Source organism: Daphnia pulicaria, chromosome 3 (assembly GCF_021234035.1).
Source record: "Daphnia pulicaria isolate SC F1-1A chromosome 3, SC_F0-13Bv2, whole genome shotgun sequence".
NCBI classification, from domain to species: Eukaryota; Metazoa; Arthropoda; class Branchiopoda; order Diplostraca; family Daphniidae; genus Daphnia; species Daphnia pulicaria.
This window is the reverse complement of record NC_060915.1, coordinates 7,643,853-7,757,820: the sequence shown is the minus strand read 5'-3', so window position 1 is coordinate 7,757,820 and position 113,968 is coordinate 7,643,853. Positions and strand designations below refer to the sequence as shown.

Here is a 113,968-nt window from a genome sequence, read left to right as displayed (position 1 = left end):
AAAAAGGAATGACTCCGACAACTTGTTAAGAATCTTTTTTTTTTCTTGAAAGGAGGGAGAAAAAAGGGCTCGTTTAGTTTGTACTGCCGTTACCAAACACTTCCCCCATACATATTTCGGTTTTGTTTGTTTTCTATTTCATTTTTTTTTCTCTCTCTCTCTCTCTCTAAGAGGAGGGTATAGGCCTATGTATTTTAATTCTTGTATTTATTTTTATTTTTTCAACAATTTGATTTTTTTTTTCGGTTCCAAGAACCTGCCAAGGCGAGGCCCGTTTCAGGTTGTTGAAGAGGGCTTCAAGTTTACAGTCACTTTTCTCCGGTTTCCTAAGAGCGTAGTACAGTCAAATGTACCATGGACTCTTAGGCCTCTCTCTCTCTTATTTCGTCTATCTTTTTACGCTTTTCCGTTTCATGTCTGCTGTTGTGGGTGTGTGTATCCCCCCTCGACGATGGGTCGCTCAGGTAACTCTGTTCACGGTCTTCTGATCACACATCACGATGCCGGCTGACGAGACCTGACAAACACAAAAAAGATGACACGCTGATCTTCCAAGTTTACCCCACAGTCCATCAGTGCGCTGTCTATACGGATATACAATCTTATAGGCCCACGTTGAAGAGGGGAAAAAGAGGCCTACAAAGGAAAAAGAAAACGGAACACAGCAGTCGGTGCGCATTCCTGGCGTCCATATATTCCTCCCCCATCATCTTATGGACAAACCAAACTGCTCGTACGCGTCCCTCATCGTCGCCCCGAACTCTCGGCGTACCTCGCGTCATCATCTTCTCTCTTGGGGAAATTCTATGCGCGTTATACTTTACTTTCTCTTCAACAGCTGCGCTGCTATGGCTGTTGTGTCTGTCTCGTCAAATACCTGACGGATGCCAACCAACGTCTCGTCTCGCAGCAAACAAGGCGAAAAATGGTTAGGCGTATACGTGTACGTATGAGTGTGCTGCTGCTTGCTACCCTGGTTAAGAAGAAAAAAGGTGAATAATAAAGGAAAAACCTTTTTTTCGAAATTGAAATACCAATTTTACCGTCATCATATTTAATATCGAGCTCGTTCCGTCCGATTGGATGCAGACCGTGTCGGTTGAATGAAGTTGTGGTATACGCAGACGGGCATCAGAGTCTCGACGAGCGAAGAATGCCCCAGCAACAACAACAACAACAACAACAACTACAACAAAAGTGGATAGTACTGCCATGGGAAAATGTGAGTCAAAGGGGGCAAAAGAATAAAAGATAATGAACCCCCTCCAAAATAAAAAAAAAAGGAACTATACGGTATATCTAACATCTACAATATTTTCGATAAAACATGTTATAGGCCCAATTTTCTTTGGAAAAAACCCCTGGCGGAATGTGAGAGACTAATGAAGCGGTAATAATGATGAGATTTCATCAAACGGTCGACCCCCAAACGTATTCATTTGGCCGTTGTGTTTTCATCACACATGTGCGTTCATTGTGCACATGATTATCCATATAGAGGCAGGCCTATATGACGACCTACCCGGGTAGCTTGAAAATTATTCGGAATTATTTGTCTGCTTGAATTTCCTTTTCTTCCCAATATTTCTATTATGCTCGGCATAATTTACTGCGCACATCCATGTCTACACACACGGTACCTGACAGATTGGCATGTCATAATAAGGTCTTCTCTCTCTCTTTTTCTCTTCCTTTTGGCTGCTTGTGATTTATGTACCAGACGCCATGAATAATGGATGAACAAACGGACATAAATAGTCCGTAATGAAGGATCCGGCCGAAAAAAAAGAAAACCGAATAACGAACCTTCTTTTGGGAAATGTGCACACGCGATGGCGGCCCGAGCGAAATGAAGACCATCACAAAAGGATGGCGAACAAATCATGACACATGTTACATCCAGCACAACCTGCCTACATGATAAACATCAAATGTATTTATATATTCGCTGATGAATTAATGATGGGTAAACACGGAGCACCTGTTTTTGTTGTAACTGTAACGCCCCGGAGAATATAAGCGGAGGACGCAAGGATACATATTCTCTCAATCTATAAATAAACAACGTGAATCAAATCGAGAAGAGTTTAGTGGCTGAGGAAAAATAAGCCAATCACGATTGGAATTATTCATTACGCAACGTGATGGATTGTTGTGAGAGATGATGGCCCTCTCATCTATAAGAGTTCCTCCCGAAAAATCGAAATAACAAATCAGGGGGGAGAGACCGAGAGAGCAGCAGACATAAGGTCAAATGAATGCGAGAAATTATCGGGAAAAAAATGTTTAAAAAAAAACGAATGGGAAAGAAAAGGAAAAAAATTATAGATTCAGAGACGATTGCTTTTATATTGGCCCCCTAAAGGAGGAGGAGGAGGAGGGGGTCTGTCTAATATTCGGTTCTTTTGTTGTTACCCATCACACCAGTCTCTATCGCATTCAAATGTCTAAACCTCACAGAAGAAGAAGAAGAAAAAAAATACTAAAAGAGGCGTGTCATTTCGATCCTATGCATTTTACCCTGCGGATAAAATTTGATTTTTTCCTTTTATCCATTTCTTTTATTTCTATGTGAGACTTTCCCTTCGCAACGGTTTGCCCCGGCGTTTGTAATCATAGTCTACATTTCCCGCCGTCAGTGGTTCAACGGTTTCTCGTTCGCTTTGACCGTGAGCCCCCCGAGACCGTGACTCGCCGTCCTCCTCCTTCCTCCCACCCTCTCTATGTTTACGCAAGACCCCCGCGGTCCCGATTTATATTTAATCATCACGAAGAAAGTGACACACCCCTTGGATTTCCTTCCATATAGACTTATAGAGCCGACACGGTGCACACGGTGGTCATTTTCGACCTCGTGAAATTCGAAAACAAAAAAAGTTCCCGTCGTTCAATATAATTCGATTTCCCGTACGCCTGACTATACCCTGCTATAAGAAGCGATAAAAGAAAACTCTTCTTCTTCTTCAACGGTCATCATTAGCTCATTGTGTGCTAGTCCTGATGCGAGCGGTGGTTGTTGTTGCTTGTTGTTGTTGTTGCAACATCAACAAGAAGAAGAAGAAAAAAGAAGAGGCGCCCGGCGCGCATCTCGTTGCGGCGGCCACACGAGAGGGTAATTATAAGCGCGTTCGTTCGCTATTATCCACACAACGAATCGTCTTCTTGCGGTGTAGAGACTAGACTCTCCTTTTCTCTATTCACAACTTTGGCCTTCACTCTGCCAACCGAGTGATCAAGTCCCAAGAAGAAAAAGAAAAAAGGAAAAAGAAAAAGTTTCGGTTCAACAATAAGAGACGAAGGTTCAGCGAGAAAAAAAAAAAAAAAAGTCCGCCCAGTTTCTTATTCTTGTGTGTGTTGCGCGGTCTAGTACAAGGAGTAGAAGAGATATAACAATAGCGGCCAACCGGCCCCGGTTGGCAGCTAATATGATGGCGTTGCACACACCAAACAAGCAATCATATAAAGGTAGATATTTCTACGTTACACGTACAGCAGCCAAGAAGAATAGAGGGGAGATGGTGCAAATATTATAAAGGAGAGAGAAAACGAGTCTCTCGTTGCTGATGGCCCCGCTATTATATGCCTTACAGCAGCGCACAGTTGTTTAGAATTCATGTCCAGCCTCTTTCTTCTTAGCTTCTTTTTCCGCCATTGACTATACAGTCACTTGGCGCACGGAGTATGAGACTGTGCCGATGCGGTTTGTCGACGAGAGAATGGAGAAGAAAACGACCGTTACCGGATAGAATCTCTCAAGGGAGAGTGGGCGGTGCGCATTCACCATTTCATAATTGCCGCCAAGGATTTGAAGAAAAAAGTGCCATGCCAAAGAGACCCGAGTGGCGGCCGCGGGTCGCACGGAAAACCCATCGGATATGTGAAATTGCATTGGACATTTACGTGGCGGGCGGCGATGGAGATTGAAAGAAAACGGAGACCCAATGAGAGATGAGGGGATATATCTTACACATTTTCCATACGGTGCTGTCCTTCTCCGACTCTATTGTTAACGGATGAAAAGGGCCATTCAGATCGGTTACACTCGTCTTATAGTTCGCTTTCTCTGAACTACGTCGGGATCCTCTACTACAGCATTTTGCTTTTATACCATTACATATGACGGAACCTCAGAGATTGGTCATCATTTTTAATGACTACCAATAAAATAAAAGGCGCTTTTCGATTGTGCCGTGGTCATTGAATTGAAACAAGGGTGCAGACAATGGCGCAACAGCCCATACACGACGACTATCCTGTAGGTAGAAGCAATGATAATAAAATACCTTAATTAAGACATTTAGTCCCCTCCGCTTATTTGCCTATCTCTTTTGATATAAGAGGCAGGCTACTACCATATACGGGGTCGATCCGCTTTGTTGTTTTCTTATCACTAAAGGGTTTCCGGGCTGTGTTATCGTTGTTCGTTGTTTTCCTTGTTGTTGTTGTTGTTGTTTCTATCGTCCCCCCCCCCTCTTATTCGGAGTTGCGGTGAAAACGACAAGTTCTCCGGTTTCATTTTCCGAACTGAAATGTCATCTAAAACGACGTAAATGGACGTCAATTATGAAACAGGCGACGTGTGGTGGTCCTTTATTTTTAATATATAGACGGCTCTCGAATAAAATACAACACGAAAGCAAAAATAAGATTCAGATGTTTTTTTGGGTACACTTGAAACCTTTTCGACTAAAACAGATCGGATTTCTCGCTCAATTTTTCTTTCTTTCTTTTATTTTTTTAATTCGAATCACTCCCCGAGTCTTTTCAAATTTCAATTTTCATATTTAGTTTTTTTTTGTGTGTGTTTCGTTGCGTGTTTATTTAATGTAACCCGAACTTTCTCAGCTGCACAACTCAAAATTGTTGGGTTGGTTGTTATATTTGAATGAGAAAAGGAAAAAGAAAAAAAAAGAAAAAAAATATATTTATTAATTTGATGATGTGGCCTAGCTGCTCCGGCCCCGACACATAAATTATGTATTCGAATAAATACGACGTCGTGCGTGAAGACGGAAAGATCCACGCCGGCCGGCCAGAATATTATTAAGGACCAATGCTGCACTATATGAAAGAAGAAGAAGAAGAAGAAGATGGACTCCCCTTGTCGATGTAATATCTCAGCCATCAGTTATGTTACCCCCGAGACTTTTGACGTTGTTTTTCTTCTTCTTTTTCCTTGGCACTTTCCATCACATATGTACATACAAATAAAAAGCTATAGGCCTCCTCGGCCATCGGGGCCCCGAATCGAATTTGCATTTCACCTTTCACCCCCGAGGGTTTACACTCGACACATATTTATATGCATTTTTTTTCCATTTTCTCCCTTATATTTTTCCACCCTCTGGAAATGGGTTTTTCTATCGACGAAATAACCGATGGGGGGTGGGGAGGGGGTGGAAGGGGTTGTTTTTCTAGAAGAGGAGAGAAGCTGTGTACCTACCTCCGGAGGAATCTCGACACTGGATGGACGGAGGATACCCACCCAACACAAAAAAAAAAGATGATGAGATACACACAGGCGAGTCAAGAAGAAGAAGAAGGATGGGAATGGTACCCACCACCACCGCAAGAGCCAAAAGGCAAAGAGGTGAGAGGGTATCCAGTATATGCATGGCCGTGTATGTTTTTCCTTTTTTTCTTCTTCTTTCTTTTTAACTTCTCCTCCTCCCCAAAAGGTGCCCACAAGTCGAATAACTCGTGTCGAGAGAGTCAGACACAACACAAAGTTGCTGCCGAAGAGATTCTCTTATAGAACTGTGTTCTATTCTGTTCACGTTTCTCACAAAATCGCCTTAGATTTCTTGAGTTTTTCTGTTTTGTTTTTCCGCACGCAGCCCAAACCGGGAATCTCTCGCATCGTGGGGCAGTTCGATTGTTAGTCGCTTCCCGGTCAACAAGTTAAACAGCCGCAAGCTCCCGCTGTCCTCCTCTCCCGTGTTGTGTCCTCCATTTCGCCGTTCATCGCCCAAAAGAAGATTAAAAGGACAGCCAGAAAAAAATAAATCAGCGTCGATTAGTGCTGGACTCGACTGTGAACGATCAAATTCGGACAATTCACGCCACTAAAAACTCACGCAGGGCCTTGAATTTCTGAATTTAAGAAGAAATTTCGTGGCGAAATCGTGGTGTCGTCCTTCGTTGGTTCGTGCAGCACTCCCGCTTTCTGTCGTCTTCTTTCGTGTTGATCTCGGCGTGTCTGCCATATTTGCCTGCGAGGCTCGAACATCAGCCCGAGCGAAAAGAAGAAGAAAATAAGAGAAAAGGCCATGACGCGGAAGAAGTTGTGAGTGCAAAAAAAAAACCAGAGAAGGTCCTCAACATCACGCAGCACAGCTTCCCCTATTTCACCTTATTCGTCCGCTCCTTCCTTCCTCGGCAGACACCGGCACGTGTGGCTCTTAGCGCGTGAGTGGTTTTTCATTGCGCATTTTCATATTGGACAATCTCACCCGGCCATCGGTCGCCGTCGACACCAATAACAAAAAAAAGTGAAAAAATAAAATAAAAAACAAACAAACAGGATGGACCATGAAGAGAATAATAAGGACGGCAGCACTGGTGCCGTTGTGCCCTTGCTGGGACAATTCGGTCGCAGCTTATCGAACTTGTTCACCCGTTGCGCCACTCCCGGTCAGGTGATTGTTCTCTCCATCGACGACATCACCAACGGACTAGGCGACGAAGTCGAATACCTTCTCGATGGCAACAAAAGAGGTAAGCCAATAATAACGGACCTCAATTCTCCCTTCTCGCGCATCATCTCCGTCCCGCACATCAGCCAAAAACCAGTTTACAGATAAATCCGAAATAGAACTGACAAAAATTACAAAAAAAAAACGAAAAAAACTACGCAACAAATTTCCATATCAAAATTTAGTGTTCCGTGAGTTGATTTTTAGGTCACCGGGTGACTGGTGTCCTCCTCCCCACCCCACAAGCTCCACCTGTCTCAAAAACTTGTCTTTATTTTTCTTTTTCCCCCCAACTCGCATTACCGCACTTATTTACGGGAATACTAGATGAACATGTTACATTATCCAATGACCACCACGTAGCTAGACGTGGTGCTACAGGTGACTCGTTTGAGGTTAACCGCAAACATGAGGCACATTGCCCCAGAGGAATGAAGTAAAAGATAAAATAAAATGAAAACAAAATTCCAAACGGTCAGAGAAATAACAGAAGAGAGGGGAGAAAGAAATATCCTCTCTGAACGTTAATAATCACCACATCAGCCTTTTTTTTTATTTTTTTTTACTTTTTACCTTACACTCACCTTCATCTCGTGTCTACGCGGACGAGAGGAAAGAGTAGTGCTGAGATGCTATACGGAGGAGGAGGATGTCTAAGTAGAAGAAGACAACAAAAGCTGGCTAATGGCTTATTCGTTTCGTAACGTTCTGGGAGGTCGCCGGTGTCTATAGCTAAGAAGAAGAAGAAGAAGAAGAAGAAGAAAGGTTTTTTCGGCTAACTAACAACCTTTCGGACTATACGAGAGAGAGCGGGCGGCGCGGACCTCTGATGGGCTCTTCTTTTTAGTCTATTTCTCTATTTTTCTTGTGTGTGTGTGTGTGTGTGTATGGGCGCTCGTTAAACGAAGTTCAGAAAGACGGAAGATGGAGAATAAGAGTCGGCCTTACATAATACACAGAGCCAAGCAAACTACCTATTAACGAGAGTGAAAAATTACCATCCCCACTTCTTTTTTTTTCTTCTCATATTATCTCAAACGTTTTTGAGGTTTTTTCCTTTTTAAATAAACCGCCGGATGAAGATGAAGACTCTCTTCATTTTACTTTTTAATTGGATAAAAGGGCCCGAAATTCTTTTGGGTGGAAATATTTTTGGGGTAGAAAATAAAGAAAGAGTAAATATTAATTCATCTTTATACATGTCCAGGGAGGATACATATGTATAAGTGCATCCTCGGTGGTTGTTGATAATATTGCAGATATTTCTCCGGTGCAGCCGGTCTGGAGTTGTTGTTGTTGTTCTTCTTTTCAATCGAGATAAATCGAACCGGAGTAGATAACCGAAAAAGAAAAAAAAAAATAGTCCTGGACTCCTGGGAATATTTGAAAAATGCGGACGTCGCTATATCCAGAGTTATATACGACGATGGTTACAACAAACCAGCCAGCCGTATAGCTAGATAATATACCGTCCCCACGTCGTCTTATAGAACAGTCTATGAAAAAAGATATTTTGATCTTTCTTCCTGATCTTTTCTTTATTTCATTCTCTTCTCTCCCTACATACTTCGTCATGTTAGACGCGGGCTGTACACATCGTCTACACGCATGGAAAGCCGAGACTACGTACGGTTATAGGAGGAGGCTGATGTGAACACAGCACAGGGTTAAAGAAGAAACCAAAAGGGGGAAAAAAAGGGGTGATGAATAGAAGGGGTTGCGGTCTATCTGTTAAGCAGTCGTCAAGTCTCCTTTTCGGACCGCCCATAACTATAAGTTGGGAACTGGAAGACTCCATCCGCGCATATAGTCAACGGGAGGTTGAATAAAAGGACAAGAATATAAGAGAACTTCTTAGAAAAAGAGAAAAGTATAAAAGAAATAAGAGACACAAGGCCCTCTGTGTGTGCAAAGGTAAAGAAAGATATGGTGAGCTGCAAGCGCTTGATGGACATTCGTGCTGTTGTGTCTCTCCTCTCCATTTCGCTGGACATTTCTTTATGGGCCGCGATCATTTCCGATGGGTTTCCAACTCGGCTGGAGATCAGTCAGAAGGCATTTGCTCTTTTTCCTGTTACTATCTCTCTCCTTATGGCCTATAGCTGAGAGCCCCCGACGTCAACAGCAGCCAACATACGGCGAGGTGGGACTCTATTTTCCACCCACCAAGGTGAAAGGTGGAAAATGGCCATTCATCTTATTTCCCACGAGTGAAAGCCAAAAATAAAAACGTCTTTTGGCATCTATTCTTTAACTTTTTTGGGTTTTTTTTTCGCTATAGCTACAGCACAGTAGTGGAAACTTGTGCCGTTAGTTGGAGTTGATCCTTGTAGACATCAGGGTGCGCATCTCGATGGATTTTACCTGCGCATACCTTCAAAGTCGCAGGGGAAAGATGGCCCGATATTGTTGGTGAATGTATCGACAAAAAACGTGCGCAAGGTGGACACGATAACTTATGGGACGCTGAAAGGAAGAGGCTTTTCTTCGAATTTGTTTTCCGTGTTTTGGCAGAAGGCAAAGAAGAAAAAAAAGAGCAAACGGTTGGCCCATTCAGATGCAATCACGGTCGCAATGGCTGGTCTCGCAACCCTCCAACTCAACGGTTTTTCATTTCGAAATAATACTTTTTCATCCTCTCATTTGGACACCACTCGAGCGATAAGGCAAAGAGCCGAGGATTCAGCACGTCGAATCCCCCCCCCAAAAAAAAAAAATAATAATAAATAAAAGCAATACCTGTAGAATAGAACTTTCGTTCTTTTTTCAGCCAGACGTTCCCTTATTTTATTCTTCCGAGTTTCCAGTTTAGTTTTTTAGTTTTCCAGAACCCCCGAAACTAAAGCGCATTAGAGGGCATAAAGGTCTAGATAGCCCTGCACACGCTCCATGCAGCTTTAACAACATTCCAGCGTATACACCTGAAAGAGCCCTAGACCGCCATCATCACTCTTGGCCTACACCGGCTCGATGATTATAATAACCGGCACAATTGAAGAGGCCGGCAGACTGGGGAGTTAAATGCCTTTAATGCCCCCATCATTTCATCATCCGCAGTTGCTTCGCTTTTGATAACACGAAAAAATAAATAAAATGTGTCGCTGGCCGTGTATGTATGCTGGCGGTGGTGCTGGTGAAGCTACTGAAGAGTGAACAAGAAAATGGGCCATCCAGCGGTGTGAGTTGTTAAATAGGGTATAGACGTGTGGCGGCGGCAGCAGCCGGGCCGATATATTTTGAAGTATAGAAGCCGTCAATAATTCATCATCAATTTGAAAGTATTCAGGCAGAGAGAGCCCCTCTCATTCTCCAGTTGATAAAAGAGAACATCAATTTTTCGGGGACAACTTTTTAGAAACTCCAATTGCTCCGACTTCTTCTTTACGAGATTTTTTCCCCCAGATGTTTTTGCTTCTGTTGGCTCCTGTTCATGACATTCAAAGAAATAGGAAATAAAAAAAACGAAACTTTTTATTCCAAGGGCGAAATATATACTGCAGACTCCAAAAAGTCATAATTTTGAGTGAAATATCTCTTAGCGTCCGTCGGATAGAATGAAGTCGTGCGTGGATATCAAAAGCCATTTGCCTCAAACTTCTTCCTACTGTCGGACACCGTGTGACTCGTTGACATTGACCCGAGAGTGTGCGCACCACCAAGTGGCAGCTTATCAACAATTTTTCAATACAAAAAAAAAAGTATTTAGTCTTTTTATTCTTTTTAAAAAATACTTTGCCATTGAAGGTGCGGATGAGGGGGGAATGATCTCCAATTTCAACGGACACTCGAAAGAGAGAGAGAGAGAGATCCTTATTATTTTTTTGTATAGCTGGTCACACAGTCACACGAGATAAAAGACGGGATAATATTTTCATTTTGTTTCTTTTGAAATTTATTTTCTTTCTCATCTCATCTCAAAACTGTTTCTTTTTTGTGTGTGCTGTATACAACTTGTGTCCTCTCATCGCAGTTTCCCAATGTATCGAGCGTCTCTTTTCTCTCTTCATCGGTCTCCTTATTCTTCCGATGACCAGAAGAAGCCGATGAAGAAGAAGAAAATAAAAAATCTTCCGAAATAGAAGGGCGGCTTTTCTCTCTTCTTCTTTTGATTTCACCCCCCCCCTCTTTTCAAACTGAAAAAAAGAAAAAAACTGTGATGGACCCAGTCTCCGGATGGCCTCTCTTCTTCTCCGGATCCTCTACCAAAAAAAAAAAATGTTTAGCCCTTGGGCCATCCGCCACACCATCTTCCCCCGACCACCACTAGCACCATTTCTTTTTCTATATTTCTACGAAGCTTATATAGGATAGTAGATATATATAGGTATGGAAGACACACCTAACCCATAAGGGTGGGGAAGAGAGAAGTGGGAGGGACCTGCGAGCGCGACTTCTCTTCTCTTTTCCACCAGAAGAAGAAGAAGCAGAGGACATACACAATAAGAAGAATGGAAATGGGAGAGAGTTGGTAGGGGAAAAGGTACCACCACCAGCGCCTATCAGACCCAGCAACCAGTGGGGGGGTTTCTAACTCTTGTCTATGAGGAAAACGTCAGTCTTCTCAAACGCGGAGAACAGGGTGGACACAAACTCGACGACACGAGTGCGAGTTTTCTTCCAGGTTTTAAAAACTATAATACCAACAAAGTGGCTGGCCGGTGCTGTCAAAAAGTGAACATCTCTTGTGTAAATATTACACGCACCTGTTGTGACTGTTGAACGTGTGGCCGCGTGATAATTCGTCAACGACCCGTGTCCATATCCGTCGACTTTGTGTGACCAATCAAATTGAATCGAAAAAAACATTTTATTGATTGATCGGGCCAATAAGGGATCGGCCCTTGGAATTTGAATTTCCATTTTTTGGTGAGGGGCATCGCTGATTGCGGTTTGTTTCACGGACAGTTGAGTTTTTTTCATGGGATTGGACATCGTAAAAATATTATAGCAACTACATAGACAAGAAGAAGAAGAAGAAAAGAGGCGTGCCAACTGCTGCCCAGTTTTGTTGTTCCACTCACCTGTTGTGTGCGAAATCTTTTCTCCCTAACGCGAACTGATATAGCGCGCGCCGAATAAGTGTTGTTGTTTTTACGAGAAGCCATCAAACAAGCCAAAAGCCATCGACCACTTGGGCTCTTTTTGCCCATCGACTCGATCGCAGGAAGCCCCTCAAGTCATCAACGGTTTTCTCAAAAAGTTATTATTTTTTTTTTCCCTTTCGGTCGCTGCTGCTGCTGGGGCTGATGCTTTGATTGCTCGTCTTGCGGTGGTGTCTATCGGACAACCGAGTGTTTTTTTCTCTCTCTCTCTCCAACAAGCCAAATTGTTGTGGAAGGTCTCTCTGTCTATCCCTTGGGTTGGCAGCAGCGCCGAAGAGTTGAAAAGGAAACACAAAAAAGCCCCCGGAGCCGTTCTCTCTCTCTCTCGCTCGGCTCTGTTTCTATCCATCGTTGCAGCAGACGATTTTGAAACACGCGCGGGTACGGTCCGACGAGTTTGGTGGTCGCCACCGTGTCACGTCACGACTCTGTGCGCTTCTCTCTATTCCCTTATTCGTTCGTGATAGTGCATCATCAACAACCATCGCCTCCCCAATTGTCTGGCTGGCGCAACCCCTTCGTCGACCTATCGTCAACTGTAATCATCTCGAAGAAAAATAACTTTGATTTTGGTTGTTTCATTTAACGGTGAGCTTTTGACTGGGTCCCACCGGACGATCGAGATTTGGATGAAGAAAGAAAGAAACAAAAGACTCTTGCTGCTGCTGCTACTACTCCTATAAAGATTTGAGAGAGTTAACCGGTCCCTCTCCGGAGAAATCTCTTTCTCTCTCTCTCTGTCCACCTTATCTTCATTGTGGAGGGGCGGTGGTGGTGCGGGGGGGATTTTATATACATCGAATCGGAATTCCACTCGACCCGTGTGTGTGTCTGTGTGTATCGGAACTCTTATATACGAAAAAAAAACAAGATACATATAGCCCTTAGAGCACTGTACCTTTTGTTACCTACAGCGAGGCCGTATGCTAATGCTCTCGGCTCCTTCATCCGTTGCTCATCCACCGCGCTCAACTACTAGCAGCTCCTGCCCGTTTTGAATAATAACACGCGCTCCAACCCTCTCTCCCGGTATACCCGGAGTGGAAGAAGTCATAAACAGGAAAGAAGAAGAAGAAGAAGAAGAAGGGGGAAAAAAGAAGAAGATTTACACCCAAAAAATAAGCAGGCGCTCCGCTACTACCAAGAAAGAAGAAGAAGAAGATCGTCTGGAATTCCATTCTGGAAGCTTTGGATTGCCCTACACGAGCATGTGTATTGTAAGTTAAAAGTCGAGCGATGAAAATAACATTCCATTCTTTTTCTATACCGTTCTCCCCCACCCTCCTTCTTTGATTATAGAGTAAAAAAGAGGAACATTTTTCTTCCGAAAAAAAATTTTCCCGAGCTATTCAACTTATGATTTAGATCCCCTACAATTTCCATTTTTTAAAAAAACCTTTTGTGGCGGATGTTGTTGTTGTTGCTGTGGATTTCCTCACACACAAAACATTCCCTTTTGCTAGAATGTGTATGTTTACTTGATTAATGAATCCGTGCGCCGATGAACTATTGTGCCCGGCGCAATATGTAGTCTACCGATCGATTCGTTATATTACCAGAAGCTACAAATCGACAAATTTCTCCTAGCTCCTCTATCATCTTCCATTTTTCTAGAAGAAGAAAAAAAAAAATTCCCTTTTGTGTGCCCGGTACCGTCTCTGTGATGTACATGTAATCTCGTCGGCCATCAGAGTGGTGCGCGGTCAAAAGAGGGTAACACAAGGAGAAAAAAGGAAAAACGGTATTACAGCAACAAAGTGGTGCGGTGTATAATCCATTAACGAAATCACGTGAAGATGATCTAGCAGAAAAAAATATCTATATAGGAAAAAGAAAAAAATTCCCAGATGAAAAGAACGTTCCTCTTTCTTTATATAAAAATTTTCGTTTTTGATCTATGACGTTTTGTGGGGGCAGAGAAAATATTTTTTTTTTTTTTCGAATTCTCTCCCCTCATTTTTATTTTCTTTCCCTTTTGAATCCGGCCGATGCCGCGCTCTTTTCCTTCAAACGAGAGAGAGAGAACACAGTCATCTAATAAGTGGTCCGGTTTTATGAGCACCGCGACTTGTGTGTCTATAAATATTCTTCTCCGCTGGTGTATTATATACCAAGCTTATATCTCTCACAGTCTTTTTTGATTATTTTTAATTCAATTGAAACTTTTTTTTTCCTTTTCTCGAGGGTTTATTATCGTCGAATAGAAAAGAAAAAAAAATTGTCTGGCACTAAATTTTGACAATGAGGATCGAGAAGTGGTGGGGATAGATAGATAGATAGACGTAGCGCTTTGGTGGTTGCTGGCTTTCCGATTCGACATGCACAATAATAATCTTTTTATAACTTGTTGTCTTTAATTGAAAGAAGGGCCTCTTGTGGCTGTTGAAAAGCAACGCCAGGCAACTACCGTCCGCGTTTTGTTTGCTGATCAACTCAGTTACGCTATTTATTATATCCAAGAAGAGACTTGACGAGATCGAAGGCTGCGGTCGTGACAATGCGTTCAACATTGGCTCTATTCTCATTTGTTGCCCGTTTTTTTCCCATACCAAGGGGGGGGGGGGTGGGAGTCAGACACTCGAATAAAAAAAAAAAAAAAAAACAAAAACTTTGTCAGCAGCGCTGATTTCGGCTCATTGTCGCCGTCTATTCTATATTTTCTCATTTTATTATATAGAAGAAAAATATTTTTTCTTTCAGTCCCCCTCCTGGGTGTGTACAAACACCGACCGCGTCGCTTATATACAAGAGAGTCGTCGGGTATTATTCAATTGTTGACGCAGTCTTCTCCCCCCACCAATTCGGGTTTTTTTTTTACCTGGACTCTGCCCGTTGTAAAATAACAACGTTCGTGTAGTATATAGTATACCTAGTCGATAGATAGTGGATAGTGGAAGGAGGCCGTGTTTGTACAGGTAGAAGCGGTGAGAGCCCGTCACAGGTGAGAGGGCGCGTCTCTTTTGAACAATAATAAGGACTCAACGGCTACTACCTTAGACACAACTCCTGTTTTGTTAGTTGCAATGCCAATCTTTCACGCTCGGCAGAGCAAAAAGAAAAACGGAAAAAATCTCGTCTCTCTCTCTCTCTCTTTATTCTCTCCCCAATTTTCGTTTGTCGAGTTGACAGTGAAGAACTCAAAATCTGGTCGGTTCGAGAGCTGTTACACCGGTGGCATTGATGAATTTGGTTGTACAGGGGGGGGGGGGGAATAAAAAATAAAAACCGGTACTAAACAGTCGAACGACACAACAACTTGACACAAAGATGGAAGTTTTGTTGCTTGTATTGTGCCGGGTGACAGCCACTTTTTTTTTCAGGTCACGGTAATATAACCAGCAGCGCGCATCTTGTGGGAATCTTCTCTTTTTGCACGTCTCTCACGGTGATCCGTCTCCTCCCTTTTTCGATACATTCGGTGGCCCTTTTTTCTTTCTTCTTTTTGTTCCCAGCCAGAAAACACGCCAATAAAAACACGGGAGCTTTCTCTCTTAGACTATCAACTTTCCTCCTCCCAATTTCCCATTGAAATATCCGCGCCATTTGCACTCGGCCCGATTGATGTATGCCCATGTTTCTATCGAAATTGGAAAACTTTCAACCCCCTTATTTGGCAGGGGGGGTCCTGCTGAAGTGAAAGGCGAAGTCAAGGAACAAAAAAAAAAAGAAAAAAAAAGTCAAACAAACAAGAGAAAATGTTGTTTGCCGCAGTAGTTTTATATAGGCAACTGGTGGAATCAAAAGACGAGACGACGACCGTTGGGAGACGGAATAGAAATCCATTGGTGAATACGATTTTCAAGGTCTATCGTTTGATTGGCGAAGGTCGCCCGCGTTGCCTAGCTAGCTGCTGCTGCTCTTATGTCTCTATACCATCACAAGCGAAAATGCAGGTACAATAGGGAGACGTGATCAGATTCAACGGAGCGAGAACATTCCAATTGATGGGCCGGGCTATAGGTGCCCGTCCCCTCTGGGCACTGCTAGTCTTTTCCGTCCATCACTTTGATGCCGGGGGAAAACAAAAAAGCGGATCACAAGGGTCACAAAACACACAATCAAAACACATAAAAACAAACTCAAACGGCTGTTGATGAAGATCCTCCGCTGAGATATATCAGCAGCACGATAATCTATCTAATAATAACAATAACGCCTACTGCTGTGTTTGTTTGCTTTAAGACTTTGACCTATAGTAATCTGAGAAAAACGGAAATGGTTTGAATAGTAGCAATCGCTTCCGTTATCGCCGGAATTTGTATTCTTCTTCCGCTGTGCTCCGGTGCGGATTTTTCTTCCCCCTACCCCTGATCAGCGGTATGTCGGGTCTGCCCACTTTTTGCGCAGCAAATCGTTGATCGACATTGGAGAATCGAAAGAATCTTTTGAGATATGCAGCGCGTCATTTTGTGTACGGTGGGTCCGTGTGTGTCAGTCGACTAGAGATGTTAAACTGCATTCCAGCGAAAGAGATTAAGAGCTAGAGGTGCACAGGGATCGGATATCTGATCCGGTTTTCTTCTTCTAGAAGGACCTTAATATTTCTTGGGTGATGGACGATGACATCCATTTTTATTCCGAGATCTTTTTCGACGAGTTTCAAAAAGGAGAAAATAAGAACCGAAGGAGGAGGTGTGTTTGGTCGCGTGTCTTGTTGGCTTTTTTTATTTTTTCTTCCACCATCAACAATTCCGGTCGGAATGTTTCTTGTTGCTCATTTTCTCCCTTCGTTGTTTGTTGTTTACCAATACGTGTCGGAGTGGGAGGAACGGGAGAACGGGGCAAAAATGTGGAAAACCAGCTGGTATATACTTGTAATGCCTTGTAGACAACCACACGGCGTCATCGAGTTACCGCCCAATTCCTCCGCAAGATCTTATTACCCACCCAGTAAGATGGAAATCGAGTCCATCCGAGTCCATCAGATCGGCTCGGCTCTGTTGCTGCTGATGCCCAGTCGTCATCGTATCATTCCACAGAGGATTGCTGGATAGATGAAAGAAAAGCTTTCTTTTCTTCATCTTTCAATCCTCTGCACATTTCTTTCGACAGTCGTCTGATTTCATGGAGGGCGACCAGCTGCTCCTCCTGTGGGGCTCCTGACGGCGCAGTGTCGTTTTTATTCAACGGAATTTCTTGATTCCTTCGAGTGTTTAGAGTTTTCGTTAGGTAACACATTCCAACAAGACGTTTGTACCACAACAACATGCTGTGAACCTGTTTTTTTTCCCTATCCCGCGACTCTATACTTTGTGTGATTTTTTGTTTGTTGCGCATTTTCTTGTTTGGTGTTCCACGAAATCAACGTCTCCGAATATTTTTTTGGTTGGTTACCACCGGAGAACTGCTGCTGCTGCTCGCGTCTACTTTAATCTGGCGGCTATGACGTTGATGCAAGGCCACCGGGATCAATGTAACGTAACACTCGAGGAAGAAAAAATTGTGTATAAGGAATGGGAATCTCTATGGGGAAGAAAAAAAAAAGGTTTAGAGGAGTAGCGCTTTAGAGCGATCAATCACGGACTCGAACTTGGCCCGTCATCCGCACAACTCTCTTCGCAGAGTTGTTTCGTTCCGCCTTATTACAGTTGGCGTTCGTTTTTGGAGGCACTGTTGGCACCACACGGTTGTTTGCGTGTTGAATGGCGGCCGGGCCAATAGAATTACGCTGCAGAGACAGAGTCTCACTCGGCAACGAAACAACTACTAAAAAAACGATTCGTTTTTCTGGTTTTTATTTGATTTTATATTTTTAGATGTATATACATAGTATTTGTTGTTTGTCGAGTTCACGCGATCATCACGCACGAGCGTTTGATATTATTTATTCATTTCCTTATTTTATTTGCGTCTTGGTTGTGGCACTGCGAATATGGGCGTCGACCGGGTCGACCGGGTTTATTTTGGTGCTGCGGTTTGCGTGTCAGAAGAAATCTCTTTTTGGATTCCATCCCACCTTAACCGAGCGCCGAATGAATTCACACATTTTGAATCAAAAGAGAGCGTGCGGTTTAGTAGACATCTCTCGTTCGTCTTTTGTTTTGAAAAGCTAAAAAAAAAAACGACTAGAAATTTGAATCGAAAACAATGGCCGTTGCTGAACTGCGTCTATAGCGGTGCGCCTCGGGTTCTTCCTACAGGTGTTGTAGGTCGGCTCTCCTGTCGGGAGGCCACCAGAGGTGCCTTGCACTTTGATTACATCCGATTGTTCCCAAACACACATACACAACAGACGCAACAACACCCATTTGGGAAGAAGAAATAATGAAATAATAAAATAAAAAAAAAAAAAAAAACCTTTTCGTGCATTTGCCTCTGATTTCTTTCGGGCTCTGTTATTGAGACTTCCATTTGCGGTTGTCGGTGCTGACGCCGCGATTTCGTGACTTTTTCATGACTGCTGCCGCAAGAGCGAGTAAGACATAGCCGAAGCACGAGACGCGCCGGCCCCGTTCAAAGGACGCGCCATCTCTTCTACTGGCTATATAGAATAAGGAGAGAGAAAGCTCAAGATGTCAACTGTGAATGTTAGACACGGGACGACGGCGGGCGGATCGCTTCTTCCTTTTCATCCGCTTTACTCTTTTTCTCCCGTTTTCGGTGTTTGTCGGTGGAAGGGAGGGATTTTCGTGACATTTCGACACGATTAGCCGCAAGAAGAGGACGCGGTTCGTCGTCACTCGTGACTTGTGTGATATCCGTTGAAATTAACTTTGATTTCTGTTTTTGTATTTTTTTCTCGATTTGACAGGAGGCCCCGTCGCCATGCTGAAATGGGCAAAGGGCTCGAAAAACGGCGGCCACAACAGTTCAACAGGCCATCACTCGGGTTCGTCGGCGGCTCGTGTTAGCCTGGCCGACCTGCGACGCGCCTCCGCCAAATTGCTGAGGAGGAAAGACTCGAGTTCCACCACCAAATCCAAAAACAGTCCGGGGACGACGTCCAGCGCCGCAACGACTATTAGCGGATCACCTCCGCACGACATCAAAACGGGAGCGACGACGTCATCAGATGGGGGTGGCTCGCCGCCACCTCCTTTGGTGCCTCCGCGCGGATCCAGCGCCGCTTCCTGTCACGGCATCCCCTCCTACGGCCATTCCGGCGGATCTGTGATCAGTGCGGCCACGACTCCTTGTTCCGTCAGGTCTGCCAGTCACAAGGCCGGCGTCATCAAACAGGCGACCGTCAGGAGAATGTCCACCTTGCGGCAAGCCCGGTCCGTCTCGCCCGTCAAAGACAGGGGCCAGCAAAAGCGGCCGGATTCGTCGTCGTCAACCAACTCGTCGTGTTCTTCATCGATAACCAGTCGACGAACGAGACGGAAACCGGCGGCCGTCGTCGACGACAACGGCAGCAGCCTCTACATGCAGCTGGACAAGATCCCCGTTGCTGTCCAACAGACGGCCGGTTCGTCCAGCTCCGCCTACATGTCGGCCGCAGCGGCCAATCTCAAGAGGAAAGCCCTGGAGGACATTAGTAACCAGGCGTATCGAAACATCATCCACAGTCTACAGAACGAATTGGCCCAAATGTCGGACGCTGAAGCCGAGGCCGAAGCGGCCCGGTCCGCATCCGCCGATGAAACTCGGACATTGGCTGAAGCCACTCTCCTTCCCATGAACCGTAAATTTTAGAAATTTTTCTTAAACTATTAAATATGAAATATCTAATGGGTCTTTAATGTTTCAGGAATGGAAATCACTCGGAGTTCCACCGTCCGTGCGCCCAAGGAATGTGACAACGCCGATCCGGTCCTGAAGCTACAAGTGTCTCCTTGTCCATCCATCAAGTACCAACATCAGCGAAGCACGTCACAGCCGATGCCGTTGAAGAAGCTGGATGGAGTGGTGGCCTCTTTTACCAATCAGCCGCCGGCGTCGAGTGACTTGCACCGCCCGCGACCCGTCCGTCACCCGCCGTCACCAACAACAGCCAACGAGTCGGGCGACAATTTGATGGATCTATCGAGCTTAGCTCTGGCGTGTAGCCGGAACGGCCTTCCATCAACTCCGACGCCGTCCTCGGCTTGTCATCCGTTCAATGGGACGTCGTCGCCACTCAAGAAATCAGCGCCCTGCGGCCCCCACAGCTCTACCGGTCAACACCTGCATCAATACGGGCCGGCCCGTTCGCTCGTCAGTCACGGGCTGTCCATTGGGACGAGTAGCGCGGCGGATTCGTCCAGATGCCAAGACTCGTCCAGCCAGAACCACAAGAAGAGCCGGCCAAATAAGCAAGTAACATTCCAAACGGAAGCGAGACTCATTGGCAACGAATCCGTCACTCTGCCGGTCGTCTTTGAATCGGACCGGGAAGACGGAGGTCAAACGGACGGGATCAAAGAGCCGCAACCGTTGGAGATGCCCGGCTTTGTCAACATCCCCTGCAGTCGCAGAGGATTCTGCCTGGAATTGGATTCGGCCAACGATCTGCCGGAGGTGGGCAAACTCAACGAATCCTGCGGCTCCAGCAGCGAGCAGACGACGACGGACGAGGTGGATCATCATCACGTGGTGAAACGCGTCATGTCGCCGGACGGCGGCTACGATTGGCAGCCGTCCTACGTCAATTTGGAGGACACGGAAATCGCTCCCGTCCTGTTGGCGTCGTCACGACCGGCCGATGATTCCAGTGATTTCTGGAAGCCCAGATCCGTGGCTTCCGGTGGCCGACAGCAACAACAACTGGGCGAGCCACTGCAGCCCGTCTACGACGCGCCAAACAACAACAACAACAAAACCATCGACGTGGATAATCCACTGCTGTTGGAATTCCCTGGCTTCCGTTACGCCATGATGCAGCTACCTGGCAATAACGCACTGATGGAACGTCGCTCCATTTCCAACGGCAGTTCCGGCAGCGACACGCAGGTAAATTACACTTCAAGATATTTCATCCATAAAAATAGGGAAACGGACAATAGCCAAGATAATAAAAGAGGGGGGCCGGCCACCGTCTCTTACATCTATTATTCACCTGTGTGTACTTATGATATCAAAGCCAATAAGATCCGCCCCTCAGACCTATCCGAAGATTGTGTGTTATTATGTAGTAGACCCTCCATAACTAATACGCACAAGGGAGGGTGGGGAGGCCGACTCCGACCGTTATCTACACATCTATTTGCCATCCGGATCGTGGCTTTTTTTCTTTTTTTTTCGGAAATCTTTGGGCTCCATTCGGCAGTTTCTTTTGATCGGCCTGTTATTATCCAGCCAACTTCTTACAAGAAGTTGTGTGCGAGCTCGGCGCGGATAACAATAGACGCGTTATGCACTCGTCGTTGAACTGTGACATAATTGGGACGGGTAAAAGCCGACCGGGGGGAGGGAAACTGGAAGCGTTCACAATGGAAAAAAAAAACCGGCAGAGAGTTTGTGTAATTCCACATTCCCACCGAAAAAACCATTTTTTGGCCTTTTTGGCTAACATTCCGTGTACTCCTCGTTCAGTTCAAATGACATGGAAACTATAAAATGAAATGTTTAAATCTTTTTGACAGGATTCCGGTGTGGCGGAAATGGCTCAAGCGCTTTCCCTGAGCCGGGCGGCCAGTGCTAGTCCGCAATTGGCGGCCAGTAGGCAAAGCTTGGCCGAAGATATGTTGTTGCCCGTCCAACCTTTTGTGTACAACACGCTACCGCGGACGGATAACAAGCGGAGCCTCTACTACAATTGCTGGTCGAATCAGTCACAGCAACAACAACAACAACAACAGCAGCAGCAACAACAACAACAGTCGATGCCACTGCCCTCTGGGCCTTCCAGCGTGTACTCGACGACGGATCCGCACTTTCTCTCGGCTCTGGCCTCGCCTTTCTTCAGTAGGCGAATGCCGGAAGAGAAAACTCCGGCCTCTTCCTCTTCGTCGTCCACTTTGATGGCCAATGTGGATCAGCAGGACTCGTCCTGGTCGTCCGATCACTTGTACTGCAACATGGCGTCGGTGGATCCATTGCCGAGTCTTCCGCCAAGAATCTCCCGACGTTGCCATTCGCTGCTGGCCCTGGCGTCGACCAAAACTGCGGCGACAACCGCGACGGGTGAGGCGGAGGACGCCGACTACGAGAACCTCAACATGCCGTCGCAACCGGGCCAGCCGGTCATGGCGTTCAAAGCCAGGCTCAACGTATCGCACAGCCGGAGTCGCAGTCTACGGCATTCCGGCGATTTTACCAGCCCGTTCGGCTGGATGATCCCGCCGTTCCAGCAGTCTAAAACCAAAGAGCAGGAAAGGCGAAACGAATTGATTGAAGAAATGGAAACCAAAGTCATTGACGAGAAAGAAGAAATTTACAAACGAGCCTCTTCTCGTCCAGTCTCGTCCAGGAGGCAACAACTGTTGCACGAAAGAGCTCACCGGTTGGAGCTGATGCTCAACGACGCCTCGGTCAACGATTGCTCGGAGCTGTACGAGCCGTCCGACTGGTCAATGGAGGCCATGCTGTCCGACACCGTCCGCGACATGGACAACCTCTCTTTCATGGACGGGCCGCAACAACCAAACAGCCGCAATCACTGCCAGCATTGCTGTTGCACATCTGTCCGCCGCCCGCTTCCGCCACCAATGACCCAGTGTCGATGTCAAACGGCCTATTCCAACCCTTCGCCTTCTTCAACATCTTCGAGCGGATCTTCCGGCGGATCGTGCCAGTGCAGCCGCAAGAAGAAATCGGGCGGAGCTAGTACGTACAAACGGGAGTCGATTATTCCGGTTCGGGAAAACGCTGCCACTCAGACGGATTTGCAGAACGCCTCGGCGGCTTCGTTGAGATTAGCCAGCCGGGCGACGGCCGCCGAGAATCCGCTCTACATGGCCTACAGCGATTTGACTAAAATCAACTGCGACGACTTGGATCGTTCGGCTAAAAACGCGGCGACGAATAATGCCACGACTGGCACCCAAATCGGCGACGATTACGCGTCCGACAGTTGCGAAACTTGGAATTCGCACAAGGCCCTTTACGCCCGCTTGCAGGCGGCCAAACAGAGTCGCGAAGTGACGACCCTGATGGAGACGACACCGGTGAAAAAACGCAATAACAACAATAGGGGCCGTCACCACCACCACCAGCACAATAGCAAGCCGCTTTCGACGCCCTCCGGTAGCCGGATTTGGCGTCACGATGGGCAGAGCGTCTCGACGCCTCAGAAGAATCGACGGGACGGCGGCAGAAGGCGCCATCATCGCCGAAGAGGCTACTCCACCGTCAACACGACGGCCAATTCCAGCAGCAAAATGGACCAGACGGCCCTGAGTACCCGCAGCACATACAGCACCAAGAGCTCAAACACCGTAAGGCGTCGCAAGAGCTCACGAAGACCTAAAGCTGCCGACGTTTTGCACGGAAAAGGTCTCCATACATGTTTCCCCCCTTTTTTTCCCTAAATGATCAAATTACCTCAATGCCAGAAACGTATTGAACGACGTTAATCGAATCAAAATGCTTACATCGATCGATATTTTTTTTTTATTCCAACCAACAGGACAGCTGCAATTGGCGATTTACCTCAATTCCGGTCTACTGACCATTCACGGTAATATTGAGATCAATAATTCGGCCCCCTTGATGTGCGTCTGAAATGTTTTGTTTGTCGATTTTAAAACAGTTCAATCGGCTCGCTACCTGAAATCCAACAGCGGTAGACCTTGCAATTCGTACGTCAAAGTGTCGCTGATTCCGGATAGTCCCGAGCAAACATTTTGTCGGACCACGCTAGTCAAGAATGACAACAATCCTTGGTACGACCAGAAGTTCTCGTTCGAATTCCTCTCGGCTGACCTTTACAAGCGACTCTTCATCTCCGTTTGGGATCGCGATGCAAAAAAGAAGTAAGTAGTTGTCACTCGGCGAAAAAATTTCAGTGGAAAAGAGGCCAGGCATTTCAAGACAAATGCTGGCGATGCATAAACGAATTCCTCACATCTCCCGGGCTCATTTGTTATAATAAATAAGAATAACCTTTCAGCTTTCCAAGAAGCGTATCCAAGTTATTTTCTGCTTGACAATTCCGCTCTCGTTCTCTGCCCAGCAGAGTCGATATTATAGATGCGAGAGGAGCTGATTCAATCAAGCCCCTAGCTCCACTGACTAATTTCATCATCATATGTTAATCTGTCAATTTCTAATTCTCTCCTCTTTTTTTGTTCGATTCTATTTGCTGTGCGCAGTCGGAGCGATTTCAGGGGCTGCATGTCTTTCAGCGTCAGTCACGTCATACGTAAAGTGAGTATATATACTGATTCATTCTTGCTTATATATACCCACACTTTCGACTAGATCCCTTTTTCTCTGGTGTTAGTCTTTTCTCATTTGCATGAAGCTCTTCTCTCTCTCTCTCTCTCTCTGTCTTTCTCTCTCACACATTCCCTTTCGCTTCGAAAATCCAATGGATGAAATTGGAAGAGAAAAGAAGAAGAAGAAGCCCTTGACGTGAATTAGAGAATTCGACGTTCATGAGAACGGACTGAGAAACGGGCGAAACCGGAGCCAGGAAGCGACAGCACAGTGTACAGTCTACAGTCGGGAGAGCTGATGTGCCGCGCTGTCTTTATTCATTTCTAAACCTATTAGTCTGTCGCGCAAACTCGCCCTCTTTTCTACAGGATTAAAAATGACAGCACGCGATTCGACCCCCCCACACAGACACAATGCTATATTCACTCTTATAGCATTTCTTCCCCCTCCCCATCTATGCATTCTTTACTTTTTCCCGTCGTTGACCATTTTTACGATCCCGTGACTCAAATGTCATTTTCATTCCTTTTTTGCTAAAGGACGCGAGCGGGTGGTACAGACTGTTGAACGGGAACGTTGGGCGCCAGCGTCACTTTGCCGTGAAAAAGCAAATTGATTTGAACAATTCGACCATCGGTAAGTCACTCATTCAATTGTTTCGTCGATTTTCTATTTAAAATTGGCATTCTTTTATTTAAAAAAAAAAAAACTTATTTCATATTGATCTTATTTGAACTTGCAGTACCGACCGATCCCGACATGGAGGAGGATCTGGTCGTCGTGGACGACAGTGATTTGGACAGTAGAGTCGTAGAGGAACAGGATCGGATAAGACGAGGACCTAGTCCGTCGCCGTCTTCGATCGGGTCGAAGATGACAGGATCGGACACCCGTCACACTCCCCCACGCTGTCCGACTTTGGAGATGGAACCGAAAGGCAAAACGCCGTATACGACCACCGTTAACCTCAAACGAGGTCCTAAAGGATACGGTTTCTCCGTCACGTGGACACATCCGCCGAGGTAAGATACATTCAACAACAATAATAGGCCGTAATAGGCCTAATATCATGTCGTAGTCTAATTAGATGGCTAATAATGCAAATCAATAAGTCGAGGACACGGAAATCAATGAAGTAAAATCAAATAAAATATCATTAAGTTTAGACTTATTGGGCTTATAATGTCAATGTATTTAGTAACGTCGCTCGAGAATAAATGCCGAATTAATGAAGTCGCGTGCGCTCTTCCGTCCAAGGGGGCGCAGCTTAAACAAGTTAGAGATTCTAAGAGGCTTGAAAATTACATTCCCCCCTCCTCGTAGTATATTGATGCTGTAACGTCCTAGAAATATTGCATAAGAGTTCTAAAGGGAGTCTAGTTTTTTTTAATCAATTTATTGCTGTTTCTTTCGACAGGATCGAGCGAGTTGAGCCTGGATTAGCCGCCGACTTGGCTGGCATGCGCGTCGCCGACTACATCGTCTTCGTCGGCAGCCACAACGTTGTTAAAATGGATGAAGAGCAAGTCCTTCAATTAATTCAGTAAGTCCATTGCCCGCGCCCATACTTTTAATCCGATTCGTCCCTCCACATCCCGGCTATGAGCCGCCGCTCCCTCCTGCTTGGCTCATGTTATACGGGTCGATATATACTTTGGGGAGCGTCTGCTGTGTGTGCCCTTCGCTCGACCACTTCTTGTGTTTCTTTGTCCTCGTCACTTCCATATACTTGGCGGTTGTTTCCGTTTTGGATTGTCCTCCTCCGATAGTTTTGATTGTTGTTGTGTGGATTTTGCATGACGCTACATCCACCGTTTACGTCGTTAAAGGTTCCCGTTGTAAATACCGACGCAGTTTGCGTGCTGCAGACTGGACCGCCTTCTTGCTGACCACTAGTTGGGAGGAGTAGGTGCAGTTATTTTGGTCACACTTTTAAATTTCACGGATGTTTTTACAAGGGTATCGGGACAGCAGTGCTTATATTCTGCGCTTCCCTATAGGGAAAGAAAAAGACATTGGGGCTGGGCCTCTGTAATGCCCTCCTTTGGAGGGTATAGCGCCTTTGTTTAGAAAAGACACGAAAATAGACGCGGTGATGTAAAGTCAAAGTTACCGCAAGAGTTATGTATAGGCTTTGTAGTTTGTAGTCTCGCGCCCCAAGAAATAAATAACGGCAACATGCCATCTAGTGAAATTCGCTTACGTAATTGGACGCGCAGGATAACGATCGGCCGAAAGTTGCCCAGCAGAGAGCCATCCTGTCTAAATAGAGTCCTCCGCTATTATTTCTGCGATGCTTTCAGCAAACAAGTAAAAAGAGTCTAAAAGACGAATTTTTTTGTCTGTGCATTATTTCTCCTTGTGATGGTGTTGCCCTGTAAGTTTTCCTATTGTTGAAGTTAAAGGATCCTTTCTCTTCCAATATATATATAAGTGTCCGAGCGCGTGCTGCCATGTCCCTCTGACATTTCGACTTTTTTTTTCCTTTTTCTTTTTCTTTTTCGTCTCCATCACACTACGTGAGACTCGTGGAACAACAAGAGTGTATTCTTTTGCGTCAGACAAAAAAGGGCTTGGCACACATCATCGCTGCCATATATACGCACCCATTATCTCTTTTGCTTCATAGGAAGAGGCCGGGGGGAAATATTTTTCTATTGGAAGATATAGTGGCTAGCCTGTATATCGTTGAAGCCCAGCTCTCTCTCTCTCTCTATACATAGAGGGGCTTTCGTTATTTCTCGTTTCCGCCTTTCCGTGAAGCCGAGGAAGAAATCGATTCGCCTGGATTCGTTATACTTGTGTAAGAACGATGGAGATGCGAGAGAGAGCTTATACATATACTAGACTGTGATGGAGAAGTGAACAGCGCGTCGTCTCCCCTTCGACAACGCGGAACAGTATAGGCCGATGTCAGTGTAATGCAGAGGAAATGTTCTGATGGGAAAGTATTCCAAGCGTCAACAAACAAAGTTGAGAGACCCTCATCTATTCTACATAGCGGAGATCCCGTCGCCTATCTTGGGAGGATATTAATGGCGCGCGATACAATCTGTATATTCAAATGTCGGATTAGAATGTCCCCTGAAATGACGTGTCGCTTTATTTTACGTGCCACATCTAAATTTGTGTGCTTTCCTTCCAACAGATCGGCCGGCGACACGCTGACATTGGAGATTTATCGGAAGAGCGGCCAGAAACCGTCAGGAGGCGGAAGCGTCACTTCCGACCAGCTGACCGCTGCAGAGCTGCATTCAGGCAGCATCCAGCAGAGACAACTCAAAAGCCCGGTAAATCAATCGCATATTAGTGGCAGTGTATCGATGGCCGCTACGGGCCGAATGCCAATGCTGGCATCCCACCATCAGCAACCATCGACTGTTGCTGCTGCAACGTCGGTCGGTATCGGAGCTAGTGGCCGTCGCGTAGTAGTAGAAAACGCCGGCCAAGTGTCCTGGTATCCGAGTATGAACAGTGCCAGTAATACTACGGCCCAACTGGGAATTAACATTTCCAATGCTGCACCGCCACCGCTCAAAGTGGCATTCAATAAATCAATTGGCGGAGGTGTGCTCGTCTGAAAATAATGATTGTCCTTAAATCGTATATAAGATTCCCCCCTGTATCTTACCGTACTTTCCTTTTATTTGACATTTCCTTGTGTTCTCTATTTTTTTACCTTCGTCTAAAAATGTACCGTATTACCTTTGTAAAAAAAAAAAATAGAATGGTAGACCACCATATTTTTTGTTTCCCAGCATATCCGTTCCCCATGCACATCTTGTAACGACATTCGGCTGTACATGTCTTTTGTATTCAGTCTTTGGTATTTCCCTGTGTGTCACGTTTTTTGGTGATGCAAAACCTCTGTATAATAGAAGTCGCGCTCTTATGTATACTGCTATTCCATGTAAATAAAAATACTTCCCACATTTATCCCGAGAATTTCTCTGCAATTTTTACCATTGAAGCTTTTTTGTTCAGTATATTACTCCGCTTTTTTTTATGTTTTCGTTTTGTCACGTGAACATTTTGGTTACAAGTATAGTTGAAAGTTTACACAGTGCATTGAAGAGAACCAACCGAGTTATTGGGAATTTTTTCGGAAGAAGACAAACGCAGACAAACGACTACACGTGTTTGACATTTAGCATCATACAAAAGACTTTATCCAAGAATCGAAACATGAGAAACCCTCCTCAATAATACACAGGACTCGCAGTGCGTCAATGATCGATCGTCCACATAACTCGTCAAGGAAAAAGCAGGCCTTGGCGAATTTGTCGTAATTTCATTCTGATATTTGGATTTGGTTTCATCCGTCTCTTAATGATTCTTTAGTTAATTTTTTTTTTTTTTTTGCTATTCATCACCACACAAACATCAACAAGGGAGGTCATACACGTATCGTACAAAAAGCTGCCTCTTTGATATCCTCTTTTCTGATTTCCCCTTCATCTTTCGTCCCCTTTCATATTTTCTCTTTATTTCTCCGTAATTTATTTTCACATCCTTTCTGTGATTGTACGCCTTCGATCCCGTGAGTTGCCTTCTATTATAGTATAGCAGCTGGGCTGTAGAGTTGGACAATACCCGTTAGAATTTAGATTCCTTTTTGCGCTTCTTCAGAGTGCGGAATGTGCATGAAAAGAAAAGTTGTCATGACAACCGCGTCCTTTTTTTCGCTTTTCCCGTTATTAGCTCCTTATTCTGTCACGTTCCTTTGAAAAAGCCACATGAGAAAATGGAGCCCAAAAAAATAAAATAAATAATAACAAAAAATAGCCATGCCGATGGGAATAAGATCAGACGTTCGATTTCCGCTAATTGTTATTTATTGCGTCGTTACATGCGCGCTCTTCGACTTTTGACCGTCAGCTGCGCGAGTCCCCACGCGAAGAAATGGCGGCCTCGTCTTCGGACCTTCAGGAGATTCACCGCGTCAAGCACGGACTGGTCAATGCCGAGACAGCCATGACCCTAGCAGTGCATCGGCTCTTGAATTCGATTCATCGTATGACTTCGTCTAGCCAATCAACCGACAAAGCCGCCAAGGCTGTATTCTATCTATCCATGGCGAGTATATATACTACACAACAACTTGTCGATATTATTACTATTGCCTCCTCCTTTCTTCCCCTCGTTCATTTCTTTGCCCCGCTTCATCATCTCCGCCTTGACCCTCGGTTCATCGCGTTGTCATTTATGACTTCCCGGAAAGTCAAGGATATACTCACATCACTCTCTAGGTACATTTGTAATTGTGTATATGTACGCGTCGACCTTGTCTGATCACGTTCAGAAATGGACGGACTATGAAAACGAATCGGTCATACCGTTACCTCTGGCCCGGTGGATCCCAAACTAAACTTTGAATTATTAATTGAAAAGTGCCCATATAGAGTATCCACATTTGGATCGCTTTTAGCTTATATTTATGAGGACGGACTCGGTGAACGCTGCTGCGAGAATACTTGAAGAAAGAGAGAACTTGGTATGCCGAATGATGACTATTTGATGTGAGATAAAAAATGTAGATATGCGAAACAGATTTTTTATCTAACGTTGCTTTCTAGAATATATCGATCGACGGATCGAGGGGCAGCCAATGCCCCGGCAACGAGTGCAGCGCGCATCGTCCTGTATATCCTTAACAATTGACCATATTTAGGATGAGCACATGACAAAGTTCACGAGACTGAGAACTAAATAATAATCAGTCCTCCGCATTCACTTTCACCATATTAAAAGAGACATTCCGAATGGCGCAGAGCAGCATGAAATGCTTCCATGTTTTATTGCAGAATCTGAGAGCCATTCTGTATATATGTGATACCAATCCCTCGACTTATTGTTAGCAATTTTGTTCCGTTTCTTCCAAGTGCCTCAGCTATACAACCAGCACCTACTCGGCGATTCTGCACTTAACTACGTAATCACTATTTGATATTTTTACTCGCAGACACACAATATCCCAAGAATTCCCAGCTGGGGATGAGACACTCAAATGTCTACCCGTGCACGCTTGAGATCGGTGACGCCATATAGAGCCATTGGCATGGCTCTTGCGCGAGCTATCGGAGAACGCGAGATGGGTTAGAATGCTTCTGCGTACTACTATATATGAGGACGTCTACCGGATATTTTATTGTTATCCTTACATTACGAAAAGAAGTTTCCTCATGCCTCAATAATAATAAACCGAGGCTTCAGCGTACATTTTGTAAGCCTACTATGCTTGTTAATACCACAGCGTAGGCCAGAGCATGCTATGCTACTTGACTTGGGAGAAAAACTGCGACAGGATATACTGATTATTAGTTATTCATGTGTTCGTAAGGGCTTTAGAACTCCCGTCATCTTTGTTCACTTCTCCCCTCCCTCCTATTTTCCGTTCGCATGTTCGCATCGAACATATTTTAAATCACTTTTTTACATTCGATAAGACTTCACTTCACGCCATAGCAGTTCATGGCTTTGTACTTTTTTTTTTTAATCTCAAGTAAATATGAGGTCGTAGTACGGATTCCGCACTACCAGAAGAAAGGCAACGAAAAGTTTGATATTAAAAATCTAAAATAAAGCTGGTGACGTCTTTAAGAAGAACGCTGCCCGCCCCATTGTTGTGCAACGACACAGCTAATAGACCCATTTTCTTTTATTCCCGAATCTCTTATTCCGAATCATCTGATTTTTTAAAAAAGTAGACGTAAGACATACGTTGGAGCGTACAACCTCTGTTACGTAATGCGCTTGCTGGCATCGCAGTGGATGGACTTAATCTACCGGAGCGTGGATATGCTGTCCGCCGCATTACACCCGCGTCGGCGAGAATTACAGCAGAAACAAAAGAATATTCTTTGACGTACGTGCGTCTTTTTTCTTGTTCTCGTATTGCAGTTGGAGAAAACGGGAGAGGAGCACATCGACTATATGATCATGGCCAACCAGCTGCGCTCATTCAACATCCATACCACGCCTTTGATGATTGCCTCCGAGGTGAGTGAGAAGCCGAGCAGCAGCACAACATGTCTCCCGCCCGACAACATCATCTTCCGAGCCGTTTTCTCCTTTAGACATTTTCTGTTCCTCCCATCTATACCACGATACACATATCTTCCTTTCCCTGAATGCTGCTGCCACTACTGCGCCGTATAGTATACCCCAGCAGCAGGATCGATCGTAGAAGAGAGCTGTCGCCCTTGTGTGTCTACCAAACATTTTCTTTTTACGGATCGTTGCCCTCTTCATCTTCAGCAACCTCATTCTATTTCTATTAGATTCCTCCTTATTACACCGCTCGTTCTTTTGCTTTTTTCTTTCTGGGCCGATTGACCATAGCACTGGCCACTGGCACTAGCCATGACGACTCTTGCCAATAGAAAACGCTTGATCCTTTTCAAAGGTTGCGTGAGTTGAATTCCTTAACGGTAACATCAGCTGTACAAATGGGAATTGTTTCAGCGGGAAAGGAAAGGCTTCGATTCACTTTTCCGTGTTCTTTTTGCCGTCGGATTTTGTAGTCGAATTTCCCTATAGGATTATTTCAGCGCTGCAAGATCTTGTTTGACTTAGTAGGATCGTAGAAATAACTCGCAATAATTCCGTTGGCTGTTTTTCATATTAATTATTTTTCACAACGCCGGTATCATGTCCGTGCAGCTGCACAAGTTGAAGAAGCTCCTAGATCGCGTCATTGAACATTTGCCTTCAGTCGTCACTCTCTCGCAGAAGGGATCGTCCGATCATGATGTTCTCAGTGACCAATACCACGCCATTTTCACGGTACGCACTAACCCCTCCCTCCCCTAAAAAAAAACGAATAAATATATGTACACCATCATCCCGTCCCTGGTCGCCGATATAGTATTATATTGCACGACTTGATCGACGATGTATTCAAGATGGATGGATATGACGCCGTTATCGGTTTTTCTTACTGAGCCCCAACTTTTTTTGGGTTATTTTCTTTTTTTTTTATGGTTGTCGCTTCACTTTTTTATTATTGCGTGGTGTTCATCTTTCGTGTGACGTCATAGACTTTGAAAGAGATGTTCGTCTTTCTGAGAACGTTGAATCAACTGATGAAGACCGAGGATCGGGTCGACTATTTCTTGGATGCCTTCCAGGTATTAAGCGCGCCAGCACAGAGACCAGTTGAATGGTTTTGAAACGCGCTCTGTAACATTGATGATCAATTTCAGGTTTCACTCGACAAATTTCACACGAAAGCTCAAGAAGTTTTCTGGCCGATCGAATCCACCAAACAGGATCCGCCAACGATCGTGAAGCAGCAGCAAGAACAGACCATTGTCTATGCTGCTAGTATCCGCCAGGTAATATTGCGCCATTATTAGTCTTCCTCTGAGATGATTACGCAAAGTGTCTCATCCATATACATAGACCTATATGGGCATTATGGGCTAATACGAAGTACTAAGAGCGTAATAGTATGGTACGCATTCGGGTGGACATAACAGACGTTTTGTTTTTGTTGCACAGCCCAAACTCCATTCAAATGTCAATGACGGCTGTCTGCTGCACCAGGGCTTCCTTTGGAAACGGAATGGCTCTTCAGAGACCCGCTTTTGGGCTCTTCTATTCACCGATTCCCTGCTGTTCACTCACGTAAAAAGCAAATATTTCTTTTCTTTTATTTTCAGAGTTATTAGATCCAAAGTCCCTAGCGTACTTTGTTTAGTTTCGGCTTTTTTCTATTTCTTTGTGACATTCGCATCGTCATTGTCCTATATAGTCGGTCCCAGCATTTCTTTCATCTTCTTCTGGTTTGTTGCCTCCATCAGGTGAACAATGGCGTTCATTTCGTCGAAGAAGAGCCGATCCTGCTGTGCAACATGGTCCGATTACTCGCCGCCGAGAACCAGTTGAGTGAGTTCTCTCTTTTTGTTTCGTCATATACTTTCGTGCTGCGTAATAAAGTTGCCCAGAATTGGTATATTTGTCCTTCCGCCCTATTATCTAAGACCCTATATCTGTCCTCTCCTGTCTCTTTTGTCATCGCCAGCGTTATGTTCACTTTATATGTACTAGCCAGCAGCAAGCGTCATTTAATCATTATCGATTATTTACGACCACCACTGCTGCATCAGGATCATTTCTTATTTTTTATTCGTGTATAATAATGACGAACATATTGCAAAGGAATTTTTAATTCGGTTGAAGATGTACGGTATTTATAGATAAAAGAAAGAGGAAGATCAAGGAGGAAAAAGATCGAAAGAGCGTCATTATCAACAGATGCGGCGTGATCCTACTGATCCCCCCTCTTTCGAAGAGCTTTCCTTTTATTCAAACAATATGCATAATAAGCTTTTACTAGGCTAGTTCGTTGGCCTTTATTTGCGTTCCATATAGGACGCACCGACGGTTTTTGAGCCCGTCTTTATGTATTCTCTTTCCCAAGTGTTTGTCTAAAGTTGGAATCCTTTCTAAAAGTGGTGTCTCATCGCATACGGGAGTGATCCCCATTGCACGCGCACCTCACTAAGGTGCGACACCTTAGTGCCTGTTTCACCCTGGAGGCCATTATAGTTTTCTGTTGATACAAGACAAGTGTACCAGCGGTTGAAGACTGATCTCGAATTGAAATAGAGTGCTGCTGTTCTTACGTTTCAATAAAAGCCTCCTCCCCCTGTGATGTGTAATGTTTCCTTGTTTCCTGGCAGATCCGGTTTTCCGCTTGGTCTACCGAGCAAGCGACAAGGCCCGCATCGGAAAAGTGTCTATCCATCTCGGCTGCTCTGTCGTCACGATGCGAGCTAAAGATCGGACGCAAAAGCTCACCTGGGTCGACCTTATCCGCCGTCAAATGTAAGTTCTCAATTTGTATCGATATTTATTTGTAATTTATTTTCGGTTGTTACTGTGATTAAGTGATTAAGTTGCACATCAGGGAATAGAATAGAAATGACAAATATTTGGACACCCAGCGAGACCATATTGTCTTGCAGTAATCAATTAACTGTTGGCTCTCAGCATTAGTCACGCGGACGTGCGGCGTGATTGATGGAGCGATGCATAGACGCACTCACTGATTTCAATAACAATGCAGGGATGAATTGCAAAATCGGGAGCACTGCTGGAACACGGCCAGCTTGTGCGATAAGGGCGAAGCGGAAGGACAACAGCAGCTGAGGCGAGGCAGCAACAACAATAGCAGCGGCCGTAGCCTACGAGGGAGTGGCATCGCTATTTTACGTCGAGTTCGTCGCTGTCTGTCGTCGGGCGCCATCCCCATCGCGGCGTCGATGCCAATTGCCACGCCGACGTCACTCTCCTTATTGCAACCCACCACCGCCGCCGGACCGGCCTTCTACCAGAGCTATTCTTGCGATGATCTCTACTTAGCGTCCGACATGACACCTGGCAGGAATTTCTCCAGCTCGAGTGAACCCATAGCCGAGCAACAGTGCGAAACTCCTACCCCATCAGCCGAAGAAGACGGACGGGAACAACAGCCGGATCAGGAAGCTGCTGCTGATGCTGATGAGGTTGTCTTCGAGGGGATTAACCTCGACAATCCAGCAGCCAGCACAGAGACGGTATGTGTACAATGATAGTCAATCCGCTGGATGTGTTATAGACTCACATCAGCATGTGCAATGAAGTGCGCATCTACACAGAGATGTTGCCCTTAAGCTTTATTCACGAGCCCGGAGTGTTACACACATCCGAGCGAGCGGATTTTGAACATTCCTTTTCCTCGCATTTTCTATACTGCTGCTGCTGCTGTTGTTGCGGTAGTGGATTTATTTTGGAAGGAAAAACAACAACAAAAAAAAAACGGCGGAACGTTTGCGCTTATATACGTCTATAGCGTGGAGAGGACTTCTGGCGCGATAGATTTTGTTTGTGGCCGATGCTCAAAGCCATCCGGTACATCGGGAACGCGCCACGGGTTTTTATGAAGCGAAGCGCGTCAATTCGAGCTGCTGAGCGCCGGGCTGGCTGCTGGCATGTGAACCAAAGCCAAAGTCATTGGCATTTTCCCGTTCGGCATCACCAGCAGGATGGGTAGGTAGTATCAGCACGTGTGTGGCCTTGTTGTGATTTTGCCTTCCCTTTTTTTGTGTGGTGGGGTTTCTCCGCGGAATAATATTGTTCACACTTCTCCCTTTTTTTTTTATAACGCCGATGGCTTTCTAGACTGTAAGAGTTTTGCCTCGGCATCAGCAATATCGTAACATCGACTAATTGAAGAAAGTTAGGCCAAGGACTCGATGACAGCGTCGAGTAACTTATCGCCTTTCATAAAGAACCAACGCCCAAACTTATATTGATGAAAAGGCTAGACGAAATCGCCTTTATGGCACGTCAAGTCTGGCCGGTCACAACATGTTCGCCTTAGATTTAGATTTTTGGATTTTTGCGTTTAAGCCGTTTGATTATTGATCAAAGATTTGATAGCGCGTGTCGTCGTCGCGGGTATTATATTGGGGCGAAAGGACGAAAGGCACGAAAACAAACTTGTTCCCTAGCGAAATGAATTGCGTCACAGTGCGGGGAATTAATGGAAGGCGAGGTCCGGCTAGATCTGTGCGCAACGGCATAGCAGAAAAGTTGACAGGACATACAGAGAATGAAGAGGGAAGAAGTAGACGGACTACGTTGCGTTGTGTTGTACTGATGTCCGCTGAAGAATGGAGTCTACGAGGGTTGTGCACGTGCGTGACGTTTATAATCAATGCGTAGGAGAGGGACAGTACAATATATATAGATGGTGTACGGGCGATCGATGATATTACACTGTCTGTTGTTTTCGATTTATTGATTCATCATCCCCCGCCGTTGAGAAAATTGGCATGGCGCCCTTGAAAAAGAAACAGCAGCACAGGAACTATTCGTCCATCAAGAAGAGGCCTTCAGTTTCTTTTTATGTATACGCTTTGGATGGAGTATAGCACTGATCTATATGGGAGAGGAGAAATAATAAAACAGAATCCCTGGGCAGCATGTACACACTGCAATCTCATCTTCTCCTCGTTTATTGATTTGTTTGTATGGATCTCTCTTGTTTGATGTAGTACATAAGCACGGCTTTGATAGAAATGTATGTATTGCCAATTGATGCGGTGATGCTCCTACAAGGTCTAACTATATATACGGATGAAGACGTAAAAACAACAGCGAAATGCGGAGTTATACTCGGAACTGGATCGGTTTCAATATTCCAACTGCGGCAGCAGCAACGAGAAAATTAGACGATTATTGAAGCGCCAATTTCTCCCACGAGGCATTTCGCTAGAAAAACGTATTGAAACTGTACGAACTGTACAGCGGGAGTGTCAATACCATTATAGAGCCGCGTCTGTCTCGACAGCAGCACTGCCGATTTGTTTCAAGGCTATCCTTCGACATGGTCCATAATTTATCTGCTCTTTTCTATCCCTCTCCGGTGATGCCGCGGCTTTGATTCCGAGGCTTCTGCGTCTTTTTGTTTAAACAATAACTCGAGATTTGTCGGACACGATCTGATGGCATTAATAAATCGACGGAATCAACGAACCGAGCATCAAAGTACACAAATAAATCAATCGAATGGCCATGTCGGATAGGGCGGTGTATTTTTTGTCCGCGTTGTACAACCAGCAGCAGCACAACATTGATTGATTGCTTTCAGTTGATATAGTCGTGATTGCCGCGTGATGTTGTCCGCGGTGTGCAGGTCAAGTGTCGGTTTCCGCGTCCAAGTGCTGTACAGTTCGGTTTCCTTTCGAGGAATCAAATGCGCTTCTTGTCTCACCAAGATTTCGTCTGCTGCTTATTTATTCATTATTCAATTTTTCCCGTCTACTTTTAATTATTTTAACTTTTTTTTTTTTCAAATGCTGCTGACATTTATTTTTTACAATTCTTCAACTCATTAATATCTCCCATCAGCAATCTATTTCTTCTCAGCTTCACGACTGAAATATATATTCTCCGTTTGACAGAAAGATAATCAGGCGGGATCGGGTACATCAACAGATCGTTGCTAAGCGCGCAGATTACTTCAATAACGTAATGCATAAAATTATTCTCGTTCGCACAGTTTCGATTTCATTTTGAAAATAGAAAGACAATTTGCAGGTTTCAGCGGATATTTGCGGAGCTAATCATGGGCCAATAGATCAAATAGAGTCCTGATTGGATCCACTTTTTCCTGCTCTTATGGAAGAAAAACTCAATTATAATAATTGCGCAATCAAAAATAATCGGCTGTGCAGCCCTTTTCTGCTCCAACCAATTGCACAGAAAATTGAAATCTTGAAAAGAGTTGGCTATCATTTATATTGACAGTGAATCGAATCGTATGTAGGTTAAAGCGAACGACAAACATAATCCTGTTTTGCTGACACATGCTCCTGAAATATAGCCTAGATTAAAAAGCCAGCGGGGGTCGCAATAATGTATAGTGAATGTGATGGTATTATGTAGCAAACGATGCTGTATAGTATATATAGAATGTGGGGTAGAAAAAAGGCGATCCCTTGATTCCTTGATTTTTCGATCCCCTCTCTCTTGGACGACTGATTTATAGTAACCTGGGCGGGCCGGCAAGCGGAACTAACCCACCCTTTTCAACCTGTCTAGCTCCCTCTCACTGACACAGTGAATTCGTATATAGCTCGTAGGGCTCTATTGTCATTTCCGTTCGCTTTGTATAGGGTGGGTCAGCAGATTGTACGTTGATGACGAGCTAGGCAGCAGCAGCAAGCGGCGAATCAAAAAGCAATCTCGGAATGGTAGAGGTAGCAACGACCGGGTAGAGGGCGTCTGACTGCGCCGCAACTCGTTGTCGTTTGTATTACGCGCGACAGGAAGTGCGCTGACATTTCCCGTCGGAGCTCTCAATGTGCTGCTGTGTGTTGTATGCACAGTGCGTGTGCTGCGCGAGAGCGGGACCAGACAAGCTAGACTAGCCTACTAGACGTGTAGTAGAAAGAGATATACTCCCATTTCCCTGAATCCCCCAGGTTCCATCCGGATTCCCTGGTTGCAATGAAAGCGACAAAAACTAATGCAGCAACAATCGCTTTGACGTCACGAACTCACCCTTTTCGTCTCTTGGACCGGTAAAGGCCGAGGCCGACGCACACATAGACCCGCTGTCGGCCTGTCACTATATGGATACGATATAGAAACACGTCTAGCTACTGGCGAGGTTTAACTCTAGGCGACCTGCGTTAGGCTATTAATCTCACAAGTCACAAGCTACAGTAGATTGACCACGACTGCCATGTCGTTGCCGGGCTAGCTGCTGCTTGCTGCCCCACATAGAAAGGTATTATTACAATCATACCGTATAAACCGAATCCCCTAGCCTCGTATATTAGTACCGGCGGCGTGCCGTTCGACAGGGATATGTCATTAATTACAGCCGTATCGAGATTAGCTATATAAGGCTTGTCTCACTCTCTGCATATCTTACACGTACGAGTTGACATCATGCCGCGCTCTAATCTAATACTCAGTGTAATCTTATACGCAAGAGCAGCTGACAGATCCCTCCGTGTGACGTTCCTTTAAAGTCAATAAAAATGAGTGGATTGACGTAGGCACAGCAGTGTGATGATAGTTTCAATTTTCTCGTGTTTGTCCGCATTTTTATGACCTTGTTTTTTTATTTTATTTTTTTTACATCAATTATTACACTTGGTTAATAGTTTGTTGACTCTGGGCGATGACGTCAGAGATTGGCGCTAATGCGTTATGTATGCTGGCCTGTGTTGTATCTTTGTGTACACACACACAGACGACGGACAGTTCAGTATGAATTCTGGGTTTCCTTCGTCCATCCGATACTGAAAGTGAAAGGTTATCCCGCGTGAAAAAATGCACGCTTGTCATGTACGCAAGTGGACTTTGTTTGATCGATAAACTTCGCTCGTCACTTTCTTTTTTTGTTTTCTTTTTTTTTTTCTTCTTCCACTCTGTCAATCAAAAATTTCCATTAAACTTATTTGTCCGCTTTTGGGTTTCGAAACAGGACTGGGATAGTGACGTGAGTATCGAATCAATTAACTTGAATGTGGAGCCGGTCAAGGAGCAAGAGGAGCCACAAAGTTGTGCCGATCGTTTACAACAACGGCTGTTTCGATGCGTCAATCTCAACGGACCAAAGGACAAAATCGACCGGTAAATTTGAATTTTGGAATAATGTAACATTGTTGGAATATTTTTATTATCTTTTTTTTTCGCCCTCGTCTATTTTTATATTAAGCAAATATATTGATATGCTGTCGTGTCATCGGAAATCCAGCGAAGGCAAAAACCTGCTGACGTTCCGTCTGGCAATACCAGCAGTATGGCCCGTATAAATACATCTAAGAGAGGCCAATTCAAGCGAGAAAAAGATGACATGCTGAATAAAATTGATAACTGATTTTTCATTTCTCGGATCGTTCCCCGTGTCCTCTGTGGGTCTTGTTGGCTGGTGGTGTGGGAGCGCAGTGCTGCCGTCAAGAAAAATAGCAGCGGCGGTGGCGTCGGCGTCGATCCGTGCTCGGCGGGAGGGGGACACGATCCAGGTCGACCGGGTGCCGTTACCCAACCGAGTTCAGTTCCTCGTGTGCCGCAAAGCGCTACAGACCACATTCAAATCAGCTGGACTGCCCGTCTCTGTTGCACATTTTTCGATTTCAAACCGACCCAAACATCAGAGGTGAGTTTTGCTGATTTGGCGTTTTTTGTTTTGTTTTTGTTTTTAAGTTTAATTCACTCTATCTCGTAATAATTGCCAAACGAAAAGGAAACTTTGAAACTCGGTCATATTTAACGAACGACATCGTCCATCATTCCGGTTGTGATTAGACTCGGTGGGCACTTGTTTATCTTCTTTCGTCACCAGCAGAGCCCAGAAAACTGACATAATCTGCGGTTGTGGTTTATTGTGGGTTTACCATCATCCTGTCTCATTTCGAAAAAAAAAAAAAATTCCCTACAGACATTTGCTGTTCATTAATAATCTTTCGGTCCAAGTGAAATTACCACATCGGTGGTTTAGGAGGGGGAAAAAAGGAAAGAGCGCACCACGAAATGCCGTGAGATCCGAGCCCCCTGTCGTCGAACTAAATTTAGAGATCTTTCCTCGATTGTTTATCGAACGCTTGGGGTCTACGATATCGTCAACACAACGAGTCTGCGTCCTGTTTGTCTGCATCAGACAAGTGAAATAAATCTCAATATCAAGTCAAATGCATTCCTCTTTTGTGTGCTGCCTTGGAGGGCGTCGGCCGGAAGAAGAAGCGGAAGTGTATATATGGCAATGCATAGTCAATGGCTTTGAATGTGTTATTGATTGGAACGGCGTTTGCATTCGACAGCATCGTGCTGTGTCGAAGAATAAGAAAGGGGTTTTCAAGAGCCGGTAATGCTCGGTGAGACACAGTACAGCACATATACCGTCGAAACAGAATCAAAGAGAAAGGGAAAGAGGGGGGAAAAAGTACTGACGTCACTCGGATTTTTCAAAAGACATGAGAAAGCTTTCGAAAACGAAGAAAGCTCCTTTTTTTTTGTTTTGTTTTTTCTTCTTCGTTTTGTTTTTTCATAGAGTCAATGAAATAATAATAACCCGTGTGTATAACGCGACGCAGGAGATAAAAGTAAATAAAAGATTTCGTGCCCTGGTGATTCAGATGGTATTGAAAACGGAGAGAAAATGAGATGGAACTCGATGGATAAGGATATATCTTTTGTTTTCTCATAACGATTATTGGCTGCACTTTTCTGGTCTTTTCATTACATTTCCTCGACTCCCAATGGGGGGAAAGGCGGGGGTCTTGCAGTGTGCCTGGCCATCGATTTCCATTCCGTAAATGGTTGAAAAGGGCCTCTATATAAGTTCGCAAGGAGTTTCAATCGCCTTTGCCGCGGCCGCGAAGAGTTGGATAACGCACCGCGCTCGCATTTTCGTATATTATAGAAGTCGAACAGGAAAAGTCAGGCAGACTTGTATATTCTCTTGGATTTTCTTCTTCCCCTTATTCTTTTCTTTTTGAAAGTTACTTCATATCTGGGGGTTGAAAAAAAACAAAAAACTTCGGGATAGAGCCGTCGCCCGTGATCCATAGAGTTTATAACCGTCAAATATAAAGGCGCGGGTGTATAGGGAAAAAAAGAAAAGGGTTGACGTTGAAGGCGCATACAATTAAGAGACTTTTCCTTCCAAACTTTCTTTGATATTTCTCTTTCTGTATACTTTTGACTCGAAAGCTATGTACGGGGAATCGAAGAGTTCTACCAACTTGTGTTGTGAAATCACACGGACGGGTTGTTCTGCAGTCGGACTGAAGTTGAAGGATCGACTTCTTCTTCTCCCCAGTCCACATTTTTTTTTTCAAATCAAAGGCGAAATTGCATAAGGTTTGATGGAGCCGGTTATTTATTACCGCCCTGTCATCACCTAGGCCGCACCCCCCCCCCCCCCTACCATATAATCTTGTAACTTTTATTTCTCATCTATTCCGGGAGGTATTTTAGTCTTTATAGCGTCCATAAGTCTTGGTAATGGCCACACTTTTTATTGAAATGTTCTATATCCACTCGGCCACAACCGCCTTTGTCAACCCGATACACACGAACCGTTGACCTCTGCTCAGCGCAGCCAAATTGGGAAATCCAATAAACGGGAAGGAGGAAAAAAAAACAAAGCAAACGAAATCAAGGTCGTCAGTTGATTGCTTCCGTCTACCCATCTTAATCCCGAGACGTTACTTGTCTTATTTTTTCTTCCCTCCCTCTCCGCCATTCTATATACGCTTCTTTACCCTATTAGAACTCGTGTTGTTTACGCCCACATTTAACCGAGCGAAACCAACGTCACTGCCTTTCCTTAAATAGATGGATCCCGGACCGCACGTGTACTATAATAAAGATCGATGTGAAACCGAATTACAAAAGACAAAGATCTACACAGCAGCAGCGACGATCTATATCGTCCCCGTATTATTATCTCCGACATAACGAGTTTTTCCCCAGCTAAATCCGGCGGCAAGAAAGAGCAACTCATTGAATAAATAAACGAGAGCGAGCATCGAGTACAAATTAAAGTGGGGGAGAAAAAATAAACACGAAATGTCCATAAGAGTGTTATTTTTGGTACTTCCTTATATACAGTACGAATTCGAGGTGTGGGACTCTTTGATCCCCGTTTGTGTTTCTGTTTCATCAATTGTTTTAAAGTTGAAGTTCTCTTCACGACCATTCGACCGTCAACTGCTACCGCCAAGGAGTTGTTCTTTTGAAATAATGTCCAGAAAATAAAGTGGCTGTCTATACGGGGCTTTTCCTTTAACACTCAGCGTTGCACTTTTGCGGTCGAGTACGCGTCAGTAGTGTTGTTGATGCTGTTTAGAAGTCGGATATCGGCGGCCAAGATGGCCCGCTTCAGCAGCCGTTAGATTGGGCACAGACACCGGCAGGTCGGGACAGCACCGCTATCATCAGGCACGGAATCGCCGTCAGCGACTATCGATCCGTTTAGTCTCGGTGGACGAGCTGCAGCCTGGCGGCGCGCGGTATAGTTGCAACGAGCCCCGACATTGTGGAACGAACGCTAGCCAGATACGTAGCTGCTGGAGAATTTTCAGTCTTCTTTCTCTTCAGAGAAGAGAATTCCCTGCTCATTTGTTTAGATCTTCTCGGCAGCATATTTGCTTTCTTTCCGTCTCCCTGACATTTCCCTTTGCTCGTTGGTCTTCCAGATCTTCTAGTGACGTCAGTCGGGAGCGAGCTATATAGCGGAACAGGGCTGACTGCGTTAGTCACATTGTGTTTTGTTTTCAATCCACTTTTCCCTTGCCCGAGAGAGTACGTATATCCGATACACACCGAGAGAGCTCTCACTCCATTCCTAAATACGATGACTTGCCAAGCTATTTTTAGTCAGACATTGCTACCGTTCGATCACACACTCTCTCTTTCTCTCACGGTCTTTTTTTGTTTTGTTTTGTTTTTTTGTTTCTATCTTTCGCTCTCTTCACGGCCGTGTATACTGTTTACATCGAGGTTCTTTTTGTCTGGAAGCCACAGCGAAGTGGCCAAGTGCTTGCAACAACGAACGTCGAGAGAAAAAAAAAAACAAAAGAAAAACGTGAAATGTGGTCTACCGACTTGAACGTCCCAATGGATTTTGTGTGGCGCGTTTAATAACTTAGAGAGCGGGCCGGAGCATACGTGGTGGTAGCTATATAAGACTGGCGGATGGCACATGTTGGCAGAGCGACAAGACAATATTTCAAACAATTCCATTTTTTGAAAACCGCCTCCTAAATATATATTGGGCCAGTCTTCCGCAACGTTGGAGATTAGGAATGAAATGCTTAGTCGGCACCCGGCAAGCAACCCCCTTGAAAACGTTGGCTCGTCCTGCGAGCGCTGCAATCATTTTCTATTACCCAACCGACCAAATAACCAGAGATATTTACACACGTTAAACGCCGGGAATGCGCGCTATGGACGACTAAGAATGCGGAGACCTGGCTATAAATGACTTCTTGGGCTAATCCGGCCGGAGCGGAAGGAGCTAAATTTCCTGGGCCGCCGCCCTTCCCCCATCAGGATCGAATTGCTCATCAAAAATCCCCTGGCTGATAAAAATTGCGCCGCTGGCGGACCGCTGGCTCCATCTCTCCGATTTGTCGGTAGCTCTTGATGCCACATGATCTCCCGAAAAATACTCTATACTACGTCGACTACCGTACTACTCCTATACTATCTACTATAGGATATACACTATAATAGATTCTGCCGTCTCTATACGTAATTGTTTGTGCAGCTTCTTTGTGTTTACACACGGAGAGTCAAAGATCGTGTGTCGTTAGTCAGGTCTGATGGCAGCAACAATATTGCGTTTGAATAGGAGCCAAGAGAGAGACAGGGACGATCAGATGACATCCGGTTGCCGTTACCGTCATTCATTTGGCTACTTTGAAAGCAGCAGGCGCAGTTTTGGACATCGACTGTTGCAGAATAATTCATCGGATTACCGAAGGACCCGACACACAGCAGCTAGCAGTTGGCCTTTATTGGCGAATCCGCTCACCATCGAGAGAGGAATGCTTTGCTGTAATAATCGTGAGTGAAGTGATGCCGAGTATTGCGCTGCCACTGGAGGTTACACGCCATGCAGTGTGTGGTGGTATAGGACGTCTACGTTCAGCAGACGCGTCGCGTTGGATCAATAAGAGGCAGCGTTGCGAGCGCATCACGTCGCTCCAAGCATTATACGGGCTTTTACGTAATAGGAAAGGAACACAGGGCTGTGTGTCTCGCCGGCGGGCCAATACTTATGTCGTCCTCTGCTGCTCTTATTATTATCTTCCTCCTCCTATCTGCATGACATTCCCTATCTCTCTCTCTTTTGTACTATGTAATATAACAACATCAGCAGTTATTTTTTGGAGGGAATATCTTAACTGTGACACAACCGATTTCTCATCTGGTCGTTCAACTGATGGCACATCATTTGTTTTCACGACATTTTTCCACTTGAAAAAGAAAGAAGAAGAAGAAAAAATATCGATGGAATAGCCAATGACGCAAACTGGCGAGCAACACAAAAAGCGCATTTTCGCACCGTTCCTCCGCTAGACACTTAGGAGGGCGAAACAAGGTCCAACATCTGTTATTGATTATATCAATGGGAGTTGGAAAGTGTGTATGTGTGTGTGTGAGAGAGAGAAAGAGAGAGCTAACAATAGCTATTTTCCGGTCCGTATTATTATTATTGTACTAGTAACGACACACTTAACGGAGAGTGCTGGACAAAAGTTTTGAGAACGAATTCTTCACTGTGCTGGGCTTTGGCAGGTTTTGAACTGCTTGTTCTTCTCCGTTTGCAGCCCGCAATCGTCCCCAATTCACGGCGGAAATAAGCTGCATTTTGCAAGAAGTGAACGCGCTGCTTCTCAATAAGAAATATGACGCCAACTGAGTGCTGCTGTGAATCTATACAAGACACATACAGCCGGAGCTATATATGCTTCTATTATATAGGTTGCTTGTGGCTTATTTGCTTTCCAAACGCGTATGCGACAGTTTCCGGCGGGGGGGGGACTTCGTTGGTGATTCAGTAGCGTGTTTCTGTATGTACGCCGCTGTTGCTGTTATTTCCCTCGACTCTTTGGGCTAAAGTTTCCTTTTTGCCTCTCTCTCTCGTGTTTGTTTCTCTCTGCGCCGTAGCTTTTAATTCCGTGACAATTCTGCGTGTCAGCTGCGCGGCTCCAACTGGTGAATTTGCCGGGGTATATATATATTGGCAAACGGGGGCAGTCACGCAAATAGACTCATTATTATATTCGGAGAAAATTTAATAGTCAGCGATTCGTGAGCAGCCCGGGTGGGAAATAAAATACATGCTGAGGAGGAGGAGGAGGAGGACGCGGGCGGCCGTTGCGTGTTTTTCCTATTCGCCTGCTGATAATAATACCATGTTTTGACGTCATCAAAGACGAGAGCGGCGCCACTCTTCTCCAAACCATCTTTGAAAGGGAAACAAACTTAGAGGAATAACTAGAAGAAAGGAAACACTTGACGGTGCGGTGCTCCGAAAAAAGGAGACCGGTGGGTTTGCAAGATTGCTTCGAGCCTTTGTGTGACAAGGTTTATAGCAGTACGGCGTATACAGCGCACAGTGTCATTCAAATTGAAAAGTGTTAAAGTGGGACAGAAATATCAGCCCGAGCCATTCTGGATCAGACAGTTTTATGTGTGCAGCTGAAATCTAGAATTGAAATTGATATTCAATGAAACAGGCGACAATGCGCAGAATGAAAAAAATAAAAAAAAAGGTCATCGCCGTCGCTTCTGGCTGCCTCCCCTTGATTATAAGCGTCGTGTCTCCAACAGACATATTCTTCCTGCAGACATCTGACGTATCAACTTGACATTATTAAATGGAGTATGTGCCATCTTCAGCGGTTTTTAGGGCTACATCCCACGATAATCACGGCAGTTGCCAAATGGGCCACGATTGTGGCAAGGGTTTGAGTCAATAAATGAAAGCGAAAGAGACACAAGGATATTTTTTTGTTGGACTCGAGTCCTGTATAATGTTGGTCATCTGTATTACATTAAATGATTTCTTGAACGGAACGACGAGACAACTTTGTTGTGTTAACATAATTCTCTCCGTCAAGGTTACATCGATCTCGTTTGTAAGACGCAAGGGCAAGACCATTAAGAGTCGCATTAGCTGTACACTTTACATGATTGCACTTGCGCAATCTAATAAGACTTCTTGATGAACAATAATTTGTTGCTTGTCCAGCCTGTCCATTTTGTAGCTCGCCAGAGCCTTTAGGGTAATTGAGAAATGATGAGGAGAGATGGTCGGTGCAGACGATGACAGAGCGTAACCCATTTCAAATAGATGACATTATAGTTGCAAGGACGACGAAACGAAATATATCCGACAATGATAGGCACATTACAATATACCCTGCTGGGTGTTCTCCGTTGGAAAGAGAGCAAGATGAAAGAAAGAAAGATACACGCTAGAAAATAGAACGTGAACGAGCCATATGGCTCAATTACACCTGGGCGACGAGGAGCTTGTTGCCAAATGTGCATCGTACACATGAACCGATAGTTAACGTTCGCTAGCTGCTGAGCACCTGAGCGTTTCATCTGTCACGATAATGATGCCAAGGACTGAGAAGCGTATATATACCTCCTCGGTCTAGATATCACTAACGATATACTATGGCTGACACTATGTATAAACGATTCTAAATAAATTTGCTTTCTTAGATTGCATCTGCCACCATCTGTTTGGAGGCAACTGAAGGAAAAAGCCAACCGGATAGGGATCGCGTTCGTTCTCCAAAAGTCAACACATTCCAATCAGTACTGGGTACCATATCAGGTATAATAGAAATTAATTTCTTAACTTGCGCATCCCTAAAACTTTTCAATTTACCCGGAATAAACTGTAAAGACGTTGGATGAGAAGTTTGCCGGTACAGCGCCCGGTAGCGCCCCCTTGGGGAGACTATTTATAAACTATACCTTTTCTTTTTTCACGCCGGAACGCTACAACAGAAGACGACGCTGGCGTTGAGAGTTGCAGAATGCGACAGTTTCAGTCTTCCATGAACACGGATGAGCGGCATGCTCTACACAGCACAGGTGATTGAAAGAAAATTCTTACCTTTTTTGTTTTCTTTCCAGCTAACTTTTTGTTTCAGCTCACGTGAAATGAATTTTAGACTTTTTTGAAGCCAAGTGAGAGACGGATATAACATTGATCGAGTTATAGTCCGCTGCAGCAAACGACTAACGAGTCTTGACTCGCGCAACTGTAGCTATATTTCTTTTGGGAATATATAACCGTTTAGGATACCGAGAAATGCCTTTCCACGTCGGACTGTCAAGACCGTTTGACTACTATTAGATGACACGAGCGAGAGCGTATAGGAAGTCGATGTGGCGACCATAAAAGAGAGTCGTTGGTGCATGAGCTGTTACCAAGCCAGAGTTAGTACTCGCTTGTGTGTGACTGATTTACATCACAATCTATCAACTTTAGATGCCAGCACGCTTGGCCTGCGCTGCCGTTATCTCATTGGCAAAAGTATGCAAACGCTTAAAAGCGAAAATCCAACAGTCAGCACACACTCAAGCGCCACCGAATTTATGACTCGTAAATTGTTGTAGGTTTGCCCAAAAGTTTCCCTTTTCAACACAATCGACGATAATTGGAATTCCTCGAATAGAACGAAACAGCTTGCAGAAGAATTTGATACTTACGTCATGCGTACCCATCGTAACCCTAACAATTTATTGAGTTGATTTTCCGCTATGTTGGTGTAATGGTCTTGAATTAAATGGCGTGTTTCTCAATTACATTTCTGAATAGGTGACAGCACGGAAACGAGTCCAAGTTGGGCGTCAGCGACGTCCAGCGCCATGGAAACTCCCAACGGAGTCGACCAACCGCTCGCCTTTGATTTCAGCCGAAAATGTGAATTGAATCCTGACGGGCGCCAGCAACTCGTTCTGCCGAAATGCAGGGTATGATAAAGCAAAGAGACAACATTCCAATATGATCATCCTTTCTCCTAGTTAATGTATTTTATTTCCCATCAAATTAGACAAAAAAAAAAAAAAAAAAAGAATAGAATTATAAGTAAAATATGGGGGGAAAGACATCTTTAAAACTGTCATCCACATTGGACTTGAAAATGTCTATATTATGTATCCTTGAAGACCAAATCATGTTGTATGAATACCTAGCTATTATAAACAGCTGTGCTCGGCTGTGCTTGTTTGTAGTTGGTCGAGATGAGAAGAACGTGAACCGTGAAGAGAGATGCTTATTAGTCTGTTTCTTACAATCTCGTTCAAACTGAGCAGGTTGCCGCATCCAGTCGATCCAACTCCGCTACAAGAGCCCACGGTGGCTCCACGCCGGTAATATGAATATGAATAGAATCTCATCTTCTTTCTTTTTATCTTGTTGGCATGCACCAAATTATGTCAGTCTATTGAGGGAAAAAGGCTCTTTTATAATATTTAAAATGTCAAAATGATGTAATAGTGGCCAGCATAGTCACATCAGTCTCCTTTTGTATTTTGTCCTTGCAATCCTTGCCTTCCCAGAATAATCTGATTTATTTTTTCTTTTTCTCATTATTTTTTTAAAAACTAATAATCTGCTGGGGGTTTTGTCACTTTAGGTATCATATAGCATGCCGACAACTCCGGAAATGTCTGAAACGTCGCCTTCACCTCGCCAAGTTTCGGCCGGATTCTTTCGCTTCCCGTTCGTTGGCAATAATGCCAGTCCGCGCCGATTCAGAAGTCGAGCAATGTCTGGTATGTTCTACTCTGCACTACTGTCTGTCAATTACAAATTTTCCATTCACATATTCTAATTTTTGTTTTCTTTTGCAAAATAATAATAAAATCAAAACAGCTGAAAGTAATTCGGAAGATATCGGTCCGTCGGTTGTAGTGGTCGGAGGGTCATCTTCACCTCCATCTGACGGCTTCGCGCATCACCACCACCAATCTGCTCACGAACATCCCGATCCGTCGCTACCGGTGCAGGCGATCCAGCAGACGGACAAGAGGCTCCGTTTCCCTCGTTTCCTTCGCCGCACGCACAGCGCCTCGGCCAGCACGGAAGCTCCGCCCTACGCCCTTTTCCTGCGCACCAAACGGGTAAGTTTTGCGTTGTCGTGAGAACTTTCGTGTCGGGAGTTAGATTCACGATCGCTAGATGTCTCGGGCGTTCTCCTTCTAACCACCAATCGCCGGAATAGGAAGAATAACACACTTTCCCTTTTGTTTTGTTTTCATCCCGATTTGAGCTCGGTGCTCGGTGTTGCATACGGATGAGTGGAGGGCCTTCGATTATCCAAACAAATTGATTGCCAAATATCCATTCGTTGCGCAAGTGACTGTGTTCCGCTGTACAGCGAATCGGCAAAGCTCTATGAGAAACCTTGTTTTGTCGACGTCAACGGGGGCACACAAACACGGCGGTTGTACCTTGACTGCCGGATGCAGTCGAGTGCTGAGTTTATGCCGGACGTTCTCTTCAACGCCATCATTCCTCCTCGCGCGTATATACTGACGCAGTAGCTTAGCCAATGTTTGTTTACTTAATCAACTGTTTCGAGTCTCAATGTTAACTATGACGTCGCACGCCTCACGAACTGAAAAAGCTGGTGTTGGTTGGCCGTGCGTGAGTGCGTCGGACGACGATTAACGCTGGCAAACGAAACCCCATCTACCGTTTTCTGGGGATCTCTCTCCCAGGCGAAAAAAGTCCTTTTCCCTGCATTTCGGCTTTACATATCGTGACGTCAATGAGAATCTTCATTGTATTAAACGTATAGAATCTAAACCAATTAAGGATAAAAGGCCTTTCCTTTTCATAAACAGATCGGCATAAACAGATCCGCTTTGCGGTCTGCTTTATATTAGTATTACAAGGCCTCGCCCGGTGAAAACCCGAAACACAGCTGTCTGTGACTCTCCTGGCTGTGCGTTTTGACAAGCTGCTGGGCAGATTGCCCGTGACTATTCCGTTTTCCCCCAGTCATTCGTTTGCGCAACTATCACCCCCTATTGCGTGGGAGAACGAAGGCAAAGAGACTCATCGGCCCGTCACTGTTCCACCACACTTTTTCAAAGGCGCTCAACGCGGCGACGATATATTTCAGCGGTACGGTGTGCTGACGTCAAACGTAGTCACCAGAACAGTGTGTTTGAACAGTAGTTTATAATATGAATAATACCCAACAGTTAAGTGTATATATACTGTATATGTACTTTTCCAAGTAATTCCCCTTTTGGGGAATGACGACGAGAGGCGCGGTTTGGTGGGCAAATGATAGCGAATGACTATTTGCCATCTGCTCGATTCGTCACTATAGTTTAGAAACACGGGCCCTGTTAAATAAGCATTTCAGGCTCAGGATATGTGTAGGATATTGGCGTTATACTAGTCGGCTATATTCCATTTTTATGGATCGCTTAAAATGCGATGTTATTTCATGACCAAAACCGAATGCTGCGCTGGGCTCGTCCTGTTGCACATCAAACGGGCCTTTTAAAATATCCCACCTTTTGTCCGCACAAGTATTTATAGAAAGCGAATAGCAGACGTGAATTTTTTTATATGCCTTTGTGTCAGGGAGTGCCGACTCAAGTAGTACCGAACGTTCCTCATTACACGTGGAAGCGATAAAACGAAGTTACAAAGAGATGACTGGGTAGAAATTCATGAACTTGGTGCTGGTGTTGCTGTTTTTGCAGTTTTAATCAATTCCGAACAGAGAGAGAGAGCTAGAGAGAGAGAAAAAGGAAGTCGGTTTGGCGTACTCGGAAAACGCTCCTAGCAGCTACAAGCGACCGGACTCCCCGGGTGGTTGTTGCGCAAAGAGAGCCAAAAAGAGCATTGGCTTCGCTTCGTCGGTGTGATACGTATTTTTAGATCTTATATTTCACGGGCTTCGTGTACAATTCAACACGTTTTCCATGACCGCCGTATGCCATATGAATATGATGGCCTTAGTATTTCTTAATGGCCATCTGCTCTCATTTTGTAAAGTTACATTTTTAAAATAGTACATTATACAGCAACAATTATTTTTATTTTTTTTTAATTCTAAGAAGTAAAATAAACATTTCCTATACGGCCAACCGTCAATCCCTCGACCTTTATTCCGGCCATATATTACGTAGCCGACGTATAGGTATAAATACATAAATATGCTAAGCAAGTAGCCGGAAGGGCGGAACGGAACCTTTCATACTTACCGCCACTCGGAACTAGTCCACACATTTGCGGGAAATCATAATATCGAAGAAATGGGTAAAAGGTCAAATTTTAACATTTTTGCCCTTTTGGTAACAGCGGTTGTTACTCCCCATATATTAACATTTAAAATAGCCCAACGAAGAAAAGAAGGATAAAGGCCAAAGGTTTGCATCCTCCCCCCCCCCCCCCTGCAGTTATAACAAGAGTCCGTACAGCTATAGAGAGAGGGTTGAGAGGCATTTGAGAACGATGAAAAGCGTCGCTACGAAAAATTATACCCAAGGGAAAATAATTGTCGTGACGCAACACTTATTCAGCGGGTTCGCCTGCGTTTGACGTCATCCATAGCAGACGGCAAACTGTGAGCTATGACACTCGCCATTTTCCCACGTATAGGGCGGGTATGGATTTTGATTTGATTGGACGTTATGGTTTACCATAAAGCCAATAATCGGTCACTGCTTTGGTCGTAGCTCATAAAACGCTGCCAGACAAGAGGGAAAATAATGTTCTGTATAAATACAAGTGACCTCATTTCCCCCTATTTTTAAGCGACGCACTTATCGTATAATCCAGCATCACCCGGCATCACCCTAACAAGAGGGAGTCCATGAAGGTTGATTTATTATTTATGCTGCCATTCGTAGAGAACGATTCATTTTCGGGAAGTTCAGACAGGACGCTCAGCGCGCTCTGCAACTGTTTCGTCTGCCACACGGCAGCTTTCGTGAAATCTAGGTCCAATCTAAGCCCTTTAGCGAATAGAAAGTCCTCAAAGGCACCTTAAAACCGTGGTGGCATTATTCGATATTCGACGGTCAAATTCTTCATCCGGTTCACACACGCACAAAAAGAAAACAGTTAAAAAGAACCAAAATAGCTCAAGAAAAGAGAGATCATGGGGTAAATGTCGTCAATTCCGTTCAATTTGAGGTTGGTCGGATTTGAGGTCGGCTACATTTCTTTTTGTGATTCAAGATCTCGAACATTCTCAATGAATTGAAAAATATACCACTACCCCTCCCTCCCTCCCCCCGACCTATCCGGTTGCGTAGAAGTCATTGATTCGATTAGTCTGCTGCTCGTGAGTTGCGGTTCATCGTCTATGCGCATTTCGTCTACCAATTTCGTTCGATTTCGTTCTATTTTTTTCATTGCCATTTGCGTCACAGTTTCCCGTCACGAGATATGAGAACGGAAGGTTATACAATCTCATGTCCTTCTCAATTGATTCTTATGCATAAAATATCATGCGCTCTTCTGAGAATCGGATAAATTTCCATGGCATAATTATACGAGTTTGTTGTATTATTAATGTTAGTATTAGGTAATGCGTGATATATATGCATGCCTGTTCCCTTTCAATGTCGAAAAAAATGTGGTCAATTATCTTGTTATTTCAATTACAAAAACGATGTCGCAATACTTTCGTGCTAGTAATTACCGTTATTTAACTGTTATTCTCTATTTTTTCTTTCAGTCGGTGAGCAAAACCCGTTCGGCTGACTTAACTGTTTCTGCCGGTCCTAACGAAGTTTTCAGCAGTAGCGTCGACGATGCGTCGTCTGGGGCCATAGCCAGCAGGAGAACTCGACTGTAAGTTTATCAAATTACTCATAATTATTCTTATATAACTAGTTATCTATTCTACGTCTCAAAGAAGTCATACAGAGAAAAGTTTTATGTGACCCTTAACAAAATTGCGCATCAACTTTTTAAAAGTTACCACCAGTCAAACCGCTAAGTCCTAAACCAGTTCCAAACAGCAGGATTCAAGGAAAAAATTAAAACTAAAGCTTTAAATTACGTCAAGAAATTTGCGGGAATTTACGGCTGGTGAAGAGCGTGTGGTCTCCTATTAGTGACAAGTAGTCCTCCTAAAAAAATGTATTACTCCCATCTACTACTCGATATTTATAGTCGAAGTTTGTCGTGTAGGTACGGAAGCCAATATCTTCGCCTCATGTTGCCAGGATGTCGGAGATTTCTAAAAGCCATGGCACGTGCAGTCGATAAAAGTTACAAATATAATTTGTTCACGGAACACTATGGAATGATCGTCGAAAGGTGGCAAGGGCCGAGGAGTCATTGACATGCGACCAGAGGCTCACGTTTTCGGTGTAGTTACCACGACAACGAATGTGGCACGGCAGGCCATTTTTCGGTTATTCACACTCTTCTGTTTGATTAGGAATGGACGATTCCATTATTATTATTTCCAAACTCGCGTTGCTAACGGGAAATCGTTCATTGTTTTATATTGGATTTTAGGGTACAATAGATTCGATGGGGACTATATAGCTTTTAATTAAAAGTTGAATTCTGTGAAGAAGCAAGCCGCGGGTGAAAAAGAAAAAGTGACAGCTATAGCTCGGATGACGAGAATCACTTAAATACAACTTGACATTTGACAGATTATCATTAGAATGAATTAATGAAAAACTAATGATAACAAGGAAGTTTTGTTCAGTTGTTTGTATAGAAGACGCCAACAACATAAACAACATTATCGCCAATCCATTTTTGAATTATTCAAACGCCTACATTCCTGTTCTAAAAAAAATCAATTTCAATAATTCGTGCGGAAACTGCTGAAGGGAAAAGTGTAAAGAAAAAATGAATTAACGAGCTTCGACTTCCTTCTTATATGGTGTATCCGGGTGACGTGATGGCGACTACTACCTTGCGCGAGTTTTTCTGTAGCAATAGCAGGCAGTCACAGATACACGCATAGAACAAATGTGCTTAGCCTGCACAATTCTATTCCAATTCGTCAGGAAGCTATTGAAAATCAAACGTGACAAAAATTAATGAATCATCTACATCCGCTTTAACGGCACATCCTGTTTGCAAGTACCAAACAAGCCGTTGTCAGTATACTTTCCAACGAATCCTGGAGACAAGACTATTCCGGTAGCTAGAACTTCGCATGTCCAAACAAACGTGGGACTTGCTGATAATGACAACTGTTTGCGCATAATCCTATTGCGCAAAAACGATCCACGTCGTTTATAGTAGCACCTTTGGAAAAACTGCGGTGTGTCGAAAAAAATATTGAACAAATTAGACGAGTCATTGTCTCTTCGAACGCATAGTTTGTCTTTTGAAAAGGTAATTGACGTCATCTTTGTATGAGAAAGAAACGTTTTCTATTTTCGAATGATTATGGGAACAATTCGTGAAAGTGCAATGAACGGCCAGTGTGGAAAATTTACAGAAGAACGATGTTTCCGCATGTCAGCCAAGTGAATCGAACAGCCGATTTTTTCCTCTCAGTTGACGAGCTCAAAAGACCCTATTTTTGGACACTAACGCATTTTTCAACGAAACGAAACACTCGTTCATCCGAAATGTTGTCGGGATACAATTGCCCAAGTGCAATAAGTTTTGGAAAGTACGTGTGTACCTCTTGCGTCGTGAATTGTGTCTTATTTATAGCCAAGACTATAAAGAAATCGGATTATCTAAACATTATATAGGCAGCAATCACGCGTTGGCGAAAGAGAAACGTGGGAATCATCACTTGACGCTGTTGTTTCGAGCATATTAGAAATTGCGGGAAACAGGTGTTCCATATGAATTCCACAATAACTATCAGATGAAATAGCTCAGGCTGCTCAGCTCATTGCGCAATAAAATTGAAAAAATTTCACCACGGGCCTATAGCTGTTCCACCGTTAACACAAATTTAAAGAAACTTACCTTTGCTTAATTTTCCGTAAATAGTACAACCGAAAGCGTGCATGGTGCGATTGTGCGGATCCGGACATAATAGCTGAACCAGAAACTTACGTGCGTGGGCCTTCATCTTTGTGTTATTGCATCCTCAACGGCTGCCGCTTCCACGGATGCAGCGGACGACGGTTGGTGAGGCAAAACAATTCACGCACGTAGTGCCGTGGCCCGTGGTGCAGCACACAGTGTTTTCTATGATAGAAAAATTTTTTTCAAATTTATTCCCCGTACGGAAATAAGAAGTTTTTGACTACATTGATTTGGTTTCTTGTTGTTCAAACCGTCCAGCAACCGAGGAACAACTGCCGCAAGACACATTATTTCTGGCCCACTTATTGCGGCTTTCGGTTGTCCTCAAGACACGAATTTCGCATCATCCGCCATGACCAAATTATCAGTGCATGTAAGGTAATGAAGCGCGTAGTGCATCAGCATTGATTTCTATTGCTTGTCTCGACTCTCTCCAGTCTCTTGAGATATTCAAGTTCATGGTATAACCTTGCGTGTTATGTGGAAACTTTTACCATGTAATAAGATAGGATCGATCCGTTTACTCTTAGATAAAAGAACACGTACCGATATTGTGTTTACCGCCAAGATGTGACACGAGATGTTGTGATGTTTACTTGGGAGAGCTCGTGTTAGCCGACCACCTACTCAACTTTCGGACGGATTACGAAGGTGTTTAATGCACTGAACGCTCTACGACGGCAACTATTGACTTTTCGGCTGATGGTGTATAATGTACCTCTAGGGAGATGATTGTCAACGACAAGAACCTTGAAAACTGTTGGCCCACGTGCTCACTAGACGTTATGAAAACGCAATCAAAATTACTTCCTTCAAAACTTACCGCATCGTCTTCCTTTGCAAAATTTCAATATCCGGAGCAGTGTTTCAAAGTCAAAATGCTAATAATAATAACCTACACCCGTGGTCAACGGTTGCGCATCAAAGCGAGGAAATGACATTGAAATCAACTGAAAAGAAGATGAAAGAGCAAAACGTAAAAACATCATCAGCCGAGGATCTGGGCTGGGCGGGGCTGGGGCATGTTGCGTGATTAATTTACTTTCCAATCGCACATATTATGTCATGCCATATAAGTTTCTGAATGAACTATAATTTATTTGTGGATATTAAAGGCCACCCACCAGTTCAAAAAGATATGGGCGGAATTGATCGATTCCAAAGTCGCGTCTTGGATGTGAGTGCTGAATGTCACGAAAACTGGGCATTCGACGTCGTACACGAGCGACGGACTCACGTGCCGGTTGCTGGCCAGTTGGTTTGATTCGTACGGAGGTATTGAACGACGTCGGCTCGTGCATTTCCTAGGAGCAACAGCACACCTACACCGCGAGCCGTCTTTTTTTATCAAGGGTTTCCGTTTTGAATGAGGACGGATGTGGAGTTGCCTAGTGACTTGTTCCCCGGATTCACGCGCGATGTTGACTCGATCAGTTAACGAATCCAACGGAACCAAAAACTTTGCGCGCTCGCACATAGCGCGCGATGTGTCTTGATTATTGACCAAGTATTTCTGTTTGATCCCTTATTTTCTAAGCGCGTCCAATGACATTTATTACTAAGACAAATCAAACCAGCAAACTCTATTTCAAAAAGACCGAGTCGAGATTGGCTGGCGGTTAAACAGGAAAATTCACTCACGCCTAGACTCGAAACAGGATCGAAATAAAACAAACGTTGATGCTGCGCACGCAACTCGGCGGTCGAAAAAATATATTGCCAGGTCTGACCAGATGGCGTTACGGTATTCCCCCTGGCTTTCCTTCGCACTCCTACTCTGCACGCTGAGATATAAACTGAGCGGGACTGCCTTAGAGCCTCCAGACTTTCTTCTACCTGTGTCAGGTGCACTAGTGAACTCGTTCGTCCCTCTCTCTCTCTCTCTCTCGTCGTTTCTAGTTGTTTTTCAAATAGCCAAAAGTGAATTCGATTCATTTCGGGGCCCAAATTTTTATCTTTGAAACCATTTCACTTATTTTGCGTCTTTGCCGGAAGATGATCCACACCGTCCGAGACATTCACCATCGCGGCGAATCTTTGCGCAACACTAAAAACGTTTTGGAATCGTTGAACTTGACGTTGGCTGGTGCCACTAAAAAGCCAACTCTCAGCATCAACGAAAACAATCAGCAAAACAACAAATTCTTTTTCCAGTATTTCAAGCGGTCAGTTCCATTATCCCCCCCCCTCTCTCTCTCTATAAGTGAAAAGACTATTGTGATTGGCTCAAGTTTCAAAGATTTAAATTTGACTAGCAATTTATAATTAATCATATTTTATTTTTGAATTGATTGTTGACAGATCTGAAATGCGACTTCGCCTAGGATTTCTACGCCGGAGGAGTACGGAATCCTCGTTATCGGCTCGACCGCCGCCGGAAGAGGCTCAAAAATGGGCGGAATCATTCTCGGCCCTAATGGCATCAAAATGTAAGTCATTCATCCCCATCGTATCCGTTGTATAACTAGTTGCGTTGCATAGTTATTATTGCGCGCTACAACCGAATCGATACTTTTCCCTTGCGCTTATTTATTATGATTGACAAGTAGCGCCCACGTATTTACAACGTTGCCACTCGTGATATTTTCAGAGTAGTTGGAACAACAACAACAGCTACCTTGGCTAGCTTCCTTCTCTTTTGTTTTTTCTCTCCCGCCTTGTCTTTTCCGGTGTTTTTTTTCTATGAAGAAGGAAACTTGTAATATGAGGAAGCAAAAGGACGGCCAGAGATAGGGATGGGTCCAGGTGTGCGCGGACGGGAGTGGCCGCCGTTCACACAAGCCCGCCCGCTCCAAGGCCGCTAGGGAAAAAAAAAAACTGCTTTTGGTGAATGAGAGAGAGATGCCGAGGGCCTTGAGAGCCAAAGTCTGTGGCATTCAATCATGTCAAAGACGAAAAGGAAGGAAATAAACGAAAAAAACACTACCAAGGGACAGACGGCCAAAAACAAGCGAGGCGCATTCATCCATTTCGATTGCAGCCGCGGCCATTTGTTACTCGTTTTTTTTATATACGCTTGACCATATTCGTTTTTATTATCTTTCGGGTTTGCGAGGAGGATTTTTTTTTTATTAGACTTTCATTATTTTGACATATACGATGATATAATAGCTCCCGCTGATTCTTCATTGGCTTTTCTACTTCCCGTTTTTAGTTTTTTTTTTTACTTTCATGATTTGCTGACCATTCATCATCTTCTTTTCTCCTCGCATTATTTTCCTTCTTTTGACATCACGTAATTTAGTCTCCGCTGGATCTGACCTTCCAGCGACCGGCTAGGGAAATGCTGAGGCCAATCATTTGCATCGATTTTAGATTCATTCAAGAGTTTCCCAAAATAAACCAGCAAGATGTTTTCGCTTCCTTTGTAAACTTGCGACTACGGCTCCTTTTTTTATTCTTTCTACATGGAAGCGATCAATTGAATCGCCTTATTTAGGGTCGTCTTACTTCCCTCACTACATCATAATCGACTTGGCGCTGAAATGGAGAGCGGCAGTGGCTAAATTTAGAAACCCGGGACACAAGTTTGGAGAGTCTATACCCATTGGTTGACTTTATTTTCAAAAAATAGTGGTCGTTCCCCGCGTGAAATGAGCACCTGCGTAAATCCTATGACGTCAACTCCCTGTTGTCCTGGTCACCCCTTTCTCCCTGTCGCTCGCATGAATAGGTAACCTTTCCATCGCCCATTTATTTCGGGGCATCAAGTAAACTCGATGTTACCTGTACCCATTCATCCCACGCTTGTTGAATGATAGATGAGCGCATCACTTCATTGACTGCAATTGAATTCGCCTCGATATCGATCGATAATTCCCATCGCTTTGACCATCAGACGGCTGATGGCGTCCAATTTCATGTACAATTAACTCCGGTGGCGTCACTGGAAATCGAATCAATTTCTATATAGAAGCTGTGCTGAATGCGCTTGACATTTTCTGAAGAGTGCTGTGTTTTTTTTTTTTTTTGTTTCAGCAGTCCGACGTCGTTTTTGATCGAATTTAGCGCACCGTGAAATGTAACGAACGTGACGAGAGTGGCGCGGTTGTTTCGAGACAATGATGAGAAACCTGGTTTCTTCGGAAAGGGCAGTAGAGCACATCGGCAATGTTGTTATCCAAACTGGTGAGCGCTCCGCTGTTGTTGAGAAGTGACGATGAAAGAGACGCTCGGAAACAAAAGGTGAAGATGTGCAAGTCATAATAGCTCTCTACGGTCGTGGACATGTGGAGCTCAAACGACGTCAGAGCCCGGTTTCTCTAGAACTGGCTTTCTATGCAACACCTGGACAGATCCGGATACGACCTCATTTTCTGTCCCTGCGCAGCAGATAGGGCTATATATATATGACTATCGCAGGGAAGACTTGCTGTGCAGCTGTGTGTTTAGCGAGTGGCTGCATTTTTGACGTGTACCGCTTTCTCTTTTTTTTTCAGAATGTTATTTTTCTCATCCGGGTAACTCGGCAGGGTTCTTGAACCCGCCAATCTCTCGATTTATTAATGGCAGAGCTAGCTAACCGATTGCATCTTTTTTTCCAGTATATTCAGCGTCATAGGATGTTTGACTTATTCCTTTGTTGCTGTTCTTCCCACTTTTTTTTTTTTGCTTCTGAAGAAAAACTTTTTTGACATTTGTCAGCTTTTAGATAATGCAGAGTTCTTGGTAAATTGAGCAGATGTTTCTCGTCGGGAGTCCCTGACTCCCTGTAATCATGCGTAAAAATACGCACGCACGTTTCAGAGAGTGTGAATACTGAATGGTCTACGCCCCTAGTTTAAATATTCATGCGTCCTTCTTTCGCCTTTCCCAACGGAAACCAGACAGGTGAATAACAAGTGGACAACTTTATGTTAAACAAAAAACAAAAACAAAAAACTTTTAACGAAACAAAGTCCTTCTAGTGGCATTGTCAACTGCCAAGCGCAAAGAAAGGAAATAACCGTATGATGACGGCTCTATTCAGTTGGATATTATATCATTCGCCAGGCTGTCTCACTTATTTAACTATGCACAGGCGTTTGCCTTCTTTTTTCACGTCAATGAAAATGTTGACGGCCAAAGTCCACCCGACAGATTTCCGAGTATTTTCTTTATTCTATAACCACGGCGAGGCCCTTTTTTTTCGAAAATCTTAGAACCCAAAAGTATATCCGCAATTTCGCATGACAGAATAACGCATATTATTGATGGAGGCCATCGTTATTAATCAGCAAATTTGATTGCGTGTCTGTGCAGATGGAGCCGCCCTTTACCGCGCCTTTTTACTCCGTGAATTCAGCAACGAGAACCTGGAATTCTGGCTGGCCTGCGAAGAGTACAAAAACTCCAAACCGCAGAAGCTTTCCGCCAGAGCCCAGAAGATCTACAATGACTTCGTGGCCGTCCAAGCAACCAAAGAAGTACGTTTCTCTCAAATCTTGGCCTACTACTCCACTTTTCCTTGTGCGTTTCCTTCATTCCCTGATGAAATAGACAATTTCCCAGTCGTTCTTAATTGGTTCAAGGATAAATGATGACCGCAGCGACTAACCCACTCTCCTCCTATCTGTTTTGTTGCCGTTCCATAGGTCAATTTGGATGCTGAGACGAGACTCATCACCCTGACCAATGTCCAGTCAAATAATCCAGACTTGCACGCGTTCGACCGCGCCCAGCGACGGATCCAGCACATGATGGAGCGCGATTCTTATTTGCGTTTCCTCCAGTCGGAACTTTATCTTGAACTCGTCCACCCGGAACGCTATCCAGCGTCGGCATCTTCCGTCGACGTTTCCGACAAGTCATCGTCAGCTCCGTGAAAAAAAACCAAAAAACCAAAAAACCAAAAAAAAAAAAAAAAAACGGGAACCAACCAACCAAAACAAACATACGGAACGCTTTAGAGGCTATACGATGGAAACTTTCCGAGCCGATGCAAGAAAGAAAAAAAGGAAATTAGATTTTTTTTTCTGTCTTTCGGGTTTCGCCACTTTGACGTCGTCGTCCGTCACGTTCTATTTTGGAATCGTATCTTCTCACGACAGAGCTGTACTGTGATATTACTGCTCCCCCGCCCTCACCCAACCCGATTTTGTTGTTGTTGTTGTTGTTTATCCTTTTTTTTTCTTTTTGTGTATTTCATGGTTCTCTCTTATTTTCATTTCTCCCCTCTCACACATATTTATTTACTGGAAAGGAAAACACAGCGCGGTGTCCGGTAATGTACATATAAAAGACAGACATATTATGGCAGTTTTCCTCTTTGACCGCCGCTGCCGTGACCCTAAAAGAAAATTCCCCTTTGACCAAGGGGGGAAAAAACCAAAAACCTTCGGCCAACAAAGTTTTCTTTTTTTTAATTTTAATTATTAATTTTTCTTAAAATTTTTGGTCTTCTCAAAAACACCACTTGCGAAAGATTTCTCTTTCCAAAAAAAAGAAAAATCTATGTTACATCCGCAAGTGAAAAAAGACACACGGAGAAAGTGTGGGGGGAAAAAAAGGGAAAAGAAAAAATCGATTGAAAAAGAAAAAGAAAAAGAGTCCGGATTTCCGGATAGATCTCCTGTTTTCGTCACTTGAACGCCGACTCTATCTCTCGCTCCCGATTTTTGTTTTCTAAAAACCGATTGAGCTCTCTCCCCCCACCTCCCTCTCTCTCTCTCTCCTATTGTGCTGCAGCTCCTAGAGTGGGAACGTAGCGTCCGGTGACGTCACTTGAGCGCCATACGCAGTGCTGCCGTGTCGCGTGTGCTGTTATACTGCATCCGTATTTTTACCATATGACATAATATCAAATGCTTTTGCTTTTGTATTATAACCATATAATTTGTGTCCGGTCGTCGAATGAATTTTTATAGGGCACCATTCCGCGATGTCGTTATAACTAGTCGTCTCTCTCTCTCTCACTACCAGCCAACCAAAACATCATTTTCTCGCCAATATCTCTCTCTCTCTTTTGTCTTTATTTATTCATTGAAGATACAAAAGAGAAGTGGATATAATTTCATGTTAATTAATTATCACCTCCCCCCAGTTCTAAACTATGTTAGCATATAACTATATATAACTCTGATGTGTCTTCTTTTTTGGCTCTCTTTTTTCGTTTTTTCTAGTCTGATGAAATGTGTTTTGTTTTTCTACCACAATTTGATACGGAAAACGATACACTGGATCCCCTTGATCGGTTTATTCGTGGCATTTGATACATGATTCGAAAAAACAAAACAAATGAATAAATATATCTATTATAAATGCATCCACTGTTCTACCGAGTCGGTTCTCTCTCTATATACATTACATACATACATACATACAAATAACATCCGCCGCCCACTACAAGGCGTTGTTGCGGAATGAATGGTCCTGCTATTACTCCCATGGCGCTATTGTGCCGAGATAATAAGAGACGGGCCATCATCAGTGCTGAAACAGTTGGAGAGTCGTTGTCCTTGGATGCTGGCAGTCTCCCACGGGCACGGTCTGCTGCTGTTGCTGGCGAATATCGATCATCTTGCAGTAATTCGTGAGCGACGCCTTGGTTTTTCTGCTCAGTTGATTACAACGACGTCGAGCATCACAGCCTGCTGCGTGCTGCTCCCGCAGCGATCCTTGAATCATTTTGGCTAATAACCAAAGCGCAAACAACATTCGAAATGTGGGTCGAGGTTGTATTCCTTGTAATAATGCGATCGAATTACACTGTTCGTTTAGAGCGCCATTCTTTCAAATCCATGGCGAACTGCTTGCGGTAGTTATGCTATAGTCTCTCCCGGACATCCGACACATATATCTACCTATCTACTTTGGAAACGTGAGCAGTAAATTCACGAGTGGAAGTGACGTCACGCTGTTTGGAACGACGCCAGACCGACGCCGAGTTGTTTTCTGTATTATACACACACAATGATGATGATCGGGTCATCCGGTGCAGCAGTCGGAGAGTCGGAGGAATAATAATAAGAAGATATTTCTACTTTTTATAACGAAGTCTAAGTCGTACAGTGCTTGGAGTACAAGCCACACGATGACCGGGGGCCCGTCAAGGAAAGCAGCGGCCGTGAATCACAGGGCGCGCATACTGCGCGGATTTGATGTGATGGAAAATCTCCTCCGCCCCTCTTGTCATTTGTTTTATTTCGCGTTTTGGTTGCCCCGTTTCGCGCATGCTGGGGGGAAAAAAGAAGCGACAGATATGGAAGACTAGCAAATAAATGCGGCGGAATTGACTGTGATGAACGTAGTGATAAGCGGATTATATGGCGCGTGCGGTGTGTGTGTGTGTGTGTGTAGCTGAAGGCCATCGAGGCCGTTTGCGGAGAGATGCCGCTTACACGTGTGCTTTCTCCTAAAGTAACAAATTGGAAGTCTACTACATGGAAGCAATTTCAGCAGGAGAAAATGGAGGACAGAGATATGCACCGAGACGGCGGGTAGAAAATAAGACCAAAACAACATCATCTCACCCAATCGCAGGATAGTCTTTAAACATTTCGAGTAAATCGCATCCGCTTCCACCGCGGTTATCCACTTCCGGAATTGGTTTCTCATACCCCAAAGTGTTACGACCTTTTCTTCGCGTGGTATCTTTTAGATTTTGCACGGCATCGCATCAGTTCCCTCATCTTTCTTTACGGATGCAGCTGTTGGTAGTCAAACGTCTCATCTCTGCTGCTGCAGAGCGCGAGTAATATAGTCGATTCGTCTAAAGCACACCTATAACCTTCAAACTTCACGACATATAGCGAGACTGCTGGCTCCTTCTTCACACGAGCATTTGACGTCGCGCGGGATGGATAAAAGCGCGTCCTTCTTCCAAACTTCTGCGAATTGAATTGACAGGCAATTAGACCTGATGTTTACGACGTTGAGGCGCATTTAGTTCCCATCTTTCTCGCTTTCTGTTATTGTTTTCTAAAATTTATACGATCGAAATGAGTCGGCTTCCACCGCCGTTTGGGGACCAGCCAATGAGCCTAATCGCAATCGCCCCAACATCGAACATGGAAACAGACAGATTTATTGCCAGAAGACGCCTGGTAAAAGTGGAAGTACTTGCATGCCGGCACACAGGTATACATACAGCAGAGTCCGTCCGCGCTTGGTGATAATAAGTGAAGGTCAAAATCGTACCTCTACACACAAGTTCGAGGAAATGAGGTAAGTGAACTCGTGATATCCTTGTTTATCATTTGATCCTTTTCTTCTTCTCAGATGTCGAATGATATACGATGGATCGTGAATCGCCATGACGATGACAAGCCGATAGTTGCGAATGACCGAGAACAAAGTTTAAAACTGAAGGTTCCCCACTCCCCCCCGCGGTGGTATCACTCGGTATCACTAGGCAGCGCCCAATACCATTTGAAGATTTAAAAAAAAAAGTTTCTTCTCTTCTGACAATATCGAATCAACGCGCTCATCCCAACATCCGGGAAAGAAGCGATAAGAACCGAAAATATAAAACATGCCACTTGATTGCCTCAAAGGTGTCAAAAGTCATCTTTGCCCATCGTAGAAGCTACATTAAGCTAACGGCATTACAACTTCCGCTTTCCCGTTTATCGTCTTTGACATTGGCATGAATTTGCTTTAAAAAAAAAATTGAAGAAAATTGGTTGCTGATCACGTTTCCTTTTTCTTTCATCCGGGAGGGATGTTGAAAGGACTAATTTAGGTACGTCGACAGAACACGCCCACACTCGATTTCTCCGACAAAAGGAGAATTCCAATTTCCAAGCCAATATTCAATTTCCAGCAGGGGAAAAAAAGGCCTAACTGAATCATAGTGTGCCACGTGAGAGTTCGGTCACGGTCAGGCGTGCAGGCATATTCCGTACTAGCCCTACTTCTAGCTAAAGTTCTAAATATATATTTTTTGAAACCTGCAAAAATGTTTTATTTTTTTGATCCGTCGAGCCGTTCATCATCGATTTAAGTGCGATTCTTAAGTGGAGGTCGTGCGGTGTCAGTCGAGCGGACGCTGATCGTCCCACTGCTCCCATCACAAAGTGCCAATAAATTGAAAAGCGATCAGACCTTTGGCGTTCACGTTTACTGGAATCACGTGAACGTTTCCCAGAATCAAGAAATTTAACAGGGCAAGGAATATTTCAAAATAATAGATCGGTTGTTCAATGGCCTAAAGGGGAATTCTATATTTACGTGTTGGCCTTCGCGTCGGGCATCTACGCCGCAACGAATTTGACTAAGCTACAGTAGTTTAAAAAAAGACACTTCTTTTATTTAAAAAAAAAATAAAAAAAAATAAAAAATTCGTTGGATTTTCTTTATTTTGATCATTATTTCTCGTGTCATCATCATTAGTCCGGATAATAATTTAAAAAAAAAATTACCTTTGAAGGGCATTGCAATTTATTACATACGAAGAACAATCGACGAGAATGTTTTGCACGAGTTTGATAATAACACGAAAAAGTGATCCATCCAGCAATTAAAGGAAACGAACAAGTTTCTTTAATATAGAAAACCCCAGCGTGATTGCAGTTTGGTCTTGTTTCGCGTCTGCAACGCGACACAATTTATGGCTTCTTCAAAGTCACATGCAACCGACTCGTGAACAATTGCTGACGCGGGTCTGCTCCAATAACTAACCCGTTTTTAATGGACGCAAACATTTAGACTGCTCCCGCTCATGGAATAATAAATAAACAGCCTTTTAGGAAATACAACTTATAAACTAGAATTTAAATCAAAAGAAAAGAATTCCATATTTCTTTACTTGACAGGTTGGAAGGTCGTCTACGAAGAATAGGTCTTAATTCGTCTGAAAAATAATTGGAATGATAGCCAGAATTCGGCTTTGAAGCTATATTACCCATTTAATGCTGGGAGCTGTATAGCGGCGTTTTCCGCAAACATATCTTGTTGAATTCCAATCCAAATTTGGCTCAACCAAATAACCTCGCAAATAACAACTTAACACTAACATGATAAACATAAATGTTAACTGCTTGTGAATTGCGTGTTGTAAAACGCTATAAAATTGGAATAGAGCCAAAGTGAAGAAAAAGCTTCTCTTTAAAGTGCAGAGAAAGAGAACATGAAATGAACTTCAAAACGGAATCTTCACTTCAATTACTTAGCCACCCCTTATTTTCGCAAAGTTATTGTTGCTTCATTTATTGATGTTGAAGGACTACCACATCGGATAAAAGCGAAACTCGGCGCGAATTTCAAATGGAAACCTTGACCTGTCGTGAGTGGCATCAGGAGGCACGCAATAAGACTTTGGTATGTAGTGGATTCAAATTGTCTCGAATGTGAACATTTACAGAATTTAACGGTTCAGTTACTTTGCAGAGCTGACGCCCTATTGTAACAAATGTTGAGGACGCAAATCAGGCGTTAACAGTGCTGTGTGTGTGCAAGGACACCTTCTTCCGGTCCCAATCTGGTACGAAATGACACGCTACTTTTTTCATAGCCAGCACACAACAAGACGATAAAATCGGCTAGACATGCAGCTAGACAACGTTTTATTTCTGATGTTTCTCCCTTTTTTCTGTCTTCCATCACGCGCTGCCATCAAAGCAGAAATAATAATAGTGAATACATTTTCTTTTCAAGGTTGATTCGGGAGTACAATTTGGATCAGCGTAATTGAGTACTCTTATGCGTGTGTTTGGGCAGTGCTATAAAACTGGGCGTTTTTGGTGCGGGAGAATGTTGTGGAATATTTAGCGAATATATCTCAGAAAATTTTTAAGGGATCTTGAAGTTGTTTCTGAGTAAAAACAAAGAAATCTACTAAGACTTGTGACGTATCTTTTTCATTTTTAATAACAAACCAGCATTTTGGTTCACACTGCGTACTGAATAATTGAATATTTATTAGCTTGACTGTCCGAGAGCGCAATTCAGTCTACATCTACATTTGAGAACATGTATGCATAGTTGACATTGAATACATATCTTCCCCTGGGGATAGCGAGACGGAATCTGCCTTGTATTTTTTGCACATTTTTGACCTTGCTAGAAAATAGTTTGCTGGAATTTTTTGAGGTTGACGCCCAAAACGTCAGTAATTTTTTTCATTCCGTTTGCAGTGTTTACGTGTACTAGATGCTGTTTAGCCTCACCCGCCTTATCAGAGTTTTGACACATTTTCGGATTATTGAATCATTTGACGGCACTTGTTATCGAAATGGTCGTTAGATAACGCAGTGCTATCAAGATGAAATTGCCTTGAATTGCTGTGCTAGCTAATCCTAGTTATTTCTGCTGATGTTTTCAAATGCAATTTTCACCCTAGATTTGTTAGTAGTTTTGTCGTCTTGTGAACCCAATTTTTCTGTGTCAACAACAACAACATGCCTGTCTTACTACTTGAGAGGTTACCCCTCCCGAGTTTGGAAGCTTACGCGGTAGTCAGTGTTTCTCTTTTGGGTTTGTCTCTTCACTACGCTGCAGAAAAAACACAGAACCCTGAATGGAGGATGCAATTTGTTAAAACGAATAGCAGCCAAGAGATTCCCAACTCCTTGCAAGCATTTATTTCAAATATCCTGTCACGTTACTGGCTCAGCTCCAGAGCTCAAGATATTGTGTCATTTTCTATCCATGACAGTCTCTGCATTTGGGTTAGAACATGGCCATCCTATATTATTAGTCAATATCCAACACTTTAAACTTGTTTTAATCTTCTACCCTTTACAGATTGTTGTGAACATGGCTTACTGCCTCCTTGTATTATTTGGAAATTGGCTGCAGAAGCAGGTGTTTGGGGAACTAAGAGTTTCTGAACTGCAGCACATCAAAGACAAGTTTTGGAATTTTGTGTTTTACAAATTTATTTTTATATTTGGCATTAAAAATGTTCAAAGTATGGAAGGTGTTATATTATGGGGGTCCTGGTTTTCTGTTATTGGCTTTCTACACATTCATGCTCAACTTTGCCAAGACAGATTTGAATATGTAATTGGATTTTATCTTTCTTTTTAAAAAATTTCAAACAGGTATTGTAATTTATCTTATGTTTGGCGAAATTATAGTTATCTATGACTCCATGTACCCCTCGAAATCGACACATCCGCTTGCTTACCCTGCTGGGATCGATTCTGGTGGCATCGGGATTATTATTTTTGATTTGCCTCGGCGTTGGACAACGCGCTGGATGGATTACATTTGCCTTGGTCGCCCCGGAATGTCTTCTCTTGGCTTTACGTACCACCCACGTTATCTTTAGATACATCCTCTACCTGCAGTCTTGTCATCCGCCCATTCATCAGATCTCTCAAGGTTACTTGAGTTGCGCATTCGCAACAGAGACTCTCGATGTGCTCAAACATCTGACGATTGTTGGATCATAGGGTGGAGTCCTTCGTCGTACTACGTGGAATTGGCGGTGGAGATTTCATGCCTCGTTGTGGATTTGGCACATCATGTGAGACGAAATTGCTTTCTGCAATGCGACTGAATTTCGGTAACCCCTTTTTTGTCTCTTTTCGTTTAGATTCACATGCTTCTGCGAGCGAATATGCTGCTCTCTATGGCATCTTTGGTCATTTTCATGCAACTGCGAGTGCTCTACGAACAGCTGTGTGGACGTCTCCGGCGACACGGGAACTACAAACGGTTGCTGAAATTGGTTGAATTGGTTTGTACTCGAGTCGATCTAAAATATCTTATTCTCCCCTTCTTCTGCAAAGTCTCTAGTTTTAATCATTTAGTAATTTATTCTGTTATAATAGTGCTGTCCCTTGGAAACACTCCATTTCGAACTCGAATCTGAATGGGAGGATAACAAATGTGCCATTTGCTGGGAAGCAGCAGCTGTAGCCAGACGGTTGCCGTGTGGTCATCATTTTCATCATGGTATTGACTCATAACAATTACTGAGGCAATCCTTCATCTATCTATACTTGTATGTAATAGGTTGCCTGTTGCACTGGTTGGAACAGGATCCTACGTGCCCTACGTGTCGACGCCAACTTTTAGAAGATGGATCGAAAGAAACTACTTCGTCTTCACGTCCCCGGGAAACTGCAAGTTTTATATCGTGGACGGGCTGGAATCGACTGTTTCAACAAAACACTGATACTCCGGTAGTAGCAGCTGCAGAAAACTCTCAATTGGAAGCTTTAGCTGATCAGGTGTGACGAAATCTATCATAAAATTCTACTAATTCTTGTTCAACAATTTAAATGTTTATTCTGTGCGTTCTAGGTACTTCAATTGTTTCCCGATTATTCGTTTTCTGTTATCGTTGAGGATCTACGGCAAACTCGCTCAGTAGACTTAACAGTTGAGAATATATTAGAGGGTCGTCTTCTGCCCACACTTCCCAGCTTTCAACAAGAGCCTAGTCTTTCTACGTTGCCAACATTCGTCAGGCAAGAAAACCAATTTGATGTTTCCCAGGAACCAGAGAAGCTCTTTGTTGATGATCCGCAAGAAAGACAACACATTCTTCAATGTCGTAAGCATGAATTAATCGCGGAAGCTCGAAATCGCTTTCTTCAGAGACAAGCACTCGAAAACAATTCCACTATCATTGAAAGTTGATTTTCTTGCTATACACGTATGATTCTAATTCGTTATTGATTCTAAAGTGCGCAAATTATGCATTAGTGCATCTCATAATTCAAAAAACCTGTTTGTATGTTGGCAAGGTAAATTATGAGTAGAAAGATAGTGCCTTTTTTTAATAATTACGAAATACCGCTTCGCTCGACTGGGCGTGGAAGAAAACCCTCTCTATGCCGCAAGCTAGTCCCATCACACAGACGTTCACTGTCAAACAGGGCCTACAAATGTGATTTTACTGATTCACTACCGACGAAGTGAATGCGCAAGCATTTGATTATCAAGCATGTAGAGGACGAAATCGGAAATGTTTTTTTTTTTTTTTTTTTTTTTACATTTTTTTCTGAGATTAATAAATCTTTCCCTTAATATCTTGAACAAGAATAGTGGTGATTTTCTTTCAAAAGTAGCGTTTTATGCGAGTATAAAGTGGCTATGGCAACAATTTAAACCCCTAAAAATTCAAATACAATCAAGCATGATCCTTGTTACAATTTGTGTGGAAGTTTTATTCACAATTGCAGTTTTAACACGTGATCAGGCATCAAGGGCAATTGGCGTCAGTTTCAATTACTTCTATTCGTTGGCGCTTGGCGTACACGTGGATACGCTCTTCCAAACTTTCTGCAATATATATATATTTAAAATAGAAGTGATAAGTTAAGTCATTTTCATACCACGTTAAGTGAATTCATTACCGCATTTTTGCCTTTCCATTAACGGCAGATACGTTTTCGGTTCAACTCCATATACCAGACCTTTTAACTGACTTTCAATTTTGTCATCAACCAAACCCTCTAGGCTGTTCAACATTTCTTTAATCATCGTCGCCCTACAATAATAAACATTAATAAGATTTCGCAAAAAAAAATGCGTTTCTTTTATTGCTTACTTAATGCTATTTTCGGCCCAAAGCGTCTGATAACCACTTATCACATATCGAAGAGATTCCGCATCGTAAATCCATTGACAGTCATCATCGGAATAAGTACAAGTGAACAAATTAAGTGGAATTTCAGACGCCATCCCATACTGAGGTTTCCTATGATTGGATAAAAGAATATTTTAAAAAGTATTAAAAAACAAAACAAATTGAGCCGAGTTACTGTTACCGAGGATTGCGCTCAACGTCAAGTAATTCTTGGATAATTGTCGTTTCTTCTTTACCTTGTCCAATAAGAAAAAGTATGGCAACAATACACCTGACTTGATGCCAGAGAAATGCTTGTCCTATTAATTTCAATCGTATCATTGAATAGCTGTTCGTCTTATCATCATCGATGGCTTCAATTTGAATGTCTATTATTCGCCGATCAAATTTAATGACACCATTGCCCACATCCATTTTACACAAGTTGCGAAAGTCGTGTTCCCCAATCAACGATTGTGAGGCGACTCTCATTCTCTGCATGGATGACGATTTAGAGAAAGGTATATTACCGATTAGTAAATACAGTAAGTTTGTTTAATATTTACCTCTATATTTAGATTGGCCTTTGGAAAGTAATAGTGGTACGTTCTTTGCCGACAGTCGAAACGGGCACTCAGAGATTGATTTATCGGCGCCCAAGCTATCATTCTGATTTCAGGAGGAAGAACTTTATTAAGTATACCAACATAGTCGATTTCGACGGTGTTTCCAACTTTTGCTTGATGACCATCTGGAATAAAAACACCTTTGCCTTCTGATAAATTCGAGCGCAAATCAATAGAGATAGCCTGTAAATTGAAATAAAATTAAAGCTAAAAACACCAAAGACACAATATAGAGCAAATACCTGTCCAAAAGAACTAACACCTAAGCAGCAAAAAAAAAATGCCAAATTAAAACCAAATATAAGTGTAATTAAAGACAAACTAAATAACTAACCTTTGTCAGTTCTACCACATCTAGCAAGCAAAAAATTTTGATAAATAAATAAAGTGATTGCAAATAAAACTAAATATATCAAAGTACCTATGGTAGTTACTTGTTTCACGACTCTCTAATAATCGAGTTTTTTCCAAAGCTTTAAACACTTCAGCCTCAATAGTTTTCTCAGTATGTTCTTGGACAACAAAACCAGCATAGTCCCAACCAACATAAGCCTGAAAGGGAATGTGAATACATTTGCAATTAGAAATTCCAACTTGATGTTTAGACTTAAATAATTGCTCACCACTTGTAGCAACACATGTCTCTTGGCATATCTGAAAATAAACAAAAGAATTTGATAAAAATTCAAAATAACATGTTCAAATATGTTAATATAACTTACGTACTTTTTGTGATCAAAAGCCTTCTGTTTCATTTCATGCTTATCAGGTACACTTTTTGGTTTTAGCAAATTTCTTAGTTGAATCACATGTGACTCCAACTGTTGAACACGATCAATCAGCTCCTAACGGAAAAACCTTTTATTTTGAAATATTTAATCTTACTAATATAATTTGACAATAATACTTCTTTAGAAAGTGACTGAAGGTCTAGGTTTTGCTTCGCCTTGCGAGGATTCACCTTTATATTGAACATTTTAAGGTTTGTAACTTTGTAGATTGTATGAGATTTATGTCATTAAATGGGTGACAGCTAGCTTCCTAAACTAGAAATCCCTCTGGCATTAAGAAAAAAGTTTCTTCCTATTTAGACTTTAACAAATAATGAAATAAACCTATGCGACCTGCGATGTGTTATTAAACAAGTTTAGTTAGTTAGACAAAATTTCAAGCAACTTCGAAAACGAGCAGACGGATTGACGAAACTTATTTGTACACAGGGTTGCCACTTGCCACCTTTAAAAAATATTTCCTATTTGCCTCAAACTCAAAATAACAACAAACAAGGCAAAATACCTCATCCTCAATTCCTCATGCATCGTGCAGATTAAGAATACTGCTGTATACCTAAAAAAGTTATTTACCATATCCAGTAATTTAACCTCATGAAAATATCTTCATATTGTTATTCTATATATAGTTCTGTGGTGTACAGATAATGAAATATTGACATCAGCTGACAGCTTGTAAGCCTTATACATCAGCCAACGGAACGGACCCATAAGATATTCGAGGAATTTATCTACTGCGTTTCTCAAATCTACTTGTGAACCGAAGTGATAGACCATTTGGCACCGGAGCTCATTCCAGTTGAATTGAAACCTTGACTGCGAAAGAAGCGCGCACGCAAATTTATGACATCGTTCGACGGATAGGTTTCCCTGCCAAAATGATCAGCAACAGCAAACATTACTGCGCTTGCGTTCGCTCTTGGCCAACCTCCAGGGAAATGATGGCATTGTGTAAAATTCGGTATTTGTTCTCATCGAGTCTAGGTGGACGACCTAGACGAGACGGTCCACATTCATTGCCTCGACTACACGACGCGTGCACAGGCTACTTACCATTTTATCCGTCGCCAAGCTTTTCAGTCTAGCAAATTGGGGTCCCTACTGCAGGCCGAAATGTTCAGAACGCTCCATCCCGAGAAGTCGTGAAAACCGAATTAATGTGGCACCTGGCCTAATCTTTCAGAAGTGCTCGACGCCGTGCGCTATAAAGGTCTCCCCTCATTCCTAACTGGAACCGCAACTGTTTATTTGTTGGTGTGCAGTTGTGCTGCAGTAGTAATCCAGTAATCCATGATGGCTTGTGTCAATATTTCTGGGCGCCTCTACCCTGTCGAATTGTGGAATATAACTGAGCCGGCGGATGACTCGGCCGAATGGGTGCCCGTGTTGGATGTCTTCAATGTTGTCGGCGCTGGCTCCAGTGGAATGGGCAGCGTCTGGAACAACATGGGAATTGGTTTCAATCTTTCGTCGTCAGCGCGCCCCGGATTCAAAACTGAAATATTCCGAGATATTGTTTGCATGCCCAATCCCAAAAAGATACTGGAGCAGTGGGAAATCGACAAGAATTTAGCGATGCTCATCAGCTATTCAGTTATCTTCGTCATTGGCGTGCTTGGAAACGTCACTGCCATGATGGTATGCAAGAGTAATACGATAATGCATGGAACTATATACTACTTGATCCGGGTTGCACATTTCGTAGTATACCGTCATTAATTTGTTATTCTTGTCCAAACTCAATCCTATCGCTAATGACTTTGTACTGTAGAAATCAATAATCAAATGTTACGCTGCATAACTAATATTATATGATGAATGATTAATGTCTAAGGGAATGATCGGTGATCGTAAATCGCGAAACGGAACAACTCTTTTCCTGGTGTCTCTCTCAGCTGCCGACCTCCTTCTGCTGCTAGTCTGCGCTCCGGTAAGCCAACGTTTCGCAATTGTGTCCAAACGCATAATAATACATAATCTATGCCTTTGCCATCATTTCCTCTCCATTTGTTGTTTTATTTTCGGGCTGGTGTTGGCTATTTCCGTCGAAATATCGATACATCTTTTTCGGGGCTGTGACGATGTAGCTGGAAGTATTACAGTACTTTGTCATCCAATGGGACGAAGCGGGAACCATCTGCAAGACTGCCAAATATGCCGAAGTTCTTTCAGCGGTCGCCTCTGTTCTCAATCTTACGGCCGTATCTCTAGAAAGGTAAATCTTTTTACAATATTTTAAGTCCCGTATGTACAGTATGTTCTGCGTATACTGCATAAGCCGACTTCTATAGTATCCTGATTCAGATGCACGGCACGACAGGCTAAGCCAACAAAGCTGCCTGTTTGGGAAAAAAAAAGGCAGATATGAAATTGGCCAATCACACGGCATTCATGAAGGATATCGCATCTTTTTTTTTTCACCCACACGAAAAGGATAGAAAACTTCAACTTCGCAGAGATCCTAAATGAATCTCTTTGTCTGTAGGATATTATCGCGCATTAGGATTCCCGTTTCCACACTTATCTACTGTCAAAAAGAGTTACTATACTGCGGTTAGAAGACAAATTTCGTTAAACTGATAAGAAGCATATTCGGACATCTTCAAAGCCATGGTCGTCCTTTTTTTTTTTTAACGTTTACTTATTGTTAACCGCCTAAATCGCAATTGAGTTTTCCTTCGTATTGACATGTGTTTTGTTTTGTCCCTATGACGTGGGTTTGCATTGTGTGACGAAAAGAATAACCTTAACCGGGTCGTGGTCTCTTTGTGGTTGCCTATAGCAACGTGAGTATATAAGACATTAGAACATTTTGACCCAGCCGACCATACACGAGAAAGAGTTTGCAAAGATTTGATAGGAATTAAGACAATGTCGACTGGATAGTTGCACGTTTTAGCTTGCATCATTATATCCGAAATATTGCAGCCCCTGGCCAAAAAAATAAACCCCCAAATAAAGGTTGAAAATTGCAAGCAACATGTCACGTCCCGCCAATATAGATATAGCGCAATACTTGCCCACGGCCACTCACCATCTTGTAGGCTACATTGTAATAAAGATAATAACAAAACAGAATCACTGGATCGTGAGGGCATGCACACATGCATAATAATAACATATATATTTACGAAGTCCCCCGGGAGGAGCTAGCGAAAGGGATATGGGCAGTGATGGAGCCTCGAGATATGTACACGACAAGTAGAGGCTGATGGGGAAAAAGGAGATCGTCAAGAAGAGAAATGAATCTTGCGTGATCGACGCGCTGGCCACCACAGCGCAGCAGCGCATAATACGGTCGTCATTAGTCGACTTTTTTGCGCCTGCATCTCTTTTGAGACTATGTGCTCATATATCGTTAAAAAAAAAAGATATCGTATATAGGCTCCGCTCCTCGCGTGTATACCGTGGAGAAAATAAGAGCGATGGCGATGTCATACATCGACCGAACGCACCACGGCGCTTGTACACAAGATCTGGTGCTAGCCGGATGGTTCTATTTAGTCTAGACTGATCGGGTCGCAGAAACCTCACAGGGCCAGCAGCACCGCATGAATAAAACAAGGACACACAAAACAGGGACACACCACACGCTGTATGTACTAACTGCGTGCGCTTGCTAGCTTTTTACTTGAGTGGAAATTACGCGTTGGAATTTCATTAGTGCAAATGAGTCCCTGTACATAATGGCTAGGAAGGCACTATTTAATCGGGCCTACGGAGGCGGAGCAACGGAAGTCGGAAAATGAGAAAATGTGAGAAATTCAATAACAACACGGACTGATCTTCCCATTCCGTCTCGTTTTTTTTTTTTTTTCATGTTGATTTGATTGGATATATTCTACAGCCATCGTCTATTTTTTTAATCCGTTTGCCAATTTTTGTACGTGACGGAATATTGATTAAGACTCGGTTCTACCGGGATTTTACACGAGGAGCGACACGGGATTTAGATTGAGCGCTCCCCTGTAAAAAACCATTACAGAAATAGGAAAAAAATAATAAAATTGAATTAGACAAGCAGTCGAATCCTGTCCTTTGCTGCGGCGATGCTTTCACACAAGACGCCAGTTGCGTTAATTCGTTCACTGCATCGAAACGTCACGTCCGCGATGGATTATTGGATTCATCCACGTATATACAGTCGTACTATAGCGCTAGTCTTAGAATAATAAAGGCGTCTAATGCAATACAATAAGTTATGTCGAATAACGCAAATAATCTGTGAGCACGGACGTGCATTTTTTCTTCCCCCTCCGCCGTCTTGACTCAAGTTATCTATACGTTCGCCGCCATGAAAATAAAGCGAAAACGAATGGCGAAGCGAGATCAAGACGAATGGCAATCTGGGTGTGGTATATACGCGATATGTAACCGACGGTGATTAACGATGGGTCAACCGTCAACTCTAGGCTTCGAGATACGAGCGCACTACGGGTGAAACTCTTTCTATTGTCATCCTAATGTATTTCTGGTCTGATGATCTTTCTCCTTTGCCGAGCCAACAGCAGAATGTTGAAGGCCTCCAACACTGACAGGCGTCGCCGTCATTATCACCATCATTCGAGGGGGGGTCTCAACTGCTCAAAACTCAACAACATCGTCCTCAACTATAAGCCAAAACAGACCGATCTCAAATCGAAAAAAGTGAGAAGAGAAGAATTTTTTGGGAGAAGCGGAGGACCGTGCTGCCGACTTCCATCCCAACGACTTGATGTGTAGAAAGATAAAAGAAGAACAATTCGTTTAGAAGAGGATCGAGCGACATGGAGCCGAAACTCTTATAAATGAATAAGGAAAACCCATTTCGCTTGAGTGGGGCAAAGTTGTCTGAGATCCGACGTTTAATTCCTTTCTTATATTCCGGTAATAAACCAAAGAAATCGTATAGCTATATCCTGTTTGGCCGCAATGGAAACCGCATTCAGTTATAACACGCGGTGAATGGCCCTTATGGCTGACACAGCATCGAAAAACAATCGACATTTTATTATTATCGTTGTGGACTTCTTCCGCCGGAACAGCAAGCTCCTATAAGCACAAGTAGATAATAGATAATGCAGTTCACGTATAAAGGCTAGATATAAGAGTCGTGGTAACGATGCAAGCCGTAAAAATCAGACTGGCCAAGTATGAGAATTGTTCCATCGGCATCACGATTGGCGGGTTGAGGGGGAGGGGGGGGGGTCTTTCATCTCTTCTTCGGATTCATTTTGATTTCCTTTATCTTCTCGCTTCTTTGGTTGCGTCGAATAGATGCGCCAGGTTCCTTGCCAAAGTCAATGATCTGATGGGTTGTATCACGTATCGGCAATTTCTTTAATTCTTTGTTCCTTTTCTCGTTGTCAAGAGATGCCGTGTCTAGTTTTCTTTGATTCAAGGAAAAGCAAAGAATCGGAGAAGGGAAAGTACCGAAGCGTTAAACTTTCCCCCTTTTTTTCCTTTATTTTTGGGGTTCTCGGCAATTTTCTTCCGGTTATTTCCGGTCAAGCGATGGCTTCATTCCGCATGACGTATACCGGAAACTATACGTTACCGAATCAAAACTTATCTTTTTATATAGTATATCGTTCCTGACTTGTATTTACAGTAAATAATAATAAAAAAATCATCATCCAGCTATTCCATTCCAGTAAGAATTCCCCTTTGGCCTTCTATCCTGGAGCCATGTTAGACAACATAAAAAAAAATATTAAAAAAACACACAGGCGAATGTGACATTGTCTTGAAAGGAAAATAGTGAAAGAAGTGGCTCTCTTCCGATGTTATCTTCTATATACGTCTATCGATCTTGCCGATTGACTTTGATGGTCGCTAATAACGGTGAATAGGTGATGTTCAATGTAAGCTCGACAGTTCGCGTAGCTACAAGTTATTGAAATGCGCCATGTGAGATATGCATAATAGGCCATCCAGCAGGGGCTTACACGGCATGCTTTTGAATTGCACATTACAGCGGGCGCCATAAGACGATGTGAAATGCCGAGAGTACCTGCATGTGCAGCTCCAAACTCAAACTGTACAAGAGCTTACATTTTCGGATATGCAATGCAACTTCCATTTCGGTTAGTCCATTTTAAGTCTGATTGCGTTGATCCACTCTGACAGCGTCCTTTATCATTTTAGATTTATTTCCCCTGGGTCGGTATACCGTACACATAAGAGACAGTTAGAAGTTAAAAGAAATATATATCTTTATAGTGTACAGACCGGCTTTTTAAACAATCATGATCATCCAATCCCACATATTCAGCTACATGCCTACATAGTACCATAAGCGATAGGAAAAGAGAGCGGGAATATCTATGCTGGGAAACCTGTGACTTGTGTCAGCACTTTATCACGCGATCGGCATATCGGCCAAGTCGCATCTATCACTTTTCTACGTGGAACCAAAGTTTCTGATTGGCGTCAAACTGTGCGCGTATACGTACGCAACTCTCGCATCTGGATATATACCGAGAAAAAACAAACAACGCAAGTCTAAGAAGATCAAAGTTGATGTATATAACTCGCTGATAAAGTTGGACGTGATGAAAGGTTACCCGTCCGGTGTTAGTCCCCGAAGACAAGCGCGTGTCGCCTACGCAGTCTTCTTGATTATATTTCCTTCTTCGACCTTTTTTCCGGCCGGCCGTGTCGAGATAACTTCCCATTAAACAGCAACCAGCTATTAGGCATTTCTGACCAGCATGCAAGATTAAGGTAAGAGAGGTAACAGAGAACGAAGAAAAATGGGTTTTCGGAACGGACAACAAACGAAAATAATTAAGTAACTCTCGCTCGGCCCCCGCGATGGTTTAAACGAATTTAAACGAAGATTTGTTTGCAACATCTTTTTGTTGCCGCCCGCGCGCGTCGCTTGTTATTTTGTTTGGGCTTCCACTTAATCGGTTGACATATCCTTCCCCGGGCTGGTGGTGTATGTATACAGACTGCGTCCTCGCGATGTCTACAATAAATTCACTATTTTTGTTTGGGCTAACCGTAATTTTGTTTGGAGCAGGTTTATAGTGATTGTGTTTCCAATTCGCTCGCGATCCGTGTGCACCATGAGCAATTGCCGCAGAGCCGTTCTAGTCGTTTGGATCGTTTCACTCTTGTTGACCGCGCCTGTTCTCTTCACCAAGGTACGTAAACTGCAGTTACGATGGTCGGGTCTCCAAGTAACAGTCTCATCTGTCTAGTCTACTGCCACCCCCCCCCCCTACCCTCTTGCACGTAAATAAATGACTAGACTGGCCACTGATGAGTGACGTATTGATTACGCCAAGCATCTGACAAATAAACAGCACTTAAATATTATGATCATCCGGGCGGATATATCGTCGTTTCGTCTTTATATGTTACCCTTTTCAATTGAAGGCAATTTCGGAGGCTGCTGAATAAGCTCAGACTATAAACACCGAACCGCTCGGAGCTCGTTAAATTAAACGAATATTTTTGCAGAGAAGGACATGTTGATAATGTTGATTCTAACGTTACACTCTTATATATACGTATAAAGCCGCCATCGTAAAATCAATTACGATAATGAACTGTTGACACCGTTTCTATGGCAATTATATGTATATGATGCTGACGCATTTGTTTTTTGTTTGTTTTTTTTCGTATTTGTTTTCTTTTTTCTTTTAGGGGACGAATCCGTTGACGTTCACCGACGGCGAAGAGTCTGTAACGGTTAATTACTGCGTCGAAACGGACGGAGGAGTCGGTCTTATCTTCGCCATTTACCAGGCCGTTATTCTGCTGCTAGCGCCGGGACTGGTCATGATCATCTGCTACACTTATGTCATCCGGGAATTGTGGCTCTCCACCCGAAATATGAGAGTACTTACCAACACCAACACCAAGTAGGCTGGCATACATAATCCTTCGTCTATAATATACATTCGCCGGTCTCTCCGTATAGCCGGTATGTTGCACATAAATCCCAAGACCATATCGTCTGCCGGTCTGTTAATAATTCGCTATACTGGCGCGCTATATTCTACAAGTATAGGAGCTTATCGAACAATGGCAAGATCTGACCAGGTTTCAGCAGGTAGTATACAGCAAATATTGTTATATTACAGGAGAGAGCGACAACGATCAAGTTACAATCATAATAATCAACAATGCGTGTTTCGATTAAACGAGTTTGGGGACCAGCAATATAATAAGCAGGACAGAGTTGATTACTTCCCAGAACAATTTGCTGCCTGCTGGCAATCGAGCACCATCAAGCGGAAAACCTCCGCCTGCGTCCCCCCCCCCCCGTGCGTCTTCTTAAATCCACTCAACAAATAGACTAAATGCAACATTAACCATCTGATTAAAGAGCTAGATACTCTTGCTCTCTCTCTCTCTCTCTCTCTTCGGAATCGCCCGCGACATTTGTAGCGCGCATACGGAATATGTTTTTAATGATAGTTCCCTGGCGAACGGAAGTGTAGCATTTAAATAAATCAATGGAAACAGAACACGAACGACTTTGATTTCCATGCTGCTGCTCCGCCATTGAAATTCACTGGCAGCATCAACAGCATCAGGTTTTTTGAGTGGGTGGGAAGAGAGTTTTTAAATTTCGCAGATTTCTTGGCGCAGGGCGTGGTATAAGCATTTGAGGCTTCTACACACAGCACAACAGCGTCGACGTAATAATAACCGAGGCGGCGGCCATTAAAAGGGGGCCTGCAATTCTTGGATCGGATTCGTGTTGAAGCGAAATGCCGCGTAAGACACCTCGTTGTTGACACGATTGCGTACTGACGATCGATACGATCCAATCAAAGAAATACCTTTTTTTAAGCCCCAGCGAGCGTGTGAAAACGGCAGTGGAGGTAATAGATGACGATTGACGAAGGATTGTCGCCCATATCTGGCACGCAGCTTATTGTAGAAAGCCGAGTGGGAACCCAGGCACGTGTGTCGCTTGTGTGTGAAACTGCCTGGGAAGCGGGTGACAATTGACAAGCGTAGGCTATGTACATACAAACATAAATACATACATACATGTAGATATACTTTACAATGTACACGCACTCGGCGACGCCCACCTTCAATGTTCTCTTAAAGGGGAAATGTAGTGGGACTCGGAGAACGCGGTGCTTGTTTGTTACATAAGCATCCATTTGAAATTCGATCAGATACCAGCAGTTTATAGTAGACTCCAGTCGTATAGAGTTAAGTGTGACGCTTATACTTGTAGTTCAAACCATCCCTTGTTATTCCAAGTGCCTGCTGGCTTTGTCAACTCGGTCGTTACCATATGTATGTCTGGTTTTTAATTGTCCGTTTCCGCCAACGCAGCACGATGAAAAAGACTTGACTTTTGTTATTCAAGCCATTCAGCATATCCAATCAAAGATAAGCGAGCGTCTTGGAGCTCTTTGGTTGTGTCATGTAGAATTTCCAGCGCGTATACCTCTTGCTCCGTCTATTGAAATAACTTTCGATCCTTGCGCGTCCGGCCCGGCCGTTTATTCGATAAGGCTACCGTAATAGTTGGAGTTGGCTTGATTCTATATCGATCGATTCCGCGTTCTCTAAGGCGCTGGACTTACGACTCTAGAGGAATGCTGTATTGATATGAGGCAAGTGTGCATTGCCCCATTTTCATAATGCCGAATAGCTATTCACTCAGCCGAAAATTGTGTAAATCACGGAATAATCGGTAATATTAACTCGCAACTTTCGGTTGAATGCTGTACAAAGCCCAGCATATACAGTATGCGCGAGCATTTGAAATTTCCAAACGACTTGTGCAGCAGTTAGTGCAGCAAGAGCCGAGAGAACAATAACAAATAACATCATAAGTATTGTATTACCTTTCTCAGCTTGTGCCATATTTCTTTTCCGTTTGCTTTTTTTTTCGAATTTGCAAACAGATTGTTATTCTTCTCGTTGATTTCCCTGGTGCTGTTCTTCGTGAGCACAGCATCAGGCAGGGCAGCACGTGCACAGGAAACAAACTTGTTATCATTCGATCGAAGAACAAAGATTGCGGAATTGTATCGATAAAGGCAATGCCTATTTTCACGCAGCAAAAGGGCAGAGGTGAAAGACTGGAGAGAAGACGACCTCAGCAGGTTATAATCATGCAAATTTTATACCGGAACTTAAATATACGCAGGCATTGCCAATAGATTATAATTATTATTCTTATTATTGCCAATAGAGGCGAATTTATTCAGGTAACAGTATAGGGACAATCAGGTAGTACATCAAACGAAGTGAGGAACAAGAGAACACACTAGAAATATGATAAGACCACAAAATGCTGTACATCAAAGAGATTTTTTTTTTTCTCCAGCTCGTTATTATGGGTGAACTTGCTCAAATGGAATTTTGACACCTCGTCGCGGGAGCCATGAGAAAAGATAATACTGGAATATTATTATGCAATAGGTGGCCGGGTACACGTTTTATAGTTTCGCGGGGGTCGATAATGCACAGTACGGCACGGCACGAAGGTGGTGCGCTCCTAGAATAGAAGTCAAAGCTGTATAACTTGTTACTTTTTATGGAGTTGGTAGTTGAGTGTAAGGCAGTCTTATGTGCGTCGTTGTATTGACATGATCTACACAAGAGAAATCAAAAGAAGAATACAAAACAAACAATATAGGCGTCTATAAATCGTATACGGTCGTGATTGCGCCAGTGGCATCGCGGGGCCCTTAAGCCTGCATCTATAGTTGTTAGCATGTCGACTTCTGCTGACAGCAGACTTCCGTTCAATTCGAAAGGAGAAAAAAAAAAAAAAGAATATCGACGCCAATTGCGCAAGCGTATTATTATTTTTCTGTATTTGTTCATTAGAAAAAAAAACATTGACTAAACCACAGTCCTCTTCAGAGTCTCTGGCTTAATTTATCAATGTCTGTCTATGGGCAGTATATTATCGCTCTTGAGAATGTTTCATCCTTTCTATAACACCCACGCGTCCGATGCGTAGAATATTGCGCAATGAATTTAGCTGAAGAGTGAGAGATAATTGGTCCACCACATCAACTTGTTTCTGTCGTGTTCCAATAGATTGCGGATTCCCCTAAATACCCTTCGTCCAGGATTTTGACCCAAATTTTGGTATACCCAACGGCCATGGATACTTTCAGCGTCAAACGGCGCCTAGTATGAGTAGTAAAGTAACGATGATGTAATTCAAAGATGAATAGACCAATATGGAAGGATTAAAGCCTATAGGCTACATACGTTGTTAGACTGAAAGGAAGGTAAAGTTGAACGCTGAGGACAATAAAGCGGTCCGCACCCTTTTTGGGGGTACAGAAGAAGAGATCAATGGGACCATTAAAACCCCGCCCTAATCATATCCGCCTTAAACTATACCTCTCACTGTATTCTGCACAGCACCATTATACTATATTCCCACTAAAAACTCAAAGGAATCATCCAGCGTTGCGATGTATCACCCATTATCCGACACATAATGCGCGTAAAAAACGAGTAACTTTTCTTCTTGTTTTAAGCTGCTGACATTTACTACTCGAAGAAAAGAAGAATTCGACTTATTGGCATGCCGGGAACTTTTTTTTTAAACAAGAGAAATGGCAGACAGGTGGAAAATTCAAGGAGAGAGCGGTAGCGAGCGGGAGCGAGATCAAACGAATAGATTAACAGAGCATACATTCCAAGACTATATAAGACGTGACTTTTTGTAAGGGTTTTATATAGAATAACCTTTGCCTCCCGCCACATAATTGGTTATTTACCCGCAGTGAACAAAGCTGACGGCAAAGTTTGAGATATTAGAAGATTAGTAGAACGCATGGGTTTCACGCAAAGAAGCGTGAATGTTGAAACGGAAAGAAAGCAGAAAGCAAAAGCCTTGAACTTTCCTTTTGATTCATGCAAAGATATCCTCATTGGCTAAAGAAAAAACCACTTGATGATGTTCAAAGCTCCAGTTTAATAAATCGATGCGAAAATTTCCGACTGTCCCTTTCCCCCCCCCCGCATGTTTTCTGTGTCGTCCATCAATATAGACGATTGAATGAACTTTCACGTTTTCGGTCGTCTCTTTCGTCAATTAGCGGAAAACCTAGTCGATTGAACTTCGATCGACAGATTAGCCTACGTCGTTATCTTCTGGGAAATGGTGGGGAATACAGACAAAATCGAATAACTCCATCACGCGCTCAATTCAGTCGATGAGCGATGACGTGCTGAGCAAATCAACCTCAACAAAACACGCAATGCGGTGCAACAATTAGGGGGAATAACGCGTTTACATCAATCAAGAGAGTTATGACGCAATTCCGACACGGCTGACGGGATCTAAAATTTCCCCTTGGATTTTTCGGACACTAATTAACATAATGAGACATATATACTTCGTGATTATTTTTTTAGCCGTCGGGAGTGAGAAATGCCATTCACTTTCTAGTGTACCCAATTTGGACTTGAGGGGCGCTTGGGGGCGCTATAAAAAAAAGTACAAATGAAATGCGTCAAGTGTAGTACGAGGATCCTAAGAATTAACAATGGCAGCTATAGCAATGTTGCCTTCGGGAATTGATGGGGATCTAGCCGCGGGAATCCGTATACGGATTATCAGTGTCTTTCAGCGCAACATCAACAGAGATAGTAAGCCTGCTCTGATATAATGTCCCAATATCCCCTTGTCACAAGTCGAATGTTTCTTGACTCGCTGCAATCTTCTTTTGTAAGTTTGTCGATAAACGTCTTTTTTTGAAGTATCGTTAACGAAGTTACTATAATCTCAGCTGACCCACTGTCTGCCGATAGTAACGTACAAACAAAAATAGAAATTGGAATTCATGAGAAAGTATACTACCGGTATACGTTTATAGTCGACACCGGTCGACACGGATAAAATGTCACAGGTAAAAAGATTGAGCCAGGATTTCAACAACGATTGGGCTCGTAGAGACATCATGCTACAAACAAATTTGATAAAAGAGCACAAGCAAGAAATAGTTGCGTACACGATTTAAAGTTAAAAGGAAAAGTGCCGGTGGGGGTACATCATCAAGCCAGCGGGGGAGTTGATTGAGCACGAACGCGTGTATTTCTTTGTCTGACAAATGCACATTTTCGTGCCATTGACGGTCGGGCTCGACCAGCCATGCAGGTGCATGGAATGAACGCGTATAATACGTAATACCTCCCCCACGACGAAACATATTTGGATTTCTCTTGTTCACCTGCAGTTGTGATTATTGTTGATGTCGTTTGCCGTTGTTATTGGATTGATGTTGCCGGGGAGTGACCGTTCGAGTGCACAACACAAAAAAGGGAGAAGAGAGAGAGAAAAAAAAAGTGGGCCAAACCGACCGGACGATTACATTGTTCGCTTATACGGACAGAGTGTGCCCGCCATTCTGCGAACCATGCAGTGCTGCTGTACTATTAGCTTGCTTGCCGGCAGCAGCAACCTTTATTTCTATTGTTTGTATCTTGTTTTGTTTTGTTCGGGCGACATCAGTCACGAGAGACCGTCGCGTCACCACGAGAGGCGATGGCGCGGCGGGAGCAGCAGCAGCGGCAGTCGATGGCCATACAATCAAAAGACCGGCAATGACTCTGCGTCATCGTCGTCGTCGGTCCCGCGAGCCGTTGCCACAACCGTCGCTGGAACTACGATCGTCGTCGGAGCTACGGGCGTCGCCGCCGCCACCATCCCGGGCACTTCGACTGCCCTGCTGCCAGTTCGCGGTCACGAAGCTTGTCTGCTGCCTTGTCACGGGCCGTGTGCGGCCAGTAATCAGGCCTCGTCATGCTGTAAAGGATTCGCAGGCGCCGCCAGTAACGGCCATCATCATCATCATCACCCGCCCACTATATCCTCGCCGGAAAACAACCCCCATCACCGCGAGTCTCATTTAATACTGGCTAGGAAACATCTCAGAGTAAGAACTTTGTTCCACGCCCATGCATGCTCCTGTTTTTAATGCTGTGTTGCCTTTTTCTCACGCGCACTAGCTCAACCCGAACATGCATCTTCTAATATTCGATCGCTCTCTCTCTCTCTCTCCCTTTTCTTTCGTTGTTGCGATGACAGGAAACATTGAGACCTGCTCGACCTACTATCAGAAAGATCGGAGTCCATCAGGCGAGAGCGGAGGATGCCCGTAACGCCAGGAAACAGGTGACGTCATCTCTGACTTTTTTTGTTGTTGACTATATACGTCTGTCGTGTACGTAGATGGGAGGAGCATTTGTTGTAGGATCATTTTTTGTGTTTTTTGTTTTTTGTTTTCTTGACGTTGGGTTCGTCAATCTCTTGATATCAGAACAGAATGTCAAGTCTGATGCTCGGGGCGCATTTTACCATAAGGTTCTTGTGTTCTTCCTTTTGAAGTTTTTATCCGAGGCAACAAATAATCTAGCGTTGCGCTTTTGACGAACTTTTGAGAGCCTCCTTTTTTCTTTTCTTTTCTTTCCTTTTTTTTCCAAAGAAAAAGAAAAATAGATGACTGCGCGCAAAACCCTTTAATCATTAGGTGTTTCTACTCGGTTAGGTATACGGGGGCGATGCACATTTTATAAGAAATCGATGGAAACTAAACCATGAACATACGGCAAACGCAACACTGCGACAGCACATGACATGTCTAATATAACAAATATATGCGGTTTAGTCTTCCCAGTTATGACATTCGACCGTTTCTGACGTAATAAACCGCGAACCTTATATAGCTGCTGTATTAGCATATTTCTTTGTTATCAGTTTCTGTAAGGTATTATAGTATACTTTGCAATATATCCTTTCGACGGAGAGCCTTGCACGGCTTTGAAGAAGTCTACTCAAAACAAAATATTTATGGACACAACGAACGAGAGTTTAAATTTTGAAAAAGACATCTAGCTACCGGTAATATATTTATTCGCTATTGGGCGTTTCGACCATTTCGACAACGATTGCTTTCTTTATATCCGTTAATATACAGTCTGTGACACATAAATCATGTGGGTATTGCTCCTATGAGATGCTAATATATCTTCCTGTCAACTTGCACGGCGTCGCGGACACATTCAGCTCGCTATTAACATTAAAGGATATTCCAATAACGCCTAATCTACCGTACGTTCTTTATTTGCACTGGCATTGCATATTAAAGGAAAGTATTGTCTGTGGGTTATTCCCGGGCATGCGTACACTATGCTCACTTGTTCAGATACACAAAGCATTGCTAATTTACAAAGCTCTCTCTGCTTGCACAAGTGTTATTAGTTCGCTGTATACGCACCACGGTTCCGTTTTGCTTCTATAAATTTCAAAGGACTTGCATCAATAGGAGATAGAGTTCACTATCGGGGCGGCGACAAACAATACATCGACCCATATGAATACGGTCTGAAGCTGTTTGAAAATGTCTTTGGTTCATGGTTAAGTTTCTTCCGAGACAAAAGAGCATAGTTGACTAAGCCAGAACATGCACGCAAAGACTCATAAGCTCTCAATTCGTTTGATCCGCCTGTCGGCCGCCTGTACAGGCTGTTGATGAAATGACTTTGATTAGGCAACCATCAACCAACATATATGTAATCATTTCAATCCATAATGTCCAATTCCTTCCGTTCTTCATGTTTGCAACAAGACATCTTCTTTTATTTACACATCTTGGCTATTTCAGCCGGCTTGGAAATTAATTTTAACGAGAGACTTATACTCTATGCTGCTGCGCTTTGTCCGTCTTGCTCTTCTTCTCCATCCTATTATAGCCACTTTATAAAGAGCCCCTTTTCCCTCCTGGCGGTGATTCTACCGTACACGGTACATTCGAGGAGACCGCATCCCATTAAAAGAAGCCGGAGTCACTCAATGATTTAGATTCTCTTCTATCCTAAGAGCTGGCACTGAAAGACAAAAGAGAAAGCTGGGCAACTAGAGAGGCATGTAATTCAAGAGATTGGCAGCAGCTTCCGTGGCCAGCAGCACAGACTATTATATATGTGATGGCTAGAGCAGTAGAGCTGCAGTATTAACTGACGTGAATTCATTTGTTGGCCTCGTAACCAACTGATTAGAAATAATCTAGCCCTTTTTTTATTATCATTGTTGAAGTGCTTCCACGTCTAAGACTCTAAGTGCTGTCGAATTATAGAGAAAAATACAAGAACTAATGAGCACTAATCAACTTGATTCGTTTCGTTATAATACCCAAAATTACAGGTGATCAAGATGCTGATCCTGGTGATTGTGCTCTTCCTCATCTGCTGGGGCTCGCGCATCTGCATGGAAATCTCCATCAAAGTGGGACTGGAGTACTTCTCGCAGGGCATCTACTTTCTACGAGTAGTCATCAACATGCTACCCTACGTCCACTCGTGCTTGAATCCCTTCATCTACTCGCTGATGTCGAAAAACTTCCGCCGATCCATGTGGCGTCGTATCCACAGTTGTTGCTGCTGCATCTGCGCCAACAGCTACTGCTGCTGCGTCCGGCGCCGTTGCATCTGTCGGGCCTCCAACGCTTTCTCATCGCCGGCCAGCAGAGCTGGGCACGAAGCTACTCTCTCCGGCGACCGATCCCCTGGCGGTCAACACTGCCGTCATTGTCGCCAATTCAGCAGCCAATACAATTTGAACGACCTTTCCGTTGGCATGGGAGCCGGGGTCTCTCTGAACGCGCACCAGCACGAGCGGCAGGAAGTCAACCGGGCGGCTAATGGATCGACGACCACGTCCAGATTACGAGGTCTCACCTCTCGACTGGCCAGGGGTGGCAGCGGCACTTCGAGTGGTGGCAGTCCGCTCCTTCTGATGCGTACCCTGAGTATGAACAATCGCTCCGTCTGCTCCACTTCAGTCATTCCGGAATGTACCGAGCATTCGGAAGTTGATTGTTGTTTGTAAAACAAGAATAAATAATCAAGACGAAGCCAATTCCACTGTTCCAAGAACTTGTTGCCATCAAAACGCGCTGGCGCTTTTCATCCTTTTATTTCGCTGACGTACAGCACTTTATAGCAATCGTCTGCCGGGCGACATTTTCATCGGGCACCGGTGGGCGGATGTAATAATAAAAGCTGTTCATATCAAATCCTTTTTTTTTTTTTTTTACTGCAGAGTAATGAACTCGCTATGGACAACTTGTGTGTATATATCAATTGATTCAAGCATGTTTTTTGGCCCATTGATTTGCAAGTGACTCGACATGTTTGACTTTTGATTTCTTTTTCCCAACGCCATTCTCCATCCTACTTTTTTTGATTATGTATTGATATATATTGCACAGCGCTTCTTATTACTGAGGTTACTGAGGAAACCTATATCTTTAATTATTATATTCAGAGCTTATATGCATCCGAAATCAAATAAAACTTGTATCGCATTTCTATACGCGCCTCGTGGGTGTTTGGTTGATCGAGAAGCTGCAAAAGTTCCATTTCAATCAATCGCGCTCCTTTTTTTATTGCTTTTCTATACATACAAAAAGACGCACCAGATTACAAGACGCGGGGCCGCACAGCAGAGAATATAGTGCAAGAAGAATTATTACGGTGTCAACAGAAAACTTGCAATTTCTGAAGAATACGGAAAACCTATTCCGTTGAGGAAAGAAAAATACGCGGCGATCAATCAGCGGCAAGTATATATGTATAAGGGGGAACAGCGGCTTACGTCAGATATACTTGTATTAGGTCCATTCGTGTACAGCCGTAAAATGCTATAATCACTGTGTACACTCTGACGAAAGAGTTGTTATATCAAGAGGGTATATACAGCAATTCGAAAGTGTATATAAAAAAGATTGGGCCTCCTCTTTTTGGCATTCTTATAGTATGTATACAGCAATGGCAGTAAACAGCACGCGCCTACATCGTTATTGATTGCATTTAATTCTTCGGTGCCGCCTAGCTAACGGGTCTATACACCGAGAGAAAGCTTGAGCGTCAGGCTTTAAGGGGTTGAAATTGATTTGGAAATGTCAGGGCCCACACTCACAAAACATTTGGACCATGAAAATGAAAAAAATCAATCGACAACGCGACAGACCGTCTGAAATGGCAATTTAAAAGAGCGGAATAGACAAGGATCCACGCATCGGTAACCTATCAAAGCCGATGGAAATTAATTACTTTGTCTTTTCTGGCTGTAGAGTTGTTTGCATTCGTTCTTTCTGCGTAGCCGAGTTTCCAATACTTGTTACCTAGTCGGTTCAAATTATTTTGTTAATAAGGAACTATAAAGAACCGTCAAGAACAAAATAAGGAATTGGAGAAAGAAGTTCTCTAATCAATCGTTTATTTGGCCTTCATTTGCATGAATAAAGACTGAAGCCATTAAGAGCAGTCGGAAATGAAATCCACTGAAACATTGGGGAACCGGAGACATCCGGTGGATCGACCGGTTTCACAGACTCGCAGCAAATTCGTTTACCGTTATACAGTCGGATGGAATTGATGGTCGCTTGCCCACTGGTTAGTGGTTGGTGTGTAGAGAATCTTCTGGCAGCCCACCGGGATCCTGTCGGAAACCTTCTGTGACGGGCATGTGATGGGTATATACGTCTAAGGATCGAAGCACAGTATTGGCAAGGCTTCAAAGAGTGTATTCTTCTTACATTGACTAACATCAAATCACGCAATGTGGATGCCGTGTGTTAGACCACTCCCCTTTGTTTATGTTAGACACTAGACAGGTCATTTCCTATTCCGCAGCCGCCTTTAGCTGCTGATAAATTTACCGTGAAGACCCGAGAGACCAAAGGATTCAGCAGCGTAGATAGGCCTTGACTCTTGAGGACCAGAGCAAAATGTGAAACTGGATACAAAATTTTGAAAAATAAATAAATAATAAATGAATTAAATAACGTATAACCACATTTGTGGCTACATGCGTGCTCCCAGAAAAAAATTTAATCAGCTAATTACTCAAACCTCTTTTTTTATTTTTGTGCGTTGCTATACCATAATAATACTTCATCTGCTAGCTGCGGCATACATTCAAATCTGCTACTTCCCAGATAATGCCCAGTAATGTACGTAATGTATTGCGTCTTATTATATACATTGTAATCTATTAGAAGCACACAGAGAATACGGTCATGCACTAACTTGAAAATGATATGGTTCAATAACAAACAAAAAATCATTTTCTTCTTTTCTGAGATTACTTTAATGATTTCGTTTCTCTTGTATTGCGCACCCGCTAATCTTTTATCCGTCTCTTCGATGTGGTATTATGTTCTGTATTGTACTTGGTATTGTATTCACATTTTTAATGCTCAAAAGGATCAAGCAATGAGAAAGCTCAAGTCATTGAAAATGAAATGTGATTTATTATTAGCTTATTATCTATTATTGTTGAACGGCTGGATCGATCGACGATTTGCCCATGGGACGCTGTGGGGGGAAAAGATACGTAGTAAAACCAGGACCATGGAACCATCGATCGACGGGAAGTATTGTGCGTATGACAGATCAAAGTAACTACAAAGAAAAAGAAGAAAAAAAACACACCAGGAGAGAAATCGAACGAATATAAGAAACGAGCGTTACCAAAAAAAGAAATTCGCCGCGCGTGTATGTCGTCTAGAGAATTCCAATTGCGTAACTCATGTGTACTAAGCCGATCAAACGCTTCTGATTGCGTTGGATTGTTTGCATGGCTCGTTATTGCTGCCTAGCGCCTGTAAAAACTGCTGATAATATTATTCGATCGGCGGGGCGTTAAAAGTTGTGAATTGCAAAGTAAATTTGTAGAAATCGATTGCTGAAGATCCATGGAATACGACAATTTCTCTTAAGAATAAAGGTGATAGCCCGTACTCTTATTTCGCATTTTCAAAACACGCCCTACTACAAAAAGCAATACAAAAATGTCTACGAGCAATGGTAACGAAAGTACTTGAAAGAGTCCATTTTGTTACGAAAACATGTTCCTGTACCCTAACCCTGTTTTACAACCCAGATTTATTTTTCTCCCTCTCTCTCTCTCTCCTATTAAAAAAAAAAACAAATAGAATTTTCCTTTCCGAAAAAAAAGCAGTGCAAGTGCAGTCGCAGGTTGTTGACTTTGACAACGTGTGCTAGTCACATGCAGCCTGTAAAAATGATTGAAGTAGTGAGCAATTTTTGATGTGGTTGCGGTAAAACAAACGTTGGCTTTGATAAACTTTGAAGATAATTATAAAATTCAACGGAAAAAGTATCCGGCTATTTGCGTAACAGTCAACTTGGAGGTATGATTCCCTCAGCATTACATCAACCACACACATACTGCGGCTTGGAGATATCCCTTGCAACTTTCCGTCCTTAATCATTTCCCTAAACCTTTATTTGGTTCATTTGTTCTCGCTGGGGAGTACGTGACTGCCTTACTCAATTCACCCTTCATATTTATCGCGCGTTTACGACAATTTAAGCGAAACACAATTTATTCGTGTCACGAATTTTATACAAGGCGGAGACATCGTCCCGCAACTCTTCGCAGCCGTTATGGCAGACGCCGATCCTTTGAAGGTAAAGCTCCAAATGCCGATTAGACTTAAGTGTCATGCAATTTTGTCTTTTTCTTGTTACCGCATCTAGTAGTATTTTTTAATGGGGGGGGGGGGGGGTTGTATATTTATAATTAGTTTACTAGCGTGGTGTTGCGAAATGGAGTTCGTTAGAGAACGAATTAAAATCCATTTCTTATTCCTACGGGTCTTTCAGTGTCCCCCATTTCCGTTGAATAGAAGCAGGGCCTTCCACGAGTTCCACGAATCGAGCAGCAGAGACAAACAAACGCCTCTCTAGCTTAACATTAACACAATGGTCAAAAAAACTTTCGTAATAACACAATGCAGAACTACTTTGACATGTCCCACGTAAACAAACTCGTCCTCTGCGCCACGATGACAGCCAACGATCGCATATTGTACAACAACTCATTTGCTCAAGTTTAACTAAAAAAAAATAACCTTTTTAAAGATTAGGCGGATTAAAATTTGAAAAAATTTTATTTAGAAATAAAATGACGTAAAACACTAATAGATATCAGAGAAACGTATAGTTAAATGAAACATTCAATTTTAAACTTTTTTTCCTTTCTACGTTCCAACAAGAATCGACAACTGATATTTTTCGTTCATACCAAACAGGTGGGATCTACTGATCCAAACGAAAAAGCACTGCTATCAAAATCGCTTGCTCCGAGTTACGATGCCATGGAAGTGGCGGACGCATTATATCCGGCGCTAAAGCTTGAGGATTCGGGCAAAAGAAACTGGTTGTCGCAAGCTCAGCAGCGGACTCAAGCCCTCGCCAGTCTCGAGTCTCTGTGTAACAGTTATTGCGCGAAAGAACATAAATCAGTATTCCCCCTTGCCAGCTTTTGTCAGCTTTTCTCGCAAGAGGTACGTTCGTATAAAAACAAATTCAAATAAATGTTGCAACAGTAGTCGCATAAGAGTTAAATATCTAAATGGCTCATTTTTACTTGCACATTTTCAAGAATGTGCTGCAAGTCCTGTTCAGTTTATTCGATCACCAATCCAAAGGTCAACTTGTACTCTCCGATTTTATCGAAAGTCTCAAGGAGAAACTCGGGTATGCGCTGGCACACAGTTTCTATACTAAAATGGAACTTTGTTTGAAACTTTCTCACTTTTGTAATCAGAGCCGAAGGAACTGAATTCGTCGATCTGCTGGATACACTTTGGTACGTCTTTACTAATGAAACCGATGCGGGTTTCGAAACTTTTTGCCGCATATTCAAGTCAAAGGGGGTAATCATTTTAAACTGCATTCTGTATTCTGGACTATATATTATATCTTCGTCTCTCTCTGAAACAGGTTTTAATCAAACTTTATACACTAATCGACAAGAACAAGGCGGGTCAAGTGTCGGTAAACCAACTGACGGCTTTCTTCACCGAATGCACTTCACAAAAGTGAGTCGTTTGCTCGTTTCGTTATGTCTTGCTGATGGTTTCACTCTTGGAATACAATTAACTTTAAATACCTGTGGTCCTGGCATTGCGCAGTGAGTATCGCGGCTCGGACATATGTGACCCACGACGTGCGGAAGCATTATTTCGATCCATTGCCAAAGACGACAGCCAGATGCTCGAATTTGAAGATTTTAAAAAACTGATACCATCCAAAAACGTAAGCTCTACACCACTATTAATCCTCATCTGTCTAATGAGATTAATATCTCAGTATTAATTCAAGGAAAGAAAATAAAAGAACTCGATAATTATTTTTTTTTCCCATTCACATCGCTTCTTCGATAGCCTTTTTTTGCCAAGCGCGTCTTCTGCATTTTCGACAAGAGCGGAAGCAATAGCATTTCTTTGGCTGAATTCCGTGAAGGAATGCAACAGTTTTGTGGCAAATCCGACGAAGATAAGGTCCGCTGTCTCTTCCAAATCTACGACGAAGATGGTATAAGGCTTTCCCTTTCGATGAATAAGTCGCATCTTCATCTCTAAATCTTTTGTTCTCGCTAATGAAGGGGATGGCATGATCAAGCTCAGCGAATTGAAAGCAGTTCTTAAAGCCTGCGTTGAAGAGAACGGAATGAAATTCAGCGAAATGCAACTCGACGAGCTCACGATAGCTCTGTACGATGACGCACGGGATTCCAGCGACGATGTCAATAGGGCTAGTGCAAAAGGACTGAGTTTCGACGAACTGAAAACTCAGATGACTAAACACCCCGGACTACTTGAAAATCTTTCCATCAGGTAAAGAAGACATTAAGCTTATATAATTCATGTTTTTACGAAACAGATTTAGGCGTTATTTCTATGAGTTCACTTTGTTTTAAATTCAAATTGTCCACTTGTTTTATTCAGCTTGGACCGCTTGCTTCAACCGAACGCCGAAAAGAAGATTCAAAGTCAATCAGTCTTCCAGTCATTTAGTTCTTACGCCAAGAATAACGTACCTTTCATCACCTTCGTCCTTGCTTACGCAATCGTCAATATTGGCTTGATTGTTAGTCGGGGAATTCAATACAAAGACGAAAATGTCTTCTATATTCTTGCAAGATGTAGTGGTAATAACGCTCGCTTTCTTTCTTATACAGTTCACGATGCATTTTGTCTTATAATCTTTTTAAAATTTCCAGGACAAGCGTTGAATTTCAACTGTGCCTTCATTTTGGTTCTGATGCTCCGTCACTGTATCACGCTGTTGAGGCAGATCGGTTGTGGTTACTTCCTGCCTCTAGACCTGCACGTCTATCTGCACAAAGTTTGCGGTGGTGTTGTCGTTGTATTGAGTGCAGTCCACACTTTGATGCACATAATTAATTTTCGTGAGTCCTCTTCAAGGATACAAAACTTAATTTTTAAAAACTAACAAGTCGGAATTTCTCTTATTGTGCGTAGCTCTAAATATTGCTGATAATGTGGAGTCACCAGTAACAAAAGAAACTCATTCCGCTATAGGTAAAAATAGTAGAAATATAAAATGTATTTATAATGTATGTGACTCTAAGGGATTAATTTGATATGAATCGGGTTTTTTTTTTTTTGTTCTCAACAGAGTGGCTTTTTACAACTGAGCCGGGTCTCTTTGGACTTATTCCCGGATGGGCCAATTTAACCGGATGGGCTCTTGTTGGTATTCTGACTATCATGGGTTTATGCTCGCTTCCCTGCGTTCGCAAAAGTGGTTCCTTTGAGGTAACAAATTCAACAAGACGAAAATTGTTTTTCTTGGTATGTTACTGATGCACTGTAGTTTAACAGGTGTTTTACTGGACCCACTTGCTTTACATTCCTTTTTGGGTTCTTCTGATTCTCCACGGCCCCAATTTCTGGTACTGGTTCATCGGACCCGGAATCTTATTTTTTATTGAGGGAACTGGTCGATTTCGACTCCGGGTGACTGGCAAGGGTCGCACCTTCATCAGTTCTGCTTTGCTCTTGCCGTCTCGCGTTACCCACCTAGTCATTCGCAAGCCGGAGAATTTCAATTTTAATCCCGGAGACTATGTGTTCGTTAAGATTCCCGCCATCACTGCATCCGAGTGGCATCCATTCACAATCAGCAGCGCTCCGGAACTTCCAGGTAGATATTAACCTTCATGCCAAGTAGCGATGATACATGCACCTTTTTTTTATTGAATAGCGAACACACACGCACTAATTAATTGAACTTGTTTCTTTCTAACAAATCATCCATCTTGTTTTAAAATGAGATGTCATGTGGCTACACATACGTTGTGCCGGAGGTTGGACAAACAAGTTGTACGACTACTTTGAACGAGAGCAAGCCAAGCTGTGTCTCAAGCAATCTGCACAGAATCAACAACACAATGGCGGCGGTGAACCAGCCTGTCGTCATTGCCAGCGCATTCTCGAAAATGACGCATCTTTTTCCACGCAAAATATCATGAAGTAAATGATTAAAGTCACTATTCTCATAACGTCGGGAAATGATCTTACCATACAAAACTCTTACAGGGGAGTTCGAAGGCTTACTCGGACCTTTTCCAACAAAAATCCTGTTGATAAATACGATCAACTAGAATCGTGTCGCATGACTCTCAGACCGTTGAAGAACAGCGACCAGTTGAACGGTGCTCATGACGATCCTTCATCGAGCATTACTTTCAACCGGTAAGTATTGCCCGCCATAGGTTCTCAAGATTCTCTTTTTCATTATTTATTAAGGGACCCTATTGTTGGCAGAGCACAACCACCAGCGCTCAACAGAGATCAGTACGACGAAGGAATTTTGCGCGACAAGCAACACCATCGATATCCCCACCACCATCAGCAGCCTCGTGCGATGAGCATCCTCGTTCCCATCGAGGAAACGCCCGGCAAATCTAAGACTGGATCAGAAGTCAGAAAGCGAGTGACGCCGCGTGCTTCGTACGCTCCCGAAAGTATGCAGAAGAAGCCGGCCCAAATCACTTCGCGGAATGAGAATAAGAGCGCACAACAACCGAATAGCGAAAAACCTCATTCGGTGGAAGGCGTGCACATCTATTATCCACTAGAAGTATTGTAGTTGGATAGAACTCGCGCGACACTTGGGAAATATCGCCTGCATTTGTTAACCGTCTTATGGCATCATTTATTTCTTTCATAGATCGCAATTGATGGCCCTTACGGAACTCCTTCCAGTCACATCTTCCGCGCTCAGCATGCCGTTCTCGTGGCGGCCGGAATAGGTGTCACACCGTTCGCCAGTATTCTGCAATCAATTATGTACCGCTACTACGTTAGTCGGCAATCTTGCCCCAGGTGTCACCATTCATGGGTATCCCAAATGCCCGATTCCATTATGAATCTGAAAAAGGTAAATTATCTTTGATTCGTGCGCGTATTTAACTATCAGATCAATCTCAGTGTTATTATCTATAACTTACCCTCGTTACCCAAGGTTGACTTTTTCTGGATCAACCGCGAACAACGCAGTTTTGAGTGGTTCGTCGAGGTGCTGTCGCAACTGGAAATGGAGCAAGCTGAAATGGGTAGCGCCCTGGGCCGATTTCTCGATTTGCACATGTACATCACAAGTGCACTGAAGAAGACCGATTTAAAAGCTGTTGGACTGCAAATGGCTCTCGATTTAATTCACGCTAAGGTTGAGATGTTCTTATTAATTCATGTCGTTTTGGTCGAATGCTAATAGTCTTTGCATTTGTGTCTTTTGCTAAAATTAGGACAAACGTGATTTGGTGACGGGATTGAAAACTCGCACCAACGCTGGCCGACCCAACTGGGACAAAATCTTTCAGAAATTAGTTGACGAAGATAAGGGGAAGGTAACGGTGTTCTACTGCGGCCCTCCGCAATTGGCCAAGGAACTGAGAAAGAAATGCAACGAATTCGGCTTCGGTTTCAGCAAAGAAATTTTCTAACCGAAACCCACAACTTATTACTTTTATCAGTGCGGTATTCCTCAATTTTTACCCTTCTTTCAAAAGTCTGCTTAATAACTTTCCGAACTTACTTTAAGACTTCCTTGTGTGGGTAGTAAAAGTATGTGAGCGCAACGACCTTATTACTTTGAGCTTGTTATTTTTTGTTTTTCCGCATTGCTTATATTCACACAAAAAAATGTTTGCAGTGAAGAAGCGAAAGCTTATATGTTTGGCCTAGAGCTAATAATAAAGATTTTAACTATACCTCAAAGAAGGAAAACGGGCAAACTTTCATGAAAAGTGTACATTTGACTTTCAAAACTTTTTATCTCGGTGTTTTCGTCGGCAAAATTTCAATCAAGCTTTAAGCGGTGATCATAATTTCACATTTAAGTAATCTTGAGTTTCTATTAAGCGGACAACATAGTACGTCTTATTATCAACCTGAAAATAATGTACATCGATGAAGTCCTGATACGGCATTCTGATTCGCTGTTATACCCTTTTGTGAACACATAGAATCCCTCCAGACAACAAACTCACTTTCTCCGCTGCTGTCCAAATAAAATGAATTGGCAGATTGCCGTGAACTGAAAATAATACGCCTATGGCGCTGCAGTTTGCTAGATCTGTCGAAATGTTGACTTTTTGACCAAGAGACAAAAGGTGCTTTCTAGTTTCTAGTGATTTTTTGACATCGTGACGCAAAAAGAAATGTCCTGCCATCAGAAGAGAACCGTGAAAATCCAGCAGGTTTCTGAATTCCAAACAACGCGCGTGTGTGCTTAGAAAAATTAAGACGAAAGTTTGTTTTTGACTGAAGGCCCTGTAGGTGGTGGCCTCTAATTCATGACAAGTTTGTCCTACTTTCTACATAAATTCCCAGCGTATAGTTGTCCTTCAACATTCATTGATTTGCTGAAATGATTTGATGAATATTCATAAACTTCACACCTACCCGGGGAAAAAAAAATTTTAGGGAACTGGTTCACAAGGAAACTTGAAGGTAAGGGATATCAGCACAGAAATAAGCTAATTGCTCTTTCAGGAAATTAATTAAGCGTTAGGTAATTAACGCGGTATACTTCACGTCATTATACTCGAATGCTCAATTGCGTTCCTTCTACAGAACTATTTTCTCTTCTATTTTTCTTTGTATACTTTTCTAAATATAAAGTTCAGGTTTACATTTTATTACTTTAAACGGCATAGATCATTGATGGCAAGTAGTCAATCACGTGCTGGGCGTAAATTGTTTCTTTGATGACTCAATTCGGTCATCAAGTTGTCGTATAGTTATGTACGGTAAAATATTCCTTCACGTTTAGATCGCAAGACACTCCATAACCCAATGCGTAATATTGATTTATACAGCTTTATACGCGTACGCCAGTTTAGTATGGTATATACAGTATATGCTGGATGGTGTGCACGAATACACGTTTTTATTTAGAGGCGGACATAAACTGCTGTGAAAATCATTTAACTTTAAATATTCGTCTAGATACAATTTAATGTATTAGCGCAAAAAATGTTTAGCCGTATCGGCCGTATATAATCCGCGCTCCATTTCATTTACTTCAAAGGATTTCCCGAATCACTGGCTGTCAAAATTTGAAGTATATTGCGTGCTTCTTGAAAATTCTGAATCTCTTCAGTAAATGGAGGCATAGGCATCCCTTTATACGCATACATAATGTGTAGGTAGACTGATCCCATGGTTACCTATACACACACGGCATAACAGGATCGACTTTGGCTTTGCATTTTTGTGTGTCGTCCTGTTTTGGAATCAGAACTGAATTTGGATGTTGCGCGTCTCAATTTAAAATGTTCTTTCAATAATGTAATATCACATTCGAATTCAATTCACATCGAGATTTGCATTCGTCGATCAAAAGTGACTTCATCTTCGTTTCTCACCAAATAGTTCCGTGTTAGACGATTCCTTATTACTTCTCCCTATTGTGAAAGCATATCGTATAGCCCACGAAACCCTGGCGCGCTGTCATATGCACTAAATTTTATGTCATTATAGGTACAAGCATCAATTGATCATGTCATCAATTAATAATGCATTATCCAATACTTTCCAAAAGTCTAGACTTTCTCTTGTGACTTTCTATAGGAAATTGGCAAGTTGATTTTAATAGAAACATAGGTAACTGAACCTCCAGACTAATATGTATATAACCAAGAAGAGAAGCTGAGAATATTTTATCTCTATGACCTGTAGACAGATCTGACTGCATTCGCCGAATAAGTTCCCCTGAGTACTCATCTTAAACTTTTTTTTTAAACTCTTAATTACAACTTTTGTCGAGGCTCTGACGAGAGTCGTCAGTTCATCAGTTCTCCACTTCAGCTTTGATGTGAACTTTCATTTCCTTATCAAACAGCTGAAAATGTAAATTCAATGGTAATAAGTGCAAGCATCAGTCTACATATTTTTTGTACTTTCAATGGAGCGTGCTGGTTCAAGGCAAGTGTCTCAAACCATATTTGGAATCCGCGAAATATTACCAATTAGGTTATATTCACGCTCTACTTCTTCCAATGCGCTGAAGTATGTTAAGGTTAAAAATGTTCGTATGAGTGGATTTTTGTTATTGTCTAACACTGTATCAGCTTGACGCTAAATGGAAAAATAGTCTTCTATTATAGTCAATTACTGTAAGGGTATATTTTGCAGAAAATTTTTTGTGCAAAAAATAAATGGAAATGTATTTCATCCTGTATTTCATCATTCATACTAATAAATAACACAGATTCGTGTTTTTTGAAGGTCATTTATTTACGCACAATTTTGCATCAGCTGCTTGGCAAAAAAAAATCAAGTGGGATATGCTTACGTCTTTTCACTTTCTAAAAAATTCCCACTCCTGTTTGGCTGGAATTCCCCGATCAGTAAACGAAAGTTCATTCTGACTCGGAAAAATTTGCGTGTCAAAGACAACCAAAAGTGAAAGTACCGTACTGAACGAAAAACATATATACCCTTTTAAAAAACCTAGACGGAAAAGGTAGTGTTAGCCATTGCGACGTGGTCAGTCTCCTTTGACACTTTACACAAACGATACACGCTACGGATACTCTCGAGAAGAAATATTTCCACAGTGATTCATATTTTTACAAACCAAAAATGGCGAAATTTGCCTCACTTGATAAGGTAAGCACATTGCGAATTAAAAATATAGATATCACTCCACACGATATCCTCCGATTTGCATCGGTATTTTGTTTAAAATTCATTGCGGCTAATTGATTTTTTTCCCTGATGAATAAATGGAGGAGGTGGATTCAGCCTTTGAAATACAAATAGCGGAAATCAACGCCAATGAGCCAAAAGAGACCCGCAAAGTTGCTTGGTTTGTGCAAGCTCAACAACGCCAACAAGCTCTAACGGGACTCCAGTCTCTATGCAAACAACGAAATGAAGAAAATACGGAGACGTTCAGTGCGGACAGCTTCTGTCGACTATTCTCACAAGATGTATGCCACCATCATAACATTCAGTTTAACTAAAAATTATTTTGTTGAATCCGGGTTTTTAAAATCACATTTTTCTTGATTCCATAAAAGAACGTACTGCATTTGCTGTTTCGGTTGTTTGATCACCATTCCAGAGGTAAACTCGTCCATTCTGATTTCATTGGAGATCTCAAAGAAAAACTACGGTAAAGTTATCAATATGTTTTTTTTTTTTTTTTTTAATTTTGTTTTTAACTATTGTGTACATTTATTTAATGCCAATCAGACCAAAAACTGATTTCATTGACCTGTTGGATACCCTGTGGTACATTTTTGTGAAGGAAGACGATATTGATTTCGAAATCTTTTGCCGCATTTTTAAATCCAAAGGGGTAAACGCAAAAATCATTTTCAAAAATTGTTTTACATTTTTTTAAGAACGGAACTCCATTTAAAAAATCAACAGGTGTTGGATAAGCTTTTCGCTTTGATCGATACGGACAAGGCAGGCGCAGGACAGGTGTCTGTAAACCAAGTGATGGCTTCTATCACCGAGTACACATCAGAAAGGTTGGTACATTCATATTTGATTATCGACAATAAGAAAAGATGTGCAATATTTATTTCTGCAGGAGGAACCTTCACATTTTATACCCGGGACGTGCGGAGGAGCTATTCCGTTCCATCGTCACTAACGGCAACCGGGAAATGAGCTTCGAAGACTTTAAGAAACTTATCCCTTCCAAAAACGTACGACGACACACAGACCCGTTATAGTCAGCACTCAGTTTGTAATGTCTCATAATTATTTTTCGACAGAAATTTTTCGCCGAACGCATCTTCCGCATATTTAACAAGGACGGCTCTAAAAATATTTCTATTGCTGAATTTCGAGAGGGTCTTGAGCAATTTTGCGGCCAATCCGAAGAGGACAAAGTCCGGTGTCTTTTCCAAATCTATGACGAAAATGGTACAATTTATCAATTACTTTTAGTTTAAAAATATTGTTTTTATACATCCGTATTTCTTAACACCAAATGATTAATATTACAGGTGACGGACTGATCAAGCTGTGTGAACTGAAATCCGTTCTCAAGGCCTGCATCGAGGAGAACGGAATGAAATTCAGTGAAAAGCAAGTCGAAGAACTTGCTGAAGCTCTCTATGACGACGCCCGGGATCGCAGTGACACGTCAAGGCATTCAACAAGAAATGGTCTCACCTACGACGAGCTTAAAGCTCAGATGTCCAAACATCCAGGCCTACTTGAAAATCTGTCCATCAGGTATATTTAAATGAATTGCACCAGTTAATTGTTTTTTACTTGATTATCTGATTTGACTTGATCACTTCTCAATTCAGCTTGGACCGCTTTCTTCTACCGAGCCCTGAAAAGAAAGCTCAACGTCAGCCAATCTTTAAACCAATGGTCTCATACATTAAGAATAACGTACCTTTCGTTATCTTTGTCCTTGCTTACGCTATCGTCAATCTCGGCTTATTCATCAGTCGAGCCATTCAGTACAAGGACTCTAATATGTTTTACATTTTAGCCAGATCTTGTGGTATTATTACTCATTTATTTTATTACTTGCTCATTATCGACACTATTAATAATATGTTGGCAAATTATGTTTACAGGACAAACGTTGAATTTCAACTGTGCCTTCATTTTGGTTTTGATGCTTCGCCGTGGTATCACGCTGCTGAGAAACATCGGCTGCGGTAGCTTCTTACCTGTGGACCAGCACGTCTATTTGCACAAAGTTTGCGGTGGTGTTGTCGTTGTATTGAGTGCCCTTCACACCTTGATGCACATAATTAATTTTCGTGAGTCTTGTCCAAGGATACAAAACATAATTTTTTTTTTTTTAATTAACAAGTCCAAATCTCTATGATTTTGCGTAGCTCTAAATATTGCTGGTGAGGTGGTGTCCCCAGTGACAAACAGAACTCATTCCGCTGCAGGTAATAATAGAACTATATAAGATGTATTTATAACGTGTGACTCCAAGGATTTATTTTATATGAATTGGATTTTTTTTTTAAATTCTCAACAGAATGGTTATTTACCATGAGACCCGAACTATTTGGACTTTATCCTGGCCTTGCCAATATAACTGGATGGGCGCTTGTGGTTATTCTGGCCATCATGGCCATATGCTCATTGCCATCTGTTCGCAAAAGCGGTTACTTTGAGGTAAGCACACGGTGCAGAAAATCATTCTATAGCGCTCGCTAATGTTACTACCGATTAATCATAAATGTGTAGGTTTTTTACTGGACCCACTTGCTGTACATTCCTTTTTGGATTCTTCTGATTCTCCATGGCCCCAATTTCTGGTACTGGTTCATCGGACCAGGACTCTGTTTTGCCCTTTTTAAAGCAAGTCGTCGAATCAGACTTAGTTCTAGTAACAGGGGTCGCACCGATATCAATTCTGCCATGCTTTTACCGTCTCGCGTTACTCATCTGGTAATTCGTAAGCCGGAAAATTTTTATTTTCATCCTGGAGACTACGTCTACCTAAAAGTTCCGGCAATCACTTCAACCGAATGGCATCCATTTACCATCAGCAGTGCTCCAGAACTTCCAGGTAGGATTTTATCTACTATGTATGATTCCATTTATTGCAGCAACCTACTAAATGATAACACGATTAAGGCACTTCAAAAATACCGTCTCTTGATATGTTATTATACTTCCCTAATGGAAATTTGTTATACTTCCTGTTTACTCCTCTTTATTTGCAACAGATTTTATATGGCTACATATTCGATGTGCTGGTGGGTGGACCAATAAGCTCTATGAATATTTTGAACAAGAACAGTCCAAACAACTTCTACGTACTAATAACGTTAAAAACGACAATAACAAGTATCCGAAAGCAATCAGCGCTATTGAACCGACTTCCGTCGAAAATGACATCAGATCAAAGTATAAATCTCACTGCATTGCAATGCCGTCAGGCATGCCAATGGGCCAACAACCATGTACGGAAAACGTCTCTCTGCCAATTCAAATTTATAAGAATTCTCCATCGAACCCGCGAAAAATGAAATTGACACCAAGAGCTTCTCACGCTCCCGAAACTGTGGCAAAGGATTCAGCGGAAGTTATCCAGAGTCATCAACCCCCGATGAGAGAAGAACGACACATCTTCCACTCGCTAGAAGTAGCCTTCTTCTGCTCTCACTTTTTGAACGAAAGAATTAATTTTAAAAGCGATTTGAATTACCAATTTCAGGTGGCAATCGATGGCCCTTATGGAGCTCCTTCGAGTCACATTTTTCGTGCGGAGCATGCGGTTCTTATTGCGGCTGGCATTGGTGTGACTCCCTTCGCCAGTATTCTCCAATCAATTATGCATCGCTACTACGCCATTCGACAAAGCTGTCCCAACTGCAACCATTCGTGGGCTTCGCAAATGCCCGATTCTATCATGAATCTAAAAAAAGTAATTTAATTATTCAGTAATCCTCACTATACCGCAGACAAATATTTAATATTGTCACCTTTCGCCAATTGTTTTTAGGTCGATTTTTTCTGGATTAACCGCGATCAACGTAGTTTTGAGTGGTTCGTTGACATGCTGTCGCAACTGGAAATGGAACAGACGGATGTGGGTGGCGTGCTCGATCGATTTCTTGATTTGCACATGTACATAACTAGTGCCCTGAAAAAGACAGATATGAAAGCTGTCGGACTGCAAATGGCCTTCGACTTGCTTTATGCAAAGGTACACTTTCTGTACTGTAACGATAGTTATTTTTATCAATACTTATTCCCCTCTCAATTTTAATTAGGACAAACGTGATTTGGTGACAGGACTGAAGACTCGCACCAACGCTGGCAGGCCAAACTGGGACAAAGTATTTCAGAAATTAGTCGACGAAGATAAGGGAAAGGTAACGGTGTTCTACTGCGGCCCCCCACAATTGGCAAAAGAACTGAGAAAAAAATGTAACGAGTTCGGCTTCGACTTCCGCAAAGAAATATTTTAGATGTATATTTAGCGAGCCGACTTGACTGTTGCTGTTGTTTATTGCTATTTCATAATAATGCATATCTCACAAATACCGAGTGATGCAACGAGCTGTTTGCAACATCTTTGATTGTCTCTGATTGCCAGCGAATTTTGGCTGGCATTCCCCAATTTTTTTGCTGGCATTCCCCAATTTTCTGCTGGGGACTTTTTTTTTCTTTTGATAATCACTATGAAAATCCCCCAAATTCTTGCGCTAGTACGCATAACTTTATTTATTTATTTATTTTATTTACCTTTAAGCGTTTAATTTTTAAAAACTCTAAAAATTTCGTTTAAATTTTTTTAACATCCGCATTTATGTTAATTTGCAATTACGTCATCGGTTTCGAACTGAATCATGTGGCAGAAAAATGTTACCTGCCACGGGTTTACTACCTCTGCCTCTGCGAATGTTATAATCTGGGTAGAATAGAATATACGTACACGTCACGAACACAAAACTTATTTGTTTCATTTTGCTGCTACAAATTTAACCGGTTCTCATAATAGCGTTATTTATTATATCCTTGCTGAGAACGGTACGTAGTTTCTATCGTTGACTCGATCTTACTCGATCTTTTTTTTGATCTTACCGGATTTTACATTAAACCCAACGGTTGATGTGGGCCAGTATAGCTAAACACGACAAGAAAGATAAGATACATTGAAAATCACACAATTGTCACGTACGCAAGATTCACGGGGTTCCAGAGGGATTTTCTAGTTGACGCAATATCGTGTTACACCAACCTTACCAATCACGAACTGTATTTTACTATAGGCCCACGTAAAAGAGTAAGTGCTTGAAGTGTTACAAGACGCAAGTAGAAAGGACCCGTTTTTTATATAATTGTATATTACGCGTATATATCTCGCATGACAGCACATGAGCCCACGACAACCTTGCAGACAATATCATATGTTCTCTACCATATACTTATAATTATCTCTTATCGGTGCCTTTATAAGCGGGTGGTAGGTCTCTGTCGCTCAATATTCAACTTTGTTGACATCACTTATTGTTAGGTACCAGCGCGGTTGATTTAAAATAGAATCACGGATGTTACGGAGTGTATTATTGCGTTCTAGATTTTCAACGTTTGAGTGGACGACTTTCCATCAATTTCAATGCTGGTGGTATCAATTGGAAATACCCACATTCGTTTTTCCGTAAAACTGATCTACCAATTTAAAAACAATTGTCAAATTAGTAAGTTTACATTCGGGACATTCCCCCCCCCCCTCTTTGTTACATTAATAATTTTTAATAGGCTTTACGTCAGAGAACGTAAGTGCTGTAGGCTTAATATGTATTTTGACACATTTAGATGGTTTCGTTCGAGGATTGATAGGGAAAAGGAATAGTATCAGTATTCAGAGCCAGGTGCATATCACTTCTACTCACTTGTAACTGCTAACACCGGTGAGGATGAATACATTGCATAGTGACAGCTGACAACTGACATTTTGAGATAAGCGGAGATAAGTCTGACTTGAAGTGACTGTAGCGATAATACGAACAGGAACTGCAATTATAACACCTTCATGAACAGCAACAATCATCAGAATATCTCATACTTTCTTTCGCGAATGACCACTACAAAAGTATAGAGATCATCAGAACGGTAGTAGACTTTTTACAGCGTCATTTAAATTGAAGAAACTCCGTCCGAGTCTGAAAACGTTTCCGGCGAATATTGCAAACTTAATTTCACAAATTCAGTAAGGAGTGATTAGCCGAGTAAATAGAACGTTGGACCGAATCAACAAAGGTCTGTTGTTCAAACCACGAGTTAGTGTTTTATTTTTGCCTGAAATTGAAGGTTAAATTCTTCACCGATTTTAGGAGCCCTTCACCTAATTTTTTTTCGGTGGAAATAACACCTATGCGGCAGAGTTCCTCTTTGGTGCAAATTTCTTCGAAAATTGGTTCATTTTTTCAACCGTGCTGTCGAATCGATAGCCATTCAAACGCAATTGGAATGGGAGGGTATGGGTGAGTCGGTTAAGGCGTCAATTGGGAACAAGAATGATATGGGTTCAAGTCACTGTTGGGAGTCCAACAGGAATTGAAAGAATAGATTGACTTTGATGGTATGTCTGGCCAATATGATTACTAGTGGTAACATCAGATAAAAAAAATAAAAATGAGGATAAAACTTTGACCACTGCAAGATTGGGCTTCAACATCCCAAGTTCTGTCGTAGCTTCCATGTGTCAAAACGAAGACGAAGATGCTTTGGTACTCAGATAGATCTTTTTTTACCAAATCATTTACTTCTGTTGTTAGCTTTTCCGTTGATGGCACTTCTTTTGAATAAAAAACAAAACCAAAACCTTCAAAAAAACCCGAGGCGTTAATTTAAATAAGATACTATCTTTTTAAAAATTTAGGAGACAGGCCCATTCGGCCATTCCTCCTGTCATGTGAGGCTGTGACTTAAAAAATCGAGTAGGCTATTATTAAGTGGAATGTGAACCCCTTCTTAAAATTTAAAAATAAAAAAATGTTCAATAAATTAGATTTCTTTTCGGAAGCATTTTTGACAATATTTTCAACTCCTTTCAATGCATCACGATTTGGATTTATGCTATTAATATTCGCCGGTGCCCGGTTGTAATTGTCTCTTTTCCGGCTAGCGGAAACTTAAGACCACAGAATAGGCCTAATGGACTAAAAATCCACTGAACAAATAAGACGTTAGACAAAAAGATAGCTTTATATTCAAATTATTTAATAGGCTTGGATGTACACTCGCTCATTCCACCACCTACAACCTCACTCACGTGTAATTCAAATCATCCAACTGTTGAATGTTGACATTAAGATTTAAACCACAAACGGATTCATGAATTTTTATTGATTTTTCTTCCCCATATCACATGTCACACAGTACAAAAATCATACAAAAAGCTAACATACTTCTACATTACTACAAACGGTGAAACGGCGCAGTTTTCCAAATTTGGAAGCAGCATTCATCACATAAACTTTTTCATTCGCAAACGTTAAACGGATCTAACTTCACTCTTATTTGCAATATCTTGAAAGTGAATTTACTTAAAACTTTGAAAATGTCAAATATTCAACACTTTTGCTAAAAACTGCATGCACAAAAACGTCTGCTACAACCACAACAAACAAGAAAATGCCCGAAATTCTTGATTTGACTGATTTTCGGTAGCCGTCTGGCGGCAAACGGTACGCACTGCACTTTACATGGAGTCTTATGGGAATCTCTGATTCGATTGTTTGCTCACTTGACTTGCCCCAGCTGGCCCATCCGTCTAATTTCAAAAGTCATAAATTTTTTAAATAAATTCAATTACATCCTTGGTTTCCTTCTATTCAGTCCTTCATTTTTTTTAGTTTTGCCTGGCCAATGTTAGTCGTTAGTAGTTAGTCGTTATTAGTAGTAGCATGTGACGTGTCAAGACGGATTAAGACGGTCCCATATTGTGATATGAACCAGATTGTGTTTGTGTAAAGCAACGGTCCCAAGGACACTCCAGAATAAAAGAATAAACTGGAATATCCAAGAACGAGAGAAGATGGAAGACGTGTGTGTGGTGAGAGAGAAAAACACATGGATGGAGAGAGTAAAGGAATGGAGAGAGTACACGGATGGAAGGAGATTGATGGACTACACGAGCATATAAAAACAAAAAAATTATACATGACCTTGCTCTGCTTGTAGATTTGTAGTATTTCGGAACTCTGGTGTAGCAGTGGGTTGTGACTGCTTCCTGGACCGGTAGCTGGAACGGGCTGCTGTTACACAGTCACAACCAACAGATGTGCAGTTGAATATGTCCTTTAATAGTTCCTAAACGAAACACAACTGCAGGACCATCTGCACAAACGATAAAATATGATAGGTTGTTGATTATGTTTTCCCGTGAATAAATAATTTGTAATTTAGCTTACTTCTCCAACACTAAATTTCTCAAAGCCGTATGTTGGGAGCTTATCCTATGCCTCTTGATATTTTGCCAATTTGAAATTTCTTTTCAGTAACGTTGAATTATTTTGCACAACGTGATTGATGGTTAACACCGCCGAGCCTACGTTTATAGTTACAAGACGACACAAAAGAAAAAAATGAAAAATTTAGTGACATGTATCGAGTGTAAAGTGATATCAATAAAATTACCTTGAAATTGTTCCCACTGTGCAGGTTTTTGGGTAAAACTAACTATTGATATAACAGAAATGTACAGCGAAACATCGTTGGTCATGACTGCAATAGTTTATTTATAATTTCGTTTCTTTGTGTTTGTCGTGCACGCCACCATCTTAGAAGAAAAAAACACACAAACAACAAAGCCCAGCACAGAAGCGTTGCCATATGTACACAAAGTGGTTTTGGTTAATTATTTTGATTAAATAAGCGATTTAAATATTAAATACCCATCGATTTTAGTTTTTTGGGCTTCATTTGAATTTTAAATTTAGAAACTACACTCTATCGTAAATATTTAATTTCATTATTTTAGAAGTAATCATTTAATTGAAATGTTTGTTGATGTTGCAACGCTGCACGTTAAGCCCAAGTTCCTGTTGCCCTATTTCTTTTCCCGGTCATCTTGGCAGTAAACTTCCATAAATTCTCACCAACCAACCAACCATCTTGTCAGTAAACTTCCTGAAGCTCAGTTATTATTATCTGGGAAAAATGAATAACGAAGAACTAGAGTCATGGAGGGTTATCTTAAGCAAAGGCGCAATTCCGGTAATGTTATCTATTTTTTTTTCTAAATTTTATGTGTTATTGTAAATGTATTTATTTTTCAAACTAGACCATCATTAGGAATTGTCTAAAAACAACACCAGTTTTTTTGCAAGTTTTGGTAAAATAAATTTGAATAAATTTACTGTATTTATAGAGTTTTTAAATTCATGCTTCTTACCAATAGGGTTGCAAAGCTGTAGAGGGTGTGACAAATGTTCGGTATGGACTTGTCATTTCTGATGGAGAATATTCATATGCATATGGAATGTTGCCAAACCACCTCAATCATCTCGTCGAGGAAGGACAACTGGAAGTGTTTACCATCATTAAATTAAAACAGTTTGTTATTGTATGCCCATCAGCAGTTGCTTCTGGAGTTGAAGGGAAGAAAGGATTCGAAATCCTTCTTTGGGATATCGTGCCACTTCAGCCTGGTATTGAGGTATGGTCGCTTTGTTTAATTTCAAGATTGTAATCGAAACTTTATTTTCATCAATGCTTGTTCAGGTGGGAGCAATCCTCGGCAACCCTCACACTGTTTTTGATGAAGGAGTCTGGACGGCAGCTGTCCCCACAGCCAGTGGCTGTGGGGACTGTGGCTGTCAGCTACCAACAACTTTGTTCCCTTTGATCAGCTATACCTAACCTGGAAGTTGACAGTATCATTGGTAAGTTGTCTAGATGCACAATCATTTAAATTTTTCCTATTTGAATGGTAAATAACATGTGACTAATTGACGCTTCATTCAGATGTTATTGGTTTGGTGTTGCATTGCCATGAAATGGTTTTGGTGGATGGTTTTAAAGTAATGAGGTCTCTAACAGCTGACTTTGTGGACAGTACCAACACAAAGGTAAGACTATAGATTCTTTGTTTAATTATTGAGGTACCTTAATTAATCATTTGTGTTTTCAAACGTTAGGTCGATTTGTCGTTATTGGAAAAAGTGGCAGAGAATTGCATTGTAGCATTACGCGGTGCCAAAATCTCGAACAAATTTGGACGTCGTTATCTGGAAATACTTGCGTCTACCATCGTCCAGGTAAAATGTAATTGTCAAACTTTCCATTTCTCGGTTATTCTACAGCGTACAATTTTTTAATAGGTCGATCCTGACATGTCTGAAGCTCGTGAACTAAGAGAGTTGTACGACAATCGCGGAAATGTCGTGTGACGCCCATTACGTTTGCTGTAATCTCGATTGTAGTGGTGGATTTTGACAATGACATTGTTTTCATACTTTTTTTTTGTTTCGCCATCATGTGCCATGTCAACTAAGAAAGGAACTAGAAATAAATCTGTTTTTTTTGTCAAATCAAAAAGATTTTTCTAACTGGTGTAGTATTTAAGAGCGTCGGTGTAGTCACTTGGAGCAGCATAGCAGTAATGGGTGCCTAAGTGTAGTTGGTTGGTTCGGTAAGATGATACGTATAGTCAGATGGGGCAGCGGCAATGGGGCAAGGCGGAGGCGTCTGATTGTGTGGGGCAACGCAAGGGAATACAAATGGAATTCAAAGTCATTGACACGTCAACAATCTGGAAACATGGATCTGTATTCATTGCTTGGATTTTTTCTATATTTCAAAAATGATGTTGGGGAAAGTACGAAATGGAACATGCATCTGCCTCCAAGATCACTCAATCTTTGACGCACTTTTTGAAATCCTTCTGTTGTTATCCTAAGGGGAAGTAAACAAGAGTTGAAAGTAATCTTGGTCCAAATGGACGATTAATGGGTTTACATACCTTTTGTTGAATTCCGTAGTGGCTTTCTTAAATTCCTTTGCCACGTTAGCTGCAGGCACCCAATCCCTCTCATCTTTCCCTACCCACTTGAAAAGGTAGTGCACCTTTCCATGAAAAGTTCTGTGGAGGAAAAATGGAAAATATTAATACCAAATACAGTACATGACATATAGTTTTCAAAATATTAAAAGTACAAGTTTTGACAATCAGCTAAAGGTAAATATATATATGTATATACTTGCCAATGGCACAATACCCATACAAAACATGTAATTTATTTTTTATTTACTCACCCTTTAACACAAATTTTTTCCAAGTCTTTATCTGTACGCAACATTTTTTTGATTGCAAATGTATCACTGTAAGAATGTCCTCGAAGGTGAAGAATGATGTTCTTTGAATGGTTGTTGACTAACTGTCAGGAACCGCTAGACGTTGTCAAATTTCTCTTTTTAAAATTCCATAAAATGTACTAGTAAATGATTTGTAAAACTCTTCTTCCCAACTCACTTTTTCCAACAATTTTTTAGAGATTTAAAAAATAGACAAGTACAAAAATTTGTTTGTCGATGTTTGATAAATTAAGAACTAAAAAAAATTTCCTGTTGGTAACGTGCGGAGAGAATTACAGAAAAAATGGATTTCTTAATCAGATGCAGATGAAAAAAGAAAGCGTGTGTTTGCAAATTCACATTTGATCTCGCTTATCCATCCAATAATTGTTGGATTTCTTAATCAGATGCTATTTGAACTTTGACGTAATTTAACAATTGTAATAAAACAACGAATACAAATAAAAAACAAATAACAAAAGTAATCAAGCATTGGTCATCGAGAACTATTTATTAAAGGTCACAGTAAAATTTAAAAAAAAAAAAAATCTGGATTCTGAAATCAAGTGTCTTTATTACTTTGTTATCAGGGAGAAAATCAATATAACTAAAACACATTGCTGGGTAAAAAAGACATAGCAAAGTGAAGACCACAACAAAAAAAAAAGAGGGGAAATGAATTTGAAAAAAAAACCAGAAACTCAATCAAATCAATGCTAAGCGCAGGTGGAAAAACTGGTCGTTCCTTCAAGAGAGATCCATGGAATCTATTAAAACGATTAAGATGATTAAAATCTACACAAATAAAATTACACTTATTAATTACCTTTAGCAGCGCAATGACGAGACACAAATTCTTGGAGATGGATAGGAAGCCGATCTTCGTCGTATGGAATTTTCTTCAGACCAATAACTCGTACACAGAGGCAGGATAAAGGGAAAACGGTGCGTGGTACCGAATGTAGATATGGGCTGATTGGGGACTTTTTTTCTTTGTGACTCTTTCCACATTTTCCTCCAAGACAGCGAGAATAGTTTTCCCATCATCAGCGGCCATGTCAAGATGTGTACCTGCGTCCACCAGAGTCTTGAACATGGACACGTTTTGTTCCCAATGAATGTCTTCGTTGCCGGCCAAAAGGTGAAGAGGAGTGCGTCCGTTTTGGTCGATGGCGTTAGGGTCAGCTCCGAGTTCTAGCATAAGCTTGACCGTCTCGTTGTTAAAGGGATCCCGTACTGCCGCATGTAGCACGCTTGTGGTGCGGGTTGGAAACCACAAGCGAATGAATTCAGAGTAGTAACACTTCAAAGTGTGGCTGAGTTGGCTGGGCAGCATTGGGGAAATCGTTTTCACAACAACAAGGAGGTACATGACAAGCTCTGCAAAACTTGAGCAACATTCAACATCACATACTTCTTCAATGGCATGACCGTTCTGAAGTGATGGCAATTGGAAATCACACATCTCTTCCGCATCTCGGAAAAATTTTGGGAAATAACACATAAATTTGGTAGACATGGTGAAGAATTTAAGATATGAATCTGGGAAATGGTCACCATCAGCTAAATCTAAACATGATTTGTGAAAAAAAGACACAATGTTTACGAATGTTTCGAACAAAATTGGCAACAGTTGTTGTGAAAATGTTTGATCGCCCATAAACTCCTCAAAAATAACACAACACAAATCAATGAATAGTAGATCGTCTTGGATGGGTGATGGCTTCCACAAATCAATAGCTACATCTAACAAACTGCCAATGTAGGGCACTTTGTTGGCAGCACAACAAATTCTTCGTAGGACGAGAAGCGATTGTAGTTTTAAGCTGTTTTCAAACTCCAACCTCCACTCGTCAACATCACCTTCCACGCAGCGCCGTTGGTATTCTTCGAGAAAAGTATTAAGCTCTGCACCAGACGCTAGCTCTTGTAT

At 42.5% G+C, this 113,968-nt stretch overlaps 7 protein-coding genes across 10 annotated transcripts; 6 read left to right on the top strand and 1 right to left on the bottom strand.

Annotated features, from left to right (window-relative positions):
- The first annotated feature begins 5,754 nt into the window (after window positions 1–5,754).
- On the top strand, window positions 5,755–27,973 carry LOC124329419. Of its 2 annotated transcripts, none has more exons than XM_046788481.1 (11): window positions 5,755–6,717; window positions 18,549–19,421; window positions 19,488–20,668; window positions 21,301–23,152; window positions 23,286–23,336; window positions 23,409–23,631; window positions 23,971–24,025; window positions 24,577–24,673; window positions 24,780–25,059; window positions 25,455–25,580; window positions 27,186–27,973. In XM_046788481.1, exons 1-11 carry the CDS (start codon window positions 6,525–6,527, stop codon window positions 27,616–27,618), a joined length of 5,364 nt encoding a protein of 1,787 aa, XP_046644437.1. In that variant the 5' UTR covers window positions 5,755–6,524; the 3' UTR covers window positions 27,619–27,973. The 2 variants fall into 2 exon arrangements, with proteins under 2 accessions (XP_046644437.1, XP_046644438.1); XM_046788482.1 differs by lacking the exon at window positions 5,755–6,717 and adding an exon at window positions 11,245–13,014.
- Window positions 27,974–30,935: 2,962 nt separating this feature from the next.
- LOC124329539 lies at window positions 30,936–64,434 on the top strand. Of its 2 annotated transcripts, none has more exons than XM_046788627.1 (20): window positions 30,936–31,036; window positions 31,700–31,822; window positions 32,077–32,166; window positions 32,242–32,373; window positions 32,540–32,665; window positions 32,842–32,926; window positions 33,724–33,868; window positions 34,110–34,599; window positions 39,027–39,175; window positions 39,491–39,701; window positions 46,793–46,907; window positions 47,087–47,170; window positions 47,901–48,055; window positions 48,398–48,454; window positions 48,721–48,859; window positions 48,960–49,207; window positions 52,795–52,910; window positions 57,381–57,508; window positions 60,321–60,484; window positions 60,653–64,434. In XM_046788627.1, the coding sequence occupies exons 1-20, from the start codon at window positions 30,971–30,973 to the stop codon at window positions 60,881–60,883; spliced, it is 3,054 nt and encodes a 1,017-aa protein (XP_046644583.1). In that variant the 5' UTR covers window positions 30,936–30,970; the 3' UTR covers window positions 60,884–64,434. The 2 variants fall into 2 exon arrangements, with proteins under 2 accessions (XP_046644583.1, XP_046644582.1); XM_046788626.1 differs by having other exon boundaries at window positions 47,084–47,170.
- A 2,737-nt stretch (window positions 64,435–67,171) lies between these two features.
- Window positions 67,172–69,982, top strand: LOC124329492 (E3 ubiquitin-protein ligase AMFR-like). Its single transcript, XM_046788558.1, has 8 exons — window positions 67,172–67,666; window positions 67,743–68,000; window positions 68,078–68,324; window positions 68,396–68,469; window positions 68,539–68,682; window positions 68,777–68,900; window positions 68,961–69,178; window positions 69,252–69,982. The coding sequence occupies exons 1-8, from the start codon at window positions 67,397–67,399 to the stop codon at window positions 69,588–69,590; spliced, it is 1,674 nt and encodes a 557-aa protein (XP_046644514.1). The 5' UTR covers window positions 67,172–67,396; the 3' UTR covers window positions 69,591–69,982.
- A 117-nt stretch (window positions 69,983–70,099) lies between these two features.
- LOC124329494 (tRNA pseudouridine(38/39) synthase-like) lies at window positions 70,100–72,344 on the bottom strand. Of its 2 annotated transcripts, XM_046788560.1 has the most exons (11): window positions 72,055–72,342; window positions 71,874–71,992; window positions 71,771–71,801; window positions 71,569–71,699; window positions 71,482–71,501; window positions 71,390–71,409; window positions 71,088–71,330; window positions 70,724–71,016; window positions 70,504–70,653; window positions 70,310–70,443; window positions 70,100–70,235 (listed from the first exon to the last, which is right to left on the bottom strand). In XM_046788560.1, the coding sequence occupies exons 1-11, from the start codon at window positions 72,121–72,123 to the stop codon at window positions 70,156–70,158; spliced, it is 1,290 nt and encodes a 429-aa protein (XP_046644516.1). In that variant the 5' UTR covers window positions 72,124–72,342; the 3' UTR covers window positions 70,100–70,155. The 2 variants fall into 2 exon arrangements, with proteins under 2 accessions (XP_046644516.1, XP_046644515.1); XM_046788559.1 differs by having other exon boundaries at window positions 71,771–71,992; window positions 72,055–72,344.
- A 582-nt stretch (window positions 72,345–72,926) lies between these two features.
- Window positions 72,927–88,762, top strand: LOC124328367 (alpha-2B adrenergic receptor-like). The gene is made up of 8 exons (XM_046787126.1): window positions 72,927–73,576; window positions 73,773–73,868; window positions 74,026–74,153; window positions 78,945–79,068; window positions 79,574–79,791; window positions 85,386–85,809; window positions 85,962–86,048; window positions 88,077–88,762. Exons 1-8 carry the CDS (start codon window positions 73,229–73,231, stop codon window positions 88,758–88,760), a joined length of 2,109 nt encoding a protein of 702 aa, XP_046643082.1. The 5' UTR covers window positions 72,927–73,228; the 3' UTR covers window positions 88,761–88,762.
- Window positions 88,763–92,219: 3,457 nt separating this feature from the next.
- On the top strand, window positions 92,220–97,988 carry LOC124329311 (NADPH oxidase 5-like). The gene is made up of 19 exons (XM_046788342.1): window positions 92,220–92,371; window positions 92,995–93,249; window positions 93,348–93,442; window positions 93,513–93,621; window positions 93,689–93,786; window positions 93,880–94,003; window positions 94,132–94,282; window positions 94,353–94,584; window positions 94,696–94,898; window positions 94,971–95,159; window positions 95,233–95,292; window positions 95,390–95,529; window positions 95,596–95,917; window positions 96,048–96,246; window positions 96,313–96,468; window positions 96,541–96,856; window positions 96,947–97,156; window positions 97,241–97,444; window positions 97,524–97,988. The coding sequence occupies exons 1-19, from the start codon at window positions 92,348–92,350 to the stop codon at window positions 97,719–97,721; spliced, it is 3,285 nt and encodes a 1,094-aa protein (XP_046644298.1). The 5' UTR covers window positions 92,220–92,347; the 3' UTR covers window positions 97,722–97,988.
- Window positions 97,989–100,698: 2,710 nt separating this feature from the next.
- Window positions 100,699–105,684, top strand: LOC124329312 (NADPH oxidase 5-like). Its single transcript, XM_046788343.1, has 17 exons — window positions 100,699–100,893; window positions 101,016–101,216; window positions 101,307–101,401; window positions 101,482–101,587; window positions 101,662–101,765; window positions 101,828–101,945; window positions 102,015–102,165; window positions 102,249–102,480; window positions 102,558–102,760; window positions 102,837–103,025; window positions 103,104–103,163; window positions 103,256–103,395; window positions 103,468–103,792; window positions 103,953–104,371; window positions 104,444–104,653; window positions 104,732–104,935; window positions 105,003–105,684. Exons 1-17 carry the CDS (start codon window positions 100,867–100,869, stop codon window positions 105,198–105,200), a joined length of 2,982 nt encoding a protein of 993 aa, XP_046644299.1. The 5' UTR covers window positions 100,699–100,866; the 3' UTR covers window positions 105,201–105,684.
- Window positions 105,685–113,968: the final 8,284 nt, after the last annotated feature.

What these genes read in the sequence shown, in the direction of transcription:
- LOC124329539 (XM_046788626.1), top strand. Translation starts at nt 30,971, where the DNA reads ATGATCATGGCCAACCAGCTGCGCTCATTCAACATCCATACCACGCCT. An exon ending in ATTCCCTGCTGTTCACTCAC is followed by an intron (nt 32,666 to 32,841) that starts GTAAAAAGCAAA and finishes TGCCTCCATCAG; the next exon opens with GTGAACAATGGCGTTCATTT. An exon ending in GCATGCTCTACACAGCACAG is followed by an intron (nt 47,171 to 47,900) that starts GTGATTGAAAGA and finishes ATTTCTGAATAG; the next exon opens with GTGACAGCACGGAAACGAGT.
- LOC124328367 (XM_046787126.1), top strand. Translation starts at nt 73,229, where the DNA reads ATGATGGCTTGTGTCAATATTTCTGGGCGCCTCTACCCTGTCGAATTG. An exon ending in TGCTGCTAGTCTGCGCTCCG is followed by an intron (nt 73,869 to 74,025) that starts GTAAGCCAACGT and finishes GTGACGATGTAG; the next exon opens with CTGGAAGTATTACAGTACTT. An exon ending in ACGGCCGTATCTCTAGAAAG is followed by an intron (nt 74,154 to 78,944) that starts GTAAATCTTTTT and finishes TGTTTGGAGCAG; the next exon opens with GTTTATAGTGATTGTGTTTC.
- LOC124329492 (XM_046788558.1), top strand. Translation starts at nt 67,397, where the DNA reads ATGCCTGTCTTACTACTTGAGAGGTTACCCCTCCCGAGTTTGGAAGCT. An exon ending in ATGACAGTCTCTGCATTTGG is followed by an intron (nt 67,667 to 67,742) that starts GTTAGAACATGG and finishes TACCCTTTACAG; the next exon opens with ATTGTTGTGAACATGGCTTA. An exon ending in CATTCATCAGATCTCTCAAG is followed by an intron (nt 68,325 to 68,395) that starts GTTACTTGAGTT and finishes GTTGGATCATAG; the next exon opens with GGTGGAGTCCTTCGTCGTAC.
- LOC124329312 (XM_046788343.1), top strand. Translation starts at nt 100,867, where the DNA reads ATGGCGAAATTTGCCTCACTTGATAAG. An exon ending in GATCTCAAAGAAAAACTACG is followed by an intron (nt 101,402 to 101,481) that starts GTAAAGTTATCA and finishes AATGCCAATCAG; the next exon opens with ACCAAAAACTGATTTCATTG. An exon ending in CTTGAAAATCTGTCCATCAG is followed by an intron (nt 102,481 to 102,557) that starts GTATATTTAAAT and finishes TTCTCAATTCAG; the next exon opens with CTTGGACCGCTTTCTTCTAC.
- LOC124329494 (XM_046788559.1), bottom strand. Translation starts at nt 72,123, where the DNA reads ATGTTCAATATAAAGGTGAATCCTCGCAAGGCGAAGCAAAACCTAGAC. An exon ending in TTCAGTCACTTTCTAAAGAA is followed by an intron (nt 71,993 to 72,054) that starts GTATTATTGTCA and finishes TTTTTCCGTTAG; the next exon opens with GAGCTGATTGATCGTGTTCA. An exon ending in TGGGCCGAAAATAGCATTAA is followed by an intron (nt 70,444 to 70,503) that starts GTAAGCAATAAA and finishes TTATTATTGTAG; the next exon opens with GGCGACGATGATTAAAGAAA.
- LOC124329311 (XM_046788342.1), top strand. Translation starts at nt 92,348, where the DNA reads ATGGCAGACGCCGATCCTTTGAAG. An exon ending in AGAAACTCATTCCGCTATAG is followed by an intron (nt 95,293 to 95,389) that starts GTAAAAATAGTA and finishes TGTTCTCAACAG; the next exon opens with AGTGGCTTTTTACAACTGAG. An exon ending in TCCACGCAAAATATCATGAA is followed by an intron (nt 96,247 to 96,312) that starts GTAAATGATTAA and finishes AAACTCTTACAG; the next exon opens with GGGAGTTCGAAGGCTTACTC.
- LOC124329419 (XM_046788481.1), top strand. Translation starts at nt 6,525, where the DNA reads ATGGACCATGAAGAGAATAATAAGGACGGCAGCACTGGTGCCGTTGTG. An exon ending in CACTCTCCTTCCCATGAACC is followed by an intron (nt 19,422 to 19,487) that starts GTAAATTTTAGA and finishes TTAATGTTTCAG; the next exon opens with GAATGGAAATCACTCGGAGT. An exon ending in ACGTGGACACATCCGCCGAG is followed by an intron (nt 25,060 to 25,454) that starts GTAAGATACATT and finishes TTCTTTCGACAG; the next exon opens with GATCGAGCGAGTTGAGCCTG.